Source organism: Mobula birostris, chromosome 7, assembly GCF_030028105.1.
Source record: "Mobula birostris isolate sMobBir1 chromosome 7, sMobBir1.hap1, whole genome shotgun sequence".
NCBI classification, from domain to species: domain Eukaryota; kingdom Metazoa; phylum Chordata; class Chondrichthyes; order Myliobatiformes; family Myliobatidae; genus Mobula; species Mobula birostris.
In genome coordinates this window covers 157,384,930-157,520,471 of record NC_092376.1, presented here as the reverse complement: position 1 = coordinate 157,520,471, position 135,542 = coordinate 157,384,930, and the positions used below count along the sequence as shown (strand labels likewise).

The window sequence follows — 135,542 nt, the reverse complement described above, 5'->3', positions numbered from 1 at the left end:
AGGGCAAGTGTAGTAGGATCAGGCAGATGAATGCGTGGCTGAGGGACTGGTGCAGGGGGCAGGGCTTCAGATTCTTGGATAATTGGGATCTCTTCTGGGGGAAGTATGACCTGTTCAAAAAGGACAGGTTACACCTGAACCTGAAGGGGACCAATATCCTAGCGGGAAAGTTTAATAGAGCCGTTAGGGAGGGTTTAAACTAATTTGGCAGGGGGATGGGAACCGGAATGACAGAGCGGAAGGAGGGGAAAACAGAAATAAATCTAAGATAGTGAGCAGTAAAGATGTCAGGAAAGGCAGGCAGGTGATGGGGCAAATTTGTAGCCATTGGGATGAGTTGCAGTGCAATAAAGTTGCAGTGAAATCAAAGCGAAAAGTACCAAATACTGGTCTTAAGGTGTTATACTTAAATGCACGCAGCATAAGGAATAAGGTGGATGATCCTGTCGTACAGCTACAGATTGGCAGATATGATATTGTGGCCATCACTGAGACATGGCTAAAGGATGCATGTCTCTGGGAGCTGAACGTCCAAGGATACTCGGTGTATTGGAAGGATAGGAAGGTAGGCAGAGGGGGAGGTGTGGCTTTATTGGTAAGAAATGATATTAACTCATTAGAAAGAGGTGATATAGGATCAGAAGGTGCAGAATCTTTATGGGTTGAGCTAAGAAATTGCAAGGGCAAAAGGACCCTGATGGCAGTTATTTATAGGCCTCCAAACAGCTGCAGGGATGTGGACTACAAATTACAACAGGAAATAGAAAAGGCTTGTCAGAAGGGCAGTGTTATGATAATTGTGGGGGATTTTAACATGCGAGTGGATTGGGAAAATCAGGTCGGCACTGGATCTCGAGAGAGAATTTGTAGAATGTCTGCGAGATGGCTTTTTAGAACAGCTTGTTGTTGAGCCCACTAGGGGATTGGCTGTACTGGATTGGGTATTGTGTAATGAACCGGAGGTGATTAGAGAGATTGAGGTGAAGGAACCCTTAGGAGGCAGTGATCATAACATGATTGAGTTCACTGTGACATCTGAAAAAGAGAAGCCGAAATCTGATGTGTCGGTATTTCAGTGGAGTAAAGGAAATTACAGTGGCATGAGAGAGGAACTGGCAAAAGTTGACTGGAAAGGGACACTGGCGGGAAAGACAGCAGAGCAGCAGTGGCTGGAGTTTATGTGAGAAGTGAGGATATTCCAGGTATATTCCAGAAAAGAAGAAAATTTCTAATGGAAAAAGGATGCAACCGTGGTTGTCAAGAGAAGTCAAAGCCAAAGTTAAAACAAAGGAGAGGGCATACAAGGAAGCAAAAATTAGTGGGTAGACAGAGGATTGGTAAGTTTTTAAAACCTTACAAAAGGAAACTAAGAAGGTCATTAAGAGAGAAAAGATTAACTATGAAAGGAAGCTAGCAAATAATATCAAAGAGGATACTAAAAGCGTTTTCAAGTATATAAAGAGTAAAAGACAGGTGAGAGTAGATATAGGAGCGATAGAAAATGATGCTGGAGAAATTGCAATGGGAGATAAGAAGATGGCAGAGGAACTGAGCGAGTATTTTGCATCAGTCTTCACTGAGGAAAACATCAACAGTATACCAGACACTCAAGGGTGGGAGGGAAGAGAAGTGTGCGCAGTCACAATTACGACAGAGAAAGTACTCAGGAAGCTGAATAGTCTAAAGGTAGATAAATCACCCGGACCAGATGGAATGCACCCTCGTGTTTTGAAGGAAGTAGCTGTGGAGATTGCGGCGGCATTAGCGATGAACTTTCAAAAGTCGATAGATTCTAGCATGGTTCCGGAGGACTCGAAGATTGCAAATGTCACTCCGCTATTTAAGAAGGGGGCAAGGAAGCAAAAAGGAAATTATAGACCTGTTAGCTTGACATCGGTGGTTGGGAAGTTGTTGGAGTCGATTGTCAAGGATGAGGTTACAGAGTACCTGGAGGCATATGACAAGATAGGCAGAACTCAGCATGGATTCCTTAAAGGAAAATCCTGCCTGACAAACCTATTACAATTTTTTGAGGAAATTACCAGTAGGCTAGACAAGGGAGATGCAGTGGATATTGTATATTTGGATTTTCAGAAGGCCTTTGACAAGGTGCCACACATGAGACTACTTGACAAGATAAGAGCCCATGGAATTACGGGAAAGTTACATACGTGGATAGAGCGTTGGCTGATTGGCAGGAAAAAGAGAGTGGGAATAAAGGGATCCTATTCTGGTTGGCTGCCAGTTACCAGTGGTGTTCCACAGGGGTCAGTGATGGGGCTGCTTCTTTTTACATTGTACATCAATGATTTGGATTATGGAATAGATGGCTTTGTGGCTAAGTTTGCTGACGATACGAAGATAGGTGGAGGGGCCGGTAGTGCTGAGGAAACGGAGAGTCTGCAGAGAGACTTGGATAGATTGGAAGAATGGGCAAAGAAGTGGCAAATGAAGTACAATGTTGGAAAGTGTATGGTTATGCACTTTGGCAGAAGTAATAATCGGGCAGACTATTATTTAAATGGGGAAAGAATTCAAAGTTCTGAGATGCAATGGGACTTGGGAGTCCTTGTACAGGATACCCTTAAGGTTAACCTCCAGGTTGAGTCAGTAGTGAAGAAGGCGAATGCATGTTGGCATTCATTTCTAGAGGAATAGAGTATAGGAGCGGGATGTGATGTTGAGGCTCTATAAGGCGCTGGTGAGACCTCACTTGGAGTACTGTGGGCAGTTTTGGTCTCCTTATTTAAGAAAGGATGTGCTGACGTTGGAGAGGGTACAGAGAAGATTCACTAGAATGATTCCGGGAATGAGAGGGTTAACATATGAGGAACGTTTGTCCGCTCTTGGACTGTATTCCTTGGAGTTTCGAAGAATGAAGGGAGACCTTATAGAAACATTTCGAATGTTGAAAGGCATGGACAGAGTGGATGTGGCAAAGTTGTTTCCCATGATGGGGGAGTCTAGTACAAGAGGGCATGACTTAAGGATTGAAGGGTGCCCATTCAGAACAGAAATGCGAAGAAATTTTTTTAGCCAGAGCATGGTGAATCTATGGAATTTGTTGCCACGGGCAGCAGTGAAGGCCAAGTCATTGGGTGTATTTAAGGCAGAGATTGATAGGTACCTGAGTAGCCAGGGCATCAAAGGTTATGGTGAAAAGGCGGGGGAGTGGGACTAAATAGAAGAATGAATCAGCTCATGATAAAATGGCGGAAAAGACTCGAAGGGCTGAATGGCCGACTTCTGCTCCTTTGTCTTATGGTCTTATGGTCTTATACTGTACTATGGGCAACCAAGATCAAATCAGCAATAACAAAAGGAAAAACCTACCCTTCTTACCTGTTTCCTTGGCCTCAGCCTCTTCTTGTCAAAGCCTCTTGAGTCAAACCCTCTACGTTCCCACTCTGATTCTGGCCAACACTCCAACGATGGCCGCTCCAACAATGGCTGCTCTGCTAGACCCGATATCTCTGATAGGGTTTAAAAAAATTAGAAAAACCCCATGCAAGGAGAAAAAACTCACCACATTTGGTGGTGCTCCACTTGTCTTCCACTGCCGCTGATGCTTTTAAAATCCAGCTAAAAAGCAATAAGAAGGAAAAGATGAAATATGAGGGAAAACTAGCCGATACTGCAAACCAGGATACTGCAAGATTTTTTCAGTTATATGAAGAATAAAAGGGAGGTGAGAGTTGACATTGGACCACAGGAAAATGATACTGGGAGGTAGTAATAGGGAAAAAGAAATGGCAGATGAACTTAACAAATACTTCAGTCTTTACTGTGTTTACTGTGGAATACACTAGCTGTATGCCAGAAGTCCATGAGTGTGAGGGAGCAGGAGTGACCGTCATTGCTATTACAAAGGAAAAAAGTGCTGGGCAAACTCAAAGGTCTTAAGGTGGATAAATCACCTGGACCAAATGGACCAGAGTCCTGAGAGAGGTTGCAGAAGAGATAACAGATGCATTGGTCATGATCTTTCAAGAATCACTTGATTCTGGTATGGTCCCAGAGGACTGGAAAATTGCAAATGTTCTTCCACTTTTTAAGAAGAGAGGAAGACAAAAGAAAGGAAATTATTAGCCAGTTAGCCTAACCTCAGCGGTAGGAAAGTGTTGGAGTCTGTTATTAAGGATGAGCTTTCAGGGTACTTGGAGACTAATGATAAAATATGTGAAAGTCAGCATCGTTTCTGCAAAGGGAAATCTTGCCTGACAAGTCTGATAGAATCCTTTGAGGAAGTAACAAGCAGGGTGGACAAAGGAGAGGCAATGAATGTCATTTACTTAGATTTTCAGAAGGCATTTGATAAGGTGCCTCACATGAAGCTGTTTAACAAGATAAAATCCTATGGCGTTACAGGAAAGATACTGGCATGGATAGAGGAATGGCTGACAGGCAGGAGGCGGCGAATGGGAATAAAGGGGGCCTTTTCTCGCTGGCTGCCAGTGACTAGTGGTGGTTCCCAGAGGTCAGTATTGGGACCGCTATTTTTTCACTTTGCTTGTCAATGATTTAGATAATGGAACTGATGGCTTTGTGGCAAAGTTTGCTGATGGTACAAATGGTCTCAATGACAACTGCTCTATCACTGCTAGGGCCCTGGCAATTTCTGCACTTGCCTCCCATAGGGTCCGAGGGGACCTTGTCAGGCCCTGGGGATTTATCCACCCTAATATGCTTCAAGGGCGCCAATACATCTTTTTCTGTAATCTGTTTCCGGCCCATAAAGTTGATGCCACTTTGCCTCACTTTTATAGACTCTGGGTTAATCTCCTAAGAAAATACAGATGCAAAAAATTCATTTAAGATCTCCCCCAGATGGATTAACATTCTGATCTTTCAGAGGACCAATGTTGTCCTTTGCAATCCTTTTGCTCTGAACTTATCTGTAGAATTCCCCAGATTTTCAATCACCTTGTCTGATTAAAAAAATCTTACACCTTCTTTTAGCCTTCCTGATTTTTTAAGTGTTCTCTTGCATTTCTTATACTCCATAAGTACCTCATTTGTTCCTACCTGTCTATACCTGCTATGTATCTCCATTTTTTTCTTAACCACAGCCTCAATATCTCTTGAAAACCAATGTTCCATAAACTTGTTATCCTTGCCTTTTATTCTGACAGGAACATGCAAATTCTGTCCTCTCAAAATTTCACTTTTGAAGGCCTCCCACTTACCAAGCACACCTTTGCCAGAAAACAGCCTGTTCAAAACCACACCTACCAGTCATGTATGATAACACCAAAATTAGACTTCCTCCAATTTAGAATCACAACCACAGAACAGTCCCATCTTTTTGCATATTTACCTTGAAACTAATGTCATTATGATCACTAGATGCAAAATGTTCCCCTACACAAACTTCTGTCACCTGCCCTGCCTCATTCCCTAATAGCAGATACATTATTGCACACTCTTTCATTGGGACTTCTCTGTACTGATTAAGGAAACCTCCCTGGACAGATTTGACAAATTTTAGCCCTTCTAGTCCTTTTAACAGTATGAGAGTTCCACTCAACAAGTGGAAAGTTAAAATCATCTTCTATACCAACCTCATGTTTCTTGCAACAGTATGCGGTCTCTCCCTACAATTTGTTCCTCTAAATCCCTAGGACCATTGGGTGGTCTGTAATATAGTCCCATTAAAATGGTCATACATTTCTTATTCCTCAATTCCACCCATAATGCCTCACTGGTCAAGTTCTCCAGTCTGTCCTGGCTGAGCATTGCCTTGACTTTTTCCCTAGTTAGTAACGCCAGCCTTCTTCCTTTAATCCCTCCCACTTTGTCACATCTAAAACAATGGAACCCCAGAATATTGAGCTGCCAATCCTGCCCCTCCTGCAACCTAGTCTCATTATTGGCTTTAATATCATAATTCCATGTGTTGATCTATGCCTCAAGCTCATCTGCCTTTCCTACATCTTGCATCGGAAATATATGCAGCTCAGGATATTAGACGCACCATGTTCAATCTTTTGACTTGTTCTTAACAACATCCCCCTACAACTGTCTCCACAACCTCTGCACTGTCAGTCTGCCACTCTGGTTTCCATCCCCCTGCAACTCTCGTTTAAACCAGGATATTAATCCCCTTCCAGTTCGGGTGCAAACTGTCCCTTCTTTGCAGGTCTCACCTTCCTTGGAAGCAAGCCCAAGGACCTAAAAATCTGATGCCCTCCCTCCTACACCAATTCATTAGCCTTGTATTAAACTATATAATCTTCCTATTTCTGGCCTCACTGTCAGGTGGCATGGATAGCAATCCAGAGATCACAACACTGGAGCCCTGTCCTTTAACTTGTTTTTTAGATTATGAAGACACGTAGTCCTCTTTTATTGTCATTTAGTAATGCATGCATTAAGAAAAGATAGATTATTTCCTCCGGTGTGATATCACAAAACACAGGACAGACCAAGACTGAAAAAACTGACAAAACCACATAATTATTACATATAGTTACAAACAGTGCAACAATACCATAACTTGATGAAGAAGTCCATGAGCACAGTAAAGTTCAAAGTTTCTCAAATGTCCCACATCTCATGCAGACGGGAGAAGGAAGAAAAACTCTCCCTGCCATGCCGACCACAATCCGACTCTGAGTCATCCGAAAACTTCGAGCTCTGATCAGCTCTCCGACACCGAGTACTGAGCGCCATCTCTGTCTGAATGATTTGAGCTCCTTCTCGGTCGCCAAAAGGAGGCAAGGCCGGGGATTTTGAGGCCTACCCTCCCAAAGACTCCCGACCACACAGTAACGACAGCAGCGAACGGGCGTTTCAGAAATTTCTCCAGATGTTCCCGTGCTTTCACGTCCATTCTCCATCAAATCAGAATTGTCCATGGCCCCTATTTAACAGATATGTTATCATTTTTCACCAGAGGGCTGTGCACACGCAGGCGCGCCACCATCTTCTCCTCCCCCACCTAACTCCCTGAATTGACTTTGCAGAACCTCATCACTTTTCCTACTTTGGTACCTACGTGGACCACAACCTCCGGCTGTTCACTCTCTCACTTAGGAATGCTGAGGATGCGATCAGAGATGTCCTGGACCCTGGCACCTGGAAGGCAACATACCATCTGGGAATCTTGTTCTTGTCCACAGAACCTCCGTTCTGTTCCCCTAACTAATGAATCCCCTAACACCACAGCTCGCCTCTTCTCCCCCTTCCCCCACTTCCCTTCTAAGTCACAGAGCTAGACTTGGAGCTAGAGAACGGACCGTTGGGACTTTCCTCCTCCAGGTCAACCTCCCAACAGTCTTCCAAAGTCGTATACCTGTTGTTGAGGGGGTGGTCACAGTGGTACTCTGCATTGGCTGTTTAACCCTTTTCCCATTCCTGAAGGTCACCCAGCTTCCTGTGTCCTGTCCCTTGGGTGTAACGTCCTCTCCATATGTCCGATCTATCACCCCCTCGTCCTCCCAATGATCTGGAGTTCATCCAATTCCAGCTCCAACTCCTTAAGGTGGAGTGTTAGAAACTGCAGCTGGATGCATTTCTTGCAGGTGAAGTCATCAGGGACATTGGGCGTCTCTCTACGTTCCCACATCCCGTAAGAGGAGCATTCAACCATCCTGCCCAGCATTCATACTGTTCTATCTGAGCAAATACAAAGGAGGAAAAACAGTAAGTAAGCTGTAGGGAAAACTTCTACCTCCAGCTTTCTCTCACTCAAGCCTCTCCTTGCTGAAAGCCTTGAAGAGCTAATGCCCCAAGATTGCCACTCTAACTTTGTCCACTCCAATGATAGCTGCTCCACTTACTCGTGCCTTACTGTAATTTGTTCTTGCCAATCAAACTCTGCAATTAACCACTCAATAGTTTTACTTCTTCTTTCACCGATTGTATTTACATCTGTTAATTTTTGTTGTTTATTAATGTTATGTAAAATGCTGTGTACTCATTTTCTTGATTAATTTGATGTTAATATCAAAAAATGAAATGAATACACATGAAATGAATTTGGAGCTCTGTGGGCATTTCTTTTAAGTGTTTTCTAATAAAGGAAATGTCCGTTGAGCTCCAAATGACCTCTTTAATTAAAGGAATTATTTTTGAGACAATATTGTTGCTGTCATCAGTTTTGAGTTTCACAAATAGGAGAAAATTTAAAAGCACAGGAGAAGATGTTAATATCCCTTGTGCCAATGGGTCATGAGCACCTGCTTGAGACTGCCCTGATTCTGCAGTGGCACGGGCTTGACATGTAGTGGTTTTCAAGTGGGCACGTTCCTTCCTCAATGTTTAATCAATTAACCCACTATGTATCTGTAGGGCTCGGTGATGACTTCTGGCGTGCCAGAGTCACTGCCCGTTGTGACTTCCTACTCTCTTGATGCTATCTTGGAGCCCAGGAGACGTCCTCTCGCTTGATCCAAAGCCATTGACTGCTTCTTTCGGCCGCCTGACAGTTTGCTGTAGAGTTTGACCATGGATCCCTAGCTCCTTCAGCAATTTGATGGTGGATGTGGCTTTAAGTCCCCTACAACCCACTTACACGGGACAAACTTTGGTTTTCTAGCCCTCTCGCTGAGCTTCAGTATCTAGATCTGCATAGTGTAGCCTGTTGCACTAATATGCTTCAGCCACTGAATCCTCACATGGGACTGAGAGTTCCATGATATAGACTATCTGTAATGAATTGGACCGGAGAACCAAGTCTGGCCTAAGGTTAACCACTGACTTTGTTCTGGAATTGTGGCCTTATACCAGGTAGGTACATTTGCTGCCAGACCCATCCGCCCCTGCCCGATTGGACTTGCCCCACAATGTTTCTTTGCCTAAGGGCTGCTGTCGCTTGCTGCACCATATCAGCGGGGTCCATTTCCACCCAGTTGATAAGGTCTGTGCAACGTTACTGATGGTCTTGTCACAAGAGTCATTGAGTGTCATCTGTAGACGCACCTTAGAACACTTGAATTTCTCTGTAAGGCCAGTGAAAGGTAATTCAAGGACTCCTTTACCATAGAGACTGATGTTACTGATACACTTTGGCACACAATGTGAGGGTTTGTTTGATCTCCTTCATGGTTATTAGCGGGGCCTCATAGACAATGAGTGGCCACATCACCCGGGGTAGGAGTCCAAACTGTAAGTACCAGAGCTTCAGTTTTCCAGGCAGCACCGTCTTGTCATTGCCGTTGGCGACGTGTTGCTTTAGTTACTGCACCTGCTCTTTGTCTGTGAGGCTGGCACTGTACCATCTACCAGGCTTCTGACAGGCGGTTCAGACACTGTTGGAATTGGGTCATTACAGATGAAGAACTTTATCTCTTTCAGCCTTCCCTTGATTATGGAGATGCTTCGTAACTTACTGGGTTTGATTTTCATTCTGGCCTACTTGATGTTTTCCTGCAGCTTTCCAAGTAATCACTCAGTGCATGCTGCAGTAGTGGTCAGTGTTGTTGTATCGTCCATGGATGCCCTAATAGTGGGAAGACGAAGTCCAGCACTTGTTCTTTCACTGCCTACCACTCATCTTGAAGCCCTGATAATGACCTCCATGGCCACTGTGATAGTGCAACCTGCCATAATACGTACTTCCAGTCTCTGCCATGGTTTGGTAAAATCTGCTGTTGTGAAGCACAATTGCAGATCTTGAAAGTACAACTTCACCAGTGCTATGATGGGCTCTAGTATCTGAAAGAGGTCACATGCTTCCCAGAGGAGTGCATGGGGAATTGAGCCAATTACATTGGTGAGGTCCAGGTAAATCACACAGAGATTTCATTTGTCCTTCCTTGTTGCTTGGATCTGGTGCCATTTCATGCTTGTATGTTCCAAACACCCGGAGAACCCTGGAATTTCTGCTTTCTGTACAGATGTATCAATGTACCTGTTTCTCTCCAGGTAGCTGGCCAGCCTCTGTGCTATTACAGTGAAGAGGATTTTCCCCTCGAATTTCAGAAGGCAGATTGGTCGAAACTCACTGATGTTTTCTACATCATTTTCTTATGGACACTGCCACACTTTGGGTATTATTCTGCCACACTACCCTCATGACCCTCTAGAGAAACTGCAAGACCTCCAGTGCATTCTTATAAAGGTAATATGGTACCTCATTAGGCCCAGAAGCAGATGCCGCTCTTGCCCTTTGGACTGCCTTCTGCACTTCTCTCCATTTTGAAGGGTCAGAATCCAGGTGGTAGATGGGGGGCTGAATTGGTGGGATGTTGGATAGAATGATCAAATGTTCCTGCCTTTTCAAGTCTGTGTGAATCTCTTCCAGGTGCTTTTCCAGTTCCTGCTTTGAGGTTTTCAAAGTTCCACTTTTTTCTCTGGGGTGAAGAGACCTTTAATGTACTTAAAAGGGTCTTTGTAGAACTGCATTCTTGTTTGTTTTTTCTTAGATTTCTTATATTGTCAGCTCTTCACAACTTTGTCAGCTGGCTCTTGATGTCTGCTTGAAGCTGGTTGAGGCCTTTCCTCTCACTTTCTGGGGCTTTCTTCCACTGTTTCCTCAGCTGTCTCCTTTCTTGAACCAGTCACTCAATCTCCTGTTGCCTCCTGGACTTTATTGGTGGTGATGATGTTTTTCCACTCTTCCTTGCGCTGACTCTAAACCGCTCTTCCCGTAGCATTCTGCTGTTCCTTTTAATTGCTCCAAAATTTTCATCAAGTCATTATTGATGGTTTCCTACTCTTTCTTCTCAGCAGTCTTGGGTCACTTCAGGAGCAATCTGTGCCCTTTGATCTTTCTCTCCTTGGGAGCTGTTGGTGGTGGGGTAAATCCCTCAGCAGGGATTTCTGTGCTAACCTCCTCAGTGACAGGGGTGCTGATGCTCTGTGAACTTTGGCTTCTGTCCAGTTGCTGTGCTTCACTTGACTTAGTTGATCACAATAAGTACTTGGTCAATGCAAGGCCTCTGTCCCTGCTCCCCCAAGCACCCTTTCCTCCCTTGACGGATTTTCAACCCCTTTTCTGATGTTACTTTCTCCTACCCACAGATACACACCCGACACTTGTCACTACTGCTGCTGGTGTTTTGGCGGTCTCTTGTGCAGTGCTCTCTTTATTCCTGGTAGATTCCACTCCTAGGCCTGTAGCCGCATAATCAGTCATTGAGCCATCTTGTGCTGCCGCTCGTGCTCATCTTCCTTTGTTGCCTTTTCATAGCTGGTGTCTCCAACATGCCGAAACAGTGTTGAGGACTGCTGCCATGGGTAGCTAGCCCATGACAACCCCATTGTGGTCTATTCCCTCCTGTCAACTGTCTTCCCATGCTGTCACAAGGTCTTCCCGTGTCATCAACTGCCCTTTCACAGCAGTCAACTGGACAGGTCCAGTTAATCAAGATCAAAAAACATAGGATAAGATATTAATATCCCTCATGCCAGTGGGTTGTGAATACTTGTTCGACACTGCCTTGATGTTGGGAGTGGCACAGGGTTGACACATAAAGGTTTTCAAGTGGGCACCCTCCTTTCTTTATGTTTCATCAATTAGACCACTACATCTGTGGAGGGCTCTATGATGACTTTTGGCACCCCAGAGTCATCTTCCACCTCGTTGTGTCTTCCCACTCTCTTGATGCTATCTTGGAGCCCAGGAGACGTCTTTTCACTTGATCCAAAGCACTCACTGCTTCTTTCTGCTGCCTCTGATGTGGTTCTGATGGTTTGCTGTAGAGTCTGACCATGGATCTCTTGCTCCTTCAGCAATTTGATGGTGGATGTGGCTATAAGTCTCCTGCAACTCACTTACACAGGACAAACTTTGGGTTTCCAGCCCCGTCACCGAGCTTCAGCTGCTAGATCTGCATAGCATAGTCTATTGCTCTCATACACTTCAGTCAATGAATCCTCCCATGGGACTGTATGCTGCATGATGTAGACGATCTGTAATGAATTGGACCAGAGAACCAAATATGGCCTAAGATTAACCACTGACTAGTTTTACCTTTTCTTTCACCGATCGTGTTTTCATCTGTCTATTTTTGTTGCTTATTAGTGCTATGTAAAATGCTGTGTACTAATTTTCTTTATTGATTTGTTCTTGTCAATCAAATCCTGCAGCTATCTCTGCAGTTAACCACTGAATAGTTTTACAACTGAATGTTGTTGCTGTTGCCAGTTTTGAGTTTCAACAATAGGAGTAATTTATTTACAACGTCCATGTGATACCCTTTGGAAAAACACAACTTGCAAAAAGCTCTAATTCATGTGGGCTGTGCTTCATGCAGCAATGTGCTAATTTGACCCACTTTTCCTTTAATCCCTTTACAATGATTTAAAGCTCTTTCTGGATTTACATAGAAATTATCTTGCCGACATGCTTATAAAGTTCATCCTCATGCACCATGAACAAATACTACTAGCTTGATTTATCTCGGGACTTTTGAGTGCACTGGACCTTTTGACTTGTGTTTTAATTGCTCTTGCCGTATTTCCCATCTATTAAAATATTCATGTAGCACTCATTTTCACAGAGTATACTGTATTTCATGACAGGAGAACTGAATGGGCTGACCCCTGGCTATTTTGTTTCCTAACGTATGTATGTAGTTTCAACTAGGATAATTCAGATGTATATCATTTCAGGACTGGTGATTTTTTTTAAGAAAAAACATCATTTTCCAGAGAAAGTTAACTTCAGAGTTTTTGTTGTGTAGTGATCTCTTTGTGGAAAAAACAGCTGTGAAGTAATACTGTTGCGACATGGCTACAGAACATGGGGTGGAAAGATAATGGTGGGTCAATCCTTGCCGTTGTTTGTGAGGAGTTTATACATTCTCCACATGACCATGTGGCTTTCCTTTGGGTGCTCTGGTTTGTTCCCACATTTCAAAGATGTACAAGTTAGTTGTGGGAATGCTTTGTTGGCGCTGGAAGCATGCTGATATTGGTGGGCTGCCCTCAGCACATGTCAGACTGTGTTGGTCATTTACACAAAGCATTTCACTTTTGATATACACATGACAAATAGAGCTAACTTTCCTCTCTTACAGAATGAGTGCATGAGATGCTTCAAACAGAATTTCCTTGTATAAAAGAATGTGAAGAGGAGCCATTCTAATAATGGGGCTTTGGCTTGAAGTTTGATTCTTTGGTCCTTTGTTTTACCTACTTATAGTAGATTAAAACTGGTTTCATTCCAAGATTTAAATGATCTACTATTATAATTGTAACATCAGCGTAAACTAATTAAATGTTTGTCCCCACCACTGGGAGAGTTGCTGTATTGCTTAGTTTTGATTTCCCACATGCAAGAACATAGAGAACTGAAGTACAAATATTAAAATTTGGCAGTGTGCCTCAAGCTTATCAATGTTACATAGATTTATTGTGGTATTGTATCTGGTAAATTCACCTTTAATGGTTTTGAGAATTTAAGAAATAGTTATTCATTTATGGGATGGGGGTGTCACCAGCTAAGCCAGGATTTATTGCCCAGCCCTAGTTGCCCTTGAGAAGGTGGTGGCATTAGCAAAATTGAAAACGATATTGGACCTGTGCTTAGTCACACAATCGTAAGTGTAAAGCAAGTAGAGCAAGGGGCAATATACACAGCCTTGTGGTGCACCTGTTCTGATGGAGATGTTGTTGCCAATCCAAACTGAAACGAGGAAAATGAAGAGCCATTTGTAGGAGGCCAAGGTCTTGAAGCTGCAAAGGATCGAAAGAAGATACAGAAAGTTGTAAAATTAGTCAGCTCCATCTTGGGTACTAGCCTCCAAAGTATCCAAGACATCTTCAAGGAACGGTGCCTCAGAAAGGTGGTGTCCATCATTAAGGACTCACATCACCCAGGACGTGCTCTCTTCTCATTTTTACTGTTAGGAAGGAGATACAAAAGCCTGAAGGCACACACTCAGTGATTCAGGTACAGCTTCTTCCCCTCTGCCATCTGATTATTTCAGTTGTTGCACTATCTTTAATTTACCTATTTTATATATATATATATATATATATATGTGTGTGTGTGTGTGTGTGTGTGTGTGTGTGTGTGTGTGTGTATTTATATATTTACTGCAATTGATTTACTTATTTATTTATTTTTCTCTACTATCATGTGTTGCATTGTACTGCTGCCGTGAAGCTAAGTTAACAAGTTTCACAACGTATGCCAGTGATATTAAATCTGATTCTGATGTAACTACTACTGGACGATAGTCATTGAGGCAGGTTACCATATTCTTCTTCGGCACCGGTATAACTGAAGTTTGCTTGAAGCAGGTGGGTATCCCAGACTGCCGAAATGAGTGGTTAAAGATCTCAGTGAACACTCGAGCCATGGATCAGCATAGGTCTTTAGTGCTTGGCCAGCTACCCCATCTGGGCTGAATGCTTTTAGTGGGTTCAACCTCCTGAAGGTTGCTTGCAGATTGGCCTCAGAGACTGTAATCACAGGATCATTGGGGGCTATGGGAATCTGTGATGGATCTTCCATGTTTTGATGATCAAAGTGAGCATAGAAGGCATTGAGCTCATGTGGAAGCGAAACCCCGATGTCACCTATGTCACTTGACTTTTCTTTATAAGAGGTGATAGTATTTAAGCCCTGCCACAAATCTTGAGCATTCTCCGTTGATTCAATTTTAGTTCTGAGTTGCCACTTCTTCCATGAGATGGCTTTCCATTGATAGTACCTGGACTTCTTGTAACTTTCTTTTCCACTGTACTTGAATGCCTCTGACCTGGCCCTTAGCAGATTGTGGATCTCATGGTTCATCTAGGGCTTCTGGTTGGGGAATGATTTTGTGGAGACACCCTCATTGACTATTGTTTTAGAAACATAGAAAACCTACAGCACAATACAGGCCCTTCGGCCCACAAAACTGAACATGCCCCTACCTTAGAAATTGCTGGGCTTACCTACAGCCCTCTATTTTTCTAAGCTCCATGTACCTATCCAACAGTCTCTTAAAAGACTCTATCGTATCTGCCTCCACCACCGTTGCTGGCAGCCCATTCCACGCACTCAACACTGTGTGTAAAAAAACTTGCCCCAGACATCTCCTCTGTACCTACTCCCCAGCACATTAAACCTGTGTCCTCTTGTGGTAACCATTTCAGCCCTGGGAAAAAGCCTCTGACTATCCACACAATTAAAGCCTCTCGTCATCTTATACACCTCAATCAGGTCACCTCTCATCCTCCGTTGCTCCAAGGAGAAAAGGCTGATATTCACTCAAATTTTGATAAAGTTTATGACAACCATGGTGTATTCATTCAGATGCATAGATGGGTCTTTGAACACGGCCCAATCCACTAAGCAATCCCATAGCCGCCCTTCTGCCTACCACAATCACCTTTTTGTTGTTCTAATCTGTGGAGCTTTCCTCTTTACCCTTCATCTCTATGCAGTAAGGAAAAAGACAGCCAAGTGATCTGATTTACCAAACTGAGGTCTGGGAATGGAACAGTAGGAATTCTTTACTTTAGTATAATTGTGGTCAAGTGTCTTGGGATCTCTGGTGCTACAGGTTATATGCTGGTGGTAATTAAACAGGGTTTTCTTCAGACAAGCCTGTTTGAAGTCCCTGACTATGACTTGAAGTATTTCGGGATGAACTGTTTCTTGTTTGGAGGTAACGTTATGCAGTATTTTAAGCACTTGATTATAGTTGGCCACTGGTGGTATATAAACTGCAGTCAGGATTATGGAGGAGAACTCTGTAAGTAAATAGAACAGATGACATTTGACCATTAGATGTTTGCGGTTGGGGGAACATGAGTTTGACAAAATTGCCACATTGGAGCACCACTGAGAGCTTATCATGAAACACACCTACCCCTTGCCCATCCTCTGTTTCCCCCCCCCCCGTCTTTCTCCCTGGGCCTCCTGTCCCATGATCCTCTCGTATCCCCTTTGCCAATCACCTGTCCAGCTCTTGGCTCCATCCCTCCTCCTCCTGTCTTCTCCTATCATTTTGTATATCCCCCTCCCCCTCCCACTTTCAAATCTCTTACTAACTTTTCCTTCAGTTAGTCCTGACGAAGGGTCTCGGCCCGAAATGTCGACTGTACCTCTTCCTAGAGATGCTGCCTGGCCTACTGTGTTCACCAGCAACTTTGATGTGTGTTCCACCTTTTATCTTTTCTGAATTGGCAATTCGGTCCATTCGGTAAATCGAGAAACCCTCTGATTTGATTGTTGTACTTAGCGTGCTAGAAGAAAGCCACGTCTCACTCAAACATAGTACAACTATCTCTTTTCCCTGATACAGTAATCTTGCCATGAGGTCTTCAATTTTATTCTTCAGTGACTGCACATTTGCTAGCAAGATGCTGGGCAGAGGGGGTCTCATTCCTCTCTGCTTCAGCCTGGCTTGAAGTCCCCCACTCCTGCCTTGCTTCCGGCCACGGCAATGAACTTCATCCACTTAAAGATCCTGTGCCTGCTTGGGCCACTGAGCCCTTCAGAAGATCGTGAAATCCGTAGATCATTAAGTTGATTTAAAAATACATTGCTTAAAGGGCAATTACATGCTGCAGATTGCAGTGAGAGTAATACAAAAGAGGTTTATTTGCAAGTATTGTACATAGTCTGGAGAACGTCACTGTGGTTCACCAGTGGCATCTTTCAGGAATTGTACAAACAATTAAGACCCTGCCTTTCGCCACAAATCTGTTCACGTTCCTGACCCTGGTGTTCTAGACACCAGCTCCAGAACCACCAGCACGGTTATCCAGAGTCTGGACACTGGCCCTGGCTATGCTCCAAACCCTGGCCCTGGTCCCACACCCTACTCCTACCAGCCTTCTCCTTCTCACCTTCTTTACAGGGCCTCTGCCCCTTCCCTCTTCAGTCCTGACGAAGGGTTCCGGCCCGAAACGTTGACTGATCATTTCCACGGATGCTGCCCGACCTGCTGAGTTCCTCCAGCGTGTTGTGAGTGTTGCTCCGGTCCCACATCCTACTCTGGAACCCTGGTTCTTGTTCTGGACTAAAGAGTGATCCGGATCCCAAACCATCAAGATTTCTGAACAAGTAAATGTTGGTCGATTGTAATATTATTGTGAGTAATTTATTAATTTCAATGGTAGATAAAGCAATGACAGAATTCTACTGGAGGTAGTACCAGAGCAAGTGGGGGGGGGGGGGGGAAGAGAGTTGGTGAGTGGAGCGTCACAGTCTGCACGAGGTCTCTCAAAGTCAATGTGTCTCTGGAGGACTGTAACCTCATTCTCAGGAACCTTCGTCACCTGTCATTCCGCAGCTTAGTATTCAGGCTATGGAAGGCTGCATTTCCTAGTTCCCATCTCAAGCACTTTACTGCTGCGCTAGCCAAAGCTGGCGCTCCACCCCTCCATTCAGTTAAACCTAACGCTGCCACTTGCCGTTATCTGCAGAATGTCCTTAAGGTTAATTACCGTGAGTCATGAAATATCTGGCTGCTTGCTTAACCTTTGAATTTTGATGGATGTTAATTTGCTGAAGGCAACGGGACAAAGTGCAAGGAACGCAAGAGACTGAAGTTTTTGAATCCTGAAGTAATATACAATTTGCTGGTGAAGCAGTGGGCTGAACAGCACTCTTATTGCAAATGTCTAATACCAGAGAGTATTTAAGGTGAGATGGGGGCAAGTATAAAGGAAAAGTGTGAGCAAGTGTTTTGACACAGAGAGAGGTGGGTGCATGTATTGGCTGGTGGTGGAGATAAGTACGATAGTGGTGGTGAATATGTGGAATTTGTTGGGAATTGTGCTGAACAGCCTGATTCTGCTCCAATGTGGCACGGATGTTCAAGGGGCTCTTAGAGACATGAATGTCCACAAAATAGAAGGATATGGACATTGTGCAAACTGAAGGAATTTAATTACTAAAATACTAATTTAATTACTTCAGCACAACATTGTGGGCTAAAAGGCCTGTTTCTGTTCTGTACTGTTAAATGTTCTGTTTATGTGGGGAATGGACGGTCAACATTTCAGGTCAAAACCTTGCATCAGGACAGAAATATGAGCTTCATTATTAATCTCTTTCTGAATACAAGGAGAGAAAATTACTTAGCATTAATAATAAAAAAAACTTTTCCAAATTCAGTAATTAATGAAGGGTGCTGATGATGGAGCTTCATCTAAAATGTTTATTCCCCTTTGTGCAGGATTCTCAAAAGGTTAGCTTGCTGGTTAGGCAGGTCAGTGGTAAGGAAGGCAAATGCAATATTAGCACTTATTTCGAGAGGACTAGAACATAAGAGAAAAGATGTGACACTGAGGCTTTATAAGGCATTGGTCAGACCACACTTGGAGTATTATGAGCAATTTTGGGCCCTTTATCTAAGAAAAGGGGAGCTTGCATTTGGAGAGGGTCTAGAGGAGGTTCACGAGAATAATTCTGGGAATGAAAGGGTTAATGGATTAAATGTTAAGGGTTAAGGCATGTTTGGTAGTTCTGTGTCTGTACTCACTGGAGTTCAGAAGAAGGAGGGAGGATCCTATTGAAACTTATCAAATATTGAAAGACCTAGACTGAATGGAGGTGGAGAGGGTGTTTCCTATAGCAGGTGTTCTAGGACCTGAGGGCACAGCCTCCAGAATAGAGGAGCATCCATTTAGAGATGAGATGGAATTTCTTTAGCCAGAGGGTGGTGAATCTGTGGAATTCATTGCAATGGACGGTTGTGGAGGCCAAGTCATTGACTATATTTAAAGCAGGTGTTGATAGGTTCCAGGTTACTCAGGACGTTAAAGGTTACGGGGAGAAAGCAGGAGGATGGGGTTGAGAGGAATAATAAATCAGCCATGATAAAATGGTGGAATGAAACAGACACGATAGGAGAAATGGCCTAATTTTGCTCCTATGTCTTATGATCTTATGGTCCATAGATGCCGCCTGACCTGCTGAGTTCCTCCTGCATTTTGTGTATGTTGCCCATTTGAGTAGTAGCTTGTCCTCATGTATCTTGCTTTTACCACCCAACTCACTGCTGTGCCATGGGCTTAATTTTAGAGCTCTAACTTTGCCGTGTATATGCAGCATATACCAGTAACACTGATGTAGTGCACAAGCTGAAAAATTGGGTGTTTTTGTTTAGAAACTATCTGCGACTTTACAAACATACTCAAATGTTGTCAGTGATATTCAAAAAATTACATCGAATTTGTTAACTTTCTTCATAATGCCAAATCAACGTATGTGTCAGAATTAGAATATAGTAACAAATTTATTGAAGCCATCGTTTATTCATAACAGTTATGTCTTACATTTGGTTCTGGTACAAAGTTTAATTGATATCTCCAGAAGTGATTCTGCAAAATGATATATTAGCTCATTCAACAAGCTCCCCTTTACCCTGGATCACTTTGGAAGGGCTGTTAAAATACCATGCATATCTCATCCTATCACTATCTGTAAGTTTGCTTTCTTGTATTCGCAATTGATTTCACTTTGATTAATTATCATTTTGCTTTCACTTTCATTTTCACTAATGTTCCCAGAAATCTTCCCAGTTATTATATGTGAGAACCCAATATCCTCAAGCTTTATCATGTCTGCCAAGGTTTTGGACAAGGTCAAGCCTGAGCTGCCATCTTGCACCATTCTCACTTCTCTCTGCTAGCCATTGCCCAAGAACTTTGAATAAACCAGGCGTGTCTTTCACAACTAGCATTCATGTTAACAGGTACACCAAAAACCCGAAAAATTCCACCTCACCTAATTTGCAGGTTGAAGTTACAATGACTCATCATGTCATTACTTGAATATATGATTTCTACATGTTTCTGACATTACTGCCATTGGCAATTTCAATTCTCTATTGATCAGTTTCTTGCTGCCAGTCTGTTGTTTGTACCCTGAAATTAAAATAAAATGTTGACATAGCTAGCCATCAGACAGTGTCTATAGAGAGAAAAATATGAGTTCATGTTTCAGGCTGACCTTTGAACAGTCGCCTAGTACTTTCTAGAAGTACGTTCTGCACTTTTTACTTTTTCATTAATATTTCGGTGTATGTATTAACATGAATGCTTAGTTCTAATAGACATGTCTGATTTATTCAAAGCTCCTGAGCAAATGATCAGTGGTAAACACATGATCAAATTATAGGTTCTATAGGTTTCAATAGGTACATTTAATGTCAGAGAAATGTATACTATATATACCCTGAAGTTCTTCTTCTTTGCAACCATCCACAAAAACAGAGGAGTGCCCCATAGAATGAATGACAGTTAAACATTAGAACTCCAAAGACCCCCCAGCTCCCCCTCCCATGCACAGGCAGTAGCAACAATCCAGCCCCCAGCAAAAAAGGCAACGATCCCCCCCCACCAGCAAAATAGCATCAGTGCCCTCCACTAAGCACTCAAGCGTGCAATAAAGTCACATACTTGCAGTACTCCAAAGACTACTCATTCATCTGGTAATTTGACATACCATAGGCTTTCTCTCCCTAATACGGGAAAGAGAGGTGCCCCGTTTCACAGCAAGAGGGGAGACATAACAAACAACTCGTTGATTTATGATGTTGAAAGTCTGTTGCATCGCTTTTTCCAAGCTCTGTGCCCAAAGAACTCAGGTCTCAGGCACAGAGCCAACAGCTAGCCCGCTGCTCCTGATGTTCTGTGTTCTTCCGTGTCGCCTCAGTCAGGGGCACTGGCCTTGAATCAGCCCGTCTTCAGAGCCACGAAAATCCAGCACTCTGAAGGCATGCTAGTCATCCAGGCTGCGTCCTTGGGATATCAAAAAGCAGCCAGTCGTGAGGCCCTGAGGATGGGTGCCATTCCTGCAAAGAACTAAGGTCGGAGTGTAACTCCAGGTCAGAATCTTCAAAAGAACCTTGAACGGGAAGAAAAGAAATATCAAAGATAGAAATAGAACTGTTTTTGAAGATGCAAGCAAAGGATTCGCTGTTTAACGCCATCGTGACTATGGTCTGCCCAGTGCATCTGATGTCAGTAGTGGGAAAGTTATTGGAAGGTATTCTAAGGGACCAGATATATGAGTATTTGGATAAACGTGGACTGATTAAGGATAGTCAGCATGGTTTTGTGTGTGGTAAGTCATGCTAACTAATCTTATAGAGTTTTTCGAGGAAGTTACCAGAAAAGTGGATGAAGACAAGGCAGTGGATGGTGTCTACAGGAAACTTAATTAAGGCATTTGTCAAGGTCCCACATGAGAGGTTGGTCAAGAAGGTTGAGTCGTTCAGCATTCAAGATGGGGTAGTAAGTCGGATTAGACATTGGCTTTTTGGAAGAAGCCAGATGGGGGTAGTAGATAGTTGTGTCTCTGACTGGAGGCCTGTCACTAGTGGAGTGCTGCAGGGATCAGTGCTGCGTCCGTTGTTGTTTGTCATCTATATTAATGCTCTGGATGATAATGTGGTTAACTAGATCAGCAAATTTGTGGATGATATAAGATTGGGGGTTTAGTGCACAGCGAGGAAGACTATCAGAACCTGCAGCGGGATCTGGACCAGCTGGACAAAGGGGCTGAAAAATGGCAGATGGAACTTAATGCAGACAAGCGCAAGGTGTTGCACGTCAGTCAGACCAACCAGGGTAGGTCCTACACAGTAAACAGTAGGGCTCTGAGGAGTGTAGTAGAACAAAGGAATTTGGGAATACAGGTCCATAATTCATTGATGCTGGTGGCACAGGTAGATAGGGTCTTAAAGAAAGCTTTTGCCACTTTGACCTTCATAAGTTAAAGTATTGAGTGCAGGTGATGGGATGTTATGTTTAATTTGTAAAAGACCTTGGTGTGGCTTAATTTAGAGTGTGCAGTTTTGGTCACCCACTTACAGGATAGATGTGGAAACACAGAAACATAGAAAACCTACAGAACAATACAGGCCCTTCGGCCCATGATGCTGTGCGGAACATGTACTTATTTTAGAAATTACCTAGGGATACCCATAGCCCTCTAATTTTCTATGCTCGATGTACCTATCCAGGAGTCTCGCAAAAGACCCTATCATATCTGCCTCTGCCACTGTCGCCAGCAGCCCATTCCATGCATTCACCACCCTCTGTGTAAAAAACTTACCCCTGACATCTCCTCTGTACCTACTTCCAAGCACCTTAAAACTCTTGTGTTAGCCATTTCAGCCCTGGGAAAAAGCCTCTGACTATCCACACAATCAATGCCTCTCAACATCTTATACACCTCTATCAGATCACCTCTCATCTTCTGTCGCTCCAAGGAGAAAAGACTAAGTCCACTCAACCTATCTCCCCAATCCAGGCAACATCCTTGTAAATATCAAACTCGTGGGAGGAGAAGATGGCGACGCGACGCAGCTCATGGCAGCCACTCCAGTGGTGATACCTCTTATCTGTCAAGTAGGGTGCCGTGCACAATCCTGATTTGATGGAGACAGACGTGAGAGCACGGAGGAACATCTGGTGAAACTTCTGAAATGCCTGCTTCACTGCCGCTGCTACTGTGTGATCCAGAAGGAGGGGAAGGCCCCAAGTCCTCGGCTTTGCCTGTTGCTCGGCAGGCAGGGTGGGGTCGAAGCGCTCGGCAGAGGATGGTGTTCAGTGCTTGGAGGCGCAAAGTTTTCGGACGGACTCAGTGTTGGCTGTGGTCGGTGCTTCCAATGCATCGGCAAGTTTGTGGCGCTTGAAGGTTCATGGCAGGGAGAGTTTCTCCCTTCTACCATCTATGTGAGATGATGGGGCTATCGGGACTTGAGACTTTTTTTACCGTGCCAATAGTCTGCTCTTTATCAAATTACGGTATTGCTTTGCACTGTTGCAACTACATGTTATAATTATGATGTTCTGTCAGTTTTAGTCTTGGTTTGTCCTGTGTTTCTGTGATATCTTTTTGGAGGAATATTGTATCATTTTTTAATGCATGCATTTCTAAATGACAATAAACGAGGACTGAGTGTCCTCATAATCTAAAAATCTCCTCTGCACCCTTTCTATGTGCTGCATTTTTCTATGAATCTATGGCTCTAAATACATGTCAGACAATAAATATCTTGTTTGGAATTTCTCAGCTGGACAAAATCATCATTATGTGCCATGTCAGTTGGGGACAATATCACAGTAGTTCTAGAACAATGTACCAGCAATTTCAATCGTGATTGACCCTTGTACCTTATGGAGTGGAAGAAAGAGCAATCTTACTTTCATAAACACCAGAGATCCTTGCAGATGCTAGAAATCTTGAACGATTAACATGAAATGCTGGAGGAACTCAGCAGGTCAAGGAACATCTACGCAGGGGAATAAAACAGTCAATGTTTCAAGCCGAGACCCTTCATTGGGCATAAGGGAAGGAAAGGGAGGGGCATAAGCCAGAATAAGATGGCGAGAGGAATGGAGGTGATAGGTGAGGTGCTGGGAGGTAACAGGTGGAAGAAGTAAAGGTCTGAAGAAGGAAGCTACTGGGAGGACATTGGACCTGGGAGAAAGGGAAGGTAAGTGGGGCATCAGAAAGGAGAAGGGGTGTGAGAGGAAGCAATGGGAAATGGGAAAAGAGAGAAGGGGAGGGGGAGAAATTACTGGAAGCTAGGGAAATTGATGTCCATGCTATCAGATTGTTGGCTACTCACCTGAACTCTTGGTCTCCCCAACATTTTATCCTGGTTTTTGTTCCCTTCCTTTCCAGTCCTGATGAAGGGGTTCAGCCCGAAATGTCCAAAAATTTCCTCCCTCTGTAGATGCTGACTGACCTGCTGAGTTCCTCTGGCATTTTGTTGCTCAATCTTACCTTCAGATCGTCTGGTAATTCCAAAGGACATCTGGGAACGACAACACCACAGGATTGACTGCAATCAATTTATTTTGTATGGATACAGACGCAAAATCCAACACCTAACATATTTCTAAATTAAAATAAATACCTTTGGTAGCTCAATGAAGTAGATTTATTTATTGTGCGGAAAATTTAAATATATTTTATTAGTTTCGTTGAACATCCTGTCAAACTTCAGTACAAAGGGTTAATGATTTCCAGTGACGCCTAGCAAACGTTTCAAAGCTTTGATTTCTCTCACTTTTCCCCGCCGATCATCTGACCGACATTAAAGTCATATGACTGTTTTCTGTAGCGTAATAATGGAGAGAATCCCGCAGAAAATAAAGACTGTCGCTTAAGGGGGTAAGATGTTAACTGATTCTGACGGTGACTTTTGTACACACATCATGACCTATTAAAAATACAGACTTAAAGTTTGGTCTAGGTGATTGTACGATAAGAGATCGGTTAATGAAGGTCCGAGGAGTAATCCTTAATATGAGGAGAATGGTGATTCATTTTTCAGATCCTAATTGGAGTGAATATTGTTTTGCTGTAACAAACAAATCGGCTGCCGTTTCATTGCTCTGGTATCCTCCCGGTCTTCGTGTTTGGCCTTGATTGCATTTATTTAATGTGCTCACCGCTTGTGAACTGACTCTACCGCGTTATCGGCGTTGTTTAATGCAGTGATTCGCACTATAAAATATATTGTTCACGCACTGAGTTGTTCAGGAGTATTTCAGATCCGCTTAACACTGTGATTGGCTCTTGTGAGGCGCGTCTAGCAATAGGAAGAATTCTTAATCTGCTGCGCACAAGCATTTAGGATTCCATATTACCCCGAAATTAATTTCGTTTTGACTGTGGGTGACTGGTGAGAGGAAGATAGGTTCACTTTGTCATTATGGTTTTTCTTTTCGGCAATGTCCACGGATGTTTATGCTCCCCTTTCGCTTTGCGTTCAGTTACACTTCGATTTGTACAATTCATTGCACGGTCCGTTTTATTGCAGCGCCCGAGTTGCATATTCGGCATTGGTGCTAAGAGCTTCAATGTTGCCAGTGTGCAGTATGACTGCAGTGACTGCCCTGGGTTGCGAGTTTACCCACGGAGAGCCGGTATACCTCCAATATTACGAATATAGGACAGGCAGGGATGCGAATCCAGCAGTCCAGTTCATGCACTTGTTGCCTGCTGTTGTGGTCGTCGACTGAGCGAAACATGCTGGTGCACACGTTTTGGATTGCACCGAAGGAAGGAAATGGACGGGTGGGTACGGCGGGGGTTGGGAAATCAAATGGTAACGTACAATTACCACCTGTTTAGAAATAAGTTCAGAGAGCGGGTTGGCCCCTCACAGGAGCCGATGAGAGAAGTAGTATGTTTACTTGTGTCGCTTTCGAACTTGCAGAACACGAATGCTCCATTTGTCCTGACGAAGGGTCTCGGCCTGAAACGTCGACTGCACCTCTTCCTACAGATGCTGCCTGGCCTGCTGCGTTCACCAGCAACTTTGATGTGTGTTGCTCCATTTGTCCCTGCCTTGTTTTTGCTTCAAGCCGGTAGCCACAGCCCTGTTTAAAAAAGAAAGGTTTTAAATATTTCAGGTAATCAGTTGGAGCTCTGACTTTGTACCAGATCCGAGAACCTGCAGCCCTGTCTTTTCTCCTTTTAGATTGTATTCTCGTTGTTTATTTCTTATTTAACTAATGTAGACTTGTTGCTAGCAGGAATTTTTTTGCATAATTGTACAGATGGGCAAGTATTTGGTTGTTTCAAATCAGTTCTAAGCATTCAGAGCCTACTTTTGTAATTTGTTTTAGATCAATTCAGTTTTATTTTAAGATTGAAATACCCAGAGCTTGTCTAGAATTTTGTGTTTTCTTGTAAGAACTAATTTAGAGGAAAAACTGCTAGTTTCTGTTAGTTTTTCTTCAATCTTGAACGCAGTTACAGGTTTTTAGAATCGGAGAGATTCAGCACAGAAAATAGGCCCTCTGACCTACGGAGAACATAGAAACATAGTCCTAGAAACATAGGAAACCTACAGCGCAATACAGGCCCTTCGGCCCACAAAGCTGTGCCGAACACGTCCTTACCTGAGAAATTACCTAGGGTTACCCATAGCCCTCTTTCTTTATGAGCTCCATGTACCTGTCCAGAAGTCTCTTAAAAGACCCTATCGTATCTGCCTCCACCACTGTTGCCGGCAGCCCATTCCATGCTCTCACCACTCTCTGCGTTTTAAAAAAAAACAACTTACCCCTGATATCTCCTCTGTACATACTTCCAAGCACCTTAAAACTGTGCCCTCTTGTGCTAGCCATTTCTGCTCTGGGGAAAAAGCCTCTGATTTTCCACATAATCAATGTCTCTCATCATCTTACACCTCTGTCAGGTCACCTGTCATCCTCTGTCGCTCCAAGGAAAAAACGCCGAGTTCACTTAACATATTCTCATAAGGCATGCTCCCCAATCCAGGCAACATCCTTGTAAATCTACTCTGCATCCTATGTATGATTTCATAGAACATAGAACATAGAATAGTACAGCACAGTACAGGCCCTTCGGCCCACAATATTGTGCTGACCCTCAAACCCTGCCTCCCATATAAACTCCCACCTTAGATTCCTCCATATACCTGTCTAGTAGTCTCTTAAACTTCACTAGTGTATCTGCCTCCACCACTGACTCAGGCAGTGCATTCCACGCACCAACCACTCTCTGAGTAAAAAACCTTCCTCAAATACCCCCCTTGAACTTCCCACCCCTTACCTTAAAGCCATGTCCTCTTGTATTGAGCAGTGGTGTCCTGGGGAAGAGGTCTTGTACACCTCTATCACATCTCCTCTCATCCTCCTTCTCTCCAAAGAGTAAAGCCCTAGCTCCCTTAATCTCTGATCATAATGCATACTTTCTAAACCAGGCAGCATCCTGGTAAATCTCCTCTGTACCCTTTCCAATGCTTCCACATCCTTCCTATAGTGAGGTGACCAGAACTGGACACAGTACTCCAAGTGTGGCCTAACCAGAGTTTTATAGAGCTGCATCATTACATAGCGACTCTTAAACTCTATCCCTCGACTTATGAAAGCTAACACCCCATAAGCTTTCTTAACTACCCTATCCACCTGTGAGGCAACTTTCAGGGATTGGTGGACATGTACCCCGAGATCCCTCTGCTCCTCCACACTACCAAGTATCCTGCCATTTACTTTGTACTCTGCCTTGGAGTTTGTCCTTTCAAAGTGTACCACCTCACAGTTCTCCGAGTTGAACTCCATCTGCCACTTCTCAGCCCACTTCTGCATCCTATCAATGTCTCTCTGCAATCTTTGACAATCCTCTACACTATCTACAACACCACCAACCTTTGTGTCGTCTGCAAACTTGCCAACCCACCCTTCTACCCCCACATCCAGGTCGTTAATAATATTCCACATCCTTCCTGTAGTGAGGCGACCAGAACTGAGCATAGTACTCCATGTGGTGTCAGACCAGGGTCCTATATAGCTGCAACATTACCTCTCGGCTCCTAAACTTAATCTTACACTTGATGAAGGCCAATGCACCGTATGCTTTCTTAACCACAAAGTCAACCTGCACAGAATCCTTGAGTGTCCTATGGACTTGGACCCCAAGATCCCTGTGATCCTCCACACTGCCGAGATTTGACCATCGGCTATCCATTTACACCAGTGGTCCCCAACCACTGGGCTGCAAAGCCTGTGCTACCGGGCCACGAGGAAACGATGTGAGTCAGCTGCACCTTTCCTCATTCCCTGTTACGCCCACTGTTGAACTTTAACGTACGCGAGGTCATCAGTGACCCAAGACGAATGTTTCTGGTGAATCTTCCATGTCAGCACGGGAAAAAGATCAACTCCTCGAGCTTGTAAATGATGGTGGGCTGAAAAGTATGTTTGACATAACATCTCTGCCGGCATTCTGGATCAAAGTCAAGGCTGAATATCCTGAGATAGCCACGGATGCACTGAAAACGTTGCTTCCATTTCCAACATCATATCGCTGCGAAGCGGAGTTTTCTGCAATGAATGCAATGAAAACTAAATTGCGGAATAGACTGGACATAAGGAACCCCCTTCGAGTATCGCTGTCTCCCATCACCCCTCGATGGGACCGTCTTGTTGCCGGAAAACAAGCCCAGGGCTCTCACTGGTTCGGTGATGTTGGTGTGTTGCAATGATTTTATATGTTCATATTAGGAAAATATGCGCTGCGTGTTTAATATCCAAACGTTACTTAAAATGTTATGATGCTATTGACTTATAGCTGACTTATAATCCAGTTGTCCCCAATCTCCGGGCCGCAAAGAATGCAGTGGTACAGCAGTAGTCGGAACGCACCCAGCACATCTTTAAGAAAAAAGCCGAAGTAAACAAGCTAATTGATTAGGTGCCACCCGGCACGTAAATGTTGGCCCAGATCAGAGGTAATTGCCGTTTGTGTCATCTCTGATCTGGGCTGAGACTTATGTGCTGGGCAGCACCTAACTAATTAGCTTGTTTACTTCGTCTTTTTTCTTAAAGATGTGCTGGGTGCATTCCAACCACCGCTGTACCGCTGCATTCTTCGTGGCAATGTATCGGCTCGCGGACCGGAGGTTTGGGACCACTGTTATAATTGACTTATCACTATATTCATGCGAGCAAAATATGCGCTGTGTGTTTAATATTAAATTCATTAGATAAACCCCTTTAGAAACGAAATTGAGTGTATTAGCCACTTGTAAGTGGCTTATAGTTGACTTATCACCTATATTCTGGTCGTGTTTAACACCCCGCCTCCCCCCCCCCCCGGGTTGGCCGGTCCACAAGAATATTGTCAATATTAAACCGGTCTGCGGTGCAAAAAGATTGGGGACCCCTGATTTACACAAATCCTTCATGAATCCAAATTTTTATTCTAACAGTTTTGTTATTCCCCACCCACCTCGTCCCCAGTCCATCACTTGGCTGCATGCAGTTGACCCTCTAAACTCCACATCACTAGGATGTAGTAGCACTCTGGCGCACCTGGGAGATATGCTTGGTCACTGACAATGTGCAGATTTCACTCAGATGGCACCCGAGGCCAGGGATGAGCTCGGGTCTTTGGCTGTGTGAGGCAGTGGCTCTGATAGCTGTGCCACAGTGCTGCCTAGTTTGTGATGTTATTTTGTAAGGTGGCCAGATTCCTGAATCTGAAAAGACTGGCTTAAGCACTGCCCGACCTGCAGTTTAAACAGAAATCACGTGTCCCTTGTGGCCTGCCTCCTTTCAACATCTCCAGGAGGACCAGAACCTTTGGAGGCTTATGTGCCTCAAAAGACCTGGAGAGCTACTTTGGATGGAGTCAGGGCCTTGTGCTTTGACTTGTGGGAGGGTCTCCCATGCCAGACACGTCAAAGGGTAGGGACCAGACTAAGAGTGGTTCACCAGCCCCCCAGGTTCAGAAGTTCAGTTCACGGCAAACAACCCTGAATGGTCAAAAAAGGTTGTAACGGAACAGCAATGAAGAATACTTTTATAGCTGCCCTAAACACCAGCAATGCAACAGGCAGGAACTAACTAACTACTCCTATCAACATACTGACTACTCTTGAATGTTGCTTTTTGGCAGAAAGTGATTTGATCTTTGCTGCTCCTCAATTCTTCAAGAAAACAGCAATGAAATTGGTTATATTGGAGAACAACACCAAAGCCAGTGAATGGGCTGCAAAATATATCCGGAATCGGATCGTCCAATTCAACCCTGGTCCAGGCAGATATTTCACCTTGGGGCTGCCAACGGGTAAGCTGGAAAAAAATAATGTGAACGGAGTTTGTTTTTCTAAATTATTTAGTATTGTAATTGGGTGTTGAGGTAAATGTTCACAGCAGCAAAACCAAGAGACTGCTGGAAATACAAAATAAAAACAGAACCATGGAAACATTCAACAAGGCGACAGCATCTTTGGGGAGAGAAACAGATGGTCTATCAAAGCTGAGAAATGTTAGAAATCAAACATATCTTGTGCTGGGCAAAGGGAGTGAGATCAAGGGGAGGAATCCAAGCGAGATTGAATTACATCAGTAAGGCCAGCTGAGGATGAGTGGGGAAAGTTTTTGTTACTTACCTCTCTTGTTGGCATAGCCAATGTTTGTACTTGTCATTCTTGGACATCACCCGATCACTAACATTCCCTTTTTTCTCCACATCCCTCCCGCTTTGCAATTTCCAGCTATTCCTAGCTCTGATGCAAGTTTATCAACCTAAAATAATTAAGTTTGTTTCCCCCTTCATGGATGTTGCCTCTATAAGTGGATATTTCTTGTATTTTTTATTTTCATTTCAAATGTTCAAAAATATACTTTAACATACCCTGGATGAAAAAACAAACATAGACTTTTCTGAATGTTGACAACTTATTGGATTATGTTATTTTGTGGTGTCATGGTGACATTCCTGCTGTTATCTGTTACCATAAATTCTTGGAGCTGAGATAGATACTCCCTTCTCTTTGCTGCTTGAAGCAGCTTTAAGAAGTTGTACAAGTGTTTTAAGACTCCTGTTCGTACTTCATTGGGATCTTTAAAAAAGCATTAAAAATGGGAACCAAATCTGCTGCGGTCAACTAATCTCCAAGATGACTGCCAACTCATGAATGGAGAATGCAGGAGTCCTTTGAACTTTCCAGTACATATCTGAAGCCAGTGTCTCATATGTATTTTTCAGGCAATGCCAGTTTTGCCTGCCTTAAGTGAACGCCACACCAGGGAGACTATAGGAGCAGTGCTTTGCAATCTCTGTATCAACCGTCTGGGTACGTGAAGGATCAGTCATTGAAAGATATTAATCTAGCAATGCTTGTGAAACAACATCCTGAATTTTAGATTTCTTATCATCATCATCAAAACTGCTTTGCCTTCTACATGAACTACCTTGGATGAACTGAAGTCTTGTCTTCCAGATTCGTCTCAAAATAGGTGAATACACGATCATCTGGTACCATTGTTGAAAAGGGCGATGCATTCGGTGATTGGTTGACATGCATTGGATCACTAACACAATCTTCCTCAACGATAGCTGAAGTTTCAGCCATTAAAGGCACATTGTCCTGGTCAATATTTGTGGTATCAACTGCAGCGGATTCTGTTTGTGACTGTGTCTGGTTAGACAGTGGCCCTACAGATTTTTCATCCTTTAATTCAAGATTTGAAGCTTGCAGTGCAGCAGTTAGAGCATCCACTTGTGCTTTTACATCTGGGTCACCTATGTGTGGTTCCAAGTTTTCCAATATTTCTTCCAGTTCTTTTGTGATTGCTGTGCTAAAGCTTGAACAGTTTCAGTGGTGCTTCAGCTTGTATTGGATCTTTGCTTTCTTGCTTATCTGGATATTTCAGTGCCTCCAGTTCCAAGTCAAGGTCCTCAACATTCGCCAGGCTGACAGGGTCTGGGAGAACAGAAAGCTGACGACGTACACCAAGGTTGCAGTCTGCAGGGCCTGCATTCTCAGCACACCGCTTTATGGCAGCGAGACCTGGAGCCTCTACTCCAAACAAGAGCGGTGTCTCAACACCTTCCACCTTCGCAGCCTGAGACGCATCCTGGACATCACGTGGACTGACCGAGTCACCAACAATGAGGTCCTGGCCCGCGCCCAGTTACCCAGCCCCTTCACCCTGCTCCAACAACGCTGTCTCCACTGGCTGGGCCACGTGCACCGCGTGTCAGATGGGAGGATCCCGAAAGACCTGCTGTATGGGGATCTGGCCTCCGGCAAGAGAGCACAAGGACTCTCTTCATCTTCATTTCAAAGGTGTCTGCAAAAGAAACATGAAATCACTGAACATGAACGTCGAGAAGTGGGAGGACATTGCAAGCGATCGCTCTCACTGGAGGCTGGAACTACGCAGAGGTCTAAAAAGAGGAGAAGAGAAGCTGAGGCTTGCTGCTGAAGAAGAGCGCATTCGCTGAAAAAAAACAGCACCAAAACAACACTGGAGGACAGCGTCTTCAAATGCAGTCGCTGCAGCCGAGACTGTCACTCCCCTGTGGGCCTCCAGAGCCACAACAGACGCTGCTGTACCAACGCAGACTGAAGCAAGACTTTCCAGGCGCAGATCCATGGTCTCGTGAGACATAATGGATGCCACTGGTCATGGTGACATTATAATTATCTTGTATTCAGGAAATCCTGGTTGGTTTTGAAGGGATCGTAGATGGCAGTGCAGGAGTCTAGGACCAGAGGGCACAGCCTCAGAATAGAAATGCATCTTTTTAGAACAGAGATGAGGGAGAATTTCTTTAGCCAGACGGTAGTGAATCTGTGGAATTCATTTCCATAAATGGCTTAGTCGCTGGTGTATTTAAAACAGTGGTTGACAGGTTCTTGATTAGTATGGGTGTCAAAGATTAGAAGAGAAGGCAGGAGAAGGAGGGATAATAAATCAGCTATGATGGAATGGCAGAGCAGACCAAATGGCATGGATCTGCTCCTGTATCTTATGGTCGATTGAGGTCAAATCATTAAATGTATTTAGAAAGAGACAAGTATATTAATACTGCAGGAATCAAAGAATACAGTGACATGGGAAGAGGGTATTGATCCATCATGATCTTGTTGAATGGCAGAGCAAAGCCTACCATGATGGTGTCTTTGTTTAAAATGGATGTGTGTTCAGATGTTTGTAATCTGTTTGTAGCCAGTTGCCATTGAAGACTACATTTTCTGCCATTAAGAGACACAAGAGATTCTGCAGATGCTGGAAATCTTGAGTACCACACACACAAAGCTGGAGGATTCCCGCTGCTGACTGCAGGGATCTTGTACGTTCTCCCCGTGACCATATGTGTTTCCTCCCACAGTCCAAAGGTGTACTGGCTGGTAGGTTAATTGGCCGATATAAATTGTCCCATGATTAGGCTAGGGCTAAATCGGGAGTTGCTGGGCAGTGTGGCTCAGAGGGCCAGATGGGCCTATTCTGAACTGTACCCCTATGGCCATCTCCCTCAATAATAAGTATACCATTTTGGATGTTGTGGAGAATTTAGAGAGAATTTGGAGAGCTAGGCAGAAAGTTGAAAAGCAGGACCTCCAGGTTAGTAATTTCTGGATTGCTACCTGTGCCACGTGCCAGTGAAGGTGGGAACAGGATGATTTGGCAGATAAATGCCAGGCAGAGAAGCTGGTGCAGGGGCAGGGCTTCAGGCTCTTGGATCCCTTCTGGGGGAGGTATGAGCTTTGCAAAGAGACATGTTGCATCTGAGCCCAAGAGGAACCAACATCCTCGCAGGCAAGTTTGTTAGAGCTTTTCGGGAAGGTTTAAGCTAATTGGGCAGGGGATGGGAACTGGAGTGAAGGGACTCAGGATAGGACGGAGGGTAAAAGAGAAAAGATAGTATGCAGTCAGACTGTCAGGAATGGGAGGCAGATGATAGGACAGAATTGCAGCCAGCAGGGTGAGTATCAGTGCATTAGGGATGCAGAATCAAACGGTTGCAAATACAGTACTCAACGTGTTATATTTCAGTGCACAGATTGTAAGAAATAAGGTAGAAGATCTTGATGCACTTTTACAGATTATCAAGTGTGATGTTGTGGCCATCACTGAATCCTGCTGAAGGATGGTTATAGTTGGGAGATGAATGTCCAAGGTTTCATGTTGTATTGGAGAGATAGGAAGGTAGGCAGAGGGTGTGGTGTGGCATTGCTTGTAAACAATGGTATATAATCAATAGGGATTGGAAGATGCTGAATCCTTGTGGGTTCAGATAAGAAACTGCAAGGTTAAAAGGACCCTGATGGCAGTTAAAAACAGCCCTCCCAACAGTAGCTGGGATGTGGACTACAGCTTACAATGAGAAATAGGAAAGGCATGTCAAAAGGGCAATATTATAGTCATGAGAGATTTTAACAATCAGGTCAATTGGGAAAATCAGTAAGTAATGGATCTCAAGAGAAAGAGAGTTTGTTGAATGTGTATGAGGTGGTTTTTCAGAGCAGTTTGTTGAGCCTACTAGGGAATCAGCTATACTGTATTGGCTGTTATGTACAGAACAAGAGGTGATTCGTGAGCTTAAGGTAAAGGAACTCTTAGGAGGCAGTAATCACAATATGGTTGATTTCAACTTGAAATTTGATAGGGAGAAAGTAAAGTCTGATGTAGCAGTATTTCAGTGGAGTAAAGGAAATTACAGTGGAATGAAAAAAGAGTTGGCCAAAGTAAGTTGGAAGGGGATGCTGGCAGGGATGATAGCAGAGCAACAATGGCTTGAGTTTCTGGGAAAAATGAGGAAGGTGCAGTATAGATGTATTCCAAAAATGAAGAAATACTTAAATGGCAAAATAGTACATCTGGTAGCTGACAAGGGAAGTGAAAGCTTATGTAAAAGCAAAAGAGAAGGTATACAACAAGGCAAAAATTAGCAGTCTAATAGAGGATTGGGAAGCTTTTAATAACTTACAGAGTAACTAAAAGAATCATTAGGAGAAAAAAGCTGAAATATAAAAGCAATTAGCAAACAATATCAAAATGGATAGTAAACATTTTTCCAAGTTTTTTTAAAAAAAGATGTGAGTGGATATAGGACTGCTAGAAAATGAGGCTGGAGAAATAATAACGGGACAAGAAGATGGCAGATGAACTAAATGAGTATTTTGCATAAGTTTTCACTATGGAAGACACTAACAGTGTGCCAGATGTTGAAGGGTGTTGAAGGAAGAGAAGTGAGTTACAGTTACTACTACAAAGAAGAAGGTGCTCAAAAAGTTGAAAGACCTAAGGGTCCATAGGTCATCTGGACCAGGTGAACTGCACTTTAGGGTTCAGAAGGAAGTAGCAGTAGAGGTTGCGGAGGTATTAGTAATGATCTTTCAAAAATCATTGGACTCTGGCATGGTTCCAGTGGACTAGAAAATTGCAAATGTCACTCCACTCTTTAAGAAAGGAGGAAGGCAGCAGAAATGAAATTATAGACTAGTTAGCCTGACCTCAGTGGTTGGGAAGATGTTACAGTCAATTGTTAAGGATAAGGTTATGGAGTACTTGGTGACACTGGGCAAGATAGGACAAAGTCAGCATGGTTTCCTTAACGGAAAATCTTGCCTGATGAACCTATTGGAATTCTTTGAGGAGATTACAAGTAGGATAGATAAAGGGGACGTAGTGGATGATGTATATTTGGACTTTCAGAAGGCCTTTGACAGGGTGCCACACATAAGGTCAAGTTAGGAAAAAGGGAAGTACAATGAGATTCAGGTGTGCTTGTTCATCAGTCACTGAAAGTAAGCATGCAGGTACAGCAGGCAGTGAAGAAAGCTAATGGCATGCTGGCCTTCATAACAAGGGGAATTGAGTATAGGAGCAAAGAGGTCCTTCTGCAGTTGAACAGGGCCCTGGTGAGACCACACCTGGAATATTGTGTACAGTTTTGGTCTCCAAATTTGAGGAAGGACATTCTAGCTATTGAGGGAGTGCAGCGTAGGTTCACGAGGTTAATTCCCGGGATGGCGGGACTGTCATATGTTGAAAGATTGGAGCAACTGGGGTTGTATACACTGGAATTTAGAAGGCTGAGAGGGGATCTGATTGAAACATATAAGGTTATTAAAGGAAACATGTTCCCGATGTTGGGGGAGTCCAGAACCAGAGGCCACAGTTTAAGAATAAGGGGTAGACAATTTAGAACGGAGTTGAGGAAAAACTTTTTCACACAGAGGGTTGTGGTTCTGTGGAATGCTCTGCCTCAGAAGGCAGTGGAGGCCAATTCTCTGGATTCTTTCAAAAACGGAGTTAGATAGAGCTCTTAAAGATAGTGGAGTGACGGGATATAGGGAGGAACAGGGTACTGATTGTGGATGATCAGCCATGATCACAGTGAATGGTGGTGCGGGCTTGAAGGGCTGAATGGCCTACTCCTGCACCTATTGTCTGTTGAGGCTGCTAACCAAGTTCAGAGCCCACGGTATTACGGGAAAGTTACTGGCATGGTTAGAACATTGGCTGATTGGTAGGAAGCAGCGAGTTGGAATAAAAGGATCCTTTTCAGGTTGGCTCTCAGTGACTAATGGTGTTCTGCAGGGGCTGGTGTTGAGACCACTTCTTTTTATGCTGTATATCAATGATTTAGATGATGGAATAGATGGTTTTGTTGCTACGTTTGCATATGATATAAAGATTGGTAGAGGGGCAGGTAGTGTTGAGGAAACAGTCTGCAGAGGGACTTAGATTAGGAGAATGGACAAGAAAGTGGCAAATCAAATGCAGTATTGAAAAATGCACATTTATGCACTTGGTAGTAGAAATAAATGTACAGACTATTTTCTAAATGGGGAGAAAATAAAAAAAATGTGAAATGCAAAGGGATTTGGGAGTCCTTGTGCAGAACACCCTGAAGGTTGACTTGCAGGTAGAGTTGGTGGCGAGGGAGGCAAATGCAACATTAGCATGCGTTTAAGAGGTCTAGAATAGAGCAGGGATGTGATGCTGAGGCTTTATCAGGCACTGGTGAGGTCTCACCTTGAGTATTATGAACAATTTTGGGCTACTCATCCAAGAAAGGATGTGCTGGCATTGGAGAGTGTTCAGAGGATGTTCACAAGGATGATTCCAGGAATGAAAGAGTTATCAAAAGAGGAACACTTGATGGTTCTGGGCCTGATGGAATTTAGAAGGATGAGTGCCAGGCTGTAGATGTTACCGAAAGGAAAGAGAGGGAGGCAAAAGAGGTGGGGGCGTGGCACTGCTGATTAGAGATAGTGTCACGGCTGCAGAAAAGGAGGAAGTCATGGAGGGATTGTCTACTGAGTCTCTGTGGGTGAAAGTTAGAAAGAGGAAGGGGTCAAAAACTCTACTGGGTGTTTTTTTTTTATATAGACCACCCAATAGTAACAGGGACACCGGGGAGCAGATAGGGAGACAGATTCTGGAAAGGTTTAATAATAACAAGGTTGTTGTGGTGGGAGATTTAAGTTTCCTAAATATTGATTGGTATCTCCCTAGAGCAAGGGGCTTAGATGGGGTGGAGTTTGTTAGGTGTGTTCAGGAAGGTTTCCTGACACAATATGTAGATAAGCCTACAAGAGGAGAGGCTGTACTTGATCTTGTGTTTGGAAGTGAACCTGGTCAGGTGTCAGGTCTCTCAGTGGGAGAGCATTTTGGAGATAGTGATCACAATTCTATCTCCTTTACCATAGCATTGGAGAGGGATAGGACTAGACTAGTTAGGAAGGCGTTGATTTGGAGTCAGGAGAAATATGAAGCTATCAGGCAGGAACTTGGAAGCATAAATTGGGAACAGATGTTCTCAGGGAAATGTACAGCAGAAATGTAGCAAATGTTCAGGGGATATTTGCGTGGCATTATGCATAGGGACATTCCAGTGAGACAGGGAAAGGATGGTAGGGTATGGAAACCATGGGGTACAAAGGCTATTGTAAATCTAGTCAAGAGGAAAAGAAGAGCTTACGAAAGGTTCAAAAAACTAGGAAATGATAGAGATCTAGAAGATTATAAGGCTAGCAGGAAGGAGCTTAAGAATGAAGTTAGAGCCAGAACGGGCCATGAGATGACCTTGGCAAGCAGGATTAAAGAAAACCTCAAGGCATTCTACAAGTATGTGAAGAGCAAGAGGATAAGACGTGAGAGAATAGGACCAATCAAGTGTGACAGTAGTAAAGTGTGTATGGAACCAGAGGAGATACCAGATGTACTTAATGAATACTTTGCTTCAGTATTCACTATGGAAAAGGATCTTAGTGATTGTAGGGATGATTTACAGCGGATTGAAAAGCTTGAACATATATACCAGTCGTCCCCAATCATAGGGCCGCAAAGCATATGCTACCGGGCCGCGAGGAAACGATATGATTTGGCGATATGAAACGATATGAGTCAGCTACACCTTTCCTCATTCCCTGTCACATACTGTTGAACTTGAAATAACCTACCAAATCATACCAAATAACACATAAAACCTAAAATAACACTAACATATAGTAATGGCAGGAATGATATGATAAATACACAGCCTGTATAAAGTAGAAATAATGTATGTACGGTGTAGTTTCACTTAACAGAATTGGGAAGATTACCCCAAAACCGATTTGTAGGGAAAAAAAATCAGCACGTACACGCATGCGCACACAGGTGCCTGTGCAAGGCTTCACGGTCATGGTAGTCTTTCTCTGGGTAAACACAAGTGTCTCGTATTAGACTGCTACTTTTGTCCCTTATTTGGGAGTGAGAAAATTGGCAACCCTACTTGAACACCCCCCCCCTCCCCCCCCCACCACCACCGGGTCGGCCGGTCCGCAAGAAAATTATCAATATTAATCTGGTCCATGGTGCAAAATATGTTGGGGACCCCTGATATATACATTAAGAAAGAGGATATGCTGGAGCGTTTGGAAAGCATCAAGTTGGATAAGTCTCTGGGACCGGATGAGATGTACCCCAGGCTACCCTGGGAGGCGAGGGAGGAGATGATAATGATCTTTGCATCATCAATGAGGACGGGAGAGGTTCCGGAGGATTGGAGGGTTGCAGATGTTGTTCCCTTATTCAAAAAAGGGTGTAGAGATAGCCCAGGAAATTATAGACCAGTGAGTCTTACTTCAGTGGTTGGTAAGTTGATGGAGAAGATCCTGAGAGGCAGGATTTATGAACATTTGGAGAGGCATATTATGATTAGGACTAGTCAGCGTGGCTTTGTCAAAGACAGGTCATGCCTTACGAGCCTGATTGAATTTTTTGAGGATGTGACTAAACACACTGATGAAGGTAGAGCAGTAGATGTAGTATATATGGATTTCAGCAAGGCATTTGATAAGGTACCCCATGCCGGGCTTATTGAAAAAGTAAGGCAGCATGGAATCCATGGTGACCTTGCTTTGTGGATCCAGAACTGGCTTGCTAACAGAAGGCAAAGAGTGGTTGTAGACGGGTCATATTCTGCATGGAGTCGGTGACCAGTGCTGTGCCTCAGGGACTTGTTCTAGGACCCCTTCTCTTCATGATTTTTATAAATGACCTGGATGAGGAATTGGAGGGATGGGTTATTAAATTTACTGATGACACAAAGGTTGGGGATGTTGTGAATAGTGCGGAGGGCTGTCAGAGGTTACAGCGGGACATCGATAGGATGCAAAACTGGACTGAGAAATGGCAAATGGAGTTCAACCTAGATAGATGTGAGGTGGTTCATTTTGGTAGGTGAAATCTGATGGCAGAATATAATATTAATGGTAAGACTCTTGGCAGTGTGGAGGATCAGGGGGATCTTGGGGTCCGAGTCCATAGGACACTGAAAGGTGCTGCACAAGTTAACTCTGTGGTTAAGAAAACATGTGGTGCATTGGCCTTCATCAACCGTGGGATTGAGTTTAAGAGCCGAGAGGTAATGTTTTACAGCTATTGGACCCTGGTCAGACCCCACTTGGAGTAATGTGCTCAGTTCTGGTCACCTCACTATAGGATGGATGTGGAAACTATAGAAAGAGCGCAGAGGAGATTTACAAGTATGTTGCCTGGATTAGGGAGCATGCCTTATGAGAACAGGTTGAGTGAGCTCGGCCTTTTCTCCTTGCAGTGTCGGAAGATAAGAGGTGACTTGATAGAGGTGTATAAGATGATGAGAGGCATTGATAGTCAAGGGCTTTTTCCCAGGGTGAGATGGCTACCACGAGAGGGCATAGTTTTAAGGTACTTGGTAGTAGATACAGAGGAGATGTCAGGGGTAGGTTTTTTACGCAGAGGGTGGTGAGCGCGTGGAATGGGCTGCTGGCAACGGTGGTGGAGATGGATACGATAGGGTCTTTTAAGAGACTCCTGGATAGGTACATGGAGCTTAGAAAAATAGAGGGCTATGGGTAACCTTTGGTAATTTCTAAAATAAGTACATGTTTGGCACAGCATTGTGGGCCGAAGGGCCTGTACTGTGCTGTTGGTTTTCGATGTTCTGTGGGGGGGTGGGGGGGGGATGTCATTGAAACCTTTCGCATGTTGAATGGCCTAGACAGAGATGTGGAAAGCATGTTTCCCATGGTGGGGACATGTAGGATAAAGGCCTCAAAGGTACACGTCATACATTTTAACGTCGTGAACCAGCAAGTTGTTTGGTATGTCTCCCCACTCGCTGTGAAATGGCGACGCCTCTTTCCCCTTATTAGGGAGAGAGAGAGAGAGAGCCTGTGGTATGTTGAATACTGGGTAAATGAGCAGTCTTTGAGGTACTCCAAGCCTATGTCTTTTCTGTTGCTTTATTCACGCTTGAGTGCTCGGTGGCCGGTGCTGATGCTCTTTTTTTTTGCCGGTGGGGGGAGGGGGGGTCGTTGCTTGCTGCCGCTTACATGTGGGAGGGAGGGATACAATACACATTCTGAAGTGCTTCGCAACCATCCACAAAAAACAGAGGAGTGCCCCCAAAGAATGAATTGACAGTTAAATATTAGAACCCCAAAGACCACCCCAGCTTCCCTCCCTCCCGCACGTAAGCGGCAGCAAGCAACGACCCCCCTCTCCTCACCGGCAAAAAAAAAGAGCATCAACACCGGCCACCGAGCACTCAAGCATGAATAAAGCAACAGAAAAGACACAGGCTTGGAGTACCTCAAAGACTGCTCATTTACCCAGTATTCAAAATACCACAGGCTCTCTCTCTCTCCCTAATAAGGGAAAAGCGGCGTCGCCATTTCACAGCGAGTGGGGAGACATACCAAACAATTTGCTGGTTCACGACATTAAAAGGCCATTGCATCGAGCTCTGTGCCCAAAGATCTCGGGTCTCTGGGCACACAGCCCTAGATCTTCCATCTCCCATGACGCACCGATCTCCTGCCTGGATCTTCGACTCCCCCCACCCCCACCGTCTTCTCAGCCACGAAATCTCAAACCCACCAAGGCGAGCGAAGCCCTTAAGCGGCGCCCTTGGCGTGCCGAATAACGGCCAGTTGTGAAACCCCGAGAGTGGGTCCCATTCCCGCAAAGAACCATAGTCAGCATGTAACTCCAGGTCAGGGTCTTCAAAAGAACCCTGAAAGGGAAAAATAGAGATACTAAAGATGGAAATAGAGCTGTTTCCGAAGATGCAAGCAAAGGAATCGCCATTAGGCCCCATTGATTCTCCTAAGCTCCTCCTCCAAGAGGGCACAGCCTCAGGATAGAGGAGCATTTAAAAGAGATACGCGGAGAAAATTATTTAGCCGGAGGGTGGTGAATTTGTGGAATTTGTTACCATAGGCAGCCGTGGATGCCAGGTCGTTGGATGTATTTAAGGCAGAGATGGGTTGGTTCTTGATTGGACACAGCATCAAAGGTTAGGGAGAGAAGGCTGGAGAGTGGGACTGAGGAGGGGAAAAGGGATCAGACATGGTTGAACGGCAGAGCAGACTCGATGGGCTAAATATCCTAATTCTGCTCCTATGCTTTATGGTCTTAATCAATCAATAACTACCTAGCTCAGCAACTCAAGTACTATCTCTAGAGAGAATAAATAGTCACTGTTTTGGCTGAGGCCCATCATCAGTCTTGGTGAAGGGTTTCAGCCTGAAATGTCAACTGCTTGATTTTCTGCAGTTCCTCCTCCGTCAAAAATCAACAGATGATACCTTGTTGAGAAGGTACATAGATACACAATATTCTTTTGAGCATAGTAATATATATTTGATTATTCTTCTCAGCCTCCTGTTCCCTATCTCTCTACCACTTGAAATAGTAGGAAATATTGTAAATTTTAATGTGAAAAATAAAAGGAATTGATGTCTATAAAGCTTATAATTTTTTAAATAAATTTTCCTTGGCTTTCTGTAGTGCATGAATAAACTTTTCCACTCTAAATTGATCCTGGAAGAACAATGCTAAACTAGACCAGATGGGTTCTTGTATTATTCAGTCTAAAAAATGCATTTCAAGTTCAAATTTATTTGTCATTTAATCCATACACATGCACACAGCATCCCTCTGGATCCAAGTTACAGTCACACATAGCATTAACAGTAATAATATTAGCACAAGTCCTGGAGTGGCATGGCCTGAAGTCTGATGGTGCACAGGATGCTGCCTTGAAGCCACGTCTCTGCAAAAGCAAGCAGCTCCTCATCTCCCAGGGAGCCAGCCTCCAATGCACCATGAATTCCAGTGCACCCGCCATGCCTCTGTTCACTCCCGTACCTCCTCTGGTGCTGCCCCCTCTGGATGGCTGTAACAGGCTATGCTGGCATGAGGGCCTGGTCCTCAGGCACATGTTCCAGTATGCCCACCACACTTTTGTTCGCTCCCATTCTGAACTGAAGTAATGACTTGTACCTTCATTCAGTTTTTGAAGTAGCTGAGTGATGTGAGCAGATGGGAAAATTAGTATTGCAGCTTAAAATCAATCGAAGATAAGATACCGAAACAGGAGTAGGCCGTCCATTCCTACTCTGCCATTTAATAAGATCACGGCTGGTCTTTTCTGTCAACACTTCTTTTCTTGCAGTAACTCCATGTTCTGCTTGTTGCTCTGTGACATTTACTCCACTCTCCTTGGCACTGAGGCTGAAGCTGTCACCTGCTCCAGCTGCTCCAGGCTTCACATCTGCGAGCTTCGCAACAATTTGCCCTGCTGTGTGACGAGCTGAGGCTGAGGCTGAGGCTGAGGCTATGGGCCTGCTCCGGCTCTATGGACTTACTTTTGTTCTGAATGCCGTTGCTTGTTTTTATTGTTTGCCTGATTTGTTGTTTTTTCCTCCCCCTGTGCATTGGGTATTGGTCCTTTTTTAATTGGGTTCTTTCGGGCTTCTTGCTTTGTGGCTGCCTGTATGGAAATAAATCTTAAGGTTGTATAATTTATACATACTTCGATAATACATTTACTTTGAACCTTGAATGTACTAACACTAATTCCCTTAAAAGCTGAAAATCTATCCATCACTCTGAGTACTTGGTAACTGAGCATCCACAGCTCTCCTGACTAAAGAATGTTGAGGATTCACTGACCAGTGTGTGAAGAAATTTTATCCTTTCTATCTTGAAAGGCAGATTCTTTATCTTGTGGAGGTGGTCTAGACATTTGAGGCCGCATCTACCCTGACAAGACTAGTGAGAACTTTTCAAATAGATGGCTTAAGCCTGGACAGAGTTTGAGAGATGTGAAGAAGATTCAGTTTCTTGAGTCCTGATGAAGGGTCCCGGCCCGAAACGTCGACTGTACCTCTTCCTATAGATGCTGCCTGGCCTGCTGCGTTCACCAGCATTTTTTGTGTGTGTTGCTTGAAGTTCCAGCATCTGCAGATTTCTTGAAGTCTCGGTTTCTTCACAGTGGAATGGTATAGAGGAGAGTGAAGGCTGACGAGAACATGATATCAATAGTGTTGTGAACTTGTGTAGCAACCTGTCTCTTGGCTTTTGGGGTTTCTATGGTGCTTATGAAGTTAAGTTTCTCATTAGCACGTCACTATTATTCCCTCGTTAGAACTACTCCTTTTAGGTTGTCATCTGGTGTTAGAACATACTTCAGAAAATAAAAAGTAAATGAAGTTTAATGTTGAAGAAGGAACATATGTTTTGTAAAGACTAGATCAATATTGCTGCCAATAAGAGCTGCTAGTCTTAAAACTGTCATTTCTGATTTATTGCACCTAATTAAAGATAAGTGTTGGTGCTTTCATTAAGCAGAATAGAAGAAGATAGATATATGTTATACTGAAATAATTTTTAATGCCTTTTAAACAATTAAAATAGCATGCAACCATCTTTAATATCTTTGCAGGAAGCACTCCATTGGGAAGCTATAACAAGTTAATTGAATATTATAAGAATGGAGACCTATCCTTCAGATATGTGAAAACATTCAACATGGATGAGTACGTAGGTAGGTGTGCTGTAGTACAACGTTTCAGTTTGATATATGAAACAGATTATGACTGATCTGAATATCTGCCAGGGATTCAGTAACTTGGCACTACTCTGCATATCTCACTGCACTGATGCAATTAACTTAGAAAGGAATTTTAATATTACTGAGTCATCCGTTCTGGTTTTATTTAAAAAAAATTACACAGGATGTCTTGAGTCATTTATTTTTAGAAATAGTACCATAGGAAGGAGAAATAGGAGGTGGTGATTCAGACTCTAATGTCTGCCCGGCCTTTCACAATCAGATTTATTATACTGACCTAGCTCGTGAAATTTGATGTTTTCTGGCAACAGTACAGTGTTAAGACATTAAAAATTACCTTAGTTACAATAAAAAAATAAATCGTGCAAAAGAGGAATAGTGAGCTATTTTTCGTGAGCTCATGAACTGCTCAGAAATGTGACGGCAGAGGGGAAGAGACTCTTCCTTAAACATTGCGTGTGTGTGTTCAGGCTCCTGTACCTCCTCACCAATAGTAGTAATGAGAATAGGGCAATGGATATGGGAGCAATGAGAGGAAGAGATTTTAAAAAAGGAGTAAGTAGCGATAAGTTGTAACCTATAGTTCTTCTTCTATAAACTAATAAGGTCAGTTTTTCACTGTAGTAAGCCAGATGAGAATTTGCTGTATAGGTTCTAGTGATGAGTGGAGTTGCCTGCTACTCTTGTGTAGATTTCTTTGTACTCATTTACTTGAATGGCTTCCATTATTTTAGAGTTAGTAAATCCCAGTCTGCGGGTCCACAAGCAATCTGCTGGAGGATCTCAGTGGGTCAGTGGGTCACGCAGCATCTGTGTGGACTGGGGGAAGGAATTGTAGACATTGGTTCCAATATGGCTCCAGATTGCAGGCAACATGTTCCTTGGTGATTGGTCACTCAGAATTATCTTGCAGTGCCTCAGCTTTATAAAATATAGCAGATAAGGGTAGGAGTAAACCATATAGTCCCTTGAGCCTGCTTCATCAGTTGTTAAGGTTGTGAATGAATGTCGGTCGTGTAACCTTTTCTCAGGGTGGAAATGATTAATACCAGGAGGCATTATTATGAGGTGATTGGTGGAAAGCATATGGGGGATGTCCAAGGTATGTTCTTTACACAGAGTGGTGGTTCATGGTACACCCTGTAGGGCGTGGTGGTAGAGGCAGACGCATTAGGGGCATTTAAGAAACTTATGTAGGCACATGAATGATAGAAAAATGGAGGGTTATGTAGGAGGGAAGGGCTTGATTGATCTTGGAGTAGGTTAAAAGGTCAGCACATCATTGGCCTAAGTGCCTTTACTGTGTCGTAATGCTCTGTGTTCTGTAATCTATTGCCTTTGTTTACCTTGTTTTCATTAAGGAAGATCGGTTTGCTAAAAGTGTACACAATAAGATGATCATATTCATTACTTCTACAGTTGGAGTCCGGTCTTTATCATCAGCAGTTACATTCATTGACTTGTACGTTGCTTCACTTGCAGGTCTTCCGAAGGGTCATCCTGAAAGCTTTCACTCTTTCATGTGGAATAATTTCTTTAAGCACGTGGATATCCTGGCAGAAAATACGCATATTCTGGATGGAAATGCTCCAGATCTGGAGACCGAGTGCAATGCTTTTGAGGAGAAAATTAAGGAGGCAGGAGGAATTGAGCTGTTTGTTGGCGGTACTGTGCATTGATCTAAATAGAACAAACACATGTATCCTGTAGCTAGTGTGCCTAAATAACTGTTGGCTCTAATTTTCTGTGTTACTTTTGATTTGGAGGTGTTCTTATGACAGTCAAAGGGAGAACGTCTGTATTGGCAAAATTGCACACATTCCCACTGAATGTACACTATGCAAACCTCAGAAAATAATTGAATGCAATAAAACTACGAGATAACAAACTTAGTTCATCTGTATTTAAGAAAGAAGACAGAGACCACACAGGTATTTATAGATCAGTTCATTTCAATATGGTTGAGGAAAGTTTGATTTGGACTTCGGAATCAAAAACACCATTTCTAAATTTTCATGTGAGGTTATTGGGCAGAGAGTCAGGTTTTAGAAAGAATGACAATGCCCATGCTGTTAAACTTGTATTGATGGTCAAATCATTTTGAACAATTATGATTTGGTGAAGAAAAAATAAGGAGGTCACAGATTTCTGGGAATTGAAGTGGACGAGGGGAACAAAGCATCTTGGTCTATAAATACATTCTATGGGTATTAATGCTATTGGAAAAGCATACAAAAATAATGGTTTATTTCTAGATTTGGAAAGAAAAGAAACCATACTAAACATGATTGGAAACCTTTGTTAGACCATATTGGAGGTAACAAGCACTGTCCAAGTCACAAATATCAGAAAGGTTGAAGGGACACTGGAAGGAATGTCAAAATAAAAAATAGCTGTAGTGGCCATAAATATAATCCGTTGACAATTATAAAAAAAAACAAAGAGTTTGATCTTCATTTTTTGAAAAGCAAGTATCTATTTTAAAATTACAAAAAGCTTTCAAAGTTCAAAGTACATTTATTATCATAACCTTGAGATTCGTCTCTTTATGGGCAACCATAAGACACAGAACCCCAGTAGAACCCATTTAAAAAAAATACTGTCAAACACCCAGTGTACAGAAAAAATAAATCATGAAAACAATAAAAGTAAGCAAATAACATTCAGAACTGAAGTTCACAGAAGTGAGTCAAAGCCACAAACCGGTCACAGCCAATCCAGTAGCCCATTAGGTACAGGCCACAGCCTCAGTGTGCAGTGCAGAGACGAGTTAACCTTGCCAACAGCGAGCTGAATACCGGCCTGTCCTTTGCCTCTGGCCCCAACACTCGTACCTTTTCAGCCTGGTCTGGCACTTAAATTGGTCAAACCTCAGGTTGTTCCTCACTCACGGAACTGGGCCCTGCTGCTTCGATGCACTCTTGGGTCTGGGGCTTACCACTTTGATTCAGCCAATACACAACATTTCCAATTGGGCCCAGTGCTTAAATCAGTTAAACTGCAGGTCAAACCTCGCTCTCAGGCCTGGACCTGGGCCCTGCCACCTCAACTGGATTCTGCTGCATTAAATCGCCTTGAAGTCCGCTCCAGCAATGTCAAAACATTGGCTTATTTCCCAATCTGGTGCCCAGGCCAAGCCACCTTTATTCGGCCAGTATGCACCATGTCACTGTGCTTCACCAGCATCACCTTAAACCGTAAATTGGAGAATTGTGTTTTTGTTTATCAGGAAATGAAAGGAAGCTATAAAGATGCGATAGTGATCAAGAAACAAATAGGAAATTCAGAGGAGAAAACATTTCCCCAGCGAATGGTGAGAAGGTGGACCTCAGGTCATTGAAGAGACAATTTGCTTTTTAATGTGAAGCTAAATAAGCATATGAAAATGATAGAGGTTGTGCTGATAGTTAGGTTTGGAAAACCATGAGGATGCCCATGGAGGAGATTGATTGGGTCAAGTGATCTGCTCTGTAGAATCCTATACTTTAATCAACAAACATTAAATTCTAGACAGTGCAAACTGCATGGAGAATTATTTTAGCCCAAAATTGTACCTTAATGTCAGCATTATGACCCAGCGTGGGCTGCCTTTGTGGCCTCACATTTGAGGAATACCCAGATTTAATCCATGGTATGTTGTGAGCAGTTCGGAGCAAAGTATTGCAATGCTTTAAGTTCCCTGTATGCAGGATTACCGTTGAGTGACTCTGACTCAGAACGTTTTCTATTATGAATTTGTTGTAGGTATTGGTCCAGATGGTCACATTGCTTTCAATGAACCAGGGTCCAGTCTTGTATCTCGCACCAGAGTGAAGACGTTGGCAAAGGATACAATATTGGCTAATGCTAGATTCTTCAATGGAGATTTGACTAAAGTCCCTACGATGGCTTTGACAGTTGGAGTGGGCACAATAATGGACGCCAGAGAGGTAAGGAAGTGGAATATTTTAAAATTTGAGTGTACATTAACCTTTTCCCTAGTTAGTTCTTTGAAGAAAAGAGTTAGTACTACAGTTCTGCAGATGTGATAATAATTCAGGATTGGACTTTATTAGAATAGGCTATTTATCTCATTGTATTCTTCCAAAGGGCAATTAGTCCCATTCACTATTTTTTCTGAGACCCTGCAAATTAAAGGTTCAAAGGTACAATTTAATGTCAGAAAAGTATATACAATCTACATCCTGAAATGTTTTATCTTTGCAACCATCCACAAAAGCAGAGAAGTGCCCCAAAGAATGAACAACAGTTAAATATTAGAACCCCAAAGTCTTCCCTCCAGCTTCCCCTTCCCACGCATGAGTGGCAGCGAGTAATGATCCCATTCCCCCCAACTGGCAGAAAAAACGCTGAGCGCTCAAGCATGAGCCAAGCAATAGCAAAGACACAGACTTGCAGTTACCCCAAAGGCTTTGAGCTTCACCTGGTATTTGACATTACGCAGGTTCTCTAGGGAGAAAGAGGTGTCTCTCTTTTCCCAGCAGGCGGGGAGACATCATCAACAACTTGCTGGTTTATGATGTTAAAAGTCTGTTACTTGCTTTTTGTGAGCTCTGTGCTTGAAGATCCTGAGTCTCCAGGCACACAGCAGATATCCCAACTCCCCCGACGACACACGGGTCTCCTGTCATGACACCAATCCTTGATCCGCCCGTCTCCAGAGCCCCGAGATCCTAGGCTTCTGAATTCGAGCTGGACTCTTAGGCCGAGCCTTTGGCGTGCCGAACAATGGCCAGTTATGGAACCCTGAGAGCGGGTCCCATTCCCGCAAAGAACCATAGTCAGCATGTAACTCCAGGTCGGGGTCTTCAAAAGAACCCTGAAAGGGAAAAATAGAGATATTAAAGATGGAAATAGAGCTGTTTCCGAAGATGCAAGCAAAGGAATCACCCATTAGGCTCCATTAACCTCCTAAGCTCCGCCTTAGTCATATTAGTCATGTTTTCAAATGTATCTGTAGAATTTCACCTTAATTTCAATGCATTCTCAATCATAATAACTGGCCTCATTTATTCAGAAAAGTTTCCCCTTCCCTCTTGTTCTAGGTCATGTGTACTTTACAACCCCAGCAATGATCTGTATTTATGGACCATGCCTAATATGGTAAAATGCCTCATTTGGAGCGTTACCAAATGTCAATTAAAGCCCTGGTACAAAACTGAAGTATGAGAAATAACCAAAACTTTAGTCTAAGAATTTTTTAAAAAAGAATATTTTAAGGGAAGGAAAGAAACTCATTTCCTTAGGAAGGGATTTCTAGAGTTCAGGGCTTTGAATGGATGATTTAATTCTGGGTTATAAGAGGGCCAGAATTGAAAGTGTACAGCTATCTCAGAGGCATTTGCAGTTGGTGGTGGTAATAGATGAGGGGGATTTTGGAAACAAGGAAGTGAATTTTAAACTTGAGTCACTGTTTAACCAGTGACGTAACCAGGAGCCAGTGTGGATTGGAGGGCAAATCTGAATAGGGTCTGCTAACACTTAGGGTAGGGAGTTGAGAGTTTTAGATGCCACAAATTTCTGGAACTGTAATGTATGAGCTTTGCCAATAGTGAATGGAAACAGTGAAGTCTAGAGGTGGTTAAAGTGTGCTTGAGGGTTTCAGTAATAAATTCACAGGGGGATTATATATGGAATTGGATTTGTATGGGTGTGTTTAACTGAGTAGATGTTGACCATTTTGTGACTGACTGTTTTCAACCTTTGGTGCATTTTCATTAACATTTTTTTTCCAACTTCTATCTTCCTGCCTTTTCACTTACTCCTGCAGTTACCAAAAAAAGCAAACCTAAAGTGTTTCCTATTATCTATGCAGGTGTTGATTCTCATCACGGGAGCTCATAAATCCTTGGCTCTGTACAAAGCAGTAGAAGAGGGTGTAAACCATATGTGGACTGTGTCTGCACTTCAGCAGCACCCCAAGGCGCTGTTAGTATGTGATGAAGATGCCACATTGGAACTCCGTGTAAAAACAGTCCAATATTTTAAAGGTAGCTAATTCTTGCTAAAGTCCTTGGGTGAAAGTTCTGTGTTCAGTTACATTTGCTAACTTGTTTGCTGCCTGACCTGCTTGAGTTCCTACAGCATTTTGTGTGTGTTGCTTATCTGCTTGCTTTTTGCTTACTTTAAATGCCATTTGGTCTGAGGCATTGTTTTCAGTGTTTGCATAGAGGCACTGATTTCTTTTTTCCATTGTTGAAACAACTTTGAATGTCTCTAAGGCAGCACGTTTTCCTTGCTCTTTAAGATTAATCAAACTTAGACTGGGGGGGCGGTGGTGGTGGTGGGGAATATATGCTAAAATCACAGGTAAATGAAGATGAGGAAATGCTATGATTCACCTTGAGGCAAACATCCTTTCAACACAAACCTGCATTTTCCTTCATTCTCTCTATCTCTTAGAATATCAAAATTGTACAGCACAGAAACAAGCCCCTCAGTCCATGTCTGCGCTGAGCACAATGTCAAACTAAACCAAATCTCTTCTGACGCCTGTCCCTCTATTCCCCCTGCATAGTCATGTACTTCTCTAAAAGTCTCATAAACACCACTATCGTATCTACAGTACCTCCACCTAGCAACCTATTCCAGGCACCTACCATTCACTCTACAAAAAATTAACTTGCTCCACACATCTCTTTTTAACTTTTTCCTTCTCACTTAAAATGCACACCGTCTGGTATTTGAAATAACTTCGAAATAGTTGGCGATTTTCCTTTCTGCTGCCTGTTTGAAAGTTGGTCCCAACTATTGGCCTTATAAAACACTTTATTGTAAGGTGTCACGATAAAAGCCCTAGGTTTTTGTGTTAATCGTCCTCTTGAAGCCAGGGGTTCAGTGCTGCACTGCTTCTGGGACTTGAGTGTTTCCCTTGTGCTTTGGAAGCCAAAACTGAGAACTGTAATTAAGGTGGTGTCTGACTTGGATGAAGTTCAGAGTAGCTTTGTTGTTTAGAAATTCAGGGGGACTTCCGGTGAGGCATGAGGCAAGATGGCAGCAAGCACTGAGTGCTGACATATAACCCTCCTTTTTCAAGTTCCTTAGATGGTCTTAATACGAAGTTGAGTTGGAGAAAGATCTAACTAAAGCTATGACTTCAAAAAAGATCCAAATTCAACCAAGAAACAAGAAACCAGCAGACCACACTCACAACACGCTGGAGGAACTCAGCAGGTCGGGCAGCATCCGTGGAAAAGATCGGTCGACGTTTCGGGCCGGAACGTTGACCGATCTTTTTCGCGGATGCTGCCCGACCTGCTGAGTTCCTCCAGCGTGTTGTGAGTACTGCTTTGACCCCAGCATCTGCAGATTATTTTGTGTTTACCAGCAGATGACACCAAGCTAGCGATTCATCCAAGGAAATAGCTATGCTAATTAAGCAAACAATGGCAACGGAGATAGAATCGCTGCAAGAAACGGTAGCCCACATGCTAAAGGAGTCACTGGAAAAGGCTCGATCCCATACAGAAGCATATGGTAGAGAATGGCAACATTCTCTAGTCGTTAAAGGAGCAAGCAGACATTCATGCTAAAAATTTAGCACAGTCTTCAATAAAATAGACAACATTCAGGTTAGCTTATGCAAGAATGAGAAAGTTACTAACTCCTGTCTCACGGAGGTGTCTAAGATATGGAAGGAGCTAAATGACTTGGAGGACAGATCCAGGAGAAACAATGTCAACTTACCGACAGGCGCTGAGGGCGACGATCCAAGAGGTTACCTCCTGAGGATGCTGCCTAATTGGATTCCAGTAGTCAAGAATTCCCACAGCACTTCATTGGAGATTGATAGAGCACGTAGGATCTTTTCCAACAACACCTCAAGACCGCGGACCATGATTTTTAGGCTTCTACGGTACACCGACCGGCAGGCTATCCTGGAGGGCGTAAGGAAAGCCAAACCTACTCTCCCTGATGGCACCCGGCTGCAGTTCTTCGCTGACTACAACCCCGGCATGATGCAGGAACGGCAGGGATACAAGGAGATCCACGCTAAGCTTCGACAGAAGGGGATCGACTTGTTCCTGATATACCTGGCGACTTGAGAGTGAATATCAAGGGCATGAAGATGTCATTTAACTCGGCAGAGGAAGTGAAAGAAGCTCTGAAATCATTGGTGCTGGGAGATATGGAAGAAGACCCTGGGCAAAGTCCACACATCCCTCGGGAGGAGATGGAACTGCATTAAGAGCTCGGACCAGCCTGTATGCGCAATTTAACAGGCACGGGCAAGTTGATGTCCTGGGTGTGAAGTTTTCTGGTTATTCTTTTATTGGAAAGTCATTCGATGCACCTTCGTATTTAATTAATTAAGGGGCCAATTTGCTTCTGACTATTGCAGGTCAGAGTTTTAAGGTGATATTCAATATACCCAAATGTAATACTTCATCGAGAATGAAGCTGAAAAACAGCAGTTTGTTCTGAATAACTTTAGAACGTTATGTCTCCAGTAGACTTGTTTTAAAAACACTGGAGCAATTTGGATTCCTTTTAGGATACAAAGTTAATTTGTCAAAATCAGCACTGATGCTGATTAATACAGATAAAAGTAAGGTGCCTCTCCCCTCCCCAGATTAAGGTTACAAATGAGGTCCTCTACTTGGGTATTAAAGTTAATACTTTCCTATCATCTGTGGCTAAAACAAATTACTCTTTAATTTTGAAAAACATAAGAAGATATTAATAGATGGAGACACCTGCCAGCATCAGTCCCAGCCCGTATATCGGTTATTAAAATGAACATCTTACCCTGCATTAATTTTATCAGCTCAATGATCCCACTTGCACCTCCAGCAGGATATTGGCAAAAACTGGACTCCTTACTACGATGCTATGTTTGGGATGGTAAAAGACCCAATATAAAATGGTCAGCTCTGCAATTCAAAAAGTCGTATGGGGGATTGGCATGTCCAAATTTTAAGTTGTATCACTGGGCATTTGTGTTAAAAAGTCTTAGCTATTGGATGGAGGAGGATAAAGTTTCATCATGGAAAAATATAGAACAAGAGTTAATAGCACCAATAAGGTTGAAGGACTTTCTCCTTATAGGTATGTCTACCAAAAATCTGATTTGTATTACAGTCCAATTTTAACCCATACGCTACAAGTGTTTAGAGCAGCAGAAAAATTCCTAAAATTTAAAAGTGTATTGTGTAAATCATCTCCATTATGGAACAATAATCGTTTTCTAACTGGGGGGAACCATTCATTAACAGAACTTAGGAGGATAAAGGTGTTACTACTCTTCAAGACATTAATGGGGCAAGTAATATCCTTAGCTTTCAAGAACTGATATCTCGATATAATATTGATAAGCATTCTCTTTTCTTCTACTTTTGAGTAAGATCAGCTTGTAAAGCCTACGGCGTTCCCTGGGGGGGTCAGATTTAAAGGACCATCCCATTTTAAGTTGGCTACAGAGTGCTCCAGGACAGATAGTGTCATAGATCTATGATAAATTAAGCTCCCAGAATTATATGTCCACATCGGGAATGAAAGCCTGGGATAGGGACATATCTGAATTGGGACAAGACTTAGACTGGGATACGATTTGGGATAACGCTGCCGGTGCTTCGAAAAGCCCAAATCATTAGTATATACACTTGAAATTTTGTCATAGAGCATATTTAACACCGAGAATTAGACATCAAATGGGACTGGTTCCTGACCTTTATTGCTCATTTTGCCCCCACGAAACCGTTGGCTCTTTTATACATGTTGTATGGGAATGTCCAGGGGTTTTTGGTTTATGGGGGAAGGTTATCAGCACTCTTACAGAACTAACAGGGGTATAGTTGTACATCTTCTAAATGATGACTCCCACTTTTTCCTTACGGAAAAAACACGCAAAATCTGGCTGGCAGGCCTGACTGCAGCTAAGAAGATTGTGGTCCAATGTTGGAAACCTCCCCATGATATTTCAAATACTCACTGGCTTTGGAGATTTTTGGAAACTTCTTACCTGGAATTTTCATCAGCAAGAGTAAATGATGCACGACCAAGCACAATCTTAATGTGGACAAATTTGATATCTAACTTAAGAGATTTTTTGTTAAAATAGGAATGCTTTGTCTATGTATGTACTACTATTCAATTGGTTGGTGGAGGGAAGAGGGATGGGGAGGGAGAGAGGAGAGGAGTGGAGGGGATGGTGATGAAGGTTGGGAGGTGGCTCGGTTAAACAGTCAAAATGTAATTGGCAATTGGCTGTAATTTGTTGGTGTTGCAATAAAAGATTAGTAATAAAAAAAAAAGAAATTAATCACTGATTGATAGGACTAAATGTACTGGACAGTTGTGGTAGGACAGTTTCTCCTCCCATTTTCTTAATATGTGCAGTGCTGGTGAGATCAGTATTTATTGCCCTTCCCTAATTCTCCTTAGAGAAAGCTGTAAAATAATTGCAATCCCTCTGGCAAAGATACTGCACAGTGTTGTTGGGGAATGAATTTCGAGATTTGGACCCAGTGATGTATTTCCAAGTCAGGATGGAGGGAAATACCCAGCTGCTGTCTGGTAGAGATCGGGGCATTTGAGGTGCTGATAGCTCGGGTGAGAAACTGTGGTTGGTGTTGCAGATGATGCAATGAAGTCGCTGTGTTTTAATGCTGGAGGGAAAGAAAGAAAAAAAGATTAGCTTGTCACGTGCACATTGAAGCATACAGTAAAATGTGGCTTTGGCGTCAAGTCAAATCAAATCAGTGAGGATTATTCTGGGCAGCCCGCAAGTGTCACCATAGCATACGGTTACTAATCCTAACCGTACATCTTTGCTGTGTGTGTGGAAATCCACACGGTCACAAGGAGAACGTGCAAACACCTTACAGATACAGACAGCAGGAATTGCACCCCGATCTTCCAGCTGGCACTATAATGTTTAGGACGGTTCATGAGCAGCCAGTTAAGAAGGCTTTTTCATCCTGGATGGAAGGGAATCTGGGCAATGGAGAACAGACTTCTGGCAGCTGTAACATTTAGCAGGGATGAAATTCTAGGCAGATATCTTCTGCCACTGATGTCAAGCTGAACGAGGAATAAGATTAAGCATTCTGTTTGTCCAGCTTGTGGCTGTTCTGTACTGATATGTCACCTTAAGCACCAAATCTGTACATTTGCTTGTGATTCTTTCAAGATCTCAGACCCTCTTGTTTCCACACTTCAGCTGCAGTTCAGTTTTCAGTCTGTTTCCTCTTATCAGCATGTTTCTGTTGCTTTCCATAGGCTGGGGTATTTATTCTGGTTCCTCTCAGTTGTCATTTGGTGCTGACTGAAACTTTCACTTTCACTTTGCTTCCTCTGTGGTTGCTGTCCTTTAGACAGGCTTTATGCCAAACCAAGTTCTTATGTTCTTAGGTTTTTGCTTACTAGGTTTCACTTCTACACATTGCTTACTAATTCATTGACTGAACACTGTATTGAGTTGAGCTGGTGTTGGAGGCTTAGGGCTGTAAAATTGGATTCCTTCTTGGCGCTGAATGCATTCTTTTGTAATTGGTGACCTCAGGTGGAAACAAAAGAGCTGACCTGAGGCCTGTTAATCCCATGTGACAACGCTAGTTATGAAATTTTAAATTAGACACGTGTAAATAGCTTAATTGTAGAAAAGAATACGACAGTAAAAATCACAGTTAAGATTAAATTTTACATCTGATGTAACAGTTTTTTATAATTAAATCATAATTTTATTTTCTCGCTTGTAGTTTGTCACCATTGAATAATGGTTGTTATCTGTGTAGGTTCCTTTGTTAACTCCGAACTTAAATATTGTAGTTCTCTTCTGACTGACTCCCCCACTTTACACCCCACCGAGGCTTAGACCTCTGTCTGTCTCTTATTTATTCATTCATCGTCCCGGCAATTCAGTAATTCCCCTGATTCAAAGTCTTTGCCCATGTTCTCTAATTGCTTCGTGGACTTGTCCTCTCCCTGCCCCAACCCCAACCCCTCACTCCTTTCGATCTCTGAACCCACTGCCTGCCCTGCAATCCCCAAATCCCTTTGCTCATCTGCTTTTCTTGTGCTTGCTTGATTTTCAGCTCTTCACAACTATCTGCTGTCGAGGTTTCAGACCCCCAACACCACCACTGCTTTTCACACCTCTTTTTTATAAGCTACTGTTTAATGGCTGCCTATGTACTTGATAAATATATCAGTTACATAGCTTGCAGTCATATTACAGAGATCTGAGCCTGTTAGTCATTTTGTCCTTGTGGACCATCTAGTCTAATCTTACATGCCTCTGCTTGGTCCATAAACCTTTTTATACCATGGCAGTTCCAACCCTCCATTGCATTGTGTGGCACTACCACCGTGCTAAATGGGATAGACTTTGAACAGATCAAGCAGCCCAAGACTGGGCTGTGGGCCATCATCAGCAGCAGAATTGTACTCAACTACAATCTGTAACCTCATGGCCCAGCATATCCCCCACTCTAACATTGCCACCAGGCCGGAGATCAACCCTGGTTCAATGAAGAGTGCAGGAGGGCATGAGGAGAACACCAGTCATACCTCAGTATGGGGTCACCCTGGTGAAGCCACAATACAGGACTACTAGCATGCCAGACACGTAAGCAGCAAGTAATAGACAGAGCTAAGTGGTTCCACAACCAGCAGATCAGATCTAAGCTCTGTTCACATTCACATCCAGCTGTGAATGGTGGTGGACAATCAAAACAACTCACTGGAGGAGGGGGCTCCACAAATATCCCCATCCTCAAAGATGGAGGAGCCCAGCACAACTGTGCAAGATATAAGGCTGAGGCACTTGCAACAATCTTCAGTCAGAATTGGTGAGTGGATGCTCCAGCTCTGCCTCCTTCAGAAATCCCCAGCATCCCAGATGTCAGTAGCCAGTCCGATGCACTCCATGTGACAAGAAATGCTGAAAGCACTGGATATTGTGAAGGCTATGGGCCCAGGCAAAATCCCGGCAATAGTCCTGAAGACTTGTGCTCCAAAACTTGCCGCTCCACTAGCCAGGCTGCTCCAGTACAGCTACAACACCAGCGTCCACCCGACAAGGTGGAAAATTGCCCAGGTATGTCCTGTACACAAGAAACAGGACAAGGCCAACACAGCCAATTACCGCCCTATCAGCCTACTCTCAATCACCAGCAAAGTAACAGAACGGGTCATCACGCAGCACCTACTCAGCAATAACCTGCTTATGGATGCCCGGTTTGGGTTCCATCAAGGCCACTCAGTTCCTAACCTCATCACCTCCTTGGTATAAACATGGACCAAAGAGCTAAATACCAGAGGTGAGGTGAGAATGATAGCCCTCGACATCAAGGCAGCATTTGACCGAGAATGGCATCAATGTGCCCTAGCTATAATGGAGTCAATGGGAAGACCCTCCACCGGTTGGAATCATAACAGATACAGAGGAGGATGGTTGTGGTGGTTGGAGGTCAGTCATCTCATCCTTAGGACATCACTGCAGAAGTTCCTCAGGGAAGTGTCCGAGGACCAACCATCTTCAGCTGCTTCATCAATGACGTTCCTTCTGTCATAAGGTCAGAAGTGGGGATGTTTGCAGATGACTGCACAATTCGTGTCTCCTCAGATAATGAAGCAGTTTATACCCAAATGCAGCAGGACCTGGGCAATATCCAGGCTTGGGTTGACAAGTGGCGAGTAACATTTGAGCCAAGCAATGACCTTCTCCAACAAGAGAGGCTCTAACCGTTGTCCCTTGACATTCAGTGGCTTTACCATCACCCCTACCATCAACATCCTGGGGTTTACCATTGACAGGAAACTGAACTGGTCTAGCCATATAAACACCATGCCTACCAGAGCAGGTCAAAGGCTAGGAATCCTGCAGCGTGTAACTCACCTCCTGACTCCCCAAAGTCTGTCCACCATCCACAAGGCTCAGGCCAGGAGTGTAATGGAATACTCACCACTCGCCTGGATGCATGCAGCTCCATCAACATTCAAGAAGCTTGACATCATCCAGTACAAGTCAGCCCACTTGATTAGTACCCCTCCCACAATCATTGAATCCCTTCAGAATGGACAAGCAGTTGTAGCAGTGAGTACTGTCTACAAGATGCACTGCAACAACACACCAAGGCTCCTAAGGCAGCACCTTCCAGACCCACCATGATTACCATCTAGATTTGGGGTCCCCAACCCGTCGATCACGATTTAGACTTTCCGAAGAAAAATCAAAAATAAATACTCAAATACTGTTGTAATGTGAGTCATAGTCATACTTTATTGATCCCGGGGGAAATCGGTTTTCGCTACTGTTGCACCATAAATAACTAAATAGTAATAAAACCATAAATAGTTAAATAGTAATATGTAATTTATGCCAGGAAATAAGTCCAGGACCAGCCTATTTGCTCAGGGTGTCTCACCCTCCAAGGGAGGAGTTGTAAAGTTTGATGGCCACAGGCAGGAATGACTTCCTATGACGCTCTGTGCTGCATCTCGGTGGAATGAGTCTCTGGCTGAATGTACTCCTGTGCCCAGCCAGTACATTATGTAGTGGATGGGAGACATTGTCCAAGATGGCATGCAACTTGGACAGCATCCTCTTTTCAGACACCACCATCAGAGAGTCCAGTTCCATCCCCACAACATCACTGGCCTTACGAATGAGTTTGTTGATTCTGTTGGTGTCTGTTACCCTCAGCCTGCTGCCCCAGCACACAACAGCAAATGAGATCGCATTGGCCACCACAGACTTGTAGAACATCCTCAGCATCGTCTGGCAGATGTTAAAGGACCTCAGTGTCCTCAGGAAATAGAGATGGCTCTAACCCTTCTTGTAGACAGCCTCAGTGTTCTTTGACCAGTCCAGTTTATTGTCAATTCATATCCCCAGGTATTTGTAATCCTCCACCGTGTCCACACTGACCCCCTGGATGGAAACAGGGGTCACCGGTACCTTAGCTTTCCTCAGGTCTACCACCAGCTCCTTAGTCTTTTTCACATTAAGCTGTAGATAATTCTGCTCACATCATGTGTCAAAGTTTCCTACTGTAGCCCTGTACTCATCCTCATCTCCCTTGCTGATGCATCCAACTGTGGCAGCATCATCCGAAATCTTCTGAAGATGACAAGACTCTGTGCAGTAGTTGAAGTCCGAGGTGTAATTGGTGAAGCGAAAGGGAGACGAGACAGTCCCCTGTGGAGCCCCAGTGCTGCTGATCACTCTGTTGGACACACAATGTTGCAAGCACACGTACTGTGGTCTGCCAGTCAGGTAATCAAGAATCCATGATGCCAGGAAAGCATCCACCTGCATCGCTGTCAGCTTCTCCCCCAGCAGAGCAGGGCGGATGGTGTTGAACGCACTGGAGAAGTCAAAAAACATGACCCTCACACTGCTCGCTGGCTTGTCCAGGTGGGCGTAGACACGGTTCAGCAGGTAGACGATGGCATCCTCAACTCCTAGTCGGGGCTGGTAGGCGAACTGGAGGGGATCTAAGTGTGGCCTGACCATAGGCTGGAGCAGCTCCAGAACAAGTCTCTCCAGGAGCATTATAAATGTAAGTAATAGTAATTAGGATAATGGTAATATAGCAGTATTTTTACTAAAAAGCTGTTTGTAAATGGAGATTGTTTCCGGGTTGCAGGGGTTTAGTTCCGTTCTTTCTGCCCAGTGCGCATGTGTGTAGTTCCCCCGCCATGCACTGCGTTTTCAGCGTAGCCTGTGCTGCATCAGTGACCAATCAGATTAAGTAAGAGTACAGACTGTCGCAAACATCAATATACGGCAGTGTCCCCAACCTCCGGGCCGCGAAGCATACAGGGGTGCAGCAGTAGTCGGGATGCACACAGCACATCTTTAAGAAAAAAAGCCGAAATAAACAAGCTAATTAATTAGGTGCCACCCGGCACGTGAGTGTCAGAACGTCCAGATCAGAGGTGACGCAATCGGCAATGGCTCGTGATATCCTGATACCATAGTGGAGGCTCCACGAAAGAAGGCAAAAACATACAAATTCCATCCAGAATGGGAAGAGGAATTTCTGTTTACCTTGGTGAAAGACAAGTGTGTATGTATGTTGTGCCACCAAACACAAGCACTGACTGAAAGAGGGAATCTGAAGCAGCACCGCAACACCAACCATCAGGAATTTAAAGACACCTACACCCCAAAGAGCACAATTCGTGCCTGGAAAGTTGAGCTGAAATCGGGTTTGAAGGTCCAGCAATTGTTTTCCACAAAACATGCTGCTCAAAATAAGGCCGCTATTGAAGCATCATTTCGTGTAACTCACCTTTTGGCTAAACACAAGAAGCCTTTTACAGATGGCGATTTATTCAAGGAAGCAATGGCCATTACCGCAGAGACTGTTTTTAATGACTTTAAAAACAAAAACCGCATCACAACCTCAATACATAATATACTGCTTGGCCCTGCAACAGTGACAAGGAGGCTAGAGTCACCGTCAGAGGATGTTGAATATTTTTCATTACAGTTCGATTAATCCCCGGATGTAATGCAAACAGTTGTATTTGTCAGAATGGCTTTCCAGGATTTTTCAACAAAGGAGGGCTTCCTCACTCTTTTGCAATTAAAGGAAAGAACGAGAGGTGAGGATATTTACAATGAGTTTAAAAAAAATGTCCGTGAAAATGACATCCCCATTCATAAACTGGTGGCAATTACTACTGATGGGGCCGAGCAATGCACGGTGTGCGCGTCGGTTTTATACCACTAAAAGTCAGTGCCTACTTCAGGTCAACTTATCTATGTGAAATTGCATTTTCACAGATGAAAATTATTAAATCTAAATACAGGTGCTGACTTACTGACAGACACCTCACTAGGATTGCCAACTTTCTCACTCCCAAATAAGGGACAAAAGTAGCAGTCAAATCCCAGGACATTTGTGTTTACCCCGAGAAAGATACCATGACCATGAAGCTTTGCGCGGGCACCTGTGTGCGCATGCACGTATGTGCCGATTTTTTTTTTTTACCCCACGAATCGGTTTTGGCTTAATTTTCATTTTTTCTACTTTTTATAGGCTGTGTATTTATCATATCATTCCTGCTTTTACTATATGTTAGTGTTATTTTAGGTTTTATGTGTTATTTGGTATGATTTGGTAGGTTTTTTTTTGGGTCTGGGAACGCTCAAAAATTTTTTCCATATAAATTGCTTCTTCGGCGTAAAGCATTTCGGCATGAACGGTTTCATACGAACACTCTATCTTAGCGGGGGGAATACGGGACAGTTGGCAAACCTACACCACACAGACTGTCTCAGACTGGCTGTCTGTAGTTATGAGCCAAATTTCAGGGAACTAGCAGAAAGTATTCAGCCCCAGTCATCACACTGAGTGCAACAGTCAATTTTTATTCATTTATTTTTCGTGTTGAAATAAAATTAAATAAGGAAACTTAGAATTAAAGGTGTGAAGTATTGTAATATTCTTAAAGAAACACAGCTATGGCCTGTTTGATATGCTAGTTACTGTTTTCTAGTTTGACAAAAGTATTTTGTGTAATTCAAGTACAATTCGCCCAAATAAAAGGCCTCGAATTGGAAGTACAATCTGAGCTGTTTTTTCTCTATAAATGATTTAGTAGGTAGATCTTGCCTTTCACTGAGGTCGAGGTAGGGGATCTTGGGCTTACAAAGGTTGGTGACCACTAATCTAGATGGATGAGAACAGCAGATAGCTGGGAACACCACCGGTTGGAAATCCCTTTCCAAGTCACTCACCATCCTGACTTGGAAACATATCGCCGTTGCTTCATGGTCGCTGGGTCAAAATCACGGAATTCCCTCCCTAACAGCACTGTGGGTGTACCTACACCTCAGGGACTGTGCCGGTTCAAGGAGGCAGCTCACCACCACCTTCTGAAGGGCAACTAGGGATGGGCAATAAATGCTGCCTTAGCTGGCAACGCCCACATCTCATAAATGAATAAATAATAAAAAAAATTGAAGTGCTTCTTTAGACACTTTGAATGATCTGAGAGTACCTGCTTCCATCATCCACACAAAAAATGGGCTCCAGAATCTAATTACCATTTTGGTAGAAAAAGTTCTTTCTCAGATCCTCTGCAAACCTCTTGCTGCTTATCCTAAACATAGCTGTGTTGTTTTAGATACTTCTACTGTGGGAAAGGTTTCCCACCATGTCTATATTTGCCTTTCACAATTTTGTACACCTTTCTCCCCTGCTCTAAGGAAGGCAGTCCAGTCTCTCATGACTGAAACGTTCCATCCAAGACAATGTCTGTAATAAACTGCTAACAGCGCTCCAGCTGTTGCCCAGCAACGTGTTTATTACAGCGAGCTGAAACAACCAACGCCTATTGGTCAGTTGACAACCAATCCCAGGCTGACTTTCACTAACTGATCGTTGTTCCAATCAATGTCTTGAATATTCTTTGGGTAAAACGTTTAAGTCGTCGTGCTTTGGGATGTACAGTTGATTTTTGCGTGGTTTTACCAAAAAAGGGAGTATTTCGAGTTCTGGCTTTGCTTTGGATCTCATCCTGGCAGTGTGGAGGATCAGACAGATCTTGGGGTCCAAGTCCATACGACACTCAGAGCTGCTGTGCAGGTTGACTGTGGTTAAGAAAGCATATGGTACATTGGCCTTTATCAATTGTGGGGTTGAGTTTAGGAGCCAAGAGGTGTCGTTGCAGCTATATAGGACCCTGGTCAGACCCCACTTGGAGTACTGTGTTCAGCTCTGGTCACCTCACTACAGGAAAGAAGTAGAAACTATAGAAAGGGTGCAAAGGAGATTTACAAGGATGTTGCCTGGATTGGGGAGCATGCCTTATGAGAATAGGTTGAGTGAACTTGGCCTTTTTTCCTTGGAGTGACAGAGGATGAGAGATGACCTGACAGGTGTATAAGATGATGAGAGGCATTGATTGTGTGGATAGTCAGAGGATTTTTCCTGGGGCTGAAATGGCTAGCACAAGAGGGCATAGTTTTAAGGTGCTTAGAAGTGGGTACAGTGGGGATGTCAGATAAGTATTTCACACAGAGTGGTGAGTGCATGGAATGGGCTGCCGGCGACGGTGGTGGTGGTGAATATGATAGGGTCTTTTAAGAGACTCCTGGATAAGGTACATGGAGCTTAGAAAAATAGAGGGCTATGGGTAACCCTGGGTAATTTCTAAGGTAAGGATATGTTCGGCACGGCTTTGTGGGCTGAAAGGCCTGTATTGTGCTCTAGGTTTTCTATGTTTCTATCAGTAGTATAAAATTGTTCTTGTATTTCATATATTACCAATGAAGGCTAGTATCCCTTGTGCTTTCTTTAACTTTGCTACACCTTCAAGGATTCTTGGATTTGAATGCCAATGTTGCTCTGTTCCTCAGTCTCCCTTGGCTGTACCGTACTTTATGTCCTTGCAAAGTGCATCGTCTTGTACTTACAGAATTAATTTCCATCTGCCCGATACTGAATAATAACATCCCTTTGCCTACAGCTATCAGTTAGAGTGAGCTTTTGGGTAGATGCTTCATTTGACCCTGGACACCGGTCTTCTGTTTGACAAAGTACTGTGGATTGAGTTCACAGCAATGCATTTCTTAAAAGCTGTGAATATCGGAATACTAGCCAGACACTGCGGATGGAAGTGTGAAGTTTACAGGTAGTTTTGAAGACAGTATTATCTATACTTCATAAATATTAATTGTCCTCTATGTTAGCACGTAAAATACCAAATAAATTTATAGTGGATTTAACTTGCATTCCTAAAGGCTGTGGATACCAACCCAGACGTTGGTGTCGGGAGGAAAGGGTGAAGTCAGAAGGTGTGATGTTTTGTATGTAGCTTCAAAAGGGAGCATTATCTATAACTTCGTAAATAGGGTTTGCCCTTTGTGTTTGGCAAATTAATATCGAGCCCACGTTGGGCTAGCAGACCTTTCCACCAAAGGGTCTCCGTCCGTATGATGCCTGCTGTACCTTGTTGTGTCGAATAAAGAAGCTGCTTTGTAACTCTGTCTCTCTGGTGATTTCATCCACGCCATACTATCGTCCTTGCTATCAACAAAATCACCGGTTTTCATGTCATCTGCAAGCTTACTGTACCTGTTACACTTATATCCAAATTTTTAATTTATGCAACAAACAGTAAGAATCATGACTCATTTCCTATTGTACACTGCTGGTCATAGGCTCCCAGTCACAAAAACCATATTTCCAGTCACAAAAACCTGCTGCTTTCTATTACTAAGACAATTTAGGAGCCAGTCTTGAATTCCATGGGTCCTAACTTCTGGCTTCCATGTTGGTGTCATCCTTTTCAACGACACAACTCTTTTCAGTAACTTCAAAAAAAATTCAGTCAAGATTCTTAGATTAGGGATCTCCCCCTAACAGGACCATGCTGACGGGTTTTGGCGAATTCCCTGATGAGGTGTCTTGGCCGGAAACATTGACTGTTTGTATGTTTCCGTAGATGCTGCCTGACCTGCTGAGTTCCTCCAGCATCTTGACTTTCATTAATCCCTGTCATTTCCAAGCCTTGATTAATTCTGTCCCTGAGTAATTTTTCCCAGTAGCTTCCCTACACTAATACTATGCATGTGGTGTGAGTGTAATGTATTCTGTTGTGGTATGCAATCCACTATTCTTTGATAGTCCTCTTGTGCATTATGTTTAAGCTGCTACATACAGCAAAGTCCCCTCCCCCCCAAAGAAAATTGGTGGTAAATCCTGATGGTTTGGCATTTTGCTGTTTGGTTCCCCTGCTCATCATCCACACAGAGGGCCCCAGACTCTGTACTCTCTTTAAGTAAAAATAAATATATTTATTTATTGAGATACAGCATGGAACAAGTCCTTTCAGTCCCTTGGAGCTGCACCTCCTAGCAATCCCCCGATTTAATCCTAACCTAATCATAGGACAATTTACAATGGCCAATTAACCTACCAACCTGTACCTCTTTGGACTGTGGGAGGAAACCGGAGCACGTGGAGGAAACCCATGTGTAAAGAACGTACAAAGTCTTTACAGGCAGCAGTGGGAATTGAACCCGGGTCCCTGGTATGATAAAGCGTTGTGCTAACCACTACGCACCTGTGCTCCTGTTTCCTACAACTTTTAAAATTATAGCTTGAAGTGAAATTTGATTGTGCAACATTAACAAAGTGAATTGTAAGTATTGTTTAGTAACCTGATAGTTTGGAAAATCTGCTACTCCAGCACCACTAAAGTCACAAATGTGCCAGATTAACAAAGCTTAACCCTAAGCATTATTATTATTATTATACAGTAAATATCTAAATTGTTAAATATTGCTGTTATCTTGCATTTTGATTTATTTCTGTATCTCTCCCAGGCCTGTTTCATGTTCACAATCGGCTTGTAGAGCCATTATACAGTATGAAGCAAAATGGTGTCGTTAAGGAAGCAGCTTGCTAGTTTTAAGGAACACTTTTGATCTGCAGGACCTTCCACAGAAAGCAGTACTCCTGACTGATTAACTGAAGGAAATCTGACCTGAAATGTTAAGATAGATGACCTTTGTGCTTTTCTTGTGTTAACAATGAAAACTTTTGTTTTTGTGGTGAGGACAATGATGGAATGTACCTTAAGTCTGCTTAAGAGTGGAGAGCTGAGACCTGTTCATCTGAACTCCAGTGATCTGACCCATCAGCTTTTCATGAAAACCAGAATTGACGACAATGGTGTTCCCAACCTGTTCAATGATTTATATTTACGAATTGAGCAACTTGCAGCTCGGATCTTTTGGATCACAATTTTGAAATGTTTCTCTTAAACCAGTTAGAAAAATTTGAAAAGCTATTAATTCTGCAATTTAAAGTTGAGAATCTGCCTACTAATGAGGACAAAGCCATAATGATTTAAATGTTATTAAAAATGATCTTGCACAGAAGTCACTATGAAGTGCTCAGTGCCTCCCAACGCTTTGCTGATCAGTATCATTGTTTCTAGTATTACTATACATTGATTAATTTGTAATTCAGTCATGATGTCTTATCCCTGTTATAATTTCTTATTAAAAATCACCTCCCAACATGGGCAAATTTACCTTTGCTTTTTGATAACTTTTGCTGATAATGTGTTTATTGAACAAGACTTAACAAATTCCTGTAGTCCATCTGGTTAATGTTTAAAACCAATGAACTGCTATATCTCTCAATGCCTTTTCTGCTTTATTGCCAACCAGCAATCCCATATTTGCTATACTTCTCTTCAGTTCCCCTAGGCACTGTTCCACATAACCACCAGTTTCTGTGGACATAGTGACTTCAGAGAACTGCACACACAACTGATGAAGGGTTTTGAGTCCTGCCCAAAGCATCGACTGTTTATTCCCCTCTGTAGACGCTGCTCGACTTAATGAGTTCCTCCAGCATTGTATGTGTGTTACACAAACAACTCCTTGTTTGCACGTGATTTTATGCCAAATGTTTACTGTGTTGGGTCACAATAGAAAGAATTTTGCAATGGCAATTCAGTGAAGTATAGAAGCTTCCATACTTTCTTCCCCTAAAGTTTGAAATGAATTGAGGGATTGTTGTGCACTATTATGGCACTTTGCACTGGTTACTGGCTAGTTAGTAGTTCAATGTGTTTATTTCAGTGATTCTGTGTGTGTCTGAAGGCTAATACAGAAAAGATATATTTTATGAAATTTTGTGAAGAAAATCATTGGAGCAGAATTAATGGAAGTAAGCCATATTGCCATGTTGTTTCATTGTCAATTTTCTGATTCTGTTCTGAAGAACAATAAAGAAATGTTGCTTTTTAACAGACAAAAGCCTATTATTTTTCACCTGCATTCATTCAGTATAGCCACTTTGTCTCCATTGTGTGATAAAAGTTGTCTCTTTTTATCCCATTTTGATCACGCTGAACTCACTGTATTCCAGTTACTTCAATCAGTGGGTAAATTGAAGGAATAATGCATTGGATTTCAATGTTATTCACCATTTGAAAGCAGTTACATCCAGTAATTCAGCCTGCCTCTACTTTATAAACCAATTACTGTGCATTCAGGCTCCAAAGAAAGTTTGAAAGAAATCTGGACCTAGATGTGACAGGAAGATGATTAAAGTTGGAAGTAAATTTATTATCAAAGTACATTTATGTCACTATATACTACCCTGAGATTTCAGAAAAACTATTACATGAAGACAAAGCAACCAATGTCCAAAAGACAACAAGCTATGCAAATGCTAAGATTATTAATAAATAATACAACGAACATGAGTTGTAGCACCTGTATCTCCTTCCCAATGGCAGCAGCTGGAAGAGAGTGTGATCTGAGTGGTGAGGGTCCTTGATGGATGTTGCTCTCTTGTGGTGGCACTCCTTGCAGATGTGCTCAGTGGTGGGGAGGCTTTTCCTGTGATGAGCTGGGTTCTATCCACAGTTTTGTGGGCTTTTCCGTTCTTAGGCATTGGTGTTTCCAGACCAGGCTGTGGTGCAACCAGTCAGACTACTTTCCACTTAACCAAAATCAAAGTCAGGTTTAATATCACTGGCATACTGTATGTGGTGACATACGTTAAATTACAATAAAATTGTGTGTGTGTATATATAATAGTGCAAAAAGCTAGTGAGGTAGTGTTCATGTGTTGGTTCATTGTCTGTTCAAAAATCTGATGGCAGAAAGAAGCTGTTCTTCCATACTAGAGTGTCTCCTCAGCCTCCTCCAGCTGTTCACTGATGGTAGCAATGAAAAGAGGGCATGAGCTGGGTGAAAGGAGCCATTAGTGTTGGGTGCTGTCCTTTCAGGCATCACTTTTTGAAGGTATCTTTGCTACTGCAGAAGCCAGTGCCCATGATGGATCTGGCTGAGTTTGCAACTTTCTGCAGCTTTTGTTGATCCCATGCAGTGGCCCCTCCATACCAGAGGGTGATGTAACCAGTTAGAATGCTCTTTGTAGTACTTGCTAGAGGCTTTGAGGAGATTTGGTATGTCACCAAACTCCTAATGGAATATAACAGTGGTCAATGATGGTCTTTGTGATTGCATCACTATATCGGGCCCAGGATAGATCTTCAGAGATGTTGCCACCCAGGAACTTGAAACTGCTCGCCCTTTCCACTGCTGATCCCTCGATGAGGACTGGTGTGTATGTTCCCCTGACTTTCCCTTCCTGAAGTCCACAGTCATTTCCTTGGTCTTACTGACACTGAGTGCAAGGTGGTAGTTGTGACGTCAAGCAGCCGATCTACCTCAATCTGGTGTGCATTCTTGCTGCCATCTGAGATCTGCCAACAATTGCGTTGGTGGCCAGTTTGTAGGTGGTGTTTGAGCTGTCCCTAGCCGCACAATCGTGGGTGTGGAGAGATTGAGGTAGTGGGCTAAGCATGCATCCCTGATGTGTGCTTGTGTTGATAGTCAGTGAGAAGCAGACGTTATTACCGATCTGCACTGTAATCAGTAAACAGCAGCCTGATGTAGGTATTACTATTGTGCAGATGGTCGAAGGCCCAGTGGACAGCCAGTGAGATTGCATCCGCTGTAGACCTATTGTGGCAAAAAGTAAACTGCAGCAGGTTCAGGTGCTTGCTTAGGCAGGAGCTGATTCTGGCCATGACCAACCTTTTAAAGCACGCCATCACAGCAGATGTGAGTGGAACAGGACGATAGTCATTGGGGCAGCTCAACCTGCTCTTCTTGGGGACTGGTATGTATTTTGCCTTTTTGAAGCAAGTCTGCAGCAATGAGAGATTGAAAATGGCACCAGAAAGTGGTGCCTGCATGCAGCTCCGAAGAAAATTAAATATTCCCATTTAGGACTTCTACAGCAGAAATGCACAATCACTGTGCATCTGTATGAGTTTGTTAAAGTTTTAGATGGCGTGCCAAATCCACGCAAACTTTTAAGTAAATGGAGGTGCTGCCATGCCTTTGAAATGGACAGATCCTCTGATATAATAATACCAAGGAATTTAAATTAAGGATAAGATGATTGCAATGATAGTGACCATTGTAGCGACTTCAATGTGATAAAGTATAGCAGAAGCATCATCTTACACAAAATCAAACTCACATCAGCCATCATGAAATGAGGAAGATAGGCTTGAAAGAGTAGAGGAGAAAGGGACTTGCAGAGCTTGGTGCCTGCCCATTCGAAGGATAACCTCCAATACAGGAGTGATGTAGATCAGCTGGTAGGACCATTACAGCAACCTTGCACTCAACATCAATAAGAACATGGAGTTAATTGTGGAATTCAGGATGGCGAAGTTGGGAGAACACGCAACAGTCCTCAAGGGATCAGGGGTGGAAAGGGTGAGCAGCTTTATGTTCCTGGGCATCAAACTCGCAGAGGATATACCCTGGGCCCAACGTATTGATGCAGTTATGATGAAGGCTTGCCAGTGCTTATATTTCATAACAAATTTGATGAAATTTAGTATGTCACCAAAAACTCCAGCAAATTTCTACTATGGAGAACATTCTGATTTGTTGCACCACTGTCTGGCAAGGAGGCGGCCATGCACAGGGCTGAACACAGCTGCAGAGGGTCGTAGACTCAGCTGGTCGAATCATGGGCACTAACCTCGATGTCTTCAAAATGAAGTGCTACGTGAAGGTGGCATCCATCGTTAAAGACCCCCATCACCCAGGTTGTCCCTCTTATTACTACCATCAGCTTCTTTCCCCCCCACCTTCAGAACTCTGAGCAGTCCATGAACCCATGAACACTATCTCACCATCTAGCTTTTGTTTTGCACTATTTATGCCATTTTTAAAGAATAAGCTCTCACCTCTTTAAACTGCAACCTGTATTCAGTTCTCCTTCTAAACTAGACAATGGCCTATTGTTCTGAAGATTAATCTCTATTTTGTAAAATTGAAAGAGATTGAACAAGGACAGCTGAATCACCCAGTGAACATATGTACCTCATGTGCTCACAGGCTTGCAAAATTCAGAAGGAATGAAGCTTTCCCAACATTATTACTGGGTGCTAAGTTTTAAGAGCAGCAGCAACCTTCCACAAATAACAGTGAGGTAATTGCCGATAATTCATTTTTGTTTTTGTATTTAGGATAATTTTTTTTCTCAGGATTCTGGAAGAAATTGAGGATCATTGAATGTATCTGAGGAGATTCCTTCCTTTGAAATGAGGCATCTTGGACCGAACAGCACTGCATTTTGATTGGTTACAGGAATGGTCCCACGTTCCCTCAGACTGACACACCATCATGGCTGGAAATGCAATATTAATCCTTTATTGGTCCAGAGGCAAAATCCTAGATTTCCTGATTAACACAAGAGTTGCAATGGTTCAAGAGGCGGCTCAGCTAGTAAATGGGAATGGATAGCAAATGGTAGCTTGTCAGTTCAATGTTCCATCTAATTGTATTTTTACAGCTGCCCGGACTAACCATTGCTCTGAGCAAGAACTTTTTACATGGGCTGAAAACCGCGCTGCACTTTAAATGTGTTTTTATATAATATGCATACTATGAATATTTAGATTGAAAATTGAAAAATCACATACTTTTGATTTTATTTATTAACTGAAGGGTGTAATGAAATACAGTATAACAAAGAAAACCTTTCACATTTCATAATGCTGCATCCGATTCCAGCTGCATGGCAACAAAGGGTATGTGCATGGGAGCATTTCAGTTACTGCACGGCTGCGCACCTCCACAGCTTAGAGAGAACAGTGATTAGTATGATCTTATCTCACAAGGCAAAATTAAACTTCAAGTCCCTCTGCAAATCTGATGATTTTGTGATGGAGATAGTGGAAGTGTTGACACTGAGACAACAGGGCCAAACTTTAGGTAGGGCTAGGCTGGGCTGCAGCCCAGGGGCCAGAGCTGCAGAGGGGCCCAAAATAGGTAGCTATCATCATGGCGGACACAAAAAAATACAAGAATGGAGCACAGAAAAGAAAAAAAAAACAAGAAAAAGAGGACAGTGAGAAAGAAGCATTAAAAAAGACATTGAAATTGACAGAATTTTTTAAACCTGTTCTCGATGGTGCAGCAGTACCTTTGCTCTTGTCACAGTCTGAGACCGGTGGACAAATGGAGACTTGTTCAACAGCTAGAGCTAGCACCAGTGTTAGCACAGGACCACCGTCCTTGCCACAGTCAGCAGCTAACGTTGAAGAGGCAGCAGGGGCGTATCTATGGAAAATAGTGCCTATGGCAAGCACTGAAACTGTGCTGCTGTCCAATCATCTGACACCCATCTTTTAGATAACTTTACCGTAATATCGGCTCAAAAATACAAGTCAAGCTTGTTAACCTTTTAATTAACAAATTATGGCACTACATGAAAATTATAACTGCAACTTCCTTGCTTTCACTGATGCAAATTGGTCTATGATGTGATCAAAGTCAGTTTTTTCAGTTTCTTCTCTTTCTACACTCAGCAGAGCAAGATCACAGAGTCTGCCTTTACCCATGGAGGTTCTCAAATACGAAAGTATTAGTTTTAACTTGCTGAATGATCTCACATAGCTGGTGATGGAAACTGCGATGGTTAGCATTAACTGAATAGCAACGCAAAGATTGGGGAAGACGCTCTCATCTCCGTACTGAACAATAAATTCAAGCAGCTCTTCAGGTCTTGATATTTTCATGTTGACCTGCCTTGATAGCAACATTCTGCAATCCAAAATCTCTTCATATAGCTGCTGTCCATCAACATCAGAGCTGTACAATTCACCCAAATTTTCGGACTTCTTCTTTAGGTTGTTACTGTCGGTGCCGTAACACAGTCCCTCGATATCGAGAAGGAACCCAAACTTGGCGTCAGTGTCGTGCAAACGAGTGAACCTTTTGTCAATTTCTCTGTGAAGATGGTCGAGTGTTCCCTTCATGACTCTTTCCATTTCCTCCTTAGCTGTTAACCCAGCGTCTCTTGAGTTCTCATCAGCCATTCGTTTCTTTTGTCTCTGACATTTTTCAACTTCAATATTCCATTCTTGACAGAGACTGACTCCTTCTTCGAGTGACTCACTGACCAACACTTCTCTTTCAACAAAGAAATGATCTCGGGGGGCTTTCAAATCCAGGGCAGCATCGTGGAAGTTCATGCTAGGATCCTGCAGCCTCTTTTGAATATGGCCAGTCACTTCCTCACCACGACCATTTCCCAATTTCCTCTTGAACCAAGTTTTGTTCATTGAGCAGTTATTTGTTGGTAGGAAAGGCCCCTCACTGTTCTGGAAATACTTCAAACCCAGCTTTATTGTTTCTGTTCTCAACGCGTCAGGCAGAATTGCTTTTCCAGTATCCTTGTCAAACTTCAGAAGTCCAATGTCATGCTGTTCAATCCCTTCTGGTATGACAGTCTGAGGCTCTTTGACACCGTCCAGTTCACTAGGTTCAGTGTCGTCAGGTTCAATCTCGTCAACAAACTCAACATCACCACCACCACCATCGTCTTCCCCTCCTGTCATGTCCACATTCTCTTAATCTCGTCATACTCAGATTTATCTGACCTGACTTCCTCCTTGGCTTGTGACGCATTTGTACTTGATCCTCCTTCGGATTCTAACAAACTTGTAGCAGGTGCAGGCGACTCCATGGAACGTGTTGAACTACTCGTTCCGGGCTTTTCAAAGAAGGGAATGAAGAACTTGTTCGACTCTTTGGCTTCCTCCACCTCCAACTTTCGTCTCTTCCGTCCTTCAGCTCCACTTTCCTTCTTCTTCATGAAGAAACGTTTCATGGCCTTCTTACACAATGCTCTGAAATAAGGCCATCCTAGTGCTTCTCACCCATGATAATCAAAGACAGGTCATACATCTGAAGAAAATTCTTTTTTCACTATCCGAGGATGGCTCGTCTGATTTTAATAGAAACTGCTCAGTGGTGCCCCCCCCCCCTTCAAGTGGCACCCAGGGCACATGCCATACCTGCCATACCTTAGATACGCCACTGAGAGGCAGAGAGCATGACTTTGGGATTCCCGACCACAGAGGACTCCAAACAACCAAGTCGGGCTGCCATTAATGTTAACATTACCGCTACTGAGGATCCTTACAGCACTGATCCTGCTCGCTGGGGAAAGGAAACGTTAGATGATTCAGTCCAAGCATACCGGGCTAAGAAAGGGCCGGAGTCCTGCCAGAATAAGGATATGGATATCAAAGCTTCAGAACGAGTAATCAAACAGCAGAGAGGTTTTTTCTCCAAATTTCACTTCAAACACAAGCTGGTAAATGGTGAGTACATATCAAGGCAGTGGCTCTTATATTCCCCTTCCACCGGCTGTGTGTTTTGTTTTGCATGCCGCATCTTCAGTGATGGTAACTGTCAGTCCATCTTCGAAACTGGCTTTAGCGACTGGAAACGTGCCGCTGAGCGCACAGGAGAGCATGAAAATAGCGAACACCACAGGAAAACGATACTGATCTATGTTACACTCGCATCTGACAGTGGAAGAATTGATACAGAGCTGCAAAAACAGTTCGAGTCAGAGTGTGTCTACTGGACCAATGTGTTGAGAAGAGTGATGGTGGTTGTGAAGTTTTTGGTTGAGAGGGGACTGGCTATCCCAGGCTCCAAGCTCAAGCTAGTGAAGAATAGGCTCAGATCCACAATGGGACAGGACAGGCTGAGTCATCTTACTCTGATGTAACTTAAAAGTGATCTTGTTCAGAAACTGGATTTTAGTGATCTGATCAAGGACTTTGCTGCGAGGAAATCCAGAACTAGGCTTTAATTTTGAAAAACAAGCATCTGACTTTGTAAGTATCTAGGCTTGTGTGTCAGTGCTGTTCCTGTTTTTGTGGCAATAGGCTAATAGTTGACTGTTTACAAAACTAGTAAGTAATAAATGGTGTTTATTTTGCAAGCCACACAGCACGGTAATAGGTTAGTATGTGCTAGATCTCATTTTTCATGAAGATTGTTGGAGTATTATCAAGTTTCCTAGTTTGCCATAGTGCCATCTCTCTTGGCCTGTTTGTCTCTCATTTCCATTTTACTTTCTTTGAACACACGGTTGAGAAAAATACCGAGATAAAAATGATTTGGCATTGTTTGAGAAATAAGGCCTATGGTATGCGCAGCAATAGCTAAATAAATATTTAAGATTGGGTGCATCATACTTCGTCTCCCTTATAACTTGACTAAGCCAACTAAGCCTAGGTCAATTTTGAGTGCTTTAGATGCTGTCCTTCAAACTAAGAATCTGCATTACTTTCTGTCCTCCCTCTTAAGGCCTGTAAGTTTATAGCCTACATATTGTACTAAACCAATGTCTTTGTCCACAGCTTTGATATTTAGACCAGTACGACCTTTGCTCTTGTTTTTTTTTGCTTGGTACAGCAGCATTTTACGGTTTCAGCAGGGGCCCATCAGGGTCTCCAGCCCAGGGGCCCATTAGGGTCTCCAGCCCAGGGGCCCTGGCCCCACTAAATCCGGCCCTAGAAACAAAGTTGGTGGATTGGGGCATCGGCTCCTGGGATATTGTTTTTTTTATATATAGTTGCATGACAGAAAGCATCCTGCCCAGATGCATTATGGCTTGGTATGGCAACTGCTCCACCCATGACCACAAGAAACTGGACACAGCTCAACACGTCTCAACCAGCTGCCCCTCTATGGACTCTGCCTACACTTATCACTGTCTCAATAAAGCAGTTGACAAGGACAACCTCTATCCCACTCTAATAAAAATGTGGAATGGACCCCTTGAATAAAAAGGACTCTTGAATTCACATGGCCTTGCACCTTATTGTCTGCACCACACTTACTCTGTAACTGTGAAGTGATTCTATGCATTCTGTTATTGCTTTTTCCTTGTACTTCTAGTTTAAGATGGTGCGACTGAAGGCGTATGACAGGTTACTGGTGGTTTGAAAGGCAAGAAAGTTGAATAAAAACTCCTTTTCTGAAGCAAATTGTGGCGTACTATCACCACAGACAGTGAGGAGGCAGGCGGAGGCAAGGCTGGTTTGGGGGGGGGGGTGGCGAGTGAGCCATGCAGGGGCATTGTGAGGTGCAACGTGCTCGAGCTAGGGTCGCAGGCGGAGCTGGTACCATTGTTGGAGGTGGAGTGGGCGGTTTGGAGAGGAGTCGAGGCAGGAGAGTTTTGATGCATGGCCATCTGACCCAGGTGCGAGGTTGGATCACACCATGCGCCGAGCCGATTTGGTGGGACCGAGAATGGCTTCGGGCTGGGTGGCCCAAGTGCATTGTGGTGCCGGGGTCCAGGTTCAAAGCAAGGCACTATCTTGTGCTCGGATAATTTAAACGCCAGCACAGATAGACTTGAAGCCCAAGTGTCAGGCTGATTTCGCTCGCTCTCCTGCGAACGTTCATTCCTATTAAGACTGCCCCAACCGCTATACTCCGCACCCGCTAATATGATGGCTGATACTGAGGCTTCAGGCCTACTCTGGGTTGCTCCGCGGTTGGTTCAGGTCTAAGGACTCAGTTTGGTTTGGAATGGTTGCTCGTTTCTATTGTTTGCATTATTTGCTGTTTTTATTCCCCACTTTTCTCTTGTGCATTGGGCGTTGGTCTTTATTTTATTTTTTTAAACTGGGTTCTTTCAGTTTCTTGCTTTGTGGATGTAGGCAAACAAATCCCAAGGTTGTATAATTTATACATTCTTCGATAACAAAATGTACTTTGGCTTCAAACTACCTCAATGTAATGAAATGGATGACACACAGAACCAAAAAAAAAATTACCAATTCACATTAACTATTAATCTCGGTATGAATTTACTGGTTTCATTAAAACTGCTGGAAAAACTGAATAACAATTTACTTGAGTTCATGTGAAAAATCACCCACAAGTATTGCTTCAGCGAATTTGCGATATCAGTATAGAAAATGCTGGATTGAATTTTTCCACTTTCTGCTGCCAACTACAGGCCTGTCTGAGCATCCTGCCTCCGCATCACATCCAGAAGGATCTGTGAAAACAGTGAACCGCAGGGCTACGAGGCAATTGTGGGAATCATTAGCAGAATGGTAGAAGATACCATTTGGAGTACCAGGTTTGGAATCAAACTTTGAATGTACTATATGAAGTGTGAATTGTTACTATGTGAACAAAGACTTTTATCACAGCAAGTAAACATTACATTCAATGGCCACTTTATTAGGTATCTTCTGTACCTAATAATGTGACCACTGAGTGTATGTTTGTGATCGTCAGCTGCTGTAGACCATTTACTTCTAGGTTCAAGATGCCGTGCGTTCAGAGATGCTGTTCTACACACCACTGTTGTAACGCATGTTTATTTGAGTTACTGTCGCCTTCCTGTCAGCTTGAACCGCTCTGGTCATTCTCTTCCGACCTCTCTCATTATCAAGGCGTTTTCACCACAGAGCAGCCGCTCCCTGGATATGTTTCATTTCTCGCACTATTCTCTGTAAACTCTGGAGACTGTTGTGTGTGAGAATCCCAGGTTCTGGAAGACTCAAGTTGAAGTTAAGGTTCAAGTTCAATTATGATTCAACCATACACGAATATATCAGAATCAGAATCGGGTTTAATGTCACTGGGATATGTCGTGAAATTTGATATTTTGCGGCAGCAGTACATTGCAGTATGCAATAATGCAAACTATAAATTAAAATAAGATATATATATATATATATATATAAAACATTTAAATTAAATTATGTCGGATGAAACAGTGTTCCTGGGGGCCAAGGTGCAAAACACATTACCTACAGCACATTGCACATAGCACATATGGTTACGATTTCAGAAAAAGCATAGAAAAAAAAAGAAAATAGAATATTGCCCAACTCCTTGAGCTGTCCTGGTACAGCTTGTTCTTCCACTGAGTGGACACCGGAGGGCAGCACCAAACAAGCACTGGAGGGCAGCACCGATGGGAGGAGCTAATTCCCAACCCAGTACAAAATCCAGTGCACGCAGCCAATTGAGGGATCTCCTACGCTGGTGACCGCAATTGGAGACTCCAAGGCATGAGGTCCTTCTCTGTGGAACACCCAAAGCAGCACAGTTCTCCTGTTGTCAGTGAACAGTGCTCGCAGTATTCTACATTACCAATGTCTGACAGGGTCTTGCGATCACAATAAAAACGTTCAAGACAATCACTCACACCATTTTTTGGGCTGCACACCATCTCCACACAAGGGTGCGCAAAAAATCCAGGTGACAACACAACAATGCTACGCAGTAAGTCCATATCCAACACTATTGAGCAACTTACTGATGGGATGGTCCAGCAGTAATTGATGTTCTTTGCACCCAGCAGTATCTTGCAATTGTAGAAGAGCTGCACCTTTCATTGTACCCAGGGCAGCTGCTGCGTCCAAGCCTGAAGCCACCTCATCTGACACCAACAGTCATTTCATGGTCAAAGTCACTTAGATCACATTTCTTCCCCATTCTGATATTTGGTCTGAATAAAAACAGAACCTGTTGGCCATGTCTGCATGCTTTTATGCATTGAGTTGCTGCCACATAATAGGCTGATCAGATATTTGCATTAATGAGCAGGCGTACCTAATAAAGTGGCCGCCGAGTGTATGTCTGGGTTATAGGCATGATGTATGAAATTGGAATTGGAATTGGTTTACTGTTGTTATAAGTCACAAGGTACAGTAAAAAAAACTTGTCCTGCATACTGTGCAATCAAATCAAATCATTATACAGTGCATTGAGATAGTACAAGTTAAAACAATAGAAAGCAAAGTGGAAGAGCTACAGGGAAAGTGCAGTGCAGGTAGATAATAAGGTGAAAAGTTATAGCAAGGTAGATTGTGAGGTCAAGGGACCATCTTATTGTACTAGGGAATCATTCACTAATCTTGGTTAGACTCAGGGTAGTAGCTGTCCTTGAACGAGGAGGTACGTGCTTTCAGATTTTTGAATTTTCTGCCCAATGGGAGAGGGGAGAGAGAAAGAATGTCCAGGGTGGCTGGTGTCTTTGATAATTCTGACTGCTTTAGTGAGACAGCAAGAAGCATAGACAGAGTCCCTGGAGAGGAGGCTGGTTTCCGTGATGTGCTGAGCTGTGTTCACAGCACTCTGCAGTTTCTTGTGCTCAGGGGCAGAGTAATTGCCATACCAAACCGTGATGCTTCTGGATAGGATGCTTTCTATAGTGCATCGGTAAAAGTAAGGACCAACAGGGACATGCCGAATTTCTTTTGGCTCTTGAGGAGTTCCCTTGGCCTATGCTTAGACCAGGGCAGGCTATTGCTAATGTTCACTCCTAGGAACCTGAAGCTCACACCCTTCTTGACCTCAGCATTGCTGGTGTAGATAGGAGAGTGGGCAGCTCCCCCCCTTTCTGAAGTCAATAATCAGCTCTTTTGTTAGGCAAACATTGAACGAAAGGTCGTTGTCATGACACCATGTCATTCAGTTCACTATCTTCTCCCTGCACTTTGACTCATCAGTAATTGAGATACAGCCCACTATGCTGATATGCACTTGTAGCTGGAGTTAGAGCAGAATTTAGCCATGCAGTCATGAGTGTACAGCGAATAGATTAGGATGTGTAAGTCTGTCTATAGAGAGTGGATTTAGCACTATGAATACCAAGTCATAGAACCTGGATCTCAGAATCTAAAGGAAATGACCAATTTAGGAATGTTCTTTATCAGAATATATGAGAAGGCTTATGGCTCACCTTCATTTTAAGACTAATTAAAAATGAGCTTTTAATTTTTTTTTGCTTATTGGCTGTACAAAATTCTACTTTGTAGAACTACCATGAAACAATGAAGAAACAGTCTGCTGGCAGAGCTCTTCTGGAGGGATTGAGGGTGGAGGGTTTTGAGCCAAAACATTAACAATTCCTTTCAGATCTTGCACAACTCACTGAGTTCCTCCAGCAGCTTGCTTGTTTCTAGCATACGCAGTCTCTTGTGTCACCTGGGAAATAATTCATTTGTAAAGAGGTTGAGCGTATTTGCAGAAATGTCTAAACTTACCACTAGATGGCAGCCTTGTTCTGAAAATCAGTTCAAGCTCCATACTGTTGAATAATGGGATAATGAGCTATAAACTGAGGTTCAGAATAGCGATACTGCATTTTATGCTGCAAAGATCAGTGTCTTGATGCTTTAAGCATAAAACTCCACCACTGTTTGATTCAATGCAACGTAAAAATTGATGTGCTCGCTTCGGCAGCACATATACTAAAATTGGAACGATACAGAGAAGATTAGCATGGCCCCCGTGCAAGGATGACATGCAAATTTGTGAAGTGTTCCAAAAAAAAAATTGATTGTAGTAGGTTGTTTGTGGATAAAGGCATATCTAGTAATGGTTCAAAGGTTCAATTTAATATCAGAGAATGTATACAATATGCAACCTGAAATTCTTATTCTTTGCAGACAGCTGAAAACATAAAAAAAACCAAAGAGTGAATGACAGAGACATCAGAACCCCAAAGCCCCCTCCCCCCACCACACACAAGCAGAAGCAAAAGCATCGAGCTTCCCCCTCCCCTACCTTGTAAGCAATAGCAAAAGCCCCCAAAGAGACTTTGATCCAGAGTCCATCAAAGAAACTACAGATCATAACCCAACTCTTAGGTTTCTCTGACAGGCTGTCTCTCACTGGTGAGGGAGAGAGTGATCGCTCCTGCAACAACAACGATCAAAATTCAGATCATATACACATCCACCAAACTCCCTCTTCCTGTGTTCTCTCCTTTGCTTAGAGTATCCATAACAAGCGTTCATAACATAGAACAGCGAGCAGCGAGCAGGCCATCGGCCCATGGTACCACTTTAAGCTAATCCCATGTGTCTGCAGGTGGTCCATATGCCTCCATTCCCTCCTGTTCATTTGTTTGACTGAATCCCTTTCTAACATTCCCATTGTATCTGCTTCTCCTGGCAGTGTATTGCAGGCACTGGTCTCTCCTTTATGTAAGAGAACTAGCGTCATAAATCTCCTTTAAGCTTACCCCATCTCACTTTGAAGGTATGCCTTCTAGTACAGGTTGACCACCGATTTTGTGGAAACCTCTATTAATTCAAATGAAATTATGAGACATAGTTTACTGGGCGGCCATCAGGTGTGTGTAGCGCACAGTGCTAACTGTGGCGAGACTCATTTTGACAAAAGGATGTTATTTTTATTATTTACATTGCACTTGTTGGTGGTAGTCCCACTATTTTGTGCTTATTTTTGCTTATTTTACATAAATTTTACCCTAGCTATGACTTCTAAGGTAGGTGCAAATACCAATGGTGGTGTCAAACGTGAACATAAGTCCATATCGATCCAAGAGAAGGTTGAAATGTTGAAAATAACTGGACCAAGGTGTTTCTGTGCATAAGCTGTGTGACTTATATGGCAGTGGTTTGTCAACTGTGTATGATATAAAGCACCAAAGAGAAAAAAATTGCAATTCTATGCAAGCAGTGATTGGCTAAAGCAAATGAGCAATGGACAAACTATGAAAGTTGGTCAGAGCACTGAGCATGATCGAATGATTTCGCCAGTGTCGGAGTGATGGAGTCGACTTGTTGTGCAATATGATAACAAACCAAGCTGATTTAAATTAGGACATGCGTGTGACTATAGTGAAGGATGGCTTCAAAGGTTTCAGAAGTGCCATGGAATTTACATGCAGAAGTGTGTGGAGAAGAACAGTCTACAAATCCTGCAGGGGCTACCGAGTACGTGGGCGAATTTGCTATGCTCATATCAGAGAAAACCTCAGTCCTGAGCAGCTGTATAATGCAGATGAAGTTGTATTATACTGGCAATGCACAGCTAGGAAAACATTAGCAACAGAAGATGGAGAAGATCCCACAGGATTCAAACAATATAAGGACAGAGTCAACATTTTAGGGTGCTCCAATGCAGCAAATTCTCACAGATGTAAACCACTAGTGATCAGAAAAAGTAACCGCCCTTAGGGCCTTGAAGGTATTAAAATGTACCCAGTAATACATCACGCAAATAAAAATGGCGGGATTACCACTGATATTATGTTTGAGTTGACAAGTTAATTGAGTTTGAAAAATAGTTTGTCCCAGATGCCAGAGTATATTGCACGTCTGTAGATTGCACGCTTGTTCTTATTTTGGGTAACTGTTCAGATGAACTCCTGTGTAAGAGTAATGTATTTACCACCAAAATGTACATCGTTTATCCAACCTCAAGACCAAGGAATACTGTGCTCTTTCAAGGCCAAGTATCACTCACTTTTCATGAAATGTCTGTTAGATGAGGTGAATGCTGACAATTCTGCACAGACATTTATTAAAGAGTTTAACATGAAGGATGTTTTTTGGTAAATTGCTCGAGGGTGGAAGAAGGTAGCAGCTTCAACACTAAAGAATGGCTGCCATAAGTTATGGCCTGCACTGAAATTTAAAAATGTGCCTGAAGAAAAGCTTGATGATGATTTTACAGGATTTTGTGTACCACAGCAGAAGGTCGTCATTCATGATTTGCTTGCATATGCAATAAGTGTTACAGGACCTGATTTCAAAGAAATAGCAAGTAGTCTTAATGAAGAAAATCTATATGTGGATGATTATTGATGATGAAACACCTGCTGTGCATCACGTTATGGACACAGAAATTATAGACAGTGCTCTGAATGCTGTAAAAACATTACAAGTGATGAAGATAGCAACAATAATGAAACTGAAAGATATACTACTGTATTGACAAGGTAATTGAGTTGTTGGCTGATTTAATCAAAGGGTTGGGGAAATGTACCCTCATGATGGAACAAGAGCAAATGGATTTTTTTTTGATGCCAGAAAACTTACACAGGGAGAGATCAAAACACACGAAACAACTTCGCCTGGATGAAATGTTGAAAAAGATAACTGACAAGCAACATTCCTTGTAAGCACAGTAATTAATAAATTTGCATTTAATTTTTGTTTAATTAATAATCATTTTTAAGCTTCTACAGTGATCTTTGCCATTATTATTGTGTAACCTCTTTTAATTTGGAAAAAAACGTCAATCCAGCGAGGCTCAGGAACTGAGGGTGCCGGAAAATGGGTGGTCAATCTGTATTTGATATTTCCATCCTGGGTAAAAGCCTCTGACCATCTACCCTATTCACGCCTCTCATAATTACATCAACTTCTAGCCAATTAACCTTTAGCCTCCAACAGGCATCCATTAGTCTTGTGAGACCATGGATTTGCGCCTTGGAAGGTGTCCAGAGTGCAGGCCTGGGCAAGGTTGTATGGAAGACCAGCAGTTGCCCATGCTGCAAGTCTCCCCTCTCCACACCACCGATGTCATCCAAGGGAAGGACATTAGGACCCATACAGCTTGGCTCCGGTGTTGTCGCAGAGCAATGTGTGGTTAAGTGCCTTGCTCAAGGACGCAACACGTTGCCTCAGCTGAGGCTCGAACTAGCAACCTTCAGATCACTAGACCAATGCCTTAGCCACTTGGCCACGCACCAACACTAGCCTCCAATAATCCAGAGGAATCAATCCAACTTTACATAGAAAGTTGCAGCACAGTACAGGCCCATGATGTTGTGCTGACCTTACAACTTATTCTAAGATCAATCTAACCCTTCCTTTTCACTTAGTCCTCCATTTTTCTATCATCCATGTGCCTTATTAAGAGAATGTCCCTAATGTATTTGTCTCTCCCACTGCCTCGGCGCAATATTCAATGTACCCACCACTGTCTGTATACAAAACTTACTTCTGACATCCCCCCCCATACTTTCCTCCAATCACCTTAAAATTACGCCCTTTGTATTAGCCATTTCTACCCTGGGAAAAAGTCTCTGTGTATTCACTTGATCTATGTCTCTTTTCATTTTGTACACCTCTATCAAGTACCCTCTCATCTTCCTTCACTCCAAAGAGAAAGCTGCTTAGAGACCATGTTTTATGTGGGTAGGCTCAGCCTATCAACTTGTGCGGCCACTTTGAGGGTTTTATGGACATAGATCCCAAGATCCCTCTGAACTGCCACACTGCTCAGAATCATTCCATTAACCCTGTACTCCGTCTTCAAATTCAACCTTCCAAAATGACTCACTTCACACTTTTCCTGGTTGAACTCCATCTGCCACTTCGGAGCCCAGATCTATTTTCTGTCAATATCCTGTTGTAACCTTCGACAACCTTCTACATTACGCACAACTTCTTCACCTTCGTGTCATCTGCAGAGTTACTAACCCACCCTTCTACTTTTTTATCAAAGTCATTTATAAAAATCACAAAGAATGGAGTCCCAGAACACATCCATGTGGAAGACCACTGGTCATCAACCTCCAGGCAGGAAACTGTCAGTCTACAATGACCCCCTCCCTTCTATGATTCTATGATTGCACACAGCCAGGTTTCCCTGGATCCGAGACCTCTTAACATTCTGAAAGAGCCTACCACGGGGAACTTTATCAAATGCCTCACTAAATATAACGCTGCTCTATCTTCATCAATGTACTTGTCACATTCTCAAAGAATTCAAATTCACTGCATATTGGCCAAATTCTCCTTATAGCTAATACTCTCTAATCCAGGCAACATTTTGGTGAACACCTTGTGCATCTTCTCCAAAAGCTTCGCCTCCTTCCTGAAATGCAGCAAGCAGAACAGCACACAACACGACTAGAACAAAACACAGAAATGCAGAAAACACATAAGGGGAAAGTATTTCCTTCTTTCAGCATATAAAATTCTTTGAGCGATAATTTGAAAATATGTTTTAATTTGATCATTTATCATGCCATTTAAGTTAAAGTAAAAAAAATGTTACTCGTAAACTATGTGGCGGCTACAGTTAATACATACTTCATATTTTATACTTCCACTCTCTAAAACACATGAAGTATTAATGATTGGTATTGAGTCTGAAATTTTAAATGCAATTCCTTCTATAGTTTGTTCAGGATTTTCTTTCTCTTATTGTAATCTGTTTTCTTTTCAAGATTGAAGATTCAAAATTCAAGTTTGTTTATAGTCATTCTTCATTACCTAAGTGTAAAGGAGAACAGAATGATTGTTACTCCAGATCCAATGCAGCAAACGAACATGCAATAAGCATAAAAACACAATAAATATAAATATAAAAGCAGAAAGTACAAGTAACTGTTTAGTGTGGCCGTATGTACATAAGATTAGTTTATATACAGAGACTGATGTGTGTACATAAAGTGAGCTAGTTGCAGGAGTAACTGAACATAAGGTGACTGAAAGGAGATGCACACAATAAGTGAAATGCCTGCAATTTTGGCAGTATTGGTTGTATTTCTGTATGATTGGAACCAATTTCTAATAATTTCATACTGCTCCTATTATTTTGCTAGTAGTGGTGACTGTGCTGTGCCTAAAGCAATAAACATCTTTCAGATACAATAGAAATCGAAAATAAAATGTAATTATGTATTTTGTTCAAAACAAATGCTTTCGGATGAAGGGTAACATGGAAAATGTTTTTCTTTTTTTGCCATCAAAAAACTCAAATGGGGCAAACGTTTTTGGCTGGCTTCTTCACAGTAAGTGAATTAAATGGTTTGTGACACTCTGCTCCTCTCTATATCTGATCGTCTTGGTCTGCACATATACAACAATGGGGTTATCCTAAGTTTCTTAAGATCATGGGAACCAGGGTATTGAAGATCTATTGAGATCTATTCAATATCTGAAGTCAAATGTATAACTGTAGGCTTCATAAACCTTCCTGTATTTTATATCTTTGTCCATTTTATAGATTTTAGAGTCTATCAAGGGATGGTGTGGAATAGGACTCCATTTCATGCAAATGCATCAGAAAAATGAAACATGGCAGTATTAGGGCTGATCAGGAACGGTGGACTTACGAGGAAAAAATTGCAAGAACATACAAAGCAAAGACTAGGTGTGTTTATATGCTCCTTATCTAATTGTTGACTCCAACACAGCAGCTGGCACAGAAGTCCAGGTAATAGATTCACTACAGTAATTGCTGGCAAAGCTGGGCGATGAAATGGAGACAGATGGGTTACATTATGATAAATAATTTCATGTCTGCAACATAGATACAGCTGTGAGTGCAATAATCCTGCCTATTCTCTTTGGTTCTGCTCTAGCTCTCAGCCAAGTCAACAGGGCAGGTAAGCAAACAGCTGTGGTTCACAGAAGTCAGCACTGAAGGATCACTGTTGTAGTTGAGAAGACGTCATTAAGCCACTGAGTGGAAGAAAGAATCCATGAAGCACGGTAACACAGCACACCTTGCCTCTGCAAATGCCAAAAAACGATGAAATGAAACGTCTCACATTTATAAAATACCTTTCATAGCTTCCACAAATCCAAAGAGCACTGAAGCTAATTAAGCATTTTGGAATTGTAGGGACAAGTACAATAATAACTTTGAAAGAAGATGTAATTGATAAAAGACACATTTTTCTCTTGCTGTCTCAACTGATGCTTTCATAAATATCCTGTATGGATTAAAAGAGCGGATTTAGACAATGAGAAGATGTTAAAAAACAGATACAGCTGAAGTTGGTGAAAATAAAAGGAGGCAGAAGGTTAAAGAATAACAAATCATTGTTACACCACATTATGCAACACCCTGGAAAAGGTCTCACTGCTAACGTAATGGTCTTTCTGTCAAAGCGACGTTTGGATTATGGTTAGAGATAACGGGTGTTTTGGAATGTGAGCCGTCCAATCAGAGGAGCAGGTTTTTGTGTTGCGTGCCTGACATCCCAGTCTCCTGGGTTTGGAGGGACCAGAGTGTGTGTTTTCTAGACTTACGCAACCCAAGGAAACTGGGAGTTTCATTACATTACTGAATCACTGTACATGCAGTGGTAACAATTATACAACAATCATGAATCAAATGTATTATTCCCTGACTGTGGTGCAAAATAGGATTCAGGAAACCAAAATATTCAGGATAAATACTTAATTAAAATAAGATAAATTTGGATTCAGTGAAAAATAAATCAATGTGCATTGCGTGAAGTTGATTGATGGATTTTTGTCATAATCATAGAACAATGTAGTCAGATACAGGCCTTTGGGCCAACTAGTAATGTCAGTTCTGTTTTCATTACATGTTCCTTTTTTGATGTATTAAGGGTGTGGCCATGAGTGTTCTGTTGGTTTTAATCAAATATGTCCTTGCTTTCTGTTAGGTATGAAATTCAATCAAATGGAAGATAGAATGTTACCTTATAAACATCAGGAACATGTATGATTATGAAAAGCCGTAAACAAAATTGTCAGAATGGTTTTCCAAGGGTAGAAATGTCAAGTACCAGAGGACGTGCTTTTACGGTGAGAGGGAGAAAGTTTAAAGGAGATGTACAGCGTGAGTTTTTTATATAGTGTCTGGAACAGGCTGTCAGGGATAGTGGTGGAAGCAGATTCGATAGTAATGTTTAAAAGGCAGTTAGATAGACACATGACTAAGAAGGGAAAGGGTATACTGTACACTCAGCGGCCATTTTATTAGGTAAGGGAGTGGAACTCTGTGTGACCTTCCACTTCAAGTTTCGACGTCTTGTGCATTCAGAGATGCTCTACTGCACGTCCTTTGTGGTGGTGGTTGGCATCCTTCTGCCTCGAAGGACAATGGGTGATGGTGATCACGATGACAAGCCTGGGCAGAAGGTATGGAGATCCTGAGATCCCCCTCTCAGCCTCACCGGTGTAGTCTAAAGGAAAGTTTATGAAGCAATACATTTGTCACCAGCTTGGCTGCAGGATCTGCCGGAAGGATGTTCAATGACATCCAGCTGCCTTAGGGGCTCCACTCTGGATTAGCTCTCTGGGTTTACTCCCATAGATTTTGTCTCTCTTGCAGCTGCCAACAAGGCAGTGGGGCTATTTACCCATAGCTTCACAAGCACCAGGGCATGTCCACATACTGGTGGACCTGTGTGCTTTGTGTGCAGGGGCCAGATCTTCTCCTCGTCCTCTGCAGTTCAGCCCGAGTCCGAAAGAAAATCAGTTTCCGTGTGTCACCAGTGAGGTGGCACTAAAAGAGGCTATGTACTAGCAGGGAGAGACTTACATATTCAGCTCTCCTTTTCACAAGACTACTAGCTAGTGGTGGAAGCTGAAAGTGAGAGTGACACGCACTACGCACTACACTAGATGTATCACAACCATTTTGTTTTAATGCGTGGTTATTTGAGATACTTTGCCTTCCTGGCTGCTTGAACCAGTCTGATCATTCTTCTCTGACGCCTCTAATTAACAAGGCTAATTGCTCACAGAACTGAAGCTCATTGGATGTTCTGTTTTGCTTTTTGCACCATTCTCTGTAGACTGTTATGCATGAAAATCTCACATCAGTAGTTTCTGAGATACTCAAACCACCCTGTCTGGCACCAACAATCATTTCATGGTTAAAGACACTTAGATCACACTTTTTTTCCCATTGTGATGTTTGGTCTGAACAATATCTGAACCTCTTCATCATGTCTGCATGCTCTTATGCATTGAGTTGCTGCTACCTGATTGGCTGATTAGATATGTGCATTAATGAGCAGGTGTAAAGGTGTACCTAATAAAATGGCCATTCAGTGTATATCATGTACAGGCAGAAGAGATTTAGTTTAATTTGGTACTGTGTTCAGCACAGACATTTTGGTCCAGAGAGCCTGTTCCTGTGATGTATGTTTTATGTTCTAAAAATATTCTTTAGTATTTTATTGAAGTCCTCAGTTTGTGGTATTTAAACCCTAATTAATAATTAATTTCCAAAGTGGTTTGTGAATCAACAATTAATAGCAAGTCAATTGACAAAATGAATGTCATCTTAAATTGTTGATCACTATTATCTTGTAACATTCAAGAGTGGATAACCAGAGACAGACTGAAAGGATTGTAAGCCATTGCATTTCTATAGCATCCTACCTGCAAGGTAATTTGCTTGGAACTGCATTCCCTGTTGTTATGCTGTTTAAAGTTAGATCCAGGCTAAAACCCGAAACTATGATGCAGATGAATTTTCCTTGAGAAATGTGAGGAGTGGCATGCAAATTGAAATTTGAAGTTAAATGTGCAACATGAGTTTTACATCCTCATGTTCAATCCTTGCTGAAGATTTTATCTTGATCTCTATACCCATACCACTGGAACACAGGAGCATAAACACCACTCGCATTCTTTATTACCAACATGTTTGCAATCTATACCTAGTCTAGTCTTTTAACCTGAGCACAAACTCTTGAAGGTATTCCACATTTCCCTCATAGCTCATTATCCTATTTTTTAAATCATCAACAGACTTCCTAAAATCCAATTCTTTGAATCATATTTGGCCCTCATCCCTGATATTGGTTCTGTATTTATCTACTGTGACATCTCAATAATGGACTGAAATGTAGACAGCTGTGGTAGGGACTGGATGCTATCACCTCCTACAAAATGAAACCCAAGTGACATTGTTCCCAGATGAACTCAATACTTTTTGTGGCACATTCAGGAGCTCCCATTGCCCCCGATGACCCTGTGATTTCAATTTTTGAGGGCAATGTGACTGCATTGTTCCGGTGAGTGAACCACGGAAAACATCTTGCCCAGACAGGGTGCCTGACTGAGTACGAGAGAGTTGTTGCTGATCAGTTGGCTGGAGTGTCCACCAATATCTTTAATCTCTTGCTCTAGCAGCTTGAAGTACCCACGTGCTTCAAGCAAACTTCAATTATACCACTGCTTAAGAAGAACGTGGTGGCCTGCCTCAATAACTATCATCCAGTAGCACTTATCTCCACTGTGGTGTGAGGTTGGTGATGGAACGTATCAACTCCTGCCTGAGAAGTGACTTGGGACCACACCAGTGTGCCTACCGTCAAGTTAACAGCAGATGCCATCTCACTGGCCCTTCATTCAATCTTGGAACATCTGGACAGCAAAGATGCATAATTCAGGATGCCATTCATTGACTACAGCTCAGCATTCAATACTATCATCCCTTCAAAACTAATCAATAAGCCTCTTTGTGCAAACGGATCGTCAATTTTCTTGCTTGCAGACCCCGGTCTGTTTGGATCAGTAACAGCATCTCCTCCACAATCTCCCTCAGCACAGGTGCACCACAAGGCTGTGTGCTTATCTCCCTGCTCTACTCACTTTACATTTTTGACTGTGAGGTAAGCACAGCTCCAATGCCGTACTAAAACTTGCCAAATGACTCCACTGTTGGCTGAATCAAAGGTGGTAACAAATCAGCATATTAGGAGGGAGACTGAAAATCTAGTTGAATGGTGCCACAACAACAACAACCTCTCATTCAATGTCAGCAAGGCCAAGGAGCTGATTATTGACCATGAGGAGGAAACTGGAGGTCCATGAGTCAGAAATCATTGGGTGATCAGAGACGGAGAAGGTCAGGAACTTTAAATTTCACAGTGTTATAATTTCAGAGGATCTGACCTGGGCCTAGCACCTAAGTGCCATTAACAAAAAAGCACAGCAGTACCTCTACCTTCTTAGTAGTTTGTGAAGATTTGGGATGTCATTTAAAACTTCGACAAACTTCTGTAGATGTGTGGCGGAGAGTATACTGACAGCTGGCACCAGAGCCTGGTATGGAAAACCAATGACTTTGTGTGGAAAAGCCTACTAAAAGTGGTGGATGTGGCACAGCCTGTCACAAGGAAAGCCCTCCCCCCATTGAGCACGTCTACATAGAGCGCTGTTGTAGGAAAGCAGCATCCATGATCAAGGATCCCCAACATCCTCTCTTCTCACTGCTGCCATTAGAAAGAAGGTACAAGAGCCTCAGGACCTGCACCACAGGATCAGGAGCGATTATTACTCCTCAACATCAGGCTCTTGAACCAGAGGGGGTGGCTTCACTCAACTTCACTCGCCTATCACTGAACTAGACACTTCCAAGGACTCTTCATGTTCTCAATATTTATTACTAATATTTATTTATTTGTCATTATTATTATTATTTCATCTTCTCTTTCTTTTTGTATTTGTACAGTTTGTCTTTTTTTGCAGGTTGATTGTTCTGTTTGGGCGCAGTCTTTTATTGATTCTATTGTGTTTCTTGTATTTACTGTGATTGAGAGAAGTGAGAGAATGATGACCTTTGTGTACTTTGATAATAAATTTATTTGAACTTTGAATCACATCTTTCTTATAACAGGGTGACCAAAACTCTATTTCAAGTGTAGCATCTCAAGAGACTTATACAACTGCACCATAATGTCCCAAATCCTGTAATCAATGACTTGTCTATTGAAGGCAACGACACTGAATGCATTTTTCATCACCCTGTCTACCTCCGAAGTTGATTTCAATGAACTGTGCACTGATACATCTTGGATCCTCTGTTCCATTACACTCTCTAGTGCCCTACCATTCATTGTATAAGTGCTACATTGGTTTGACTTTTAAAAATGCATTATCTCATGCTTACCTGTGTACTGTTTGCCCGTGATAATGCTGCATATGATGTACTTGTGCATATGCCAATAAACTCTAACATAACTTTGACTTTGAAATTCGTTTGCCATTCCTCACCCATTTCCCTGATCGATCAACACCCCCCTGTAATCTATGATTGCCTTCTTTACAATCAACAAGTTCTAATTTCATGTCACTTGTAATCTTACTGATCAAGCCTTGTGCATTCTCATCCAAGTCATTTATATGAATAACATTTGGTCCTTATTAGTTCATGGGTTTCTGCTTCTAATTTAGATTAATGGTATGTGATCCTTTTAGTTAGTTAAATATTGATGCACAGGCCTTTACAAAGGTTTAGGAATCTTTTTAATTGACTCCAAATACAACAAACATCAGACATATCATCTCAGTTTTTCACTCTGGAAGGGTATGATGCATGCAGAATTAATTTCAAACTGCTTTGTAGAATATCCCTTTAATTTATTCACTCACTAATAGGACACTGTTGAGTATTTAATATTTCATTAATGTTTGACTAATATTGTAAATATATTGCTTGATTAAGCTTTCTTTGCTGTTTAAATAATTCATTACAGGTTACATGTAAAAGTACATGAATGGCATATGGCATCACACCACCAAGTAATAAGTGTGCGCCTTGCTTAAGGTAAAAATGAAAACTAAGGCTCCTCCTTTTGCTTTCAATTAGTTTTATGTTTTGGAGCTACAAAACATAACAGTGGTGAAGAGGAAGTTGTAAATAAGCCTGATATGGCTACCTACCTGTTGAAGTGCAGTGAGATGACTGTGTATAAAAAAAACATAGTGAGAAATGATTGAGTAAAAACAAAGCACAGCATGCATTTTGTTTTGGAAAAGGAAAGATGATTGAGTTCGAAAAAAACAGAAAATGAACAGATTCATAGGATCATAAACAGTGAGTTCTGGGTGATAATAATTATAAATAAAAATAAGTGGAAATGGCTGGCTGCATTGAAAAGATAGTTGTGTTCGATTGCAGAAGAGATAACTGGAATATGTATTCCGAGTGAACTGAGCAGTATTTTGAAGCAAATTAAATAGCCAATAAAAATAAGTGCCAATTTTGCTGAGTACATTGGATTTAAAGGCATACAGTTTGAAAAAGGATCTAGAGATTTCCTGGCATAAATGACAAATAAACTTTTCTCAGGCTTCCAGCTGGATGCAGGTATGCAGCCCCTCAGCTATGTGGAGTACTTCGCCATGTATTCAACCTGAGCCTGAGGCTCCAGAGGATTCCTGTACTGTGGAAGATGCTCTGCCTCGGCCCTGTGCCGAAGACGCCGTGCCCCAGCGGCCTCAATGACTACAGACCGGTGGCATTGACCTCCCACATCATGAAGACCCTGGAGAGACTTGTTCTGCAGCTGCTCCGGCCTATGGTCAGGCCACACTTAGATCCCCTCCAGTTCGCCTACCAGCCCTGACTAGGAGTAGAGGATGCCATCGTCTACCTGCTGAACCGCATCTACGCCCACCTGGACAAGCCAGCGAGTACTTTGAGGGTCATGTTTTTTGACTTCTCCAGTGTGTTCAACACCATCCGCCCTGCTCTGCTGGGGGAGAAGCTGACAGTGATGCAGGTGAATGCTTTCCTGGTTTCATGGATTCTTGATTACCTAACGGGCAGACCACAGTACGTGTGCTTGCAACACTGTGTGTCCGACAGAGTGATCAGCAGCACTGGGGCTCCACAGGGGACTGTCTTGTCTCCCTTTCTCTTCACCACTTACACCTCGGACTTCAACTACTGCACAGATTCTTCTCATCTTCAGAAGTTTTCTGATGACTCTGCCATAGTTGGATGCATCAGCAAGGGAGATGAGGCTGAGTACAGGGCTACGGTAGGAAACTTTGTCACATGGTGTGAGCAGAATTATCTGCAGCTTAATGTGAAAAAGACTAAGGAGCTGGTGGTAGACCAAAGGAGAGCTAAGGCACCGGTGACCCCTGTTTCCATCCAGGGGGTCAGTGTGGACATGGTGGAGGATTACAAATACCTGGGGATACGTATTGACAATAAACTGGACTGGTCAAGAACACTGAGGCTGTCTACAAGAAGGGTCAGAGCCGTCTCTATTTCCTGAGGAGACTGAGGTCTTTTAACATCTGCCAGACGATGCTGAGGCTGTTCTACGAGTCTGTGGTGGCCAGTGCGATCATGTTTGCTGTTGTGTGCTGGGGCAGCAGGCTGAGGGTAGCAGACACCAATAGAATCAACAAACCCATTCGTAAGGCCAGTGATGTTGTGGGGATGGAACTGGACTCTCTGACGGTGGTGTCTGAAAAGAGGATGCTGTCCAAGTTGCATGTCATCTTGGTCAATGTCTCCCATCCACTACATAAAGGATGAGGAAGGTTAAAGCCAGAGCAATCCTGGTGGTGACAGGAGCACTTGGAACCGTGACACCTGGATTGGGAGAGTGGCTCCAGCAAATCTCCACAACAACATCTGAGATCGTGGTCCAGAAGGCACACTACTAGGAACAGCAATGATACTGCAGTGGACACTGAAGCTCCCAGGTACCGGACCCGAGAATGAGGGAAAATACGCATACACACCACCCATAAGGGTCCAATTAAAAAAGACATTTGTTTATTTATTTATTTATAATTTGTGTTGAACTCTATATCGAGTTGGAGTTTATAGTTAAGCAGGGAGGAGTGTTGTATATTTAATATTTCAGAATAATATTTGTGTAATATTGTAAATATTGCCAACATGTCAAAAGTGCACGTCATTTAAAGTAAAAATGAGAACTATGACGCGTTCTCCTGTGCTTCTATCTTCGCTTTCAATTAATTTTGTGTGTTGGCATTACAAAACATAATATAAATAACATAAGAAATGGACTTTATTTTAAAAGTTGCTTGAACTGGATTCATAAAATGCTGGAAATGAGTAGCAGGTCCAACAGCACTTGTAAAGAGAGACACAAAGTTAATACTCCAGGCTGATGACTTTTCATAAGGTTCGGAAAAGTTTAGAAATAAGGTAAGTTCTAAGTTGCAGGAAATTAGTAGATGGCATGGGAGAATGAAAAGGAAATATGAGAAGGTGCAGCGAACAAAAGGGGAGGTCTATGTTAGGATGGAAACTAGAAGAGTTTGTTGGGGTGGTTCTTGCCGAAAGAGAGTGTTAAAGGTTTGTGATTAACAAAAAGTGTGCCTGTGGCTGAAATGTAGATTCTGAAAAGGAGAAATGAGATCTGAAATTACCTAAAGAGGAGTGGGGGGTGGGAGCAATAAATGTGAGGTTAAGAAAGCAATGGCTGTATATCTGAAACTGTTTAATTAATGCAAGTGCACGTTTAGTCAGTGGTGACATAACAAATAGCAGGGAGGTTGATGGTCTCTGCTTAGAAGTAAGGTGTAGAAGATTATTACTTAACCTTTTCATACATTCAATTCACTAAAACTATTATTTTATTTATTTATAGCTCTTTTAAATTTAAAACACTTTGGGGTCTTTGTAAGCAATTTAATGCATTCTAACTTTCATTAAGATTAGAAATATGAAGAAAATTTCTCACACGTGCTACATTTATTTGTTTTCTTTTCTCTTCTGTTATTTTGGTTTCCGATACTCAACCTGCACCACACGCACCTGTGTATGTCAGACTCTTCTTGTCTCCACTTTATCATAGACCTCTTCTCTCTGATTTCCCCACCTTCCTGGCAACTTAAAACTCATCTTAGTTCAAGTCTTTCCCAGTTTTAATGAAAGGTCATTGACCTGAAGAATAGCCATTTCTATCTCCTCAGATGCTTCCTGCCCAGTTTGACACTTATGTCCTGCTGAAGAGTCTCGGCCCGAAACGTCGACTGTACTCATTTCCACAGATGCTGCCTGGCCTGCTGAGTTCCTCCAGCATTTTATGTGTGTTGTTTGACATTTATGATGTTCAGTTTAGATTCCCAGCATCTGTTGAGTTTTGCTTTTGACCAAAAATACGTTGATTTGGTATGCACGTTAGTTAAGATGAGATCCGGTGTGTATTTCATTCTCTAAACATTAGCACAATTTTATTGCAAGATACAAAACATCTTATGAACAAAGCTACAGCAACTCTTTCAACAAGAATAGTACACAATACATTCAGCTTAGGTCTTACAAATGTTTTGCAAAATGGAGCCATAACTGCTGTTTTCTTCTATTTTCCTGGCTACTAGAAGTAAATATATCACATGACTTCTTCATCGTCTTATCCATTCGTAACCTGTCAGACCAATATCCCATATAAATCCGTGCTGCCTGAGTCTCAGCCTGATATATCGACTCTACTCATTTCCATAGATACTGCCTGGCCAGCTGAGTTCCTCCAGCATTTTGTGTGCGTTGCTTCTATTTCCAGCATCTGCAGATTTTCTCTTGTTTGTGACTAAATCATTGCCTTAGGCCTTACTGAACTTGACATAAACTACATCAACCGCATTGCCCTCATCATCATTGCTAACCCCTCAAAGAATGCAAGCAAATTTGTCAGAACGGATCTCTACCAGGCAGAACTATGTTGACTATCTTTGATTAATCCTTGCTTTTCCACTGATAGTATGTTGTAGAATTTTATCACTTGCCCCCTTGAATTCAGAAATTCACTATATCCTTTGGCTCCATGCACATTGCTGTTTTGATCCTTAATGAGCCTAACTGTATGGTCACCCTCATGTCTTTATTATACGTATTAGATCTTCAGCATTTTCCTTCATCTTGTTCACCAGTGATATTTTGGGCCCACTATTTGCCCTCCTAGTTTTATTAGGTAGCTCCCAACAGTTTTGATACTTCTGTTGGGCCTCCCCCATTTTCAGTTATCAATACCAGCAAAATACTTCTTTTTGTTCATCTATCCCTTAACATCCCCTGACATCCAGAGTTCTTTGGACTTACCATCCATACCCTCCACTCTCGTGGAACATGCTGGCCCTGAACTATCATTATTTTACTCCTGAATGACTGATGTAGTCCACCGTGCAAGGAGCTGCCCTTTGTCTACTTCAGCCAGATTCTCTGTTATGGTGTCAGGTCAGGGCCTTGCTTTGCTACTGGTACCACCTAGCCCAGTATGACCTGTCTCGGGTCGTGTTGTCGGCAACTCAACCGGCTCACCCCCTGGTGCACTTCGGTTAATCAGGGAGGAGGGTGTGTAGACTAAAAACAAAACCTGTCAAAGGGCGGATGAACTCTTTGTGAGTCAACGGCCACCTACTGTCTGTGTGAGGAGTGGCGCACCACACAGTCTTTTGTTTTGCACCTTTTAAGGCAGTTTGCCCGACGCCGGCCCCCTAGGCCTGAGTCGACGTAGTAGTAGTGGTCTGTTATGATAGTGAAATCAACCTTTTTCTCAGTTCAGGACCTTAATGTCTTTTAAAGTAACTACCTTGAGACTTACAAAGTTAAAATTACTCTCTCCAAAATGCTCTCCAACTGATAAATCAACAACTTGCTGGGCCACCACTGGCCCAGAATACAGTAGAGAGCCGGGAATATTCGAGGTGAAAACTAATGGGAAAGTAGGAAGGGAAAAATGAGTATGAAAGGACTCTGGAAATTAAAGAAAAATTAATGATGATTTATGAGAATGTAAAGAGTCACTGAATATGAAAGGAAGAATTAGGGCGAATCAAAATAGGGAATATGTAGATAATGATGAAGGATTTAAATAATGTTCTCAAGGTATATTTTGCCACTTTCTTCACAAAAGATAATCCAAATAAGTAGGAAATATTAAGTCATAGAGTAATAGAGTATGGAAAATGTTCCTCTAGAGCAACTTGTCCATGTCAACCGAGTTGCCTTCCTAAGCTAGCTCTTTTTGCCTACATTTGACCCGTTTCTCTTCAAACTTTTCCTGTCTATGTAACCATAACTCACTGATTCTTGGGATTTCAGCAAAAACATGTCCCACTAAGAAAAGTGCTAATTCCGTTGAAAATGAATAACATATTTTTATTTAAAGTGATCAGGGTTGATCACCTGAGGGTCTTTTGCACAAATGCAACATTTTTTCATATGTTTGTTTTTAATTTTATAAATTATATGATTATGTGATAGCCCAGTACCTACAAAATCAGCTGTCCTCAGACAAGAGATTATCATTTCAATTTCATAAAAAGTGTGAAAAGATCATTTAAAATGTATAATACATATGCCAGATGAGAGAGTGAGAAACCTCTTTAAAACTAAAAGCAGTGAATTTTCAACAATATTTACTCTTATTTTGTGGTTGCTCAATAGGTGTCCCAAGTTTTTGTCAACACCATCAGATATTTATATAAAAAAAAATCAGGCAACCACATGGTCAACTATATTCCTGAGGACCCCCTTTCCACCCACATCTGCTGAATGCAACAAGGTCAAACAATCTCCTGTAAGTTTGCTATTTTTTCAATAATTTTTACATATTTATTGATGTTGCTACTGTCACAACCATGACATGTCAACACTGTCTCTTTTGTATAGAAAGAATTAATTTAAATTATGGCATAACTTTATGCATTTTAAGTGGAGGCCAGAGGTAGCTAGCAACAGAGGGAAAACAAGATGGCTCCTGTATACAGCTCATGTATGTCATGTAAAGAAGTGTGTTTTCGTCACCACCGTGGGATGTCAATGCCGTCAGGTTTTCTGTCTGACGGTGTTGACACATGGTTTGACGGTGGTGACACATGGTTTGACGGTGTTGCAGACATCCCACCCTGCAAAAACTGATTTCAGGGAGGTAGCACCATCAATTTTCGGGAGACTCCCGGGAGAGGTGGGATGTCTGCAATAGAGTAGCTCCTTAGCAGCTGGCCAGCTAGTTTAAATAAAGTTAGCTATGCTAAGGAACGAATGACACCTGTTAAACTCACCTCAACATGTCTTTTACAGTCTTAACCCACCATGGGCAATAGAAAAGTCACTGTTGCAAACAGTGTAGTAAACAACACTGTTATTATTTTGACTCCTATTAGGCAGGGGTACACTTTAGTGTAGTCTGGGGTGACGTACGTTTTTTTTGGAACACTTTGCCAGGGCGCACTCTCTCTCTCTCGTGGTCGCTCTCGTTTTCTCTCTCGCTTGCTTTCTCGCTTGCTCGCTCACTTGCCTTCGCTCTCGCTCGCTTTCTTGCGCATGCTCTCTCTCGTGGTCGCCCTTGCGCTCTCTCTTGCTTTTCTTTTGCTCGCTCTCAAAAAAATTGATTTCTGTGATATTGTATATAATTTGCGGGCATCAGGGAGCCACTATTAATATGCGGGAGACTCCTGCAAGTTCCGGGAGAGGTGAGATGTCTGGTGTTGACAGAAACATCCAAATCATCCTCAATCGAGGCTTGAATATAATTTATGATCATAATAAATAGTAATGTTTCATTAACCTCTTTATTTATAATATTCATAATTTCCCCTTTATTTCTTCCACACATAGGCCGACAATATTTCCTTACTTTATGTATCCCCAATGACTAAAACCATAAATGAATTTAGTTGCACCATTTCATAATCATTTTATAAAATTTCACCAAATTAAATTCATAGTAATTTTGCACAATTTCATAGTAATTCCATTAAATTCTGACCTTCCTTTTATGTATTTTAGGAAGTTATGGCTAGGCAGCAGCTATCAATGGAGGAGCGAAGGAGAAGAAACAGGGAATACCAAAAAAAAGCGGAGAGAGAAAATATATAGTGAGCCAGAGTTAAAGGAGGAATACCTGAGAAAGGAAAAGCAAAGATGGAAGAAGAGAGTAGAGGAAGGGAAGATAAAGACTATCAGTGATTTGAATGAAAGGGAAAAGAGGAGTAAGAGAAAGGCGTGGAAACATAGACAGCAAGAGTTGAGAGCGTAAGAGAAAGGGCCCAAAACGCCCAGAAACTTCCCCAGATAGTCCATTGGATCAGACTATACAGGAGCCAGCTCGCAGTAGACAGTCTATAGCAGGGGAAAGGGAAAGAAAGAAAACAAGAGCAAGATACTTGAGAGAGATGAAAGCTTTTAAAAATAAACTTCAAGAGATAATAAAAGATTGGAACAAAGTGAAAAAACATTGGCAACGAGAGAAAACTAGAAATACGACAGATATATCTGCCGATGTCATTAATTGTGGAGATTGGCTTGCAGTCATTTATGACCATAACTTAGCAAAGGCTGTGGCTGTGGATGCTCATCATCAAGATGTTCAGGTGGAGTTTTTTCACCCTCATGGGCCCAACACGCACTTCCATCTAAAACCAGGTGGAAAGGATATGTGCTTCGTACCAGTTGAAGGTATTCTGGTCAAACTGATGGAGACATCATCACCGGGTCATGCAAGCAAGGCGAGGGAGATCTACCACCTGTCTGCTGAAGTCATGGACTTCATAGAGGAGGAGCATATTAATCGTCTACTTCCTGATAAAGCTGACTGAACATTTTCGAAGATTTTCAAGCCCTGAAATGGATGGAATTTTTTTTAGTTCCTGGTGTGTTTTCTGATGTTTATGCTTAAACACTGCAGTTGTACTGTAGCTTTTATTTTGCTGTTTATGGTTGTTGTTAATATTTACAGAAGGATAAAATGTATATGACAAATTGTTATTTGTTGTACCAAATTGTTAAATAAAGTTGTTAAACAAGGAAGTATTGACTTGAGTGGTGAAAAGTTTGGAATTGTTTGTTGTAATTTGGCCACCGCCACCACCGTCAGGTCTCAGTCGCCACCGTCAGATAGAACTTTCTTTGTTTTAAATGAATATGCTTCCAATCTGTTCCTCCAAAACAGTTGACTTATTAAAGTAATTGTCTCTTTAAAATTAAAAATGTGTTTTTTATGTCCAAAATTGTTATTTTTTATATTTAATGCTAATGATAAAAGTTGCATGATGTAGGAGTTTTTCAAGGAGTACACGTGAATAGTATAAAAAATGGACAAAAGTAAATATTCAACATTTAGTAACATATATGTGTACCTGTGGTGTAGACAGAATGATTTAAAAGCTCTAAATCTATATAAGACTAAATCAATAGGAATAATTAACATTTTATTGTGTCTGACTGTGTTGACAAAAACTAAGTAATGACAGGAAAAACACATATTTTATGAAAAAATTACAAAATCAGGAGGTTGCACTGAAATATTGCTTGATTGCTGAGACCTTGTTCTATAAACATATAAATTTAGATTTCTTAACAATTAAAATTTTTTCTTTTCAAAATTAAAAGCTGTTTTATCCAAATTCTCAAGAATCAGTGAACTGCCTCTACCACTTCCTTGGGCAGTTCATTCCATGCCTGTGTGAAAAACTTGCCTCTCAGTCTCCTTTAAATTTGCCCCTCTTGCTTTTAACCTATGTTGTCTCAGACTCCTTTACCCTGGGAATAAGACTATGACCATCATCCTTATTTATGCCCCTCAATTGTATAAATCACTATAAGGTCACCCCACAGCCTCCTATGCTGCAGAGAAAACTTGTCCATTCTCTCCTCATATCTCAAGCCTTCCAATTCAGCAACATCCTCAAGAAACTTTTCTGTGCCTCTCTAGCTTAATCATATCCTTGGAAGGGATGAACTCTTAAAAGAAAAAAATATTGATTTTTGTCAACTTTGAAAATGAGAATCATCACCAAGATTAAATGAAATATATCCTAACCTATTCTAAAGAAGCAAAGGAGGAAATTGCTGAGACTATGATTACTGTTTTTCAGTCTATTTTACCTATAGGAATGGTTCCGGAAGACTGGACTGCTAATTGTTGATTAAAAGAAGGGAAAAAAAAAAGAGGATTAAACCAAATAATTACAGAACAGTTGATTTAACTTCTGCAATGGATAAATGTTTGAATCCATTCTTATGTACAGATTAATCAGACCAGTCAGGAAAAGCTATAACTGACTAACTGCATTCTATGAGTAGATAACAGTCTACGTAAATTTTAGTAAGATATCTCATGATATTGCACAGCAGAGTGGTCATAAAAGCAGAAGAAGCTGAGAGGAACCTGATAGAGATATACAAAATTATCAGGAGGGTGAAATTATGAAGTACCGGTGGCCCCCGTATTATGGAGCGGTTGTGATCCTAGCAAACCACTGTGAACCTCAGTACCCTGTAAGGTTATTTTCTTTTCCCAATGAATCCAATGTTGTAAGTAGAGGTGTGTTCCTACAGGATATTTTTCTCTCATATTTAGATATCTTATCAGTGATGACAAACTAACTCATCATTTAACAGTTAAGGCCAACATTAGTTTTAGGGGATGGACAAGGTTTGTGCAAATGAAACAACAAATTTTGTCATTTTTTTAGAGCTTAAGGCTATAAGACACTGGAGTAGAATTAGGCCGTTTGGCCCATCAAGTCAGCTCCAGCATTTGATCATGGCCAATTTACTTTCCTTCTAACCCCATTCTCCTGCTTTCTTCCTTTCTAATTAAGAGCTTATCAACCTCTGCTTTAAATATACTTAATGACTTAGCCTCCGCAGCAATGAATTCCACAGATTCACTGCCCTCTGCCTAAAGAAAGTCTTTCACATTTCTGTTCTAAATGGATGTCGTTGTATTCTGAGGCTGTGTCCTCTGGTCCTAGACTCACCCACTATAGGAAACATTCTCTTCACATCCATTCTGTCTAGGCCTTTCAATACCTGGTCAATTTCAACGATCCCCCTCATTGTTCTAAACTCCAGTGAGCGTAGGTCCAGAGCCATTAAAATGTTCCTCATATGTTAACACATGCATTCCCAGGATCATTCCCTTAAACCTCCTCTGGAAACTGTGCAATTCCAGCACATCCTCTCTTACATATGGAGCCCAAATCTGAATTTATTTTTTAGTCAATCAGTCAACCAAGGGCATCAAGATTTGGATATGTCATCACCATATTGATTACAGCCAGGGCCCTCCTTTGCCACATTATCTGAGGAAAAATGAGATTTCAAGAAGTGCAGTGCTTCCTCTGTGAGAGATTTTTTTCCTTACACTCAAGCCTTGAATGAGTAAGTGGTTTAGGAGATGGGGATATCAGGGAAAGGGGTGGGAATTGAGGATTATACTTCTTGGGGAAGTGTTGCTGCGGAAGAAGTTTGGGGGGGCTGGTAATGGGGTAGAGAAAGGCTGAAGGATTATTTAAAGAGCTGTCCTCACCAGAAAGCAACACATCAGAGAAAATGCCTCCCAGAAGAAAAGTGTGACAGCTGATAACTACAAATGCCATTAGATATACACTTAGCACAGATGTCCCACAGCTCCCGATCACCCTGTGATTTCAGTCCTTGAGGCTGACGAAAGAACAATCTTCAGCAGGGTGAACTCATGGAATGCATCTGGCTCAGATGGGGTACCTGGCCAAGTACTGAAGTCCTGTCTTGATCAATTGGCTGGAGCTTCAAACAGGCTTCAATTACACCGGTGACCAAGAAGAACATGGAGATCTGCCTCAATGGCTATCGTCCCGCAGCACTTACATCCTTCGCAATGATGTTCTTTGAGAGGTTGGTGATAAAACATATATACTCCTGCTTGAGCAGCAACTTGGATCTGCTCCAATTTGCCTACTATTACAACAGGTCAACAGCAGATACCTTTTCACTGGCTCTTCATTCAGCCCTGGAACATCTGGACAATGACAGGGCATACTTAAGGATGCTCTTCGTTGACTACAGCTCAGCATTCAATAATATCATCCCCTCAAAACTAATCAACAAGCTCCAAGTCCTAGGCCTCAATATGCCCTTGTACAAATGGATCTTTGATTTCCTCACTTGCAGACCCCAGTCAGTTTGGATTGGCAACAGCATCTCCAACAGCACAGGTTTTTTTTTTGCTCTTTGTATTTGTATAGTTTGTTGTCTCTGGGACAGTGTCTTGTTGTGTGCAGATTTTCATTGATTCTATTGCATTTCTTTGTACTTTCTGTGAATGCCCACCAGAAAATGGCTCTCAGGATATCATATGGTTACATATATATATATCGATAATTTTTTTGAACATTGAACTTTAAATTGAATACAGATATGATTGCTCAGTTTTCCAGCGGGCAACATTTCATCTGGGAAGGATCAGTAGGTGATATGGCCCAGGTAAAATGACTGTCAGGTGTGATCTGCATATAAAGATTTGATTTCAGGGCAGCGTTTCTGCTTGGGACAACAACTCACAGTACAACATTCTTGTCTGCCAGCAGATGGCACTATTGTAACACAATTGCTTAATCTTTTCTGCTTGACTAACAGTGAGACGCATTTATTCTGCACATCTGCAATACAGACGTAATCTCTGGTGTTTTATCATGTCTTTGGCCTTGATTGCATGAAAGATTCCATGATTATGCATAACTAATGTGACGATTAGCTTGTTATCAGGTAATTAATGTGTTTATATCGTTATATATGGACTGACTATTGACCCTGACCACCCATCTTCATGCCTCGTCAGATGCTGATCTTACTTCCTTGTGTAGGTCTGCAAATCCTGTCCCCAGCATTTACCTGGTCAAAATTAACTATACTCTTTGGCTCCTTATAAGAGAGAATTTGCACAGTTTATTCATATGTCAATGATAATAGCTTGTGAATATTTTTCATTTTTGAATGTCATTTAAGAGTGATTGTGATGTTCTTTTGGTGCCCCTTCAGGACGAGGGACTTTGGTGCTTGGCAATAAATATTTTGTGCCCAATAAGACATCAAATGCCCCAAACAAGGCAGAGCAGAGATTCAGACTAGTAGTTCTACTGGCCCCAGTAAAGCCCTCCCCCACAACTACAGTGTGTCATTTTCATTAAGCACACTGTGACCTCTTTGAGTCTCCCTGCTTTGGTGACAGATGCAGTTAGTGAAGTAATTGCTGCAGAAATGGAATGGGTAAGAACACAGTGTAATGAACAACGTGAACCATCTATCCATGCTGATTAAACGGAGGCATGTTCTGCATTCTTGTTCACAGTACTAACTACTCATAATTCAATAATAATTACATTAAATTGGCAACTTACACAAGGATGGGTGGTGTGGGAAATGGAAGTGTCACACTGATGCTGTGCTGAGCAATTTCCTGTTGCTGTGAGCTGATTCTTACTCCGCAAACTGCTCCAGGTTAACGTCAATTTCATTGTGGTACTGTGTATGCATAACATCGAAGCGATAATGAATCCAGACTGTGTGAATGAAGAACTTTGGAAGGAGTAGTTTTTAAGTCAGTCAGAGGTTCCTCATTTCCATCCAGGAAAAGCAGCCCAAATGACCAGCACCAAATTCACCACCCTAAAAGTTCATGTCTCCTCTGTGATGTACAGTGGCCGCTGTGTGACCATCTATAAATGGTACCTCACAAATCTGTGGCTTCTACTGCAAAGCTAGGGAGACAGGATGTGGTAATCAGCAGAACAATTCCTGGCCCATTTTTGATCCCATGTCCTCAGATTTCTGAAGGTTGAGAATTAACTTGGAGTACCACTAGGCCATTCCCTTCTAAATGCTTTGTGTCCTCATAGTTGTCTGTCCCGTTCCTTGACTAGACTGTGCTCTATTTTGATGTTAGCCCCGACATATTTAGGAAGAGGATTCTGTAAGCTGTTTTTCTGTAGTTTTTCATTGATTCTATTGTGTTTGTACCTACTGTGGACACCTGCAAGAAAATGAACCTCAGGATAGTATACAGTGACATACACATATTTTGATAATAAATTTACTTTGAACTTTGAACTTGTTCTTATGTGTTGCTTGGGTTGATGCCAGGCGATCTGCCTGCTTTTTGCCTTTTTTTGCTTTTAAGTACCAGTTAAAAGTTTTGCTTTTGGGGTTTTCAAGATGGCGGCGCAGTGAAAGGTCTGGTTTGCTGAGCTCAGCACCGCAACACTGATAATTTCACATATAAACTCATCGGTTTCAACTATTTTTTAAATACCCAAGTGTCGGATTTAATGACATGAACCTTGATGAGTATTTTTTTTGAGATGCTTCAACACCATGCCATCGAAAGGTACTAAAAATGCAGCCAAGATGGACTGCACAGAGAGCTCGCCCGGGGCTGAGGAGCCAGCTGCTGCTGGCTATGCTAACGAAAGGTCTCGGCCCGAAACGTCGACTGTACCTCTTCCTAGAGATGCTGCCTGGCCTGCTGCATTCACCAGCAACTTTGATGTGTGTTGCTTGAATTTCCAGCATCTGCAGAATTCCTCGTGTTTACGTTGGACCCTGCTTCTCATCAAGTGATTCAGGAAGTTACGGAGAACATATCCAAAATGATGGATGAGAAGCTGGGTCCACTCTCTCTAACACTCCAGAACCACACAATGGAGCTTAAAAATCTTGATACAAGAACGACCGAGACCGAGGGCCGAGTCTCCGTGGTAGAGACTGTAGCTGATTGAGCCCAGAGCCGCATCCGGGCGCTGGAAAAGCAAGTTCAAAGCCTTTCTGACCATATCGATGATCTTGAGAATAGAGGTAGGAGGTCTACCTGAAGGTATAGAAGGCAGCCAACCAGCAAAGTGTTTTTGAGGGCTGGCTGCCTAATTTCCTTGATTTGGAAACCAAGGCTGAATGCATCAAAGTGGAAAGAGCTCATTGTACGCTGGCTCCGAAACCAGGCCCAGACAAATGCCCTCAACCTGTCCTCATGTGGTTCCATAATTTCGGTGATAAGCAAAGAGTGATGGAGGCTTCGAGGAGCTGTGGATGCCCAGGCATTAATATATGAGGGATCCAGGCTTATGTTTTTTCAAGATTTTTCGGCAGCGTTATTTGGAAGCACAAGGAATTCGACCAGGTAAAGAAGCGGCTAAGAGAATCCGGAATCCAGTACTTTATGCTGTACCCAGCAGCGCTGAAGATCACCTACAACGGGACCACCTTTTCATTACTCGACGGCAAGATATCTTATAGGATGGGTAACGTGTTTGTTTTGATTAATACAGTTTCATTATTTGTTTAAATTAGTGGTGCTGCTCAAGACTGAAGGAGCTTAAACATGACGGTAACAAATCGGTGGATTGATAAATTATGTCTTGTTTTCAGTTTTGACTATGTTAAATGCCATATTGGCAGTGAGGCAGAATATGGGGTGCTAGAAGGTTCAGATATCCCCTTTTAGCACTTTGTTTCTTCTGTGTGTTTTTTTTAAATTCACTTATTGCTGCTCAGCTGATCTTAAGTCGGGTTTCTTCTCCTCCAGAGTCAAATAATTGTTATAAAGGGTTATAACCAGTAATATATTAAAATTGTGCACTTGGAATATTAAGGGGAGTCATTCACCAATCAAGAGAAAGAAAATCCTACTAAACCTGAAAAAGGAAAGGGTGGACATAGTCTTATTGTAGGAGACATATTTAAATGATAAAGAACATCTAAAACTGCAAGAGAGTGGATTTGATCTAGTCTATTTTTCATCTTTTCATCAGGAGTAGGGGGGGGGTGGCCATTTTAATTAGGAAGAACCTACCTTTTAGGTTATTAAAGCAACACACATAAAAATTGCTGGTGAACGCAGCAGGCCAGGCAGCATCTGTAGGAAGAGGTGCAGTCGACGTTTCAGGCCGAGACCCTTTGTCAGGACTTCGTTAGGTTATTAGACTGCATTAAGGATAAGTATGGGAGATTTGTGATTGTTAAGGCTTCAATATATGGAGAGAAATATGGTATTCTCGAAGTTTACTGCCCTGCAGCTCATCCTCTCAAATTCCTAATAGATGCTTTTTCCAAACTTACAAGCTTTTCAATACAAAACATTATTGTAGGTGGGGATTTTAATTGTCTCATGGACCCATTGATGGACAGAGTGCCTAGTGGTCCCCCATTGCTCTCCTCACAGTCCAAACAAATCATGAGCTTATGTGGAGAACTAGGACTTTTGGATGTCTGAAGGTTGTTACATCCTTCAGAAAAAGACTTCACATTTTTTTCCTAATCCACACGAGTGTTACTCCAGAATAGACTTTTTTCTAACCCCCAAAATGCTCCTAGATTTGGTTGTATCCTGCGCAATTGGAAATATCACTATTTCTGACAATGAAGCAGTATATTTAAATATTAAGCCCAAAGATAATTCAGCACAATCTAGACATTGGAGGCTGAATCCTTTTATTCTAAAAGATAATAGATTTATAGACTACTTTACTTCCGAATTCAAAACTTTCCTATCTATTAATTCCAAATCAGCTAGTAGTCCATCGATACTCTGGGAAACTGCTAAGGCCTGTGCAAGGGGATTAATTATCTCCTACTCTGCTAGTATGAAGCGACAGGCTGTGGAACAGCAGCTCCTAGTGGAAGCAAGGCTTGCGGCAGCTGAAAAGGATTATATTAATAAGCCTTCTGCAGCACGTTACAGAATATCACAGCCCTACACTGTACGCTAAACGCTTTACTTACACAAGCAGCATTAAGAAAATTGACATTTGCCAAACAACGATTGTTTGAACATGGTGAAAAAACCAGGTAGGTATCTGGCTTATTTAGCTAGAAAGGAAAATGCCTCTCAGACTATGGCTTCAATTAGGGATGGGACAGGAGCCCTCACTAGTAATTCTAAAATGATTAATGTTGTGTTTAAGAATTCTTATTCTAAATTGTATCAATCTGAGCAATGTAATGATGGACAATCTAGGATGGAGTCCCTTTTCAGGAATTTAGATCTCCTAGGCATTTCTTCTGAACAAGAGTCCCTCCTCAGTGCTCCATTATCTATACATGAGATACAGGAAGCTGTGGGACAGCTCTGAAGTAGGAAGGCCCCTGGTCCTGATGGACTCACTAGTGAATTCTATAAAGAGTTCACGGTTATTATCAGAGCCTATGCTAAACATGTTCAATCATGCATTTAATTGTGGTGTTCTCCCACCATCATTGAGAGAAGCTAATACCTCCCTAATTCTTAAGAAAGGAAAGAGCCCTGAAGACTGTGCCTCCTACAGGCCTATTTCATAGTTAAGCGTTGACTTTAAAATCTTATCTAAAACCTTAGTGTTGCGATTAGAAACTGTGTTACCTTTTATCAGAGGATCAAATGGGTTTTGTAAAAGGCCGTACATCATCTAACAATATCAGAAGGTTACTTAATGTGATTCAGGCATGTCAGAAACAGGCAGTGGACAGCTTGGTGGTTTCCTTAGATGCAGAAAAAGCCTTTGATTGTATCGAATGGCTGTATCTTTTTTTCATTTTAGAACGATTTGGTTTGGGCAATAGTTTTATTAAGTGGGTGAAAGTTCTTTATAATGACCCTTTGGCTGTGATTCTCACTAATGGTATTAAGTTGGATAATTTTAGTATTCTGAGGGGCAGCCGGCAGGGCTGCTCTTTATCACCACTACTTTTCACACTAGTGATCGAGCCATTGGCTGAGGCTATTCGGCGAGATCACCAAATATCTGCTCCAGACATAGGACTAAAGTCACATAAAATTACATTGTATGTGGATGGTGTTCTAATTTTCTTATCAAACTCTGCTATATCAGTGCACCACCTTATACAATGCAACAATTCATTTAGTACCTTTTCAGGTTATAAAATCAACTTTACTAAATCAGAGGCTATGCTTCTGGGGAATCTGCAGCAGGTACCTGACACTCCAGGTGTTTTCCCCTTTAAATGGTCGCAGACAGGTTTTGTTTACTTAGGCATATTTATCACACCTACGTTTGATGAATTGTTCAAAGCTAACTTTACACAGTTATTTGACAAAATCATACAGGATCTTGAGTGATGGAGCACCCTTCCCATTTCTTAGCTTGGCCGAATATCCTTGCTCAAAATGAACATTCTTCCTTGTCTGCTCTACCCAGTACGAATGATTCCAGTCATTTTTACCCAACAAATACTTAAAAAAATAAATGGCTGGTTTATTTCTTTCATCTGGAACAAAAAAAGACCCTGTATTAAAATGTCCAAGTTACAGCTTCCCAGTAGTCTAAGGGGTCTGGATTTTCCAGACATCAAAAAATATCAATTAAGTTCCTTTTTATCTAATGTGGTTGACTGAGTTTGCAGGGACCCCTCCTCAATTTGGCTAGACATTGAAGCTTCACAAGCAAAATGCCCTCTTATTAATTTGCTTTTCCTCAATAAGATGAAATTAGTTAAGGAATAGTGTCGCAATCCAATAACAATTAATACAGTCAGAGCTTGGAGGGCAGTATGACAAATTGAGAGCAACACAACGAAAATATCACCCTTCTCTCCAATAACCGGCAGTCCAGATTTTCAGCCTGGCATAATGGATTCTGAATTTAAACTTTGGATTTCTAAGGGTATTTTCCATCTAGGAGATTTGTTTGATGAAGGAATGATGATGTCTTTTAGTCAAATAGTACAGAAATTTAACATACCCAACAAGGATTGCTCCCTACGCAACTCCCTTGTCCATTCGTCCCCCCCATCCCTCCCCACCGATCTCCCTCCTGGCACTTATCCGTGTAAGCGGAACAACTGCTACACATGCCCTTACACTTCCTCCCTTACCACCATTCAGGACCCCAGACAGTCCTTCCAGGTGAGGCGACACTTCACCTGTGAGTCGGCTGGGGTGATATACTGCATCCGGTGCACCCGATGTGGCCTTTTATATATTGGCGAGACCCGACGCAGACTGGGAGACCGCTTTGCTGAACACCTATGCTCTGTCCGCCAGAGAAAGCAGGATCTCCCAGTGGCCACACATTTTAATTCCACATCCCACTCCCATTCTGACATGTCCATCCACGGCCTCCTCTACTGTAAAGATGAAGCCACACTCAGGCTGGAGGAACAACACCTTATATTCCGTCTGGGTAGCCTCCAACCTGATGGCACGAACATCGACTTCTCTAACTTCCGCTAATGCCCCACCTCCCCCTCGTACCCCATCTGTTACTTACTTTTATACACACATTCTTTCTCTCACTCTCCTTTTTCTCCCTCTGTCCCTCTGAATATACCCCTTGCCCATCCTCTGGGTCCCCCCCCCCCTTGTCTTTCTTCCCGGACCTCCTGTCCCATGATCCTCTCGTATCCCTTTTGCCAATCACCTGTCCAGCTCTTGGCTCCATCCCTCCCCCTCCTGTCTTCTCCTAACATTTTGGATTTCCCCCTCCCCCTCTCAAATCCCTTACTCACTCTTCCTTCAGTTAGTCCTGACGAAGGGTCTCGGCCTGAAACGTCGACTGCACCTCTTCCTAGAGATGCTGCCTGACCTGCTGCGTTCACCAGCAACTTTGATGCGTGTTGCAAGGATCTTTTTTGTTTCTTTCAGATAAGAGATTATATACAGAAAAAAACATCATTGTTAACTGATTTCTATAGTTCTGACATAGGAAAGGGGGTGTTTTGTTCTAAGGGTGAAGTCTCTATTGGTACTTTTTACAGCATCCTGAGGGAATGTTCTTGTGGAGAGGCTGAGCAGCTGGGAAGGGTCTGGGAGGAAGAGCTGGGAGTAGAAATTACAACTGAAACATGGGAAGACATCTGTGATAATGCAAAGAACATTTCAGTTTGTAATAGAACTAAAGCATTGTAACTCAAAATTCTGCATAGAGCCCATCTGACTCCAGATCATCTCTGAAATTTAAGACAGGGGTTTCTCCAATGTGTTCAAAATGTAAAGTAAATACTGGAACTTTCACTCACTGTGTTTGGACTTGTCCCAAACTTCAGGCTTACTGGAATGATATTTTGAGTGAAATGGAAAAGATTCTGAAGATGGAGCTTGAACTGGACCCAATGTCTTTTCTCTTAGGCTTACCCAGCAGTCGTATTATTAATGCACATCAGAAAAAACTTTTTAACATCCTGACTTTTTGTGCAAGGAAGAACATTTTACTTTGTTGGATATCCGATAAGGCCCCTGGACTTTTTGGTTCGCATAAATTAATCATGGATTACATTCCTTTGGACTTTTTGACATATATAGTACACTCAAAAACAAATAACTTTCATAAAACATGGCAACCTTTTCTGCAGTAAATAGATGTAAACCTGTCTGCTATACCAATAAGGGCTTTTGTATAGGATGTTGGGGTGATGTCTGTATTTTGACGGAAGTGTTCTGATAGCTGATATCTGTGAGGGGAAGAAATGTAAATGTATCTGTAAATTGAAAGTTTTGTTATGCTGAGCAAAAAAAATTTAAAAAATAGTTTTGCTTTTAAGTACTCTTCTTATGCAGTTCTGATTAAGTACTGCCTAAGAAGAGTAGTGTGAGCTGCCTTAATGACTATCGCCCAGTATTACCTATATGAAATGCTTTGAGAGGTTAGTCATGGCCAGAATCTACTCCTGCTTCAGCAAGGAGCTGGACCCACTGCAATTTGCCTACCACCACAATAGGTCAACTGCAGACACAATGTAAATCGCTCTTCACACGGCCTTGGATCACCTGAACAATACAAACACCTATGTTAGGATGCTGTTTGCTGATTATATCTCAGCATTTAACACCGTCATTCACAAAGTCCTGATCGATAAGCTACAGAACCTGGGCCTCTGTACCTCCCTCTGCAGTTGGATCGTCGACTTCCTGACTGGAAGACCACAATCTGTGCAGATTGGTGATAACATATCCCCCTCGCTGACTATCAACACTGGTGCACCTCAGGGATGTGTGCTTAGCCCACTGATCAACTCTCTCTATACTCCCATGACTGTGTGGCTAGGCATAGCTCAAATACCATTTATAAATTTGCTGATGGTACAACCATTGTTGGTAGAATCTCAGATGGAGATGAGAGGGTGTACAGGAGTGAGATATACCAGCTAGTTGAGTGGTGTAGCAGCAACAACCTTGCACTCAATGTCAGTAAGATGAAAGAGCTGATTGTGGAGGTAAGATGGAAGGAATACGAACCAATCCTCATAGAGGGATCAGAAGTGGAGAGAGTGAGCAATTTCTTGTTTCTGGGTGTCAAGATCTCTGAGGACCTAACCTGGTCCCAACATATTGATGCAGCTATAAAGAAGGCTGTACTTCATTAGGAATATGAAGAGATTCTGCTTGTCAACTAAAACACTCAAACTTCTATAGATGTACTGTGGAGAGCATTCTGGTAGGCTGCATCACTCTCTGGTATTGGGGGGGGGGTGCTACTGCACAAGACTGAAAGAAGCTACGGAAAGTTGTAATATTAGTCAGCTCCATAGTATCCAAGACATCTTAAAGGAGCGGTACCTCAGAAAGGTGGTGTCCATTATTAAGGACCCCATCTGCCAGGACATGCCCTCTTCTCATTGTTACCTTCAAAAAGGAGGTACAGAAGCTGGAAGGCACATACTCAGCGATTCAGGAACAGCTTCTTCCCTTCAGCCATACGATTCCTAAGTGGACATTGAACCCATGAACACAACCTCACTTTTTAAAAGATATATATAATTTCTGTTTTTGCACTATTTTTAACCTACTCAACATACATATGTATACTTACTGTAATTGATTGATTTACTTATTTCTGTATTATCATGTATTGCATTGAACTGCTGTTCCTAAGTTAACAAGTTTCATGACACATGCCGGTGATAATAAACCTAATTCTGATTCTAATATAACTGAGCGGCTTGCTCGAGCATATCCGAGGGAAGTTCAGAGCCAGTGACTTTAGTCGGTCTGAAATCACAAGTAGGTCAGAGCAGGTGAAGATGGCTGATTTCTTCCCTGAAGAACATTTGATGTTTTGGACCAAAACCCTTCTTCAGGACTAGGAAGGAAGGGTGAAGAAGTCAGAATAAAGCAGATATGTTTTCGATGGCAGCTCATGTAACTACTCTCAACCAGAATACAAATAGGAAAGCAATGAGTAAGAAGGTAATCTTTTAAAAGTTTTCCTCCATTCACTCATTCAAACTATAGAAAAGGGACCAATTCTCAGTTATTTCCTTTGCTCCTATCAGATGTAAACTGAAGTGAATCTCGAATAGCTTGTGCAGGAAGGTTCAACTCATAGCATCAGGGAGGTGGTCAGAAAAGTGCTAGTTTTGACATTTCCATTTCCCACTACAGCCACCTTTATGTAACCTAACTGATTGTTGTAGAATTATGAGAAGCAAGTGTCATGGAAGAGAACTCAGAATGATTAATTATACATACACAAGTGTATGCTTTATGTATTTGTTACACAATGCTCTCATCAATTCAATCAAATTCAGCCAATAATCTGCAACTAAAATGCAAAGCAACTGGTATTTTGTAATGATGACTACTAAGCTACTTCCATGGTGGGATTTGAACTAGAATCTCTGGATTGTTAACCAAGCCCTTGAGTTATTACGCTGACAAATCAACTATAATGATTGTGGTGTATTCTAATTAGAAGTAAGGAAATTTTGAAAGAGTTATCCATATGATCAGTTCTGGGGACTGGTAATTTTATTGAGGGCATTTGCCAACCTAGCCATTACCAGAAAATGCCTTCACCCTTGTGGACAAATGTTCAGGTCACTTCTGTGGACCTTAAGATTTCTTCGTGTGGGTCATGTTCGACTTAGCACAGCATGGATTCCATAGGGTCGATCTTCAACCAGCCTTCTAGCCTTCCACCATCTGTTATAGATCAAGGTAGTAGATGTTGTGATTATGAACAAAGCCACCAGATGGACATAAATGGTAGATAAAAGTCTTTATTCGGGACATATTTTTGATTGATCAGGGCATGAAGGGTAATGGGGAGGGGGAGGCAGGAGATTTGGGGCTGAGAAGAAAAAAATCGATTAGCCATGATGAAATGGCGGAGCTGACTCGATGGGCCAAATGGCCTAATTCTGCTCCTATGGTCTTATGATCTTATTTGTTATATACCCTAACTCCAGAATTGCCCTAGGAGTTGGGAGTTTCTTTCATCGCACATAGTCATTCCCTAATATGCCCTTTCCATAACTCTTCTCTGCATTCGTTTTCTTCCTCAGTCCCTTGCCATCACCGAGTCGGGCTGGAGGACAGTTTTAGTGAATAGTTAGCATCACTTAGATGGAGGTTATCATTGGGTGCCTTGTGGAAAATGGTGTTGGTCTGCTTTTTACCCTGGATAGTACTACATCAAAGTAGCAACCATAATAATTCACGTATAAACGTGAAATGGGTGTACTATTAAAATTTAAACTCCTACATTTTAAAAGTGTCTGAAGACTGAAAAAAATACTGACTGAAACTTTTCTCAGAAACTTATGATTACATTTGCTGGCCCAGGATAGAAGCAAACATATTTAAATCTCTTTCTGGGTATTGGTCAGACTGCACCTGGAATATGGTAAGCAATTTTCGGCGCCTTATCAAAGAAAGGATGTGCTGGCATTCGTGCAGTTCTAGAGGAAGTTCATGGGAATGAGCCTGAGATTGAAAGGGTTAATGTATGAGCAGCATTTCATGGCTCTTGGCCTGTACTTGCTGGAGCTTAGAAGAACTGGGGGGGGGGGGAATTCAAACCTATTGAATATCAAAAGGCCTAGATAGAGTGGACGCTGAGAGAATGTTTCCTATAGTGGGGAGTCCTAAACCCAAGGGCACAGCCTCAGAATAGAACGATGTCCCTCTACAACAGTGATGAGAAGGGATTTCTTTAGCCAGACAGTGGTGAAACTGTAGAATTCATTGCCGCAGTTGGCTGTGCAGGCCAAGTTATAGGGTATATTTAAAGTGAAAATGGAGAGGTTCTTGTTTAGTAATGGTGTCAAAGATTATGAGGAAAAGGCAGGAAAATGGATTTGAGGGGGATAATAAATCAGCCGTGATAGAATGGCGGAGCAGACTTAATAGGCTGAATGGCCTAATTCTGCTCCTATGTCTTATGTTCTTATAGTATTCTAAATCCTCTGTGCATAGCTCTTTGTTTATTTTTGCTATATACTTTGAACACTAATATTTTTCTCAATTTAAGTCTCAATCCTAGTCCTACTTTTATGGTTTTGTATTTATTGGTTATGCTCAATTATCTGATTTTCCTTCTTTTTACATATGCCACTCTGATTTCTTTTTCCTGCAGTAGTTTCTTCAACCTGCCCATTGCCAGCTGCTCACCATTCTTCCTTGCCTGGTGCCTGCTCTGTTCTGCTCAGCATTAAGAAAGTTCTGCTCTCCTCTGCCTAGTTTTTTGACTTGTGCCTCCTCTGCCTGCTCCCATCTCCACGTCAAAAGAGACAAAATAAATCATATATGACAAATTTAACCACTTTAGATGAAACAGATAAAAGTAAGAAATGCTACACCAAGATAGAAGAGTTTGACTCAGTTAATAAAACTGACAAGAAAAACCCAAATAAATCTATAAAGACACGGGATAAAAGATAAATGAATAGCTTTTTTTTACCAGAATTATACTTTCAATGGTCACCAGTAATAGCCACTATTTGTATGTCTTCTTTCTACTACTCTCTTTGCTCTCCCCCAACTAATATTTGGCTCTATTAACTTCAGAGACTCTATTAACCTCTGCTGAACAATGGCCCAGAGGGCCTGCTTCAATATGTTCCAGGTAATTTCCCGCTCGAACATCTGACCTAGATCCTTGTCGACAGAGCACAGGCAAGGAATACAGGAGAATGCCTTCCTCTGATCTGCCAACCATTAAAATTAAACCTGGGCATGAGTTTTTGTCTCTGTTCCCAATATATGCCAACAAAAAGAAGCCTTCATGAGGAGCATGATTTCAGTTCTCTTTTGCTCATAAGACAGTATTTTAAAAAGTAAATATAACACAATTATGTTATCGCAATATATTTAGGTGTAAAACTACTGGCAATTAAAATGGGATTTGTTATAGCAACACATGCACACACACACACACACACACACACACACACACACACACACACACACACACAATGCTTACACACACACACAATGCTTGAGGAACTCAGCAGATCAGGCAACATCTATGGAAATGAATAGTCGATGTTTTGGGCTGAGACCCTTCTACAGGACTGAGAAGAAAGGACTGAGATGCCAGAATAAAAAGGTGAGGAGAGGGGAAAAAGGCTAGCTGCAAGGTGATAGGTGAAGCCAAGTGGGTGGGAAAGGTCAAGGGCTAGAGAAGAAGGAATCTTATAGGAGAGGAGAGTGGACCAGAGCAGAAAAGGAAGGAGGACGGGACCTAGGGGAAGTAGGAAGTAACAGACAGGTAAGAAAAGGTCAGAGTGGGGAATACAGAAAGGGGAGAGGAAGTTGTTTTCCAAAACCGATATTCATGCCATCAGGTTAGAGGCTACTCAGGCAGAATATTAGGTGCTGCTTCTCCACCATGAGGGTGGCCTCATGTTGGCACAAGAGGAGGCCATGGACCGACATGTCAGGACGGCAATGAGAATTGGAATTAAAATGTTTGGCCAACAGGAATTCTGCTTGTGGTGGATGGAGCAGAGGTGCTCATTACATTTGTTATATATTCCATAAATCCTATGCACTTATCCGCACAGATTTTTTTTGTTTAAAGACACAGAACCTACGAATACAGTATCTTTTAACGTGTTCAATAAGAAAGATGGAGATCTGTTGGGACCTGAAGAAGAAGGGAACGTGAGTGATTGTGCACAGCGTCCCAGCATTGGCGATCTTTAAATGGTAGATAGGGCAGCATAGTAGTGCGGTAGCTGGCACAACGCTTTACTGTGCCAGCAATCGGGTTTCAACTCTTGCTGCTCTCTGAGAGGAGCTTGTACATTCTTCCCGTGACCGTGTGTGTTTCCTCCTACCTCCCAAAGACATGCAAATTAGTAAAGGTTTGTAAGCTATGGACGTGTTGTGTTGGTGCTAGAAGCCTGGTGACACTTGTGGGCTGCCCCCAGCACATAGTTGGGCTGTGTAGGCTATTGAAGCATATGATGCATTTCACTGTGTGTTACTTTTGGACTACTGGAGTCTGAGCCAAACAGTTGCTCTCCTTGCACGGCCTTGGTGATGCTAGGCCTTCAGAGCTAATGGGCCACCTGCAGTGTCTCCTGGGAAATCACCACCACTGATTTATTTTTAAGGAACTCTTCATGCAGCAAGTGCCTGATCAAGCTTGCATAGCCATCACTGAGGACTATAGGGAGCTTAGTAAAATGGCTGATGGTCTACACTCAGCCAGGCAGCGATGCATCATTCCTCCTCTTTTCCCTACCTTAATAAGCATAGTCATCAAAGCCCCCAGCATAAGAACGCCCACGCCCACAAAACAGATGACACCGGGCCTGTGCTTTTACCATGCTCGCTTTGGTATGAACGCCTGAAAGAGCCGACCACCTTGCAGCTTCAACAGTGCCAGCACATTGGGACATCAGAGGTCTGTGAACACCACTGGCTCCAGCTGCCAGGGTCGTTTGCTGTTCATTACAGACACCCTTTCCGGGAGACATTTCCTGTGTGACACAGGTGCTCAAGTGAGTGTGATGCCAGCATCGCCCATTGATGAGAAGGCAAAGAGCGATGAAACTTGACTGGAGGCTACTGACAGCAGCAGGTTCCAGACTTAAAGAACAAGACAGGTGATGCTCTGCCTCAGTGGACGATGTTACACGTGGGATTTCATCCTGGCTAAAGTGGCTAGACCTCTGCTCGGTACAGATCTCTTGTGTGCCCAAGGATTATTAGTTGACATTAGAACTGCTGCATCGAAGATGTCAAGGACTGTGGGGTCGTTACCCTGCTCCTCCACTAAGTTCCCCACAACCACTCTGTCTGTTGTTGTTCGTCCATCGTACGTCGATGAGGACCTCGACACCGTTATTGATGGTGTCAAGACTAGCGCGTGACCTGGATTTAAGTGAGGGAGAGTTGCGCAGCGTCAGCCTCACTCTCTCTTCCCAATTCCCACCTGGATCCAGTGGCAAGACAGAGTCGAGACGGCTGGAGATGGGACTAGGTGCAGTGGATGACCAGGACGTCTTCTGTGTCTTGTCCTGCTCTACACGTTCCACGACACTTGCAGAGACCGCCTTCTTGACCGTTGGACCTTCCGCTGGTCTCATCCACTCAATCCGCCGGAGTCTGTCTTCACATGCTGGGATAGACAACTCCCTATCTCACCGAGGGTTTGAGACCCGTCAGCTACCCTCACCTGGTTTAGCCGGCTTGTCGAAGCCGTTGCCCGGGGTGTGGCCACTGTCGCATGCAAACAGCTATGGGGAGCCACAGGTGAGAACTGAGTGCCAGGTGGGGTCCAAAGGTGGACTAACCGCCCTGAAAAGGACGTGACATGTTACCCCACCAGAGGTGCTACCCCTCCCTGATACCCCATACAACCACTCTGTCTAGCGCGTGCGCCACCACGTGTGAGTTTATTTGACTGCTGTGCCAATTCCCAGATCTCACCAGGCCCACATTCTCCACTCCAGCCACAAAACAGGGGGTCAAGCACCACATTCCCACAACTGGCCCGCCAGTCCATGCCCACCCATGTAGACTGGACCCAGAAAGGCTGGCGACCACGAAGGCTGAGTTTGCCAACATTGAATAGCCCCAGGGCTTTGCCCCTCCAAATGGTCCCCTGTCCAATAGTGGTTGCCCCCCATGTGGTGATTACCGATGCCTAAACAAGGCCACAAACTCAATCGTTACCTGGTCCCACACATCCAGGACTTCTCAGCACCTTTAGCTGGAAAGGTAATTCTTTCCAAAGTCAGTCTAGTTAGGAGTTACCATCAAGTGCCAGTGTGCTTGGAGGACATTCCCAAGATAGATGTAATAACCCCGTCTGGCCTTTTTGAGTTTCTGTGCATGCTGCTTGGATTATCAAATGCAGCACAGACTTTCCAATGGCTAATGAACTCTGTATTAAAAGACTTAGATTTTCTTTTTGTTTACCTGGATGGTATACTTGTCGCCTGCGCATCAAAATCTGAACATGTATCTCATCTCTGAGTGCTTAAGCCAACATGGGTTGATTATTAACCCTGCAAAATGCCAGTTTGCGTTGTCAACCATTGACTTTCTTGGCCATTGTATCCCTGCAGGAGGTGTGAAACTCCTCCTATCAAAAGTAGCCGCTATTATGGATTTCACACTGCCTTGTACTCAAAAAAACTACAGGAATTCTTGGGTATGGTAAATTTCTATCACTGCTTCATTTCATGAGCTCTGAATTATGCTCCCCCTGTAGAGTGTGCTTGAAGACAATTCCCCAATCAAGTGCTTGACTGGTCAGTGGACATGATCAGGGTATTTGATGATACAAAATGAGCTCTTTCTAACACGATCCTACTGGTGCACTTGCCCCCCCCCCCCCCCCCCCCAATGCACCCATAGCCATTACTACTGACGCTTCAGATTGTGCTGTGGGTGATGTGCAGAACAGTTGGTCGGAGGCGTGTGGCAGCTGCTCACCTTCCTCAGCCGGCAGCTCTGTCCCTCTGAAAGTAAATACGGCAAGTTTGACCACGAGCTTCTCAGTCTCTATCTGGCTGTTTGCCATACTTGTTTTCTTCTGGAGGGTCGCCATTTTACAGCGTTCATTGACCACAATCCCCTTGTGTGTGCGATGGCCAAAATATCAGATCCTTGGTCTGTACGGCAGCAAAACACCACCTGGCCTACATATCTGAGTCCGCAACTGACATACAACATATCAAGGGGAAAAATAATGCTGTGGCTGAATGCCTTTCACGGCCAGCCATTGAGGCTGTACATATATGGGGTGTTTCTGCTGGCGAGGCAGCTGGCCAAGTTACAGATGCACCCAGAGGCCCAGGCTTACCGAACAGCAGTCATAGGACTGTGGTTGGCTGACATTAAGTTTGGGGAAGCTGGGGTTTCTCTCCTATGTGATGCCTCAACAGGTCATCCTTGCCCTGTCGTGCCCGCAAACTGGAGACGGACTGTTTTCGACTCCATACATAGCCTCTCGTGCATAGGCTGGAGGGCATCATAGAAACTGGTTGCACTAAAGTTTGTTTGGCACGGCCTCAGAAAGGATGTGCGTGATTGGACTGCAGCTTGAGTGGGATGCCAGCGGGCAAAAATTAACCATCATGTTCAGGCACCTTTTGATGTCCCAAAGCGACGGTCTGACCACGTCAATGAGGACCTTGCTCATCCTCTTCCCCATCTGCTGGTTTCACATACCTTCTTACCACGGAGGACTGTACCACCAGGCGGCCAGAGGTCATCCCTCTAGCATCAATGATGACTGCAGACATGGCTCAGGTGTTCATTAGCACCATGGTTGATCAGCTTGGCTCCACATCTGATACTTCTCTCACCGCAGTCCCCAATTCATACCAAACCTCTGGGCTGCGTTAGGCTACATCACACCATGGTGCATCACCCAGTCTAATGGCCTATGCAAGTGGCTTTACCTCTCCTTACAGGCTGTCCTGAGGGTTTCCATGACCGATAAGCGTTGGCATGATCATCTTTGATAGGTTCTGTTGGGCTCAGAACAGCTCCAAAAGAGGACCTGCAGTTGTCCGTGGCAGAGTTGGCATACAGGCAACCATTATGAGTGCTAGGTGATTTCATTTCTGATGCTATGACCATCATGGCGTACAGCACTCTTGGGTTCCTCTTGGGCTATATTCCGCCTCGTTTGTTTAGGTCCACCATGATGCATACCAACATCCCCTTAGGCCCTCTTACAATAGCCCATTCCACATTTTGAAACAGGGAGATAAGAGGGCTAAATGTGAGTGTATTTTGATCGATCGCTTTAAACTGGCCCACCAAGATTTGGGGTATTATGCCGCCAAGTCCCTGGCATTACAACATGACCATGAACGTGTCAACCCACCTCTGGATGAGCCCATGGAACACAGGACCTGAGCCAGGCAGCTTGTTTGAGCTCCAGAGAAGCTCACAATGCTGGTTTTAGTGAATTCTGCCTGTGTAGGGTAACATAATTGGGAGCAATGTACATAATTTCCAACCACTGACATTGAGTTGGAGTTTTGCTTTAAGTGGCTGGTCTGATGTGATGACATTGTTATGTAACGATTTTTTGCCTGCTTTTATATTTAGGTGCTGGAGTTCAATAAAATGTGTTACGGGTTTCATTAAGCATAAAATGCCTCACTTCATTTTATTTATGAAAACCTACAACTTCACTAAACTAAAAGTTTGCCTTTCAACAGTGAAACACTTAAATACATGCTCTGAATATAATGCTTAACAACTGTTATGGAAAGTGACTTCCAGAAAAAGTTCTAAACTGGGTCAAAGTTTACTATAATTTATCAAAAGTGGACAGGAAACAGATGGTGTCAATAAGATGGTACTGGAGTTATGAACAGTGTAAAGGGCTACCAGATAGGATATACTACAGGTGTGCTTTGTATGTCACCTACCTTTGAACTGTGACTCAATTTAAAGGGACAGCCATCAAATCAAAACAAGTCTAACCATTTTTTTTACTACACTGTTATGAATTTTGTTTCAAATGTTATTTTGTATGTATACAAAAATATTCATTTTGGATGGAAATTTGAAGGAGTGTACACCATAGAGCCATAGAACATTACAACACAGAAAAAAGCCTTTTGGCCCTTCTTGGCTGTGCCGAACCATTTTTCTGCCTAGTCCCACTAACCTGCACCTGGATCATATCCCTCCATACACCTCTCATCCATGTACCTGTCCAAGTTTTTCTTAAATGTTAAAAGTGAGCCCGCATTTACCACTTCATTTGGCAGCTCATTCCACACTCCCACTACTCTCTGTGTGAAGAAGCCCCCCTTAATGTTCCCTCTAAACTTTTCTTCCTTCACCCTTAAACCATGTCCTCTGTTTTTTTCTCTCCCCTAGCCTCAGTGGAAAAAGCCTGCTTGCATTCACTTTATCTATACCCATCATAATTTTATCTACCTCTATCAAATCTCCCCTCATTCTGCTACGCTCCAGGGAATAAAGTCCTAATCTATTCAACCTTTCTCTGTAACTCAGTTTCTCAAGTCCCGGCAACATCCTTGTAAACCTTCTCTGCACCCTTTCAACCTTATTAATATCCTTCCTGTAATTTGGTGACCAAAACTGTACACAATACTCCAAATTTGGCCTTACTAATGCCTTATACAACCTCACCATAAGATTCCAACTCTTATACTCAATACTTTGATTTCAAATGCCAATGTACCAAAAGCTCTCTTTACGACCCTATCTACCTGTGACACCACTTTTAGGGAATTTTGTATCTGTATTCCCAGATCCCTCTGTTCTACTGCACTCCTCAGTGCCCTACCATTTACCTTGTATGTTCTACCTTGGTTTGTCCTTCCAAAGTGCAATACCTCACACCTGTCTGTGTTAAACTCCATCTGCCATTTTTCAGCCCATTTTTCCAGCTGGTCCAAATCCCTCTGCAAGCTTTGACAACCTTCCTCACTGTCCACTACACCTCCAATCTTTGTATCATCAGCAAATTTGCTGATCCAATTTACCACATTGTCATCCAGATCATTGATATAGATGACAAATAACAAGGGACCCAGCACTGATCCCTGTGGCACACCACTAGTTACAGGCCTTCACTCAGAGAAGCAATCCTCCACTACCACTCTCTGGCTTCTTCCATTGAGCCAATGTCTAATCCAATTTACCACCTCTCCATGTATACCTAGCGACTGAATCTTCCTAACTAACATCCCATGTGGGACCTTGTCAAAGTCCTTACTGAAGTCCATGTAGACAACATCCACTGCCTTCTCTTCATCCACTTTCTTGGTAACCTCCTCAAAAAACTCTAATAGATTGGTTAAACATGACTTACCACTCACCTAGCCATGTTGACTCTCCCTAATAAGTCCCTGTCTATCCAAATACTTGTAGATCCTATCTCTCAGTACTCCTTCCAATAATTTACCTACTACTGACGTCAAACTTACCGGCCTATAATTTCCCGGATTACTTTAGAGCCTTTTTTAAATAGCGGAACAACATGAGCTATCCTCACTATGGCACCTCACCCATAGATACCAACATTTTAAATATATCTGCCAGGGCCCCTGAAATTTCAGCACTAGTCTCCTTCAAGGTCCAAGGGAATACCCTGTCAGGTACTGGGGATTTACCTATACTCTGATTTGCCTCAAGGTAGCAAGCACCTCCTCCTCCTCAATCTGTATAGGTTCCATGACCTCACTACTTGTTTGCCTTATTTCCATTGACTCCATGCCAGTTTCCTTGGTAAATACAGATGCAAAAAACCCACTTAAGATCTCCCCCATTTCTTTTGGTTCCGCACATAGCCGACCATTCTGATCTTCAAGAGGACCAATTTTATCCCTTACTATCTTTTTGCTCTTAATATACTTGTAGAAGCTCTTTGGATTATCCTTCACCTCGACTGCCAAAGCAAATTCATGTCTTCTTTTAGCCCTCCTGATTTCTTTCTTAAGTATTTTTTTGCACTTTTTATACTCCTCAGCACCCTGTTTCCTATACATAATAGAACCATAGAAACTACAGCACAGAAACAGGCCTTTTGGCCCTTCTTGGCTGTGCCAAACCATTTTCTGCCTAGTCCCACTGACCTGCACACATGTCATACATCTCTCCCTTCTTCTTTATCAGAGTTCCAATATCCCTTGAGAACCAAGGTTCCCTATTCTTATTCACTTTGCCTTTAATCCTGACAGGAACATACAAACTCTGCACTCTCAAAATTTTTCCTTTGAAGGCCTCCCACTTACCAATCACATCCTTGCCAGAGAACAACCTGTCCCAATCCACGCTTTTTAGATCCTTTCTCATTTCTTCAAATTTGGCCTTTTTCCAGTTTAGAGCCTCAACCCGAGGACCAGATCTATCTTTATCCTTGATCAAGTTGAAACTAATAGTGTTATGATCACTGGAACCAAAGTGCTCCCCTACACAGACTTCCGTCACCTGTCCTAACTCGTTTCCTAATAGGAGATCTAATATTGCATCCTCTCTAGTTGGTACCTCTATATATTGATTTAGAAAACTTTCCAGAACACATTTTACAAACTCTAACCTGCCTAGACCTTTAGCAGTGTGGGAATCCCAATCAATATGTGGAAAATTAAAACCCCCTACTATCACAACTTTATGTTTCCTGCAGTTGTCTACAATCTCTCTGCAGACTTGCTCCTCCAATTCTTGCTGACTATTTGGTGGTAAATAATACAACCCCATTAATGTGGTCATACCTTTCCTGTTTCTCAGCTCCACCCATATGGCCTCGGTAGACAAGCCCTCTAATCTGTCCTGCCTGAGCACTGCTGTAACATTTTCCCTGACTAGCAATGCCATCTCCCCACCCTTCATTCCTCTGCCTCTGTCACATCTGAAGCATTGGAACCCTGGAACATTAAGCTGCCAGTCCTGCCCCTCCTGCAGCCAAGTTTCACTAATGGCTATAATATCGTAATTCCATGTGTCAATTCACGCCCTCAGCTTGTCTGCCTTCCCCACAATACTCCTTGCATTGAAATAGACACACCTCAGAAGATTATTACCACCACACACAACCCTTCTATTTGTGACATTGCATGAACTTACAACATCATTTATTTTCACCCCCGCACCACTATCTGCTCTGGCACTCTGGTTCCCATCCCCCTGCAAATCTAGTTTAAACCCTCCCCAAAAGCACTGACAAACCTTCCTGCAAGGATATTGGTCCCCTTGTAGTTCAGGTGTAACCCATCTCTCTTGTACAGGTCCCACCTGCCCCAGAAGAGGTCCTAATGATCTTAAAATCTGAAACCCTGCCCCCTACACCAGTTCCTCAGCCACGTGTTCATCCACCAGAGCATCCTATTCTTACCCTCACTGGCATGTGGCGCAGGTAGAAATCCTGAGATTACCACCCTCGAGGTCCTGCTTTTTAACTTCCTACCAGGCTCTCTATACTCACTCTTCAGGACCTCCTCACTCTTTCTTCCTACGTCATTGGTACCGATGTGTACCATGACATTTGGCTGATCACCCTCCTACTTCAGAATGCTGTGCACGCGATCAGAGACACCCCTGACCCTGGCAGCCGGGAGGCAACAAACCACCCGGGAGTCTCTGTCATGACCGCAGAACCTATCTGTACCTCTATCTATCGAGTCCTCTATCACTACCGCTCTCCTCTTCTTCCATCCTCCCTTCTGCACTGCAGAACCAGACTCAGTGCCGGAGACCCGGCTGCTGCAGCTTGTCCCAGGTAAGTCATCCCCCCCACCAACAGTATCCAAATCAGTATACTTGTTGTTGAGGGGAACGGCCACAGGGGAACCCAGCTCTGCCTGTCCTTTCCCCTTCCCTCACCTGACGGTAACCCAATTACCTGTGCACTGCTCCTTTGGCATAACTACCTCCCTGAAGCTACTATCTATAAACTCCTCACTCTCCCGCAGGTCATCCAGCTCCTGCTCCAGTTCCCTAACGTGGTTTGTTAGGAGCTGCAGCTGGATGCACTTCTTGCAGGTGTCGTTGTCAGGGAGACCGGAGGGCTCCCTGACTTCCCACATCCTGCAAGAGGAGCATTCCAACATCCTGCCTGGCATTCTCTCTACTCTAAATAAACAAAACAAAACCTACCGGAACCTACCCTTACCTACACGTTAAAATCTTTTAAGTTAACTGTTCATAATTTTTTCCTGATCTATGCTAAATTTTCCTAATTATGCTAAACGTTCTTAGAAATAATTTTTTAATGGATGATTTTATTTCTCAGTGTTGTGAGCTTATGTTAAAAAGTGGGCTATAGCTGGACTAAGATGTAGTGTTTATAGGAACTCAGTATAGAAAGGCATGGAAAAGGGGAATACAGAAAGGGGTTCTTGTACTCTCAACTGTGCGAGTTAATGAAACCAAAGCCATTACTAACATAAGCTGGAGAGTCACAATGATGACTGAATACACAATTATGAACTGGAGCAAAGAAAATGCAGATGCTGCAAATCTGAAACAATACAGAAAATGCTAGAAGCTCCTTATGTTCCAAGTTGTATGACTGTGAAGAGAAGCAGAATAAGTGTTTCAGTTCAAGGATCCTTCATTCTGAGATTTGTTTCCATGCTTTTCTCTGCTAACGTCCTATAGACTGCACTTACAGAACTGGAAACGATGAAGGTTAAGCTCGTTTGGTTGCAAGCAATGTAGAGGATTGGATGGGTGGGGAATAAAAGGGAGAAGACCCTGCAGAAACATGAGTGATACTTAAACACGCTGATTACTCCTATAATAACACAACTAACCGACACCTACCTGCCCCAACAAAGACAGTGAATTTCACTGGCAGCTGGGACTGTCAGTCTTTGTGTGTAGATTTTCATTGATTCTATTGCATTTCTTTGTTTTCCAGTGAATGCCTGCAAGAAAATGTATATGGTGATATATATGCATTTTGTTAATAAATTTAAGTTGAACTTTGTCATCCATAGCCGTACATATTGATGGTCATGCCATGACCAGTTATGCTAATCTTGTGCTATTACTTGGAGTAATCGCTTCAAGATATAATAGCAAGTGAATACAGTCAGCTCTTTGAAATCAAAATGACACATCATTGTAAGGGAATATTTCTCATTCATTTACTTTTTTTCTGAAAAATGACAGCAGAATTATGCATTCATTTCACTCTTAAATCCAGACCTACGCATCTATATGATAAAAGCCAATGTTTGAGATGTCAAAAAGCCTTGCAAACTTGCATAGATGATTTTGACTTTATAACTGTGCAGAATGTTTGATCTGGAAAGGTTATTGCTCAAAGAAGGATGTTAAAAGATCAAAGATGTTCAAATGCTAAAATATATGCATTTTCAGTGACTTAAACGAGCTTCAGTATGCAAGTTTAATTAGGAAGTTAAAACATTCATTTATCATTCATCAACACAAAATGTTACATTGGAACAATTCTAAGAATATCCCCGCAAAGCATTTTAAAAATTTACTTAATTGATTTCTGGACTTCTAACAATATATCTGCTTTTTCAAGGTGACATATGAAAAAGAACTTTGCAGAGTACTCCATGTAGTTAAGCAAAGCAGGATTGTTGTCCTAATTTGGAAACTTGAGGTAGTTTAACAACAGTCTTTCTTTACAAAATAACTGGCTGAGTCTGAGGCCTCCATTGGTTAGAGTTGGCCATGGATATTTCATCCTCACTGTCTAGACACGCAAGTCTGGGCAGTACGATATGGACAGCAGGCTGTTGCCCATGTAGCAAGCTCCCTCCTCCATGTATCTGATGAACCCAAAGGAACGGCAGAGACCGATACAGTTTGGTACCAGAACTATCGCAGGAGTTGTCAATCAGCGTTGAACTCATGTAGGAACTCCTTATGGACTCCAGCTCCGGATTTTTCCCTTGGCGTTTAACTCCTGAAGCTTTCCCTATGAGTGGGTATACCCACAAGGCAGAGGAGGTTTGAGGGCAGAGTTTTCTTCCTCCCAGCTGAGCTGCCAACCACGGTTGATGAGCCCCATCTGCCCAACATGATTGGTTTTAAGGCACTAGTAACCCACCTTTGCCCCTTCTCCTGTCAGTAGAAACAGTTCCGCTGGGCTTAGTTGCTAAGCTTCACATAAGCCAGGAGCTGGACTTGGTTGTCAGAGGCTATTTGAGGCGCACGCCATTGGGAGCACTTAAAAGATAGCGGGAGCTTATCCCCAATACCACCCCTGGCTCTAACAACCTTAAGGAACAAAATAACTGTCAAAATGAAAAGGGTGGGAAGTTGATGCTGGAGGTAGAAGACATCAAGGAATCTGGAAATCATACTGATTTCTCAAAAAAAGTAGACTTAATAGGAGCTCACTGTAGGAGTGAGTTTTAAGAAGATCTCACAATAACATCTAACAAGGATGGTGAGGTAAGGGAACCTTTCCAGAGTGGTCCTAATTTTAGCCAGGAAGTAAAAGGAAGCATATATAAGGTTAAGAAAGCTGGGGCCTTGTGGAATATGAAGTTGGCAGAAAGTGCTTAAGCAGGCGATTAGGAAGGACAAAACAGGCCCTGAAATGCCCTAAGTGAGCAGGATTAAGGGGAACCCAAAGGCATTTAAGACTTGTATTAAGAAAAAGAGCATAACTAAGAAGAAGGTAGGTCCACTCAAAGGACAAAGGAAGAAATTTGTGTTTGGAGTCAGAGCAAGTGTCTGAGTAATTAAATGAGTAATTTGTATTTGTATTTACTGAGGAGAATGGTTTGGAGAATAGTGAAGGCAGAGTGGGGCATGTTAATGTGCTGGGATATTTGAGATTGAGGATGGTGCTAGGTCTTCTGAAAATCAGTAGGGTGCATAAATACTCAGGGCCTGATAGTATATATCTGAGAATATTGAAAGAGGCAAGTTTAGAAAGTTCTTTGTGTCCTCACTAGCAATGGGTGATGTCCCAGAGGATTGGAGGCTTGCAAATATGCCTTTTTTAAATAAAGTAGGAATAATCCACATCATTATAGGTTAGTGAGCCTCATGTCAGTGGTAAGCTACTGGCGATGACACTGAGGGATAAGACTTTTGCCCATCTGTAAAAGCTTGTTTGCTTAATGGATAGCAAGTATGGGTTGTACGGAGCAGGTTGTGCCTTATAAACCCGATCAAAGTTTTGATAATGTGACAAAGGATGGGTAGCTCTTATTCAAATTACCAGTATTGTTTTGAGGTATGAGAGGACAGGTTAGGGTCCAGGAGAAACCCATGAGATCATAAGGAGAATATGCACAGGGATTTCAGAATTGGAGCTGGGATGCTACTGTTCTATAACAGCATCAACACCTGCTATACCAGCCCCAAATTTGGATTTACTCACAGTCTTCATACCATTCCTATACAACAATAACATTCATCTCCACCAAGACTCCACTAACCATATAAAATCACAATTGTCCTTCTGGGCTTGCCTTAGTTGGTTTCAAAACTCAAATGTCCTTCTACAACCTGCATCAGATCTACAAACTATATAATCTACCTCTGATTCTTGTTCACCCTCCCTTGCTTTGTTAGGTGTGACTTCAACTGCTTGGGCTTTGCTCTCCAAAATACTCTCTCCGGGCCAACATTCTTCATCAGGTCTAGGAAGCAGGGGAAGAAGCCAGAATAAACTATACATGTTTTCAACAGCAAGCCACATAGCTACTCTCATCCAGAAAGGAAATAAGAAAGCATAAGGGCTGAGAACCTTTATCAGGACAGTTTCAACAATGTTAGTCACCTTTTCTTGGTTCAATCTCCATTTCCTTTCTACCTTTCATGAACCCAGAAATTTCTTTTTCAGGTACTTTGTAAACAGAAGTTGGGAAATGAATGTAGGAAGTCTCAATTACTTTGGAACCTCTGGTAAAAAAAAAACCTCTGGAGTAGAAACTTGATTTAGCTAAATATTACTTTGGGAATGGCCATCCTTTATATACTGCACTTGATATTTAATTTCATGGTGGACCAATTTGTTACATATTGATTAAAAAGCAATCTGGCATTGTACTTTATAGCTAAATGGATTTTCTTATCACTCAAAATCTTTTGCTTTTGCTGTTTGGGATATACATTTCTTTTATAAATCGGATCTTAATTACATTGGTAGTAAGTATTTCAATTTATTTTCCTACGGTACTCTTTAATCAGGAGTTAAAAGCTTTTTCAGAGATTCTGTTTGAGAAATTTATAACTCAAATGTAATTTCTCCAAGACAAGACTTAGCAGTGAATATCTGAATTTTTTTCTTGCCTCTTTGCACAGTCTGTTTTTTTTAGATTATGAGGACACGCAGTCCTCTTTTATTGTCATTTAGTAATGCATGCATTAAGAAATGATACAATGTTTTTCCAGAATGATATCACAGAAACACATGACAAACCAACTTAAAAAACTAACAAAAGCCACATAATTATAACATATAGTTACAACAGCGCAAAGCAATACTGTAATTTGATAAGAACAGACCATGTCTCAAAGTCTCTCGAAAGTCCCATCATCTCACGCAGACGGTAAACCTCCAGCGCCGCTAACTTGCCGATGCAGCATACTGGAAGCATCTGACCACAGTCTGACTCTGAGTCCGTCCAAAAACTCTGAGCCTCTGACCAGCTCTCCTACACCGAGCACCGAGCACCATCTCTGCCAAGCGCTTCGACCCCGGCCCCGGCAACAGGCAATAGACAAAGCTGAGGATTTGGGGCCTTCCCCTCCGGAGATTCTCGATTGCACAGTAGCAGCGGCAGCGAAGCGGGCATTTCAGAAGTTACTCCAGGTGTTCCTTCATGCTTCTCACGGCTGTCTCCATCAAATCCTGATTGTGCACAGCCCCCTAGTTAACATATACGATATTCATTCGGAACAGCCGCGCGTGCTGCGTCGTGCCGCCATCTTCTCCTCCCTCTCTCATGTTTGAAGGTGATGTTCCATTTTCTTTGTTATGCCAGTAACTGCAATTTCTCTAATTGCTTCTTTTCAAAAATACTGTTCTACTTCTTGGATATTTTGAGCATCCTCTCAGTTCATTTACTATTAACATGTTGTAATGGAAATTACTTGTGAAATTGTTGTGGCCTCTGGTTAAGAAACTTGACATCTTTACTATGGCATGTGTTAAGTTGTGGCTTACCTGGTGAAATCACACCCTTTCCACGGAAGGGAGAATAGTGCTATCTTGTGAATTATGAGAGCTTTTTGGCCATGGAGATCAGCGGGAGCTAGACCACCCCTGGGTCAAAGACTAGGACATTGGTTCAGAAGATCCTTGAGATGATCTCAGAAGAGATGAAGGCCTGTGGAGGAGAAAAGTGCAGAGATGTTCTGAGTTATCACTGTTTACTTTTGTCAAAAGTGGAGATGGTGAGGGACATTTTAGGACCAGTTACAAAAATCTGACAGGGCTTGACGCTCTGCATGTGGAGAGGATGTTTCTCTTGGTAGCAGGTTCTAGAAAAAAAGGGTCACAGTTTGAGGATACAGGGTAAAACATTTTGAAATTACTTGACAAATTTCTTCAACAAGAAGATGGTGATCCTATGGAATTTTCTATCACAGGAGGAAGTGGAGGCTAAGACACTGGATAAACTTAAAAATGAGGTAACTAGATTTCTGGATACAAAGATGCAGAACAGGAATACTGAGATGAAGGATTGTATTGAATGGTGGACAGTTTACAGGTCTGCATCCTAGTCCTGTTCCTTTAATATAATACCATAAGACATAGGAGCAGAAATTGACCATTTGGCCTTTTGAATCTGCTCTGCCATTTCATCATGGCTGATTCATTTCTCTCCTGCCTTCTTCCCATAACCGTTCATGCCCCGACAAATGAAGAGCCTATCAACCTCCACCTTAAATGCCCTTAGCTACCTGGTCTCCACAGCCACCTATGGCAACGGATTCCACAGATTTACCACACTTCGTCTAAAGAAATTCCACCTTATCTCTGTTTTAAATGGATGTCCCTCTATTTTGAGGTTGTGCCTTCTGGTCCTAGACTCTCCCACCAAAGGAAATATCCTCTTCACATCCACTCTATATAGGCCTTTCAATGAGATCCCTGCTCATTCTTCCAAATTCCAGCGAGTACAGAAACAGAGCGTTCAATCGCTACTCATATATTAACCTTTTCATTCCTAGAATCATTCTCGTAAGCCTCCCCTGAACTCTCTCCAATCTCAGCAAATCCTTTTTAAATAGGGGGATGAAAACTGCTCACAGTACTCCAAGTAAGGCCTCACTAGTGCCTTATACAGACTCAGCATTACACCCTTGCTTTTTTATTCTAGTCCTCTTGGAATGAATTCTAACATTGCATTCACCTTCCTCACCTGCAAATTAACCTTTAGGCAATCTTGCTCGAGGACTCCCAAATCCTTCTGCACCTAGGATTTTTGAATTTTCTCCCCATTTAGAAAATAGTCTATGCTTTTATCCATTCTACCAAAGTGCATGACCATACAGTTCCCGACACTGTATTGCATTTGACACCTCTTTCTCCGTTTTCCTAACCTGTTTAAGTCCTCCTGTAACCTCTCTGCTTCCTGAACACTATCTGTCCCCTCCTATCTTCATATCATCTGCAAGCTTGGCCACAAAGCCATCAATTTCATCATCTAAATCATTGACATACAACACAAGAAGAAACAGTCCCAACACAGACCCCTGTGGAACACCACTAGTCATCAGCAGCCAATCCGAAAAGGCTCCCTTTATTCCCACTCTTTGCCTCCTGCCAATCAGCTAAAGCCCTATCCACACTAGTATCTTTCCTGTAATCCCCTATGCCTACCTCCTATTAATCATTCCTAATCACACAACCAGAGGCCAGGCAAGAAGAACAACAATGCTATACAGAAGGGTTGACACATAGAGCATGTGGAGTGTATATTTCATTGTGAAAATTACAGAGGATATGAGGCTCTCTTTGGTGCAACAGTCACCCAACTTAAACTTTCAAAATCAGATTAACTCCGGGGAAATAGATTTGGGATTTGTCACTGTAACAGCTTAATGCAATACCACGATGGAGAAATCCAATATGTCTATAGCATGTAATGCAATAGTGACTGGACATGACACTCTGTCCCTGACATTCATTGCATGACTGAAGTGCTCCTCCTGATACACAACTTGTACTGTGCAGTTGAATCATACTCACACTTTCAAGCCTAAACGTCTAAGCATGCCGGGTTCAGAATGATTTCAGATTTATTCCTGAGCTTTCCCTACCATTAGAAGGAAAAAAAACTATAAATGGTGCTCATTGCATGTGCAAATATCAAACCTATTTTAATTTATTCTAAATCATCCTTCCCTTTGTTCTTCACCCCCCCTCCCGACTTTCTGCTTTCCGCATGGATCGCTCTCTATGTGACTCCCTTGTCCATTCATCCCTCCCCACTGATTTCCCTCCTGGCACATTCTTGCAAGCTGAACAAGTGCTACACCTGCTCCTACATTCTCCTTCTCTACCATTCAGGTCCACAAACAGTCCTTCCAGGTGAGGCAAAACTTCACCCATGAGTCTGTTGGGGTCATCTACTGTATCCAGTGCTCCCGTGGTGGCCTCCTGTACATCAGGGAGACCTGACGCAGGTTGGGAGACTGCTTCGCTAGGCAGCTACTACTACTACTATTACCACCACCACCAGAAAAAGCAGGATCTCCCAGTGACCACCCATTTTAATTTCATTTCCCATTCCCATTCCAACATGTCAGTCCATGGCTTCCTCTACTGCCAAAATAAGGCCACACTTTGGTTGGAGGCCTTATTTTCCATCTGAGTGGTCTCCAACCTGATGGCACAAACATTGATTTCTTGAACTTCTGCTAAAGCCTCTCCCCCCACTTCACCAATCCCCATTCCCATTTTCCTCTCTCACTTTGTCTCCTTACCTGCCTATAACCTCCCTCTGGTGCTCCTCCCCTGTTTTCTTTCTTCCGCAGTCCTCTGTCCTCTCCTATCAGATTCCCCCTTCTCCAACCCTGTGTCTCTTTCACCAATCAACATCCCAGCTCTTTACTTCATCCCCCCACTAGTTTCACCTATTGCCTTGTGGTTCTTCCTCAACTACCTCACTTCCTTATTCTGGCACCTCATCCTTTTTTCTCCAGTCCTGATGAAGGGTCTCGGCCTGAAACGTCGACTGTACTCTTTTCCATAGATGCTGCCTGGCCTGCTGAGTTCCTCCAGCATTTTGTGTGTGCTGCTTAATTTATACATGCTGGGAAATATATACAAAGAAATTATGAGAAAGAACTTGATCGCCAGTTAGAGGATGAAATTTTGGACAATATATCACCATAGGGGATTGAAGGAGAACACATTTATTCTGCATCATTATTTTGACACTAGTCTTTACCTACATCTATTTATTGCCTGCTTAACGTATAATGATGGTATGTCAAATTTGTCTGACTTTACGTCTTTTGAACTCAACAAAATATTTCCCAATCACACATTAAGAGGCCAGGCAAGAAGAACAACAATGCTATACAGAAGGGTTGACACATAGAGCATGTGGAGTGTATATTTCATTGTGAAAACTGCAGAGACTATAAGGAAAAATATTTTCATCACAGTAACCCTTCTGATATTTCTATTTAAATGGCTGATACATCAGGTGAAGTGTGCTTACACGCACTTGCACCGTCTCTAATATCCAACTGCTTGTAAGCTGTTGCTTCTTTAATCTCAGTTGCTCAGAGTGTGGTTGTGTAATGTATTTTCCTACACAACAATATTAGATTCACAAATGGCTTACTTTGATGGGATAACTTTAAACACAAGTGACAAGTCTGCATTGTGATTGAAAAGCACAATGATTTTTTTTTGTTTAATATTTTTCCTTGGGAATGAGATGTAGGGAAATTATTTCATAACTTAATTTGTATGGTATCTGTACAATGGGTAAACTGTTGTCAAATGCGGATAATGATAGGAAGATGTCTGCAAAAAAATTGAAATTTTGAGTAAATTAAAATATGCAAATTCTAAATTACCAAATACTTGCTTCCATTGGACAAGAAAATAAGGTTCTTGCTTAGATACTGTAAATTTGCATTGTTTGTTTCCCTTTGAGGCTAACTTGCTGTCTCATGGATCAGAACAATTAAAATATTCAGCAAAACTTCTTGCTCAAGGACGTGTTGGGATCTGGAAATATGGTTGAACCTGATTCTAAAATAATCTTGAAAAGATGTTGCGCAAATACTTAAAGAAAAAGTGTTGGTGGGGGATTAGAGAGAGAATCAAAACCAGAATCAGATTTGTTAACACTGACATAGAATTTGCTGTTTTTGTGGCAGCAATACAGCGCAAAATAAAAATTTACTAAGTTACAATAAAATGAATCAAGTAAATAATGTAAAAGAGGAATAACGAGGTCGTGTTCATGGACTATTCAGAAATCTGATGGCGGAGGGGAAGAAGATATTCCTAAAACATTGAATGTGTGCATCTTCAGGCTCCTGTACCCTCCTGACTGCGTGTAATCATGGGAGGAGGGCATGGCCTAAATGATGAGTGTCCTTAATGATGGATGCCCCTTTCTTGATGCACCATCTTTTGAAGATGTCCTCGATAGTTGGGAGGCTTGTGACCGTGTTGGAGCTGGCTGAGTCTACAACCCTCGGCAGACATTTTTGATCCTGTGCATTGGAACCTCCATAACAGGTGGTGATGCAACCAGTCAGAATGATGCCCATAGTCTTTGGCGACATACCGAATGTCCTCAATCTCCTAGTGAAGTATAGCCAAGGTGTGCCTGCTTTGTGATTGCCACAATATGATGGACCAAGGATAGATCCGGGCCCAGGAGAGACATAGAGACAAAACCTTTTAAAGTGAGGGAAATAAGGGATAGAAAAGCATGAAAAAGAAGGAAACAGAACAGAGGGAAAGGAAAAGAAATAAAAGGAGAGAATGGAGAGAAATGAAACAATAAAAATGATAGCAAAACAGAGACCCTGCCCTTCAGCTCTCGCATCCTGGGTTCAATTTTGACCTCTGGTGCTGACACTGTAGAGTTTGCATTTTCTCCCAGAGACCATGTATGTTTCCTCTTGGTGTTCTAATTTCCTCCCACACGCAAAATGTGCATGAGTTAGTCAGTTAATTGGCCACAGTAAGTTGCCTGGGTGTATAGGAGAGTGGTAGAATCTAGCACGGGCAGGCATGGGGAAGATGATGGGAATGGGGGGAGAAGAAATTCAGATTAATGGTTGGCATGGATTCAGTGAGCTGAAGATCATGTTTCCACACTCTATGACTCCAGTTATAACTTTTTGTAAAGATCTTATGGAGGCAAGGACAGATGTGTATCTGAAGGATTATGTGTAGGCTCTCATAGAAGGCAAATAGTCTTATTGATTATTTGATCCTCAAAAGTAATCTCCACATGTTGAAACAAATTGCAGCAGTGTTAAATATCAGAACCTCAATTCAAGATGAAAGGTCTGCAGTTATAAAATACGCTCGGACAATGGCAATTCTGGTTCCCTTGAGAAAAAAATACATTCAATGCAAGGCAGAAGATTGGGGCTGAGAGGGAAAATGAATCAGTCATGATGAAATTGTGGAGCAGACAAAGAGCCTGATTCTGTTCCTATATCTTATGCACTAAGTTGCTGCCACATGATTAGCTGACTAGATATTTGCATTAACAAGCAGGTGTACAGGTGTGCCTAATAAAGTGGCCTTTGAGTGTATAATGGCAATGTTTTACTCCTAAACAATGGTTTCTTTGTTAACATTAGTCAGTGCAATCTCTTTGTAGAATAAGTGTCAAAATGTAAGACCTATGTGCAATTCCCGTAGATGATAACGTGTTATGAGTCAGGACATGGATATGCTTATTGAGGCCAAGATAACTACTTTGATATTCGATGTGCTTGTGTGAAGATTACTGCAGATACATTCAGTCAGGGATTTGTGTGATGAGATCATATTTCTGGCTGAAGACTGGGAATTCAAACAGAAAATCAAATTCTTCAGCAAAACCATGAAGTGGAGATCTTCCCGACCTGCCTCTGGAGCTTGAAACTTTTCTTTACAAAATGGAGTAAGATTTTAAAAGGAGGTCACCAGGGTACAATCAAAGATAGAGGAGATTCTGCAGCTGGAAATCTTGAGTAACATACACAAAATGCTGGAGGAACTCAATGGATCAGGCAGCACACATGGAAGGAAGTGAACAGCTGGTGTCTTGGTCCAAATGCCTTCAACAGAACTGGAAAGGGTGGGGAGTTGGGGGTGTGGTGTAGGGGGTGGGGAGAAACCAGAATAAGAAGGTAGGGGAAGAAGAAGGAGTAGAAACGAGAAGGTGATAGTTGGAAGAAGTAAAGGGCTGAAAAAGAAAGAATCTGATAAGAGAGGAGAGTGGATTATGGGAAGACAGGAAGGAGCAGGAGCACAAGGAGGTGATGGACAGGTGAGAGAAGGGGTAAGAGGAGATCCTGAATGGGAAACGGAAAAAGTGTGAAGTGAGAGATTGTAC

The 135,542-nt window shown here is 42.5% G+C and overlaps 1 protein-coding gene and 1 non-coding gene across 3 annotated transcripts; both read left to right on the top strand.

The window, feature by feature from the left end:
- Window positions 1-23,938: 23,938 nt before the first annotated feature.
- Window positions 23,939-66,232, top strand: LOC140200522 (glucosamine-6-phosphate deaminase 1-like). Of its 2 annotated transcripts, none has more exons than XM_072263986.1 (7): window positions 23,939-24,025; window positions 29,288-29,458; window positions 43,397-43,498; window positions 45,008-45,190; window positions 47,270-47,454; window positions 49,341-49,515; window positions 64,815-66,231. In XM_072263986.1, the coding sequence occupies exons 2-7, from the start codon at window positions 29,335-29,337 to the stop codon at window positions 64,895-64,897; spliced, it is 852 nt and encodes a 283-aa protein (XP_072120087.1). In that variant the 5' UTR covers window positions 23,939-24,025; window positions 29,288-29,334; the 3' UTR covers window positions 64,898-66,231. The 2 variants fall into 2 exon arrangements, with proteins under 2 accessions (XP_072120087.1, XP_072120088.1); XM_072263987.1 differs by lacking the exon at window positions 23,939-24,025 and adding an exon at window positions 25,059-25,272 and having other exon boundaries at window positions 64,815-66,232.
- A 12,315-nt stretch (window positions 66,233-78,547) lies between these two features.
- LOC140201035 (U6 spliceosomal RNA) lies at window positions 78,548-78,654 on the top strand. Its single transcript, XR_011886765.1, has one exon. It is a non-coding gene; the product is annotated as a U6 spliceosomal RNA (small nuclear RNA).
- Window positions 78,655-135,542: the final 56,888 nt, after the last annotated feature.

What these genes read in the sequence shown, in the direction of transcription:
- LOC140200522 (XM_072263987.1), top strand. Translation starts at nt 29,335, where the DNA reads ATGAAATTGGTTATATTGGAGAACAACACCAAAGCCAGTGAATGGGCT. An exon ending in CACCTTGGGGCTGCCAACGG is followed by an intron (nt 29,459 to 43,396) that starts GTAAGCTGGAAA and finishes ATATCTTTGCAG; the next exon opens with GAAGCACTCCATTGGGAAGC. An exon ending in AACAGTCCAATATTTTAAAG is followed by an intron (nt 49,516 to 64,814) that starts GTAGCTAATTCT and finishes TATCTCTCCCAG; the next exon opens with GCCTGTTTCATGTTCACAAT.